Source organism: Abramis brama (genome assembly GCF_963993115.1).
Source record: "Abramis brama genome assembly, chromosome: 5".
NCBI lineage: Eukaryota > Metazoa > Chordata > Actinopteri > Cypriniformes > Leuciscidae > Abramis > Abramis brama.
In genome coordinates, this window is record NC_139967.1 from 21,617,385 (window position 1) to 21,761,563 (window position 144,179).

A 144,179-nucleotide genomic window follows, 5' to 3' on the forward strand; every position below is an offset into this window, starting at 1 on the left:
GGAGATGGTGGTTGAGTGGCGATGTCCTCAACCTCACCTACGGTGAACCTTGAGCCACTCAACCACAACACATGATCTAGATACTGGGCAAATGAGCCTGGGATTGCCTCCGCTGGAGCTTGCTGGTACAGATGGTTATCCAGTCCGCCCCAAAATACTGTTTTTAGGACATCATCTGTCCAGCTTACCCCAACAGAAAGCTCCAGAAAGCCGGCGACATATTCCTCGATTGAGCAGCCATCTTGAAAACAATGAATCAGACGATCAGCTGGGGTTAGGGTGAAGTGAGCAACTTCCATGCTTCGTGTGGTCTGGTCTTCTGTCAGGGTTTTACAGAGGATGCAGACAAGATGGTAAGGTTAATAGTTTATTTTCAGGAAGTGTGGAGATGCAGACAGATGGTGAGTAACAGAAACACAGAATAACAGTGGATGCTTAGCTGGTTGGTAATGTCCTTGTCTTTCTTTCTCTTTGCAGATGATGTCGGGCTGAAGGCAGAACAGGATGGCAGGCAGGACGGATTGGAGAGGATGAAATGACAGGTAGGAATCCAGGTAAGTGTTCGGAAGTCTGTGGGTCATGTTAAGGTGAACATCGACGAGACCAGACAAGGAGTGAAGGGAGAGTGCTGAATATAAAGGGTGGTTAATGAGGGAGTGCAGGTGATGATGATTGGTAATTGCGTGAGTGAGTGCAGGTGTGCACCATGGAGGATTCTGGGGAATGAAGTGCACACACAGATGAAGGCTGAAGAACGTGACCGTGACAGGTTAGGCCCTATGTTTAGGTTTGGCCCTATGGATCATAAAATAAACTCTCTCAACTCACTAGGTGATTTAATTTGTCTATTAACAATGTACATGCATACATTTTCTGAAAGTCAATCCCACCACAGTGTCATTTCCACAATATCTAAAATAATGGTTTAAAACTGGCAACAATACATAACTTTATAATAGATTTTCATAGTTAAAGATCGAAAGTCTAGGTCTGGGAGAAAGCCACAAATAATACAATATGCACATAAAAGACATGAAAAGTAGGGCGAAAATTATATGACCTTCATTTTAAGGAAAAGAGAAAAAGAAAACTATTGAAATATATTGTAATAAAAATCAACCCCTGGGACATAAAAGTGCATAATGTTGAAGAAATGGTTTGATTCTACCAAAAATATCCCATGATGTTTGTCATGCTTTTCCATCCGGTGACATTCAGAACAGTCTATTTGGGGAATACAATGTGTGTGCTGTGACTTGACTATCAATTGTGAAAATAGCCTAACTTCACAGACCACCGGTCACCCTCTAAAAAGCACTGAACAACTCAATGATTAGATAAGCACAGACACACACTTTACTTGGTGTTACTTCTAATATCATAAAAATAGGTATTAGTATAATACCCTATCTAAAAGCCTTTATATCACATGCCCTCTTCAACACTTTTATCGGGTTGTTAAACATGATTAGCAGTGCTACATAAAATCTGTATGCAATAGCATTAAATCCAGTCTCAGATATGGTCCTGTAGCTCTCCATTTGATTATAATAGTCCATATTTGTTCTCAATATTATTTAAGGTGCCGCATAATCACATTAGCTTGGTATTTAAAACATCAAGAAGAAGGATTTTCTGGTTGTACTTTAGTAAAATCATTTATGCTAGCCTAATGTGATTTATAAATATGGGCTATTCTCAAGGATACATATTAGTAAATGAATAATATACTTCTTATATAATCTTATACACACAAAGGTAATTAGCAAAGAACATCCATAAGCTCTGTGGAAGTGTAAGGCAGAAAGTGATTGACACAAAAAAGAAGTATTAAAACATAATTAACTCTGCTTAATGAAGACAGTGACTTACTAATACAATAAAACATGATTTCATGGAGCTTTAAATGACTATGATTTTGGAACTGAATGAATGAAATTAAAGAAACTTTAGCAGAAATACAGCAGATGATCACACACAGGCACAACCAAAACAATCAAAACTCATGTGCTTATGTGCTTCTGAATTGAATCTGAGAAGTTGTTTTGGCTGAAATTCACTCATATTCGGCTCAAGTTTATTAACCCCCCCATAAGCCCCTCTTTTTAAAATATCTTTTCTCCCTAACCCTGTTTGTCGTGCCTGCTTATTTCAAACCCAATCAGTTTGTACACACTTCAGCTGTAACGCTATTTAACCTTCTGCAAAGGTGACACTGGGTAAAAGGGTAATGCAGAAAGAACGCAAAAACTGTGTACAAGGCACATTTATGAAGAAAACGGGCAGGAAGGTGTGCTGGCTTGTGTATTTTTGTCACATACAGTATTTGCTACAAGAGAATTGGGTGAGGGTTAGGCTCTTGAAGGAAGAATCATGTGTTGATGAAATGCTTTTGTGATGCTTTTGTGTGTGAAGAGCTGTCTATTGCCAGTATTTTTTCCCTGTCAGCTCTGTAGAACCACTTGCAAAAAATAAATAAATACATAAATAAATAAGTAAAAATAAAATAATAATCTGCAACAATTTCACTGTGATACCCAAAGCCTAGTGAGTACTTTCAATTCACTGCCTAAAAGGTCAAAACAAATGAACAACTGCAAAATCTTTTGCCAGGGTTCCTCCATACCATTCGCCACATTTGCATAGGACACTTTAAATTGATCATTAGTAACAGTTATGATATTTACAATCTAAATTAAAGTTTTTTTATTGTAACAATATTTCACATTATTACAGTTTTTACTGTATTTTGATCAAATAAATGGAGCCATAGTGAGCATAGACTTTCAAACACACACACACACACACACACACACACACACACACACACACACACACACACACACACACACACACACACACACACACTCTCTCTCTCTCTCTCTCTCTCATATATATATTGCAAGGCTAAAGGTCTAAGCTATTGTTGTCTTTTCTTTTGTATCAAAGACCAGTGTGATTTGCTGGCATCAAATTGAGCTCGGTAACAACAGTCATGATTTCCTGCACTGACTGACTCAACATCAATAAAGAGCTTTATGAAAATGTGTCCATATTTCTCCCCAGGTGTCCTTCTCAGTTCATCTGTGTTTTTTTCATTTTAATTATTCCTGTAGTGTAGAAACGGCTTTATTTCCATGTAAATGTAAAAGCGCTATACATACTGTGGGGTCCAAATGTTTGAGACCACTAATGCAAATGCCTCATGTTTTGCATCTTTCTAATGTAATACATTGTTTCCTCATACACATTTTATCATCAGCATAACAATGTAATTAAAAGCACAATTATTTTTTTTTCACATGAGTTCTAGAATGTGTTATTTGGTTGTTCTTCATCTTTAATTACAGCAGCACACAAGCTGCATGCACTTTACAAATTTGTGTAAAATCTGATGATAATGTTCTCCATCATGATTTAAGAACTTTTGATTTTATTCAGATTTTGAATTCTAGAGTGATCTTACAGTTTTTTTCGATTGCTAAACGACAGTGGGCACAACTGGAGTCACATGTGCAAAACTCTAACTACAGTCTGCACAGCAGCAGTTCATGTGGACCAAACTCTAGTTCGTTTTTCATTGCTTGAACACAGTTTTCAAAACTCTACACACTTATCCCATGACTTTAACCACAACCTGCACAACACTGTGGATTTACAGCACTTTGTTCAAACGCTAACACACTGCTGTCAAAACTGTGAACCACACATTCAAAACAGAATAGATTTCAGCCTTGTGCCTGCTGATTGCAATTTCAGCTGAAAGGCTAAGCAGGTGTCTTGTTTTAGACTTGTTGGTGAACACACACACACACACACACACACACACACACACACACACACACACACACACACACACACACACACACACACACATATATATATATATATATAGGTAGAGCTCAGAAAGATTAATTTTGGAAATGGAACAAGGAAAACCTGTGGCCTGATGCTAGAGAGAGGCAGGATTAGCCCCTCAATTATTTGTTCAAATTACAGTATGTACTTTTAGTTTCTACCTTTTTTTTCTCTCATTACTGTAATTCCGTAAATTACTACAGACTATTGAAGCAAACTGCTAATTTTCATTTACCTTAAAGAATTGATATGTTCTAAAAATTTAAATAAATCATGTGAAAGAATGTCACTCTTTTCTTTGAAGAAAATATTACTTTGTATGAAGTCACTGAAATTGTTCAAACTGTAAAGGTGAAAAGTTTATATTTTCTGTATTGGTGTTTGATGCTAGTGTTTTTACTCTCAGTGTGTTCTGAGTGACAGTGTGTGTTATCTCAGTGAGGGTTGTGCATAGTGTTTGGCTGCACTGAGCCTGTTTTGAGCCATGTGTTAAGAGTTGTGTTGCTTGGAATGAGTTTTGCAGGTGATGTGAACTGTTTAGCTCAGGTGACTGTTGGTAGTGCAGACTGTAGTTAGAGTTTTGCACATGTAGCTCCAGTTGTGCTCACTGTCGTTTAGCAATCAATTTTGCAACTCAATGTATCATTTTCGAGCCAATGACAGTGTCAGACACTCTTAACTGTTTGGTTTGTCGTTCACGAACACATACAATCACAGTTTGTCTTTAGGCTCTGGTGAAGACAAGCATACATTATTGTGAGAAATATGGAAATGTGCATAGAACAGGTTGCGAACAAATACATAATGCTATGGAATAAGTGAATTTTCATGTTAATATCTGAGAGAGAGCTGTCTGCCAAAACCCCACAAGAGAACGAGAGGGGGGAGGGAGGGAGAGAATAAATAGCTAACTCTGGTTTAACAGAGGCTAAATGAAGTTACGGACATCCAACAAACTTTGCAACAAAGTTAGAATCACATAGCAGGACAGCATTCTTATCATCACATTATGCGTGTGTAGGACTGACCTTTACTATAACAGTTAGTTCTGGTCTTCTAATTTGATTGGCTGAACAGCATTCCAAGTAGCCTGGATGCCAGCCGAACTTAGCCCCGCCCACAACATTTTTAGGTCGGGAAGTTCGGTCTGGACTTGATCCGTTGTGGAGCTATTATGCCAAAGCTGTTCGGACCAATCAAATTGTCAGGGCGGGCTTTATATGATGATGGACAGATGATCAACAGTAACATAATCATCCACGTCACCAAAGAGCGCTTGGGTTCTCTTACGAGAGTACTCTTGTGTAGCTTACGCTACAGGAAAACTCCTTTTCTCGAGAATACTGAAGCCAGAAAATTATCCTTAATTTTCCAAAATGTAAAACGCATTTGCTGCAGCAGGCAGACCTAGGCGAGACAACTTGCGCGCCTATTGGCTGCTCTGCAGCAACTGCTGCAACCTATCTGCGCGTCTGGGCATGACGCCAGCGCCAATGGGAAGCTTCCCTGCGCTACGTCATGGCCCGCCAGAATGGGTGTGGCTACAAGCCTATAAATACCCACCGCTGATGTTGCATGATTTCGTCTCCTTCAGCGAGTGACTTCACATCGCTGAACCTCCGGAAAGAAGCCGCGCCGTCGAACAGCCTTCAGCGGGACGAGCTCGAGTTCGAGGACGCCGGCCGGATTGCCGCCTTCGCTCGCCGTACCTGCTGCGCTATGCGGCGCCCATATCCTTTTCCTCTGCTCCGTGTGTGTTCGCCGCTGCGACACACGTGTTTTCTAAAAGAGCTAAACGCATTTTTAAATGCCAACGATGTCCTGTGGCTCTTGCAGAGCCGTTCTCAGCGACGGGGAACGCCATTTGCTTTGCGCTTCCTGCCTGGGAAAGGACCATGCGGACCACGCGCTCGCTGATGGCGGCTGCCAGGACTGCGAGTCTCTGCCTCTCTCGACCCTGCGTGCTCGACAGGCTTTGTTCCGTGTCAAGTCCGCTTCTCCCATGCCTTCTGTTGGGCCGTGCCGTAAAAAGCGCCGCTCTCAAAGGCCACCAGAACCTTGGGTGAAGGAGAACTTGCCGGCGGCGTCCCCGCTAGCCTCCTTCTCGGAGTCCCCCGTCTCTTTCCTCGACGGCCAGCGGGATGCTATGGAGGAGGACAGCTGCTCTCTCCTGGCATCCGGGAGCGAGGAGTGGTCGGGCTCTATCCCTGACCCTACCCTGTCGACACAGGAGTCCAGCGTGAGGGCCTCGGTCGACGCTGAGCTTCTCCGCCTTCTCTCGAAGGCCGTCGAGGACCTTGGCCTTGACTGGACCAAGCCCCAGGAGCCTGCGCCCAAACAGGTTGGACGGCTGCTTTCTCTCAGGACGCCGCTCTGCACCTGTTTCTAGGCCCGCTCCCTTCCTCCCCGAGCTTCACGACGAGCTCTCCAAATCGTGGGGAGCCCCGTACTCGGCCAGGCTAAGATCCTCTGTCTCTTCCATGCTCTCTGCGGTCGACAGCGCGAAGGACAAGGGATATCTCTCTGTTCCTCCGGTTGAGGAAGCAGTGGCAGCGCACTTGTGTCCGCCCTCCGCTGGATGGCGCGCCAAGTCAACTCTGCCCACCAAAGCCTGCCGGACCACGTCTGCCTTGATCGGTCGCGCCTACGCTGCCGCCGCCGGTCAGGCTGCATCTGCACTACACGCCATGGCTGTTCTGCAGATCCACCAGGCCAACCTCCTCCGCTCTCTGGACGAGGCTGGACCAACTAAGGAGTGTGTGACGGATTTGGGGAGTGCGACGGACTTGGTACTCAGAGCTACTAAAGCCGCCGCCCAGGCCATCGGCCGCAACATGGCTTTTCTCACCGTCACGGAGCGTCACTTGTGGCTCACCCTGTCCGACATGTCAGAGTCCGACCGTGCCACCTTCCTGGACGCTCCTATCTCTCCGACTGGTCTCTTCGGTCCCTCTGTTAAAGGCTTCGCGGAGCATTATTCGGAGGTGCAGAAAACGTCTCAGGCTATAAGACATTTTCTGCCGTGGCGTTCCAGTTCTGCAGCAGGCCGTGCTAAGAAGCAGCCGCCCGCTCAAAGAACAGCCCCCCCACCGCCTCCCGCTCAGCAACAGCACCAGGCCCGGGATGCACGCCAGCGCTTGTGCTCGTCGAGCCGTTGCAGACCGCCGTCTGCCCGGGGACCCAGGCTCGCGCCCAGCTTTGAGCCTCCCAAGTCTTCCTAGCCCCCCTAGGAAAGCGCTGACGGTCAAGTCCCGCTGTGGCCGGACCACCGTCGAAATCAGCACGAACCGCTCTCGCAGTTCCCTCAGCAGAGGTGACTCGAAGAGTGTACTTGGCAGTCAACGAGCTGGTTCCAAAACTCGCTCGCCTGCACACAAACACCGTTTTTACGGCGACCCACATAAATCTCAAAAAGAGCATTATGTCTGGTCATATTCCGGCTCAGGCCGAAGGTGTTTTGAATGTAGCAAAGGTGCCCAGTGCCCACCCACATACACAAACACTACCCTCTCTGTGTGTCACACTCATCCAGGGTCGAATACAATAAAGCGAGCTCAGGCTGCTCGACCACTAAGTGTAGGAGAAGTGCCCACTGCCCAGTGTTCACCCCGACACACAAGCACTACCCATGCAGTGTCTCACACCACCACAGGGTTCATATCAGTCAAACCGGCTCACGCCGTTCATGTTTTAAGTGTAGGAAATGTGCCCGCTGTACAGCGTTCACCCCTGCCCGCGATAACGACTGTATCCGCGCTACGCACACACATACCAGCACGAGCTGGCTGTGTTTCAAGTGCAGGTCATGTGTCTGCCTTTCAGCGCACACACCTTGTGAAAAACTCTCGGTGCCTCGCGCCGCAAGCCCACATTGCTGTGTCTGTAATGCAGCATCTCCCTGTTCATACGACCGGAGTGCTAGCTACAGAGCCACCACACATAACACGGTCTGCCCCATTCCAAATGAACATGATAAACGATCCGTTTCTTCATGGTGTGGTCCCAGGGTCCTCAAACGTGAGCGACCGGAACCCAGACTTCATTCTACCTGTCAATTCACGCGAAAGCATGGGAATTGATACCGGGGGTTTCAGAATGGGTGTTAAAGACGGTAAAACAGGGCTACTCGCTGCAATTCGCTCGCAGACCACCGCGCTTCAAAGCACAGGTCGAAACGTCGGTGAATCAAGAAGTAGCACACCTACTTCGTGCCGAGATAGCGAATTTGCTGAGAAAAGGGGCAGTGGAACGTGTTCCTTTAGCCCAGAGCGAGTCAGGGTTTTACAGCCATTATTTCTTAGTACCAAAGAAAGACGGCAGACTCCGCCCTATATTAGATCTCAGACGCTTGAACAAAGCGCTGATGATACGCTCGTTCAAAATGATCACGACCAGACAAATCCTCGCTCGAATTCGACCGGGGGACTGGTTCATATCAGTGGATCTGAAAGACGCTTATTTTCAGATCCAAATAGCAGCCCATCACAGGCAATTCTTGAGATTCGCCTTCGAGGGCCAGGCTTATCAGTACACCGTCCTTCCCTTCGGCCTGTCTTTAGCACCTCGTTCATTTACAAAGTGCATGGACACGGCGCTCGCGCCCCTCAGACGACAGAGCGTGAGAGTCCTGAATTATCTGGACGACTGGCTAATATTAGCCCAGTCGAAGGAGGAACTGTTGACACACAAGACGTTACTGTTGGCCCATCTGGAACAGCTGGGCCTCAAAGTCAACTGGACCAAGAGCGTTCTATCCCCCAGTCAGGAAATATCCTTTCTGGGGATAGATTTGGACTCCAGGTCCATGATAGCGCGCCTATGAGAGAGCGTGCAGCGGCAATTCAGCGCTTTGCAGCTACATTCACCGCGGGGAAAAATCTTCCCCTCAGAATGTTTCAGAGGATGATGGGTCTCATAGCCTCAGCCTCTACAGTGCTGCGGCTGGGTCTGTTACACATGCGCCCTTTTCAGCTGTGGCTGAAATGGCGCGTACCAGCGAAAGCGTGGAAAACAGGTTTGCTTCGTCTCACGATAAATCAGACATGCGTTGCAGCTCTGAAACCGTGGATGAGAACTGGCTGGTACCAGGCCGGTGTGAACTTGGGCGCCGCCTCTCAAATCAAAGTCATCTCAACAGACGCCTCCAACACGGGTTGGGGTGCCCTGTATGAAGGGAGACCTTCCATGGGCCTGTGGTCAGATGCAGAAAAGAGATGAAAGTGGTCGAAAACGCCCTTCAGTTCTTTCTCCCTGTGGTAAAGAACCACCACGTTCTGGTCAGAACAGACAACACCTCGGTGGTGTCGTATATAAATCGCCAGGGCGGCCTCAAGTCCCGGGGCCTTCTTGCACTAGCAAGACACCTCCTCATATGGGGCCAGCACAACCTGCGCTCGCTGCGAGCAACGCATGTGCCGGGCGTCCTGAACGTGGCCCCAGATATGTTATCCAGGGCCAAGCTCTCCCCAGGAGAATGGGCTCTGCATCCCATGATGGTGCAAAATATCTGGGACATTTTCGGCAAAGCAGAGGTAGACCTGTTCGCGTCACAGACAAACGCTCACTGCCCAATGTTCTTTTCAAAAGAAAGGGACGCGCTGGCCCGAAATTGGCCCATGCACCCTCTCTATGCGTTTCCCCCGGTCGCCTTGTTACCACAGGTATCAGGGAAACCAAATGCTCGATACTCCTGATAGCCCCGCTATGGGTGAATCAAGTATGGTTCCCAGAACTGATGGAACTGGGGAACACAGCTCCATGGCCGATTCCGCTGAGGAAGGACCTGCTGTCCCAGGCCCAGGGTGCAGTTTGGCACCCGTACCCCGAGCTGTGGGCCCTACATGTGTGGGCGATCAACCATCACCATTTCACCTCCCAGAGGGAGTACTGAACACGATCACACAGGCTAGAGCTCTGTCTACTAGACGGCTCTATGCGTCTAAATGGTCAGTGTTTGCTGAATGGTGTTCAGCTCATGACTTTAACCCGCTAAGTGGTGAGGTAGCGGTGGTGCTTTCTTTCCTGCAAGAGCTGCTGGACAGCGGTAGAACCCCGTCCATGCTCAAAGTGTATGTGGCGGCTACAGCGGCTTTCGCGAAGCCCACGAACGGCCAGTCACTGGGAAAGAACGACCTCATAATCCGTTTCCTCAGGAGCGCTAGGAGGCTGAACCCTCCGCGACCGCCCTCGGTTCCAGCATGGGACCTTTCCACGGTCCTTGAGGCCATGAAAGGTAAACCATTCAAACCATTACATGCGGTGGAACTAAAGTACCTTATCTGCTGGCGCTAGCCTCAGTAAAGCGAGTGGGCGACCTGCACGCGCTCTCAGTGAGTGCTGCGTGCCTGGAATTTGGGCCTAACGACTCTAAAGTTGTCCTCAAACCAAGGCATGGTTACGTCCCGAAGGTGCTTACGACTCCGTTCAGAGCGCAAGTTATTTCCCTTTCGGCACTCCCTGCATCCGACAGTGAGGCTGGGGTTAACCTCCTTTAGACTGTTGATGTGCTGCAACGTCCTGTGGGCTTATGCAGTTATAGGTTTTGGTACTGCCATAACTGTGTATGCGTGCGCACCTATCACATCTACCGAGTCGTTCCTCCCCGCCTGTGTGTATACCACTGATATGAGCCCCGGGCACTCTGCCCTTGGGACATTAGTGTTGGAAATTTTTACATGGGGTTTACATTTTACATAGTGTTGGCGTTTTACATGGGGTTCCCGTAGCGTAAGCTAAACTTGCGCAACACGAGAGTACTCTCGTAAGAGAACGACACTCGGTTACTAACATAACCTCGGTTCTCTCTAGAGAGGGAATGAGTGTTGCGTACGCTGCCGTGCTTGTGCTGCATTATGGTTTCGCTTCACTCGACTGAAATCATCATGCAACATCAGCGGTGGGTAGCCACTTGTAGCCACACCCATTCTGGCGGGCCATGACGTAGCGTGGGGAAGCTTCCCATTGGCGCTGACGTCATGCTCAGACGCGCTGATAGGTTGCAGCAGTTGCTGCAGAGCAGCCAATAGGCGCACGAGCTGTCTCGCCTAGGTCTGCCTGCTGCAGCAAATGCGTTTTACATTTTGGAAAATGAAGGATAATTTTCTGGCTTCAGTATACTCGAGAAAAGGAGTTTTCCCGTAGCGTAAGCTAAACTTACGCAACACTCGTTCCCTCTCTAGAGAGAACCGAGGTTACGTTAGTAACCGAGTGTCGTTGAATTCGTTTACAACAATGATGACTGCCGCTGGAGAATTGATATTTCACACTTACAAATAAGTCAGATAGAATAAATGCATATTTGGCGTACTGTCCGAGGAGAGGGCTCCGGGCTCGGTATTCGGCCCCGAACCCAAAGTACTCCCCCCCCGTATTCCAGGCTGTGGAAGAACAAGCCAAGAGTGAGTGGAGGGATGCTGAAAACTGTCAAGGAATGTTAGGTGAGTTGACAGAGTGAATATATATATGCTTCCTCTCATGCTGATAGGGTAGACGGTAATTGTTTGATGACAAGTTGATTGGATTGATTATGTCAACGTGCTCCTCTCGAACTATGTTTATGAAACATCATGTAGATTCCACCATTGTGTCTGTTATAGAAGATATCGACAGCGCATTAATTTGAAAAGAGGAACAGAGAACCGCGATCAAGGCATTTGTCGATCGGAAAGATGAATGAAGAACATGCGTCACTTACTCCGTTGCTCTGATTGGTTGTAGGTCTATCCAATTGAGTGCAGAGGCATTTTCCTTCCTGGTTCGGTTGAAACACGCCCCTTAATCACAGCCAAATGGAGCAGTCTCAGACTCATATTCTGACTAGAATCTGAGTATGACGACGTCAGGCTACATTCCAAGAGGAGTGCTGGGACTTTTCACTGTTTATATCACTTGTCTTGTCTGTGTTACTGCAGGTTACAGAGTTACACCATTAGTTGGCAACGAGTGAGTTTTTATACGTGAGTCATTGAATCATTAACTACAACAAAACAGATTTATTCAGGAATGAAACACTGCTACTGTGTGTTAATTGGAGTTGCACAGCAGTAAAATTATGTTTTTAAATGGTTTGGAATATATTTCATTGATGGAGCAAAAATAGACTGAATAACTTGAGGTGCTGTGTCTAAAATGTAAGTGAATAAACATTATTTTTTGTTTATTAAACTGTGTATGCAATTACTTGAGGCTCTCTGCCTGTGACATAGTGCCTACTCAGCCGAATTGCCTTGAGATATTCTAAACAACAACAGCAGTATTGTGCATGTGCACATATATATTGCATATATATATATATATAGTGTGTAAATCATCCAGACATTGTTGTTACTGCTAATAAAAAAACACAAACAATGTTATCATTCTCGAAATTGGCTGTTGTTTTGGTCTGGTTTAAATTATTTTACAACAAAACTGTTGAAATACTTTAGCACTGAATGCATCTGGTTATAAATGAAAAAAGAAAAGAAAAAAAAAACTGTTGCTTTCATTTCTGGTAGCCTTGGACATAAATTATGCATACATGATTTGCAAATTGCTAGGTTGGGAAAGAGCGGGCTAAACTTGTGAATTTCTGCTCTGTGTTAACCATTTTAGGTGGTTTATCCATATGGAGAAGATCCATGTGAACTGTCACTCAGTCTGTTCATCTGCACAATGTGACCAGATTTTTATGCTTTATGATGTATTCAATTAACCCTAAACGTCACTGATTTAACTGTGAATCAAAAAAAGAAAAAAAAAAAGAAAATTCTCTCTAGAGTTACCTACAATTTGGAATGTGTTAAGCTCATATATTGTGTGTACACTTGTCTTGGAGTGTTTGTAGATGTTAATGAGAGTGTGGTTTTCCATGGGGGATGATTGTAAGTGTGCGTGTTAGGATGAGAAGTTTAAAGGGAGTGTGTATAAAAAATGTTTCTGTAGCATTTTATAAAACCCACACAATGTATTTCTTATGCTTAAAGCTAATTCATCATTATAGCATTAGCCCTAAATTATTAATGAATTTTGTAATGAAATGCAGTATTTATAGGCATGTTTTGGAGTGTGGATGGCATAAACATATTTGGCCAAAAAGGAATGATTTTATCATTAGCTGTGCGTAAAGTGGTGATTGCCTGTTAAATGTCTTGTATGCCAATACGACAGTGGTTTTGAACTTGAGCCGAGCAGGGAGGGAAGCCAGTGTAGGGAGTGAAGCACAGGTGCTGCCTGTTTTTAGGAAGGTTGGATATCGGCCAGTTAGCTGGTGTCCGGCTCAGCTGCAGAGGTTTGATTGCATATGCTGAGAGTCTGACCAAGAGTGAGAAACAGCAAAATCCCTTTAAAGCAAGTCAGTTCATTTGGCAGCCATCTTGTTAATACCAAAAAAGTTGCTGTCTAAGAATTTTTCTCCAAAACTATTTGGTTGTTTAAATAATATATTTCAAATCATCAAAAAAAAAATCTGCAATCTTAAAATTTGCTATGTATGTATTTTAGCTGATAAAGGGTCAATACATTTTTTATAAAAAAATAATACTTTTGTTGAGCAAGGATGCATTAAATTGATGAAAAGTGACAGTAATTTATGTTACAAAAGATTTCGATTTTTTAAATTCTGTTCTTTTGAACTTTCTATTCATCAAAGAATCCTGAATACATAAAAAATATATTAGATTTTAAATTGTAATAATATTTCACAATATTACTGTTTTTACTATATTTTCGATCGAATAACAATCTTGTTAAGCATAAGAGACTTCTTTCAAAAACATTTATATATATTTACATAATTTGATATTTTTAGGTATTTTGCTTGAAGTGAAAACCAACCTGTGCAACCTGTCTAATCTGTGTAGATTTTATAAAGTGCAACCATGTTTTTCATCTTCACTGAGTCAACATTTTGCAATTTACAAACACATAAACGCCACACATTGTCTCCATTCAAGGAATTGTGTTGATTTAACACAGCACCTCAATAAACCGAAATCCCATGTGCTTTTGAGGGCCTAAAGCTCTGCAAACACCATTAACACTAAGCAAACCTATAAGAAAAATATCATTCTCTGAAACACACACTTCAGTCAATAGCTCTGGGTCCACGGAGACAAGGAACTCATTTTGCCTCAAAGTGACTGAGTCTACATCAATAGTCATTTTCTTAATAAATAATGAAATGATTGTTGATATAGAGACTGTTTTTGAAGACCTATAATCTCAAACACCTGGACTCTTTCTCTTGGTCTTTCTGACGCACAAAAGCACCTTTGTTGATATGGTCCCTGTGGTGCTGAATTTCTTTATTAACTCCCCAACTCCCACTTCCAACTATCCTCTTACATTTTCTCTCTCTCTCTCTCTCTCTCTCTCTCTCTCTCTCTCTCTCTCTCTCTCTCACCCACTATGCACTTAAAGCTGCAGTCGGCAAGTCTGGCAGATTGGATCGACTTAGCCAAAATTTAGAATGTTTACAACTCTCATGCCCCTCCCCCACTACCAGCGAGCACCCTCCCATCGAGGTCGTGCTCGTCAGTGCATGTGCACCAGATTTTATGTGAACGCGTCCGCGCAATCACTTCAGCATCGATCAACACCATGGAGTACTCAGAGGTAGGCTGCCCTGGCTAATCTACCCATATATAACAATAACCGAGGAATTGGAAGCTTGTTAGTAGATTTTCTCTCCGCCATCACGCTTCGTACAATCCAACACACTACACACCTGCGAGCTTCAGGCGTGTGCATGTGATTGTAACGTGCGCGAGGGGGGAGTGGGATCTGTGGCGTGTGCACGACCTGTGATTGACAGTCAGATCTCACACCCCCCTGCGCTGATTGGACCCGATGATCCGGGAGCGGTGGATTTTTGCAAAACAAACAACATGCTCCAGGTGGAGTTAGAAGCTCGGGTTTTTTTCTAAAACCACTTTATTTATGTTGTTCTGTCGGATTATAGTGTCGATTTCACTGAATATGATCAAAAAAATATTGCCGATGGCAGCTTTAAGGCCGGCCATTTTAAAGGTGACATATTATGACCATTTTCACAAGATGTAATATAAATCTATGGTGTCCCCAGAATGTGTCTGTGAAATTTCAGCTCAAAATAGCACCCTGGGCCCGGTTTCCCGATAACGCTCACTTTTAGCGCGCTAAGAAAGCTCGAAAGATATATCTTACCAAAGTTGTTTATGTTCCTAAGTGTGTTCCCCGAACCATACCTTAGGAAGCTGCTTAAGATATACCTTCTTATGTGCGACGTTAGCCGGTGCTGTCCGTGGCGATGGTGCTGAATTGTTTGATATCGATGGCTCGAGAATCAATTATTCTCTCGTGCAGGGGCTGTTTATGTGAGAAAGCGGTGATCTTTATAAATGAAGCACTTCAGAAATAGTTGAAATTGCAATTTATTATGATTATTGGATATTATAAAAAATAATCCAAACTATAATAGCCTATAATAGCCTAGCCTACATATTTTAAAATTGTAACATATATTGCTGCCACAATAACCTTTTCAAAAATGTACGTGCCTTCTTCTCTTTCCCATTTTTGTTCGCTGAGGTGGAGCTGCGATGAAATATTGTTCTTGTAAATACTTTCCAGCATTTCAGTAATAAAAGTTTACATCTTGCGTACGGTGCTCGGCAGTGATCAAAAAGGATTTAAACCGTGAATTTTGAATCTCTTGTAAACTCAGAGATGTGGATTCAGATGGCAATTAAATTACCACACAACCTGTTTGTCAAAAAACAGAAGGTACTAATTTGGCCAGGGATTTTTACGCGGGTTGGGTGAGAAAAACACTGATATTATGGATTCGGACGGCACTAAAATCACCGACTTACCCCTGTAAATGTTTAAAATACCGGACGAGCCCATGAGAAACAATATTAGCGTCCGAATAGGACTTAACTGACAGTAGCCTATGCTTTCACTGGCCTTTAAAAGAGCGTTTTAATTAAATTAATAATATTGTATAATAATATAATTAAAAATCTAACAACAATCAGTGTAATGACAATTTTATTCTTTGCATGAAAACACTTGAATTAGCCTAATTTAATACTGTCTGGGTGTATTAAAACTTCAGAATTATATTCATATAGACCTGCAACAGTGATAAGGTAAAGCTAAGAGTGGTCCAGACCAACCTTACGAAAGTGTGACTTACAGAAGATATACTTAGCGAACGAACGTTTCGGGAATCGTGCCATAAGGTTAAGAGAGAGGTTAAGGAATAGGTTAAGAACTACTTAGAGATAAGAACGCTTTGGGAAACCGGGCCCAGATCATTTATTAATAGCTTGTCAAATGTGCCCCTTTTTGGGTGTGAGCAAAAATGCTCAGTTTCTGTGTGTCCCTTTGAATGCAAATGAGCTGCTGCTCCCCGCCTCCGCTCAGAAGAGAGCCGAACCTTTACACAAGCTTAGGATACTCTGGCAATAACAAAACACGCGAATAATCTCACTCAAAATCTCAGAAATAACCAGTAGTGCAGCCTTACGGAAAGACTCAGGAAGAGGTTGCAGCTTTTAGACTGCACTTGGACGTTTCTGAATGGTTAGCAGATACATATGTAGTTGTTGTGGAGTTACATTGATTCATCTCATCGACTTGTATGTACCGTCATGTTTAACTTGACAGTTCCCTGAGGTCTTTATAAGACACCTGTGTGACATTTGTTGGTCAAATAGTGTTCTGTACTCTTTGCAGCCAATGACAGAACAGTTTGCAATGCTTTGCTCAAACTTCTTTCATTGCATTAGAACTGGTTACACTGTTGTCGCTTGCGAAAACCAAATGGAGGCACCGTGGGTGGAAACGTGCAGATTAAGGGGCGGTAATATTATAATAAGATCCCCTTCCTACGTCAGAAGGGGAGCGAAATCTGATCGGCTTAATTTTTGACATGCTTGCAGAGAAAGGCTTACCAAAGCAAAGTTACTGGGTTATCACTTTTCACCTTTTTTGGGGGCTGGTAGATGCACCGGGGACCCGATTAGCAATTACACATGGAAAAAGTCAGATTTTCATGATATGTCCCCTTTAAATGAATCCTCTCCTTTCAGTTAAAAAAGGATGATGGGACACAAAAGCGGATTTTTTTTTTCAATTATTTTTGTCCGTACAATGAAAGTCAGTGGGGTCCAAAAAAACAAAAACACTGGGACATTTTTTAAAGTATCTTCTTTTGTGCCCCACAGTCATACAAACACAGGTATGATTATTTTGGGGGGGAACTATCCCTTTAACACTCCATGCAGATTTTCCACTATGTGATGCTTATTTATTGAAAGGAGAGACAAATGAATGACAGTATAATAATGATATGATAAAAACCTGACAGCAATCAATCATGCAGTCATGCACCCATGCCGGCATTACACATCACAAGTTCACGAAGATGGATGAACAGGCGCACTAACCTTTCCACTTTGTTTTCATTCACTTTCCATTTGTAGCTGCCGTCGCTGTGCTGGTCACGAGGCAGACTCGCTTCACTCTTCAGTTCTTCCTCTACCAACTGTGAAAAGCCTACAATGTTCCAGCGTTTTAGCTCACGTCCTTCAGGACCTCAGAAACTGACACACATAAATGTGTAACAGAATGAATGAGATTTAGAGCATTCAAGAGATTTGATTTGATCATTTGATGTTTAACCTCTCTCTACCCATGGTATTTTATTTAAAAATTCCTTTTCTTTCATATGAAGCACTTTACCATGTTTACATGCACAATACTGTTAATTAAAATACATTTAAATAAATAAATACAGTCAGTAACAGCCTCATATTTAAAAAGTTTACTGGCCGACATTTCCCAGTTCATCGTTTATCTGCTATTGGTAAGGACCCGAATGAGAAGAAGAAAGAAGAAACTATTGAAATGTACAGCAATAAATTACAGAAATGTTCCTTATGTTTCCTCCTTCTTATGATTATTTATATTCATATAATAATGAAGAAATTATTCTTGAGCACCAAATCAGCATATTAGAATGATTTCTGAAGGATCATGTGACACTGAAGACTGGAGTTATGATGCTGAAAATCAGCTTTGCCATCACAGAAATAAATTGCAGTTTAAAACAGTTATTTTAAATTGTAAAAATATTTCACAATATTACAGTTTTTATAGTATATGCTGTATAGCCTATAGTTTGCACATTGTTCAAATTAACTGATAACCATATGCAATACATTAACCATTGCACCATCTGCCCCAATGTAGAGATGCCATTACTTATTACATGCCATCTTTCTGAATTCGTTTTGGGTTAGGTGCCCTGTTCACGCCCCCTTGATGAACCAACAACCTTTCAATTACCACCCCAGTTCACTAGGCTACAATACAGCCCCATAATAATAATAATAGTTGTGTGAGCTATTATCAAAAATATGCTGTTCAAATGCATGTAATCCTACACTTGGTCTGTGTGTCACACATTTGCTTATTAACAGGTCTGCATATTTTCACAGTCACACAGTGAATGTTCAGCTAATGACAAGAAAAGCGCATCAGTGGGGTGATGAAAAGAAAGGAGGAGAGAGGATTGGAAAAAGTCGTGATGGACACATTCCTCTCGTTAAAGGAAAACTAAGTGAGCGCAAGCAAGAAAAAGAGATGGGATTGTGACAGGGGAGATGAAGGGGGTATGTCACCCCAGGAACATCAAACCCGGCCGTGACAGCTGGAGACGGATACTCAAATAGCAGTCGTGTCACACGCACACACACAAATGTATATACACTTCTCTTTTCCTCTAAAAAGTGCAAGGAAGGTGAAGTCTCAGACATCTTTATGTGCGCTTTTTTTCCCTCAAACTGAATTTTTTTTAGTAAATTTTACCTCAAAGTTAAATCTGCTTTCAAAATAAAGTGCAAAATTAAACTAACAACAAATATGTTAAAAAATCTGAGTATATTTAAAGGGATAGTCCACCCCAAAATGAACATTCTGTCATAATTTACTCACCCTCATGCCATTCCAAACCTGTATGTCTTTCTTTCTTCTGTTGACCATGAAAGAAGATATTTTGAAGAATGTTGGTACCCAAACACTTTCAGTGTCCATTGACTTACATTGTATGGACAAAAAACAATGGAAGTCAATAGAAACCAATACTATTACGTTGTCACTGAACAAATTATAGACTTGATTTTGGTAACAAATTAAATTTTGAGTAATTGTGTTATTGTGGTTCTTGCCTTTGTACAGTGGTTTATTACAGCAGTTATTATAAAGCAAGTCATTTAGCAATAGCATACACTTTTATCCAAAGTGACTTACAGTTCACTTATTACTGACAGTCCCACTGGAAGCAACCTGAGGTTAAGCGCCTTGCTCAAGGGCACAATGGTGATTGCTCATGGACTAGTCACTGTGGATCAAATCATCAGCCTTCTTGTTACATTCATTTAACCATTACACAACACAACACATGCATTCTGTTTTGTCATTCATAGAAACAAATATATACCATAAAAAATAACATTACTCTCTCTCTTGTTGTAATGGTTCTGGTCCGCTGAGGCATAAAAGGGTTAAAGATGGACTAGACTGCTCACTGGAGTGGTAATGACAGCTTTGGTTCTCTGCACCAGCATCAGAGCTGCCAGTGGGTGGCAACGCTCTAAATAGCATAAAACACATGCAATAACTGACACTGAGAATAAACAGTCTCAAAACTACAGCGAGCACGAATAAGTCTAAGAGTCAAAAAGTTACTGTGCTTGTCTACACAGTAGATACGCTCACACACATACACATACAGGAAATGAAAGCTTTAGCGTAAGTTCTGCCAGGAAGACTCAATTGTTGCGTCACTTATTACCTTCTCATCTATCCAATCATGTTCTAATACTAGAAGTATAAAGGACCTGTACTTACACTTGTCTGAGTTCACAGATGCTGAACGCTTTCACTCACCACCATCCACCCCACCACCACCAAGATGGTTTCTTCCCTCCACCAACAAGATGGCTTCTTCCCTCCATCTTCTCTACCACCGCAGGATGGTCCCTTCCCCTCCAACCTCCCCACCACCACCAGGACGGTCCCTTCCAATACCTCACGGGGGGTCGGCTGTGCCCCTGCCTTCATCTTCAGGCAGGAAATGCTGAATCCGTACCCTCGGATTGCGAGTTACGGACGGGGCCTACGCCAAATACTTTATCGCATATATTGCTTGCTGGGTCACTAATAAATGCATGATTGTTACAACATCTATTCTGCCGAGTCTTTCTGGTAGAACTAAGGACATTTAGTTTCTAAAACCTGCCCTAGAGCTCACTTTTTCATACCAGTTAGTTTTTTTTTGTCCTTAATGACATCATTCTCCAGGAATCGACGAACAACGGAACAAACACCTAAAACTCATTGCAAATCTGAATTCTCTGTTCATGCCCCAAGAGTCCTCCAGGAATGTTACAGCACTGAGCACTAAGATGCCAGTCTCGCATAGTCAGACATTTGTATAAACTGCAAAAGGTCTGACCACACTTCCACTTGGTCGGTTCCACTCTTACCGCCCACAATTTTTACTTTTCCAAAGGTAATAAGTACTGATTATTTAACAGACATCAGAACTCAGAACATTAAAATGACTGGGGTGGGTAAGATTTTGTTTTTGTAAGTGTCAGTGTCAGAAGTGGGTTCTTAGAAACATAACTATACATTTATAATGATAATTCCCATTGAATGAATATAACTAAAGACTAAATTAATATTAAGAATCCTTTTTGAGCTTTCTTCTGAGGGTGCTCAAGATTGTGGCAAATACATCTTAAGCTTACAAATGTGACTGTTTTAAAGGTATTTAGATTCACCAATGTCTAATTACTAATCTTTCTGTTTTCTTTTCTCTGGAAATGAGAATTTGTCAAAGTGAGAGAAAGTGAGTATGAGAGGTAGAGGGAGAGGTTAATACATAAAATGTACACTAACAAAAATCCTTTTCGAATGTGCTCACCATGATTGACTTCATTTACCTCTACCACAGAGACAGCTAGCAGGTAAATTCGAAGCCGATGAAGCCGACACTCAATCTAAAATAATAATAATAATAAATCTGTCTCTTCCTCACTCCCTCTACACGGTGGTATTGATTGTTATGCTAATGTAGGTTCCCTCATGAACATGTCTGCAAGACATAAAAGGAGCTGCCATGGCAATAAAATCGCTTTAATTTTCCTTTGACATTTCCCTTCCTCTCATCATCCCAACAGCAAAATCACAGGTTCATGTGCCAGAGCGTGGCAGCAATCAGATGGGAGCTTTCACACCCGCAACCTCCTAAACTAAAGTCAAACTACAATAAAACTGGATTCAGTGTGAACATGAAAAGGTCATGAGAGTGAAACGAGGAGACACTGGAAAATGATTTGTTGTCTTTGCTACCGTATAGCTAATTCACGTAGCTTTGATTTATAATCTTTAGTTTATATGGGGATAGAAGTGCATGAGTGTGTGTGCTCATTGCGCTATTTAAGGGAATTTCATGTTTGAATGATGCATCTGTTCCTTAATGAATGCTGGATCACAACAAATTCTGTGGTATGTCAGGGAGAAAACATGCATATCTTGCAAGAACAAAGAACTCTGTTGTCTTGTCATGTGTTTTTGACATGCGGCTCATGCAGTTAACACACCCCATCTCATCTAAATTGCTGTCATCCCACACAAATTTAACTCACTACTTTCTTAGACCCATTCTTTATTTATCTCCATGATAAAGTGTTATATGTCTACAGTGGTGTGAAAAAGTGTTTGCCCCCTTGGTAAATATGATCAAATATGGCGGTAAAAATCTTTTTTTGAATTTGTGTGGGATGACAGCAATTTAGATGAGATGGGGTGTGTTAACTGCATGAGCCGCATGTCAAAAACACATGACAAGACAACAGAGTTCTTTGTTCTTGCAAGATATATATATATATATATATATATATATATATATATATATATATATATATATATATATATACAGTACAGGTCAAAAGTTTGGAAACATTACTATTTTTAATGTTTTTGAAAGAAGTTTCTTCTGCTCATCAAGCCTGCATTTATTTGATCAAAAATACAGAAAAAAATTTAATATTGTGATATATTATTACAATTTAAAATAATTGGTTTTCAATTTATTATACTTTAAATGATCATTTATTTCTGATGCAAAGCTGAATTTTCAGGATCATTACTCCAGTCTATCACATGATCCTTTAGAAATCATTCTAATATGATGATTCATTATCAAAGTTGGAAACAGTTCTGCTGCTTAATATTTTTTCATAACCTGTGATATGAAAAATAGAACCATAGAACATTTGAAAAGTAACTGACACTACTGGAACTTCAAACGGGAAGGGTTCTATGGTCAGATGAAACAAAAACATTAGCTTTTTTGGCAACAAACACTTAAGATGGGTTTGGTTCATACAGGGATAAAAAAGAACCCCATGTGTAAAATGAAATACTCTGCTGTATCTTTAATGCTGTGGGCCTAATTTTCTGCCAGAGGTCCTGGACATCATGGCATCACGGATTCGATCTTATAACAGAGAACAGGATGGAGATATTCTGTATGGAGGAATGGTCTCTGATCTCTTGTCAGGTGTTCTCCAAACTCATCAGGCATTATAGGAGAAAACTCAGAGGAAAAAAGAGGTCGCAAAAAGTATTTAATAAAAGGGGGCAAACAATTGTTCCCAACGTGTTTTGGAGAAAAACATTTATTTCATAATGTGATTTCCCCCCCACTTTCAATTATTTTACTTCAATGAAAGGTTAGATTTTTGCACATTTTTTAAATAAAATATCAAAAGGATTAAAAATGCAGATTTATTTTTTACCGCCATATTTGATCATATTTACCAAGGGGGCAAACACTTTTTCACACCACTGTAGACATATAAACAACATTAAAAATAAGAAAAAGAGATAAAAAGGGGACTTTAACTTGTTCTTGAAGAGATAACTTAAAAGAATATCAAAGTTTATTTGATTTATGGAATAGTTCATTTATTTAAATGGAACAAATTATGGTTAACAGTGTTGATACATAAGCTCAACTTCAAGTCTTTGTAAATATCCTGAACTAAACTAATAAAAATAATATAGAGGGAAAACAAAAGCAAAATACCAGCATTTCGATATATTTTGCTTTCATCCAATTTGCTAATACAGCAATGATGGTCTAGTTCACCCTCCTTTGCGCTGTTAAGGAAAGATGGCCATTAGGTGGTTACAGTTTTATTGCTCGTCTGTGCTGGTGTCTTCCCTGGGGAGTTGCCATTATTGCGGCAAAAAAACACATTCAGCAGTGAACTCACACGCAATCCCATGTTCTGCTCTCCATCTTTCCCATTCGCACATGCCATGCAGTCATCTTTCTCCATCTCTCATTGTACAGTAGCTCACTCAAAACACAAACACACACACACACACACACACACACACACACACACACACACACACACACACACACACACACACACACACACAAACACACACACACAAACACACACACACACACACACACACACACACACACACACACACACACACACACACACACACACACACACACACACACACACACACACACACACACACACACACACAGACCCAGCAATGCACACACAGAAACACACATCACACACAGACCCAGCAATGCACACACAGAAACACACATCATTTTAAAATTGGGAAATGGGAGCAGGATGTTCTTTGGCAGTTGCCAATTGCTTTAAACCACACATAACGATTCAGCCAGACATTTTTTTAGACTTATTTATAGTGCAAAGGTTTGAGGAAATGTGTCCATAGGGAACAATCACAAACCCCGAGTCTGTGTGAAAAGTGTAATGTGTCAAGAGCAAATGCCCTGTAAGTATTAAAAACAGCTGGAGAGGACGATGGAAAGATTTCCTGCTGGAAATGAAGAAATGTACGGATGCACAGAAAAGACGCACAGGATATCTATCTTAAAATCCATGCAGTGCCATTGCAGAAATCAGCTTATTTATATGTTATTTATTGTTGTTTTTTATATGCACACAATATGAAGAGCCAATGTCATACACAGAAGTAACAATTCACTTTTCTTCTTTATAAGTATATTTTCTGTTTCATTCACACGCACACGCACACGCACACGCACACGCACACGCACACACACACACACACACACACACACTCTCATAGAGACCCTTAATTTTTCACATTTTTATCTGTCCAGTTATAATGTGCACTCTTCTTGTCCTTTGTTGACTTAGTTTCATGACATTGTTACATCATTCATCTATTTCCTTCATTCTTTTTTATCAGTCTGTTAGCTTTTGTTCAGGGGATCATTACCATGGCAACACACTGGAGAAACGTTATTGACAGCTGAACAGGCAGCATGGTTAACTTTGAAACAAATGATGACAGAAAAAAGGGGCTGATTGTAACGTAATTCCACAGAATGAGAGGTGGGGGGGAAATCAGAGTTGTGCAATTGAAAATACACAACGGAGAAACAAACCGACAGGAGTCTCAAACAAACTTCGAGGAGTCTCCAGAGATAAGGACAAGCACTCACTCATGTCCATTGAAGAGTCTTGACAACATCCTGTAATGTTGCTTTTACAGTCATCTTCCCACATATTTTCCAGAGTAATGAGCTCATTATTCGTTGGTGTATATTTAATGGATTTTATCTGCACTTTTGTCAGACCAGAATTTAAAACAAGTCCATTCAAGAGACTTCAGTCCCGCACAACAGGCCATTCAATCCTCGTCACATGACTACAGACATTATCAGGCCATTTCGAGGATCTTTTCTAATGTACATTGTTTCATTTGTGTGCTTTTGTCCTTTTCCCGTAAGAAAACATTTTACATGCGTTAAAAGTCTCTAAAACATACACATTGTACATGAAATCTACACATCTTAAAGCTCTTGGTACATTTATAAAGTAAAAATCTAAATCGCAAAATTCAAGATGAATGAATCAGTGTTCATACTTGCACAAGTTCATTCACAAATCAGCCTGAAAACTTATTTTGTCTTTATACATAAAACACAACAACAATCAAACAGTGGAGGGAACAAAAGTTTTGTTAGTGCGTTAATCATGTTAAATATGTAAATCTTTCTTTTCTGAATTCAAAATTACACAATTTAAACAAAGTACAAATAAACTGCCATTATCATGATAATGTAAAAAAAAAAACATAATTAGGTTGAGAAAGGGATGAATTGCGAAACAGAAGTGAGAGAAAATTAAAAAGTCAGAAAAGAGCAAAGAAGAGAGAACAATGAGCAGAGTAATTGTACTAAATGACATGTTGACCTTTTCCACTTCCACAGGGGACCAAAGAAAACAAATTGAAGGAGCGAGGGAAGAGCAGAGAAAGAACAATTGAGAAGAAGACCGGGAGGGAAAAAAGAAAGGGCGAGAGATGAAGGGAGGTGCTTGAGGTACACGAGGTGAAGGGAGCACAATATTCACGTTTAAGATGTCTGACCTTTGGAAAGTGAGTTGAAGAGAGAGACGGCAGTGAATGTGCTGATATACATGTTAGCGTTCACACATAAAAGATGGCAGGGTGGCTCGTTTAAATTAGCGCTTTGACATGGGTTCTGAAGGCATGCGTGAACAAATGACGTGTGTGAGTGCTAAGTAAACACACTCGACCGATCTCATCTGGCCGATAAACAGATTCCCCGAGAATGCTGAGACGGAAACGCACGCTCGGAAAGAAGACGAGACAATATCACATTTCCTCTTTATCTCATTCACACACACATAAACAGCCTCCATCTGCCTATGTGTGAGATAAAGAGCCTTGCTGATGATCACTTGGCAATGGCGATCAGACAAAGTGGCCAATATGCTCGCTAATGGCCTGTCAGACAAATGAGAGACGAACTCCCATCGAATTCTTTGCACTCCTCTCCTCCCAGACCATCTCTCTCTCATTTCCCTCCCATCTTCCACACTTTCTTCTTTTATACTAACCCCCTTCTTCAAGCATGAACACTTAGCAGAGATTTGGTCTTGCCGTGTGTTCGGAATGGAATGGAAATGGGAACCATTCCAACATTTCATTGTTGTACTTGTTATTTCTCTAACCAGTGGCAACATAATAGTACTCTTGATTCAGTGTCATTTTTATCGGAACCGAAGTATGACACTGAAGAGTAGTTGAGTCATTGCAGGAGTGAGCTGAGATCTGACAGCTGGGTTGTGAAGAAACTTCAAGGCCTGATGATGAAGAGATTGTCACATGAAGGGCAGGACTTACAGCACAGCCACACGACAGTGTGACTTTTCAGCCAAATTAATAAACAGGACAACAGAAAGCTCTCTTTCAGATCAGCAACAACAACTGTTCTTGTTGTTTTCCACATTGTACGTTCCATATTTAAGTCTTTTAAACATTTATTTAATTTTTTTTCACTTCCTCACATTTAAATATTACTTTTTGCACATTTACTTGCTCTCTCGCTCTTCGCGTGTTGGCCGAATCTTCATTTCTGTGAATTTGAGCGAGTACTGCCACCCGGTCCAGGACGACCACTCGATCCCGTCGGCGTAAGAGGTGTGCTGTCCGCGCAGATATTGGCCATTCAGGTTGGAGGTGTGACAGTTGCGGTACCACCAGGCGCCGTGGTAGAACGAAGCACAGTTGTTCTCTGAATGATCGTTGTCTCTGTCTTTCGTTGTGAACTTCATTCCGTTATGCTTTAGCAACGAATCTCCTGTATATATCGGCCCATGTAAAACAGAAGGGAAGAGAGGAGAAAGACAATTAAACTTCTATTCAATAGTTTTAACTCAGTAAGGGTGTACTCACACTAGGCGATCTGAACCGCACCCAAGGACTTTTGACCCCCAATGCCTGGTTCGTTTGACTAGTGTGATCGCTCCGTACCGTGCCTGGGTGTGGTTTGCTGAATCGTCCCTGGCCCGCTTGGAAGAGGTGGGCCAGAGCATGGTTCAGTTGGGCTTGGGCATGGTACACATTTAGTGTGATCGCTAACCGCTCCGAAGCACGGAACATCTACTACTACTACTACTGTCATCATTACGACAGGAAACACACTAACCTCCCTTCTTCAAGCATGATAACTTAGCAGAGATTTGGTCTTGGCATGTGTTCATCAAAAATCATGGATTTTTTTTAAATCATGTTTTCCACAAAAATATTAAGCAGCAGAACTGTTTTCAAGATTGATAATAATAAGAAATACTGTATATTTAAGTTGCAACAGAGCTGACTTGTGTTATTCTAGAAATAACACTGTGAAACTCATCACAGAAAGCCATTTCACACAAACGACTCCAGACACCCAGGAACGTCTCGGTTACATATGTAACCCTTGCTCCCTAAAGAGGGAACGGAGATGTTACGTCAGTGAAAGACGAATGGAAGCCTGAAATTTCTCTTAGAATCCTATCACCTTTGAGTTTTAGAAAACGAGCCAATGGCATGGAAAATGCCTTGGGTCTGCGGAATTTGCATGCCGTGATTCCGCCCCACCGCGTGGGTATGAAAGGAGGAGCAGTGGCACATAATCTCACATTATGTTTTCTCGCTGAGGAGCCGAGTCTGAACTCAGGCAATTCCAGCGGTACAGCGGTTGTGGCAGAGGGACATAACATCTCTGTTCCCTCCTCAGGGAACGAAGGTTACATACGTAACCGAGATGTTCCCTTTCGTTCAGTCACTACGAGTTACGTCAGTGAATGGCGAATGGGGGTCCCAATTCAATCATGCCACATCGACTGCCGGAGCACCAGGTCCCTGTGTTCGCAAACCTGGTCCCGAGAGTGAGCTAGGATCAGCCAGTCGTCGAGATAGTTCAGGATGCGAAACCCGTGTTGCCGGAGTGGCACAAGGGCAGCCTCGATGACTTTCGTAAAGACGCGAGGAGACAGGGCTAGCCCGAATGGGAGGACCGCGTACCGCCCCTCGAAAGCAAACCATAGAAATGGTCTGTGTCGAGGAAGAATGGAGGCATGAAAGTAGGCGTCCTTCAGGTCGATCACTGCAAACCAATCCAACTGACGAACACATTCGAAAATGCGTTTCGCTGTCAACATCCTGAATGGAAGCCTGTAAAGGGATCGGTTCAAGACATGCAGGTTCCAGGATTGGCCGTAACCCACCGGTTTTCTTGGGTACAATGAAGTAGGGGCTGTAGAAGCCAGACTTCATTTCGGCTGGAGAGACAGTCTCGATTGCACCCTTCGCCAGTAGGTTGGCGAACTCCGTACACATGACAGGGGCATTGCCACCGACCATGGTGTAGCGGACTCCCCGGAAGCGGGGAGGAGACTGTGCGAACTGAATCGCATAGCTGAGCCTGATGGTTCTCGCGACCCAGCGGGACAGGTTGGGAAGCTCTAACCAAGCTTCCCAGAACTGTACCAGTGGGGTCATGCAAACCACAGACGTAACCTCGATGGGGCAGCGAGGCGAAATGACTGGCCCGAACGTGGGAGGTGTAGTGTCCCGGTGTGGGGGCACGGTCATTTGCCGTGTCCTGACAGAGGAGGCCAGGGAAGGACCAGCGTTCCACAGGGGCCTGCTCTGCCAGGGGTCTGGCGACAGAGGGGGACGAGAGTGGCGAGGCTTGTGTGCGGTGTGCACTGTCATCCGAGACCTCTGATGGCTCAGAGATGGGTGTGTCAGTTCTTTCTTTACAAGAACAAAAGATTCTGGGAGGAGTGGCAGCCCGTCTCAGGGGCACCGCTTAGCCTGGCGTTTAGCGGCTGCGGAGCTGGAGGGGGCTGTGGCGCCTTCCTGATGCTACCTCCACGGCGTGGCCCAGATGAAGGCTGCTGCTGGGGTCAGGCTGGGCGGTGAGCAGGCTGAGGATTCTGTGCCAATGGCTGGGTAGAGGCAGCAACAGACTGTCAGGGCAGAATATGCTTTATAGCCTCAGTCTGCTTCTGGGCGGTCGAGAACTGTTGGGCGAAGTCCTCAACCGCGCCGCCGAAGAGGCCAGCCTGGGATATGGGAGAGTCGAGGGAACGGGTTCGCTCTGCGTCTCTCATATCAGCCAGATTGAGCCAAAGGTGTCTCTCTTGGACCACATTCGTGGACATCACCTGGCCCAAGGAGCGTGCGGTCACCTTCGTTGCCCGGAGAGCGAGGTCGGTGGCGGCACGCAGTTCATCAAAGAGCCCTGGGTCAGTCCTGCCCTCCTGCATGTCCCTGAGCATCCGTGCCTGGTAAACCTGCAGGATGGCCATGACATGCAAAAAGGCAGCAGCCTGCCCCGCAGCTCTACAGGATTTTGCGACGAGAGTCGGCGAAAACCTACAGGCTTTGGAGGGGTGCTTTGAGTCACCACGAGAAGAAGCACTCTGAGGACACAGCTGCATCACAACAGAGCGTTCAACCGGGGGAACCCCAGTGTACCCTTTGGCCTCGGCCCCATCAAGGGGAGGAAAGGCGGAGAAGGTCGCTGAGCGATCGCGGGAAGACAGTGGAGACTTCCAGGACCTAGTAACCTCCTCATGCACCTCCGGGAAGAAAGATATTGGGGGCGGGCGCCCAATCAACTAGCCGCGAGCGCTCAGGACAGGGTGGAGGATTCCACTCGAGCCCGATGCTCGCGGCTGCCCGGGAGAGCATAGCTGTCAACTCGGTTTGAAAGTATCGTCAGCGCTTTGTTCCACACCATCACCCTCAGGTCACCCTGTCCACCACCCAAAGTACCACCTCTCGAAGAGGGAGTAGATCGGGGTGTGGATGAGGGGACTCTCACTCTAGTGAGGTCATTGAGTCTTGACCGCAGTGTTGCGATGGTCATGTTCCCGCAATGAGAACATGATTCATCCACAAAAGCTGCCTTTGCGTGATCTAAGGCCAAACACGCAAGGCAGCGATTCTGCCCATCAAACTGAGAAATAGCCACAACCAGAAGTGCACGGGTGAGACATCTTTATAAAGACGTGCCACGCGCAAGCTCTTTTGTGAGAGGGAAAACTCTGCAGAGTGCTGAAGCGACCAGGGAGAAGCACACGACTGGCAGATCACTGCACAGATCAGCAGGCAATGTGAACTCGCTGGAATTCACCTTCACACCAACACCTGGAGAGTAGCTATTCTCGAAGAGTGAAGATCTCAGAATTGCTTGTAGGAGTGAAGATTACTCTTGGCTCCGAAGCGAAAACATAATGCAAGATTGCCACCGCTCCTCCTTTTATACCCACACGGTGGGGCGGAGTCGCGGCATGAAAATTCCGCAGACCCAAGGCATTTTCCATGCCATTGGCTCATTTTCTAAAACTCGAAGGTGATAGGCTTCTAAGCGAAACCCCCATTCATCATTCACTGACGTAACTCGTAGTGACTGAACGAAAGGGAACAAGAGACAAGTTAGCATAAAAAATGATTTTGATAATCCTCTTTCATGAACTCATGCACAAACACATGGGTACAGGTGGTACTCCATAATTAGATGTTAGGTGTAGACAAATGTGTTTTTCTAAAAGTGGTCTCAAATAGTTTAGTGGAATGAGACACACTCAAAGCTGTCTGGAACATGGAGCTGAACAACCAGTAGATTGGCTGTTGACATCAGAAGTGGAGACATAGTACATATGGACACTCACTTCCTGTAATATAAAGGCAACTTCTGTATATATTTGTAATTATACAGTAAAGACCCATTTATATCAAATAGTCAGCTTGATACGGTAAAGGAATTATTAATTATGTTTTTTAAATGCAATAATTTGCTAAGTTCATTGGCTTTTATATTGTAAGTCAATTGTATATTGTAAGTCAAACAATACTGTAATATCCACAAGTTTAGATGTTTAGTTTAGTTTAGATGCTTTTGAAAGAAGTCTCTTGTGCTCACCAAGGCTGAATTTATTTGATAAAAACAGTAAAAACAGTAATATTTTGAAATGTGTTTTATTACTGTTTAAAATAAGTGTTTTGTATTTGAATATATTTTAAAATGTAATTTATTCCTGTGATGGCAAAGCTTATTATCATTAATGTTGAAAATAGATGTGATGCTTAATGTTTTAGTGTTCAACCGTGATTTTCTTTTTCAGTATTCTTTGATGAATCGCACATTCAAAAGAATAGAGTTTATTTGAAATATAAATCTTTTGTAACATTATAAATATCTTTACTATCCCTTTTGATCAACTGAATTTGTCCTTGCTGAACAAAAGTATTAATTTCTTTAAAAATGAAAAAATGAAAAATCTTGAAACTTGATTAACCTAATATATATATATATATATATATATATATATATATATATATATATATATATATATATATATATATATATATTAGTTTATTACAAGTATAGTGTTTTTCACAAGTTCCAGAGAAAAGCTGAAATCAACAATGGTAAGGATAATATCCCTACAGAGATACAACATAAATAACAATGCAATTAGGTAAGTTGCAAGGATAGATGGATAAGAACTAAAACATTTTTTCCACAAAACAGTGTGAACATTTTATATCTATCTTTTATTTCACTGATCCCTCCTGTACTCATATTTTATTTTTTGACATTGTTATACTATACAGAAAATGGCCCCACAACCCAGTTTTAAAACCCTTAGTGTAAAACACACTGGCATAAAGCACACAGTGGCATTATGTATAATTGTCTTTTCAAACCATTTCCAAAATATTCCACTGATATTCACTGCCTATTCTGTATACAGAGATTGGAAGCATGCAATTAAAGGATTGAACCCTCACCCATAATTTCTATTTTAGTAAATGGAACTGAATGACCTGCAGTGGTGCAGTACATACAGCAGTTAAGCATGCATATCTCTGAATGAGAATGGTGTGAATGTGCTGCATATTTATGTTATTTTAAGAAGTATCGAATATTTGTATCTTGTAGCTTCTCTTTGTTTCTGCTACTCTGCCAGGCAAGTATCTCGAGATCCAAAATACTTTTAGACCTTAATCTAAAGAATCAGCGAGTCAGCGCGGCAAGAGCATTTAAAAGGGTCAACTTGTGGGTCAATGACAAGTCATCTTCTCTCAAGAAGTGTCTTGTAGTGTCAGTCTTATCTGATGGCAAAAGGCATTTGGTGTTGATGGCCAACAGAAACAAACCTTCCCTATTTCCACTGAAAAGGAAATTTGGAAAGCCACCCTGCCTGCTGTCCACTTCACTGGATTTCTTTGGCAGAAGGGCAGGGTGGTGATGTGTCTGTTGCCCTATAAACTGTTTCTGTCAGCTCAACACGAACAAAGAACACATTCCAAACAAAAGCTAGAACACAGTATTCCATGGAGATAGGAGACAGGAAGAAAAGGAAAGTGTACCAGGATGAGTACAATAGAGGTAAATGTCAGGTGGTATTTCTAAACCTCTCTGGGATTCATTCAGAACCATTTTATGTTTAACCTTTCATCCAGCCTAAAAAACACTGTGGATGATCCACAGAAGAGGAAAATGCTTCCAGAATTAAAGCGCTAAACCTTCATTCCTCTTCTCTAAGAGTATATGACCTTGAAGATCTTCAATCTTCTGTTCCACAATCAGTTTTACTCAATAACGTCAAAGACAATACATCGAGAAACTGATCCCAGACCGGGGCTCAATTTCCCCATGGAAACGCACGTCATTCAAGCTTGACAGATTTTGTCTGCAGCAATGGGAATAAACCATTAGTCACACTAGGGTCGCACGAGCCCACAGAAAATGCTTGTATTGCTGCCGATGACATTTCTGCATTAAGAGTGTTATACCCAGACATGTCCTTGCAAACTCTCCGATTCAGTCACCTGCTCTTGGGAATCACTTTTGATTTGTCAAGGGGATATTATCATCTCAAAAAGCCTTCAGGTGATGTGGTAATACCATGCTAGACTCTCTAAAAAGGCTCTGTATAAATGTGCAACCTGCATAAAACATACTGTAGGTGTGCAAACTTAAACTTGGTGCTCACATGCCGGGGTGAATAAGGAGTCACCTTGACAGGGTCTGTATTTTGAGACGTATTAGGCCCCACCAGGCCGGTCCAGAGCACAACGGCCTGTCAAAATTTAATGCAAATGATCACAATAATACTCTCAACACTGTGATTAGGGAGACCTGTCAGGCAGCAAACAGGAAACCCAGCAGCTCAAGGGCATGAAGACTCTGCCCAGCAGAGACCACCTGCTCACTTGACACCAGCACTACAGACACGATCCAATTCGAGCCCGGATATATACATGCTGTCCAGACAGGAGATATCTCACCTCTCTCTTTTACGCTCTCTCTTAGGTGTATTTTCTCCAGCTTCTGCCCTTGAGTTCAAACTCAGAATGCTCTTTCTATTTCTGTTTATCCTGCTGCTCACTTGTTTCTTACCAGACTCTGAGGAGTTTTCCAGTTCAGTTTGTGTGTAAGTTCTTGACATTTGACTAAGTCAATGATAGTAATCGACTGGAAGGTATTTCGTTTTCTGGATGTGTGTGTGATTGTGAGGACTGGGTAATACAGTAATAACAATTTTTCTGATTAATAATGATAATGATTGTTAAAATCATTTTTACTCAAACACTGCATAAAAAATGACTTGAGATGTGAATGAGTTTGCCATCTGTTTTGAATGTGATGGAATAAAAAGACTGCATCACAAAATAATGACAAGAAACATCTTTCTATTGAGTGTTCTAGCAGACTGCATGCAAAAACAACATTCAATGTGACCAGTGTAGTCCGATTCACAAACAAATTATACTTATAGGTGGGTTCTTCTCAGTGAATGAACAACATAGTGTGTGACCAGTATAGTCTAGATCAAAAACATATGAGTTTTATGAGCAGTTCGTTTAGTGAAATCAAAAAGACACATTGTGACAAGTATAATCTGATTCATGAAATCACTCAAATGAGTTGGTTCAAATCGATGAGTTTTTCAAATGTAATCAATTCTGAATCAAATCAAAAGCTTGTAAATCAGAATCAAATTGTATTAACAAATCCGTATTGATACCCAGTCTTAATGGTTGTTTATGTGGCGATTTGCAGAGGAAGAGAGATATATGCTGTGCATGCAGCTGATAAGTGACTAAAGAGTGTATTAAGTGCCATGATTATTCTGTCTATGCCATCAAGCACTGAAATGGACCAATTATCTGAATGAATAAGCAATTATTACTGTTGACAGAGATTTAATCTTGCTAACTGATTTGCATACAGGGTCCAGTATAGTTGAATATTAAGCATGTGATTTAAACAAGGCTAATTGCACAGTATTGAAGATACTGACTCAGGGTCTGTAGCTTTATGTATTTAATGTGTAAATATGTATGTGTACCTGCAGTGCCGGTGTAATCAGCAATGGTGAGGGCGTAACCATCATCCTCAGGATCAACAGAAAATAGCCCGACTCCAAAAACACCATACTGAGCAAAAGCTGTGCTGTTCTCAAAGTCTTCAAGATCTATGCGCAATTCGTAGTTTCCTTGGCTAGAGAGAGCATGGATCTGTTTCAAACCTGAAGAAAGAGAGAAAGACCAATTAATGTTATGATTATTTTTACTCATAGAAAGTGTCATTGGATTATGAAGGTAACACGAATTAGGGCAGTGAATCAAGTAAAATGAATTAATTGCACAGATTTCTGTAATTATATAAAATATATTTATACATCAAATCCCCAAATAAATGTAGAATAAGTAGTATATTTTAGTAGTAATAATTGTACATAATTGTATATTTTGTAGTAGCCTATATTCAAAATAATATTTGTCAAGTATCATTATTATCAAGGACTGACAGGGATATATTGCCAATACCAGTACCATTCTTAAATTGATTCATTTTCTTTACGTTTTTGAAGATAAAATTACACAATGATGTAATAATATATTTTAATACTTTTTACATTTAGTAGCAAACTGCAAATTATCCGACTACTGTTTTGTTTATCCTTTACAACAATTAAAGAATCAATCTGATAATTTGAATAAACTTACAAGAATTATTGCATACACCCATTATAATAAAATTCTCAATTAGCTTTGCTAATTGATGTTTGTGTCTGTCATTGATGTTTCTGTCTGTCATTACTCTATCTGCTCTACTTTTTAAATTAGGGATATCAGTTAATTTTGTTTCACTTCAAATCTTTTCTAACTATTTAATTGTTAAATGGGCCATGTCATAAAATTACTAGTGAAAACATTATGGGCCATATTTACTAAACAGGGCAAATTAGCATGAGAGCACAATTTAAAAAAAAAAACAAAACAAAACAAAAAACACCTAAGGAACTGGAAAGTTTTGAGCGTGATCTACTGACAATGCACAAATTAAAGAACACAGCAATCAAGAGCAGCACAAATGAGCGTCTGGTTTAAGACATGCTTTTTTTGGCCGGTAAATAATGGCGCAAATACCAGAAAATTGGCTAGCGTAAACCTTAATATGATTAATTTAAATACTCTCTCCCATAACTTTTGCTTCTGTAAGGAAAACTCCTTAAAATGCATACAATAAGGTCAGCCACAAAAATAACTGTCCATGCCTTTTCAATGCTATTTTTTTTTTTTTACTGCATATCTTTAGTATATCCTGACAGTATTTTTTTTTTTACTCAAAAACATGGTTTGCGCTGGCACAAACTGTTAGTAAATCTGGCCCTTAGTATTTTATGGATTTTCAATCCCCTCTATTAGTAGGATATCACAGGTATTGATACATCTATCATCACTTTGATCAATCAAGTACAACCAAATACAGACTGCAATACTCAAACAGCATGGGCATATAACAGCACAAAATATTATTATAGTCTCAGACAGCGGGAAAACAAAGGCTGCATAAATTATGTTAATTATATTTAACGTTACACAGCCGAAAATGAACATTTCTTTCCCCATCCCTATAAATGTAGTTCATTCTCACTCTCTGTGGCTTGCATATAAAACAATGTAATAAAACACTGAAATGCTCAAACATCTATTATTATGCAGAGCAAATGCATACTTTAAACATTTTAAAATTCATACATGACTACTATGCATTAAAGCTGCATGTAAAACAACCGGGTCTTAGGGGAGATTCACTCTTTTTATATTTTGTTGTTTTTGCATCACATTTCCACCACTAGACCCACAAGCACCTGATAGAAAAAGTCTTGCAGAACCGTCCTCGTCACGTATAAACACTGAGCTGAATTATCAAAATTAATTTGACATGTATGGCACAGTGTGACTACAAATATATGAGTATACACAAGGAAAGGGACAAAATTGATAAGAAAAGCAGAATGAAGGAAAAATGAAGGAAACAGCAGCTTCGAGGCTGGCTTCTATGAGTGCATACAGAACCTTTTTTGCCTTTTGCAAAATAAATAAATAAAATGATTTATTTTTAAAAAGAGGAAAAGAAACCTGCTACTTTCACATGCAATTTACATCGATTTAATTCAGGCTTAATTAAAACCCTTGAGATTCTCCCTCGTTTGGAATAATTAAACATTGGGAGAATTTTATGTCCCCCTTGCTTTTCTACCAAAAATGGGGCCAACAGGCGAGTCTGTGCGCATACAACTCAGGTGTGCTTGAACTTTCAAAGACATTTCAAACGTAAGAACTAAGCTGCATTTTGTTTTGAATTATCATACTGATTGCTCAATTTACTAGCGAGAGTGAATGTGAGTCAGAGTGTGCTGTTGGATGGCTTTATCGGGTAAATGTTTCTTCTTACGAACTAAAGCATATGAACTAAAGCAGAAATTTTTATATTTTCATATTTTGAATAGGGCTGGAACGACGCATCGATGTAATCAATTACGCTGATTGTGTAAATTAGTCGTTTTGCGTGGAATGCATTGATTCATTATGCTGTTTATGGTCATCCCCTATGCTGGTCGGCTCCGACTCTCTGGTATGCTGGAAATCAGCCGATATTACAAAAACATTGAGCCCGGTCTAAAGTGGGGGAATTTTTTAAAAAGAGACAAAATAAAATGGTGCTCTGCACGCTCTGTAAAACTGAGATGGCCTACCATACCACAGCAGCACAACTGAAAAGAAAGAAAACATCCTGGGGCTCTCCAACCTCAAAACGATAATATTCGATTAATTGATTGATTAAACTGTTGAAAAACATAATTGGTAGTTCCAGCATGATGTCCTTTATGCATTTTTACCATACAAAATCATTAGACACTGTCAAAAAAAATATATGATCAAACAAATTCATCAAAATAAGTTTAAAACTTTTCCACTTTTGTAATAAGTTATTCAAGATTCAACTCATTTTTTAAAGTCAGTTTAATGTAATTTAAATGACTTAAACATCCAAGTTGATTGTACTTAAAAATTTAAGGCAGCAACTTTTTTGTTTTTGTTTTTTACAGTGGATGAAAAGCATAATAGTGGTCATTACAATCTCTAAGAAAGCATATTTTCCTGCATGAATACTTCACAATAGCAGACTAAAGACATAATGTGTTAGACTTTTCAGAAATACAGTAAATTTAAATGTATGCTGTAATGGCGTGGTTCAAATCAAATGAAGCAGAATGTCAAATTCCAAGAATTAGTCTTTTAATAGTAAACCAAAAAACTTATGAGATCATACAAACAGGTAGAAGTACTGAAAACCACATGGAAGCTGTGTCCCAATTCAGGGGCTGCATCCTCGAAAGGCCGTATTTGAAGTAGAGCTTAGATTCACTGCCCAAGCCCGAAATTGACACCAACCCGCGGGCCGGTTCGGGACGATATTTCCCACCACTATCCTCGGGCCGGGCCCTTGATCAAGCATTTGTGTTTTTAAATCATTACTTTATTAGCCTAATTGGGTGGACAATGCAACGCGTCACGTGTCATGCACAGCGTCTCCTCCACTCGCACGCATCACACCGGGCCTGCTGTGCTGTATTGTGTAGCTCAAGTGCAACATGGAGCTTAAAGATGTAGAGAAAAAAATAAAAAGAGAATAGACGGAGATAGAAGGAGAATTAACTTTGAGCAAGTTTGGAGGAAAGTTGGAGGTATGGAACCATTTTAAACAAGTCGTGGGCAGTGACAACATATGTGTTGGCTTTGTCGAGTGTTCACGTTTTTTTTTAACGTTTCTTCATTCGGATCCATTTGCGATCCATTCCATTCTGAATAAACAAACAACGCAGTTTACATGCTTCGTCCTTGTTGCATTATTCATTAAGATAATTGTAAACAGATTTCTGTAGTTCAAACAACTCGGAATTGTAGTTGAGAACATCAGTTATAACGGCCCATGTATTAAAAAATGTTTAAATCGGGCTCATAATTACAGTTAATGTGTCGGGACGGGACGGGCTCGGACACAACGTGCACAGGCTCGGGTAGGCTCGGGCTTGATTTTTTGGGCCCAATCTAAGCTCTAATTTGAAAGCCGATTGCGTCACACCGGCGCGATGAAGGCTGTCCCAATTCAAATTATCCTTCTAATGCGGCCTACATTCAGTGTTGCCAAGTTCGAGGTTTTCCCGTGGAAATGGGATACTCTTAAGTTGTTGGAAAAATGTTTACCCACGGGTTGATTTCCACCCCCGTAAGTACGATTTCGACGCTCCAAAACCCCCAAAACATCCCTCAGATGCACAAATCTGAATTTGGCTGCCTGATGGTGAAGAGCCGATGGGCTTTTTGGGCTACTTTTGTTGCACAGACCTGACAACCCTGCCTACCGTCCTTCTTTCCCCCGGGCGCGAAGGATAGAATGAGGAACTTCTCGGTTATGTATGTAACCCTCGTTCCCTGAAGGAGGGAACGGAGACGTAGTCGATGTGTCCACTGATTGGGATCACGCTTAGGGAGCCTGTCATCTTCGAGTATTGTTAAAATTAGCCAATGCACAATGCAATGCGTGTGTGAATTGCATCACACGCTCCGCCACGCAGCGCAGGTATAAATATGGAAGTGGATGCACGCACCAGTTTTTTTTCGCTGAGGAGCCGAGTGGAGCCCGGAGTCAGCGGTGGTCCAGCAATAGTGGCAACAAGACTAAGGCTGAATCCCAATTCTCTGTCTTACCCCTTCCCCTACCCCTACCCCTTCGTCTTACCCCTAGCCCTTGTCCCTCGAAACCGAGTGGTAAGCGCTAGGGTTGAAAACATACCCCTATGAAATGAGACGCCACTTGGTTACGTCATCATACATCATATTCCGGCGTCCCTGTGTGATACAGGACAGTATATTGTAACGAGTGGAAATAAGTATGGCCCCTTTAAGAGCTGCGCGCTCTGCTCTCTGTTGAACGGGCTGTAATGGTATTGTGCCGTACGACTCGAACAACCCCATGTATGTGGGTCATTTCTGTGTTGATGCTCATTATTCTTGCTTTGTTTTATTGAGTGACGCTGTGGAAGGCAAGGTGGAGCGTGTGGCAGACAGTTGCAGGAGTTTGATTTGTCAATAAATTGCGAGTGAATCGCCTCCGTGAGTCTGTCTGGCCTAATACTTCAGCTGCGAGCTATCCTTATTTTGTTTCCCTCCTAACACAACGCGTTACAATATGTAAAGCACGTATCTTTTTCCTGGACATGTCGCCTGGATTTCGGGATCACCCAAAATGTCCGGGATTCGGCTTTTGCTTTCTGCCGTCGCTATTCATTATGCAATAGTGTTGTTTCAATCGGACTGAATTCATTCAAATCGGCGAATCTGAATGTAGTGTTTAACGTACATGAACGCTAAACAAGTGAAACAAGTGATCGGTTTATGTGCGTTTTAGCATTGCTTAAATTCCTGTGTTTTCGTATCAGTCGGGATCCGTTTGAAGCTGAATACATGACCTGCAAAGCTGGCACATACGTGTCAGTGTCAAATAATGAAACGTTACACATAATGAATGGCGACTGTAGAAAACAAAAGCTGAATCCCGGACATTAGTCAGAGAAATGCGGGACTGATTGTGCAAACCAGCAATGTATCGTTAGCATAGCCTAGCGTAGCAGACCAGCGATTTTTAAAAACGTTTAAAAACGTTTCAGTTAACAACATGGTTGCAAATATATATGTGCATGACTGTGTAGAGCACAAAACACGACTGTCATAATTTTTCAATCAATCATTTAAGCCGAAAATGAGACTTTCTTGATGGTATGCCCGCCTTTGTTGCCGGTTGCGCAGTGCATTCTGGGTACCCCTTGGTTTCAAGTAAGCTTGCAAAAATTCTTGGTTTTAAGGGGTATCTACCCCTTCCCCTTAGCCCTACCCCTTGATCAAAATGAGAATTGGGATAGCCCTTACTCTCACGTGAACGTGCAAAACTAAGGGGAAGGGGTAAGGGGAAGGGGTAAGGGGAAGGGGTAAGACAGAGAATTGGGATTCAGCCTAAGTCTTCGGGGTCCTTCCTGACTTAGCACAGTGTTGTGCCAGAAGGCTCACTGGGGAAACGCATCTTTGCATAGGCCCCGGGGCCAGCTGTGTGCCAGTGTCTCCGTGCCAAGGGTTTTCCGCTCGGTCGGGGAGTAAACAACTGGCAATTGGGCGAGTTCGGAGAGGCAAACAGATGTAACTGTGCGGCCACGAAGTGATCCCAGAACAGCTGGACCACCTGGGGATGAAGTCTCCACTCTCCATAGGCCACAGGCTGTTGTGAGGCCTCGTCGACGGCACGATTGAGCAGACCGGAATTTTAAGTAGATGAAGCGACCTCAGAAGCTTCTGACTCCATAGGAGGAGGTGGTGGGCAAGTTGCGACATGCAAGGGCAGCGTAATGCAACAGTCGCTGTACTGACCAGTACAGGCTTGCTGAGCAGTGGCATCAAGCAATGCGTACTGCTAGCAACTCGAGGCAATTGATGCCAGTGCAGTTGGAGGCCCGCCCAGACCCCCGCTACTGCATTGTACGTTGTACGTGGCCCCTCAGCCGGTGTTGGTGAACACTTGTTCTGGGGTGGGTGGCCCGGAGGAATAAAAGGTCTGATCATTGGCTGAGGGTTTGGCAGGCCAGGGTGATTGTCACACGGAGCGTGCCGCTCAGCCATGGCCACCTCGGGACTCGGCCATGAAGCCAGTGCTGAAGCGGTTTTCATATGGAGGAAGCCGTTCTATTGCGGCTGTGTCTGCCATATGCCCCAGGAGCCTCTGAAAAGTTTAGAGTGGGACCCTTTCTCACTTCTTAACAGCACCGACCAAACACGCTCTTCTCAGGAGACGTGTTGGACCGAATCCATCTCCATACCGGAAAAAGAGATCCTCAGTCTGTAGATAAGTTTACTCTTTTCCCAGTTGACCTGAAGACCTAACTGGCTATGTAGCACTCGAAGGGTGGGACATTGTACTGAGACTTCAACCCCTCTTTTTTTTGAACGCAAGAACACAGGCATGGCCTGCATTGTGGAAGTGTAGAGATCTGTAGTACGCATCCTTCAGGTCGAATGCTGCAGACCAGTCTCGGGGACGGAGCATTTGAAAATGCGTTTCTGCGTTTGCAACTTGAACGGAAGCTTGTAAAAGGCCCGACTCAAGAGATGCAGGTCCAAGATTGGCCGTAACTCATCACCTTTCTTGGGTACAATGAAGTATGGGCTGTAGAAGCTGGTCTTCATATCGGCTGGAGGGACCGGCTCAATTGCATCCTTCGTCAGTAGGACTGCAATGACCGCGCACATGACAGATGCACATTCGCTGAGCACCGAAGTGTAACGAAGAGCGCTGAACATGGGCGGACGCCGGCCGAACGCTGGTACGGAGGAGCCAGCTGGATTGGTTGGGAGCTCTTTCTAGGCTTCTACGAACTGGCCCAGGGGGACCATAGACGTACCCTGTCTGGGCTACCCTCATGCATGTTCATGAGTGCCTGGGCCTGGTGGACCTGAACGTTAACTTACAGGCCTTAGAGGGGAGACGAGGATCCCCCTTCCATGAGGTAGCAGTTGCCGGACACAGTTGCATCGCGACAGACCGCTCCACTGGAGGGATAGCCTCATATCCCTTCACCGCTCCTCCGTCAAGGGTAGTATGGGGGGAAGAAATACTTAGGCGGTTTCTGGCAGAGAAACCCAACTCACGCAGCACTCCAGCCTTCTTCTGGGGAGTTGGCCCAGAAGAAACACTAGAGCGGGGCATGGGAATGGGGACTCCACCTTCGCGGACGAAGGCGAGTCTTGATCTCAGCACCGCAATGGTCATGCTCCCGCAGTGAGAACATGACTCATCCACAAAAGCTGCTTCAGCGTGCTTTAAGTCCAAACACGTGATACAGCTATTGTGACCGTCAGAGGGGGGCAGAGCCCTACCGCACCCAGAAACGCACAGATGGAATGGCATCTTGAAAAAGACGCAAACACACTCATGTTGCTCTTTCAGGAAATGGGACCTATCACCAGTGCCAGAGCACACAGGGGAATGACCGCAGCAACACTGTACAGACACAGTGAAGCACTCACTACTTCCGCCCTCAACCGGCCGTCAACAAACACTTTTAGAAATAAAATGCTGTTAAAACAGCAGTTGCGAGCTTCAGTAGCTTGTGATCACCGCTGCAACTCATGCTTAGGGAGCCTGAGAACTTTGATCACAGCGCCACCTAGTGTTCCAGAGGTATAAGGTCTTTTGCAAATACGCTTATAACTTTTGAAAACATTGGTCAAAATTTGATTTCTTTATTTCATTATGTTCCTTGGATTATGCCGATTCCGACGATATCTCATTTGTCATTTTCCAAGAATGTGACTGTCTGCCATATTGAAGCAAATCGTAAACAGTTTTTTCACTACTCCTCCTTCAAATTTGGCTCAATTTTGCCCAAAATTTGATCAGATGTACTTTGGACCGAGCCACACAGAAATGACTGAACAGATTTTTGATATTTTAAAACAGCAGTTGCGAGCTTCAGTAGCTTGCGATCACCGCTGCAACTCGCTGTAGAAACACCATCACTGGGAGAGTCTTCCAGAAGAACACTGACACACTCGCTCATTGTAACACAACAACACTATTCAGAGACATCAACACCGATTGGCTCCGAAGCGAAAGACAACTGGTGCGTGCATCCACTTCCGTATTTATACACGCGTAGGGGGGCGGAGCGTGTGATGGCTCGTTTTAACAATACTCAAAGATGACAGGCTCCCTAAGCATGATCCCAATCAGTCGACACGTCGACTACATCGAACGTGAGCGACTGAAAGGGAACCAGCACCAGCCATATTTAGGGAGGACATGAAGTTTCAGAGAGACAGAGTAGGGAGAGAATGGACAGAGTGTTTTCTCTTCTTGACAGATTGGTAGAGAAATAAACTTGTGGTTATGTGAATTAAAATTTGTAAATTAAACAATCATATAGGCTACATTATTTTTATGTAAGTTATAATTTGTAAATGAAAAAAATAATAATTTCTGTGCACTGTTTAAGTTACTGTATAACTTGTAAATGTAATAAATGAATTATTCTGTACATTTATTTTTGTCATGTCAATTAATTTGTACATTTGATACAAAATAAATTGTTCAATACATTTTTACCATAATAGCCTACTTTTGACAAATATTTACAAGATAAGTTACATTTAAGATAAGAAAAACAAAATAAAAGTTTAAATTAAAAGTACAGCCTACATAAAACAAATTGGAGGAAAATATTTTTCGGTAGACTTTTATTGAGCTGAGCAGGAGATGGGTTGCACAATAGACATCATCTGGGATCAGTGCATATTTCCACTGTCTACCAACAGGTTTGCAGGGCTGACTCAAGTGTGGGCTGCCAGTCACTGAGATGTTTTCAGAAAGAGGGAAGAATAAAATAAATTAACTCACATACTCAAAAATCAAACCATAAAATATTTTAACATGCAAAACTGTCCTATGAGCTAAACTCTGCAGGACAGCGGCCCTCCAGGACAGACGTTGCCTTTCCCTGAACTAGAAGACATATTTTTAGTGTTTCTATTATATACTGTTTATATATTTTTTAAACAATATCTAATATCATAATCTAATATCCATGTGTAAAAAGTCAGTTTTTCATGAAAAGTACAATATTTGCCTCTGGGATGAAGTGGAGTTGAAAAACAAAAAAATTATACTTTAATCCAGAGTAAATGTATGTTGTTACATTCCACTGGTTATTTGGAAAATGAAACTAACAAAATGTATTGTCACATTAACAAATTGTTGCTAGCTGTGTCCTTGGGAGTTGTTCAATATATATATATATATAGTTATAACTGCCTAAAAACAAAACAGGGTTGATGTACATAATAAAGTCTAAAGAGTATAAACTAGCCTATGTAAAATCACATAACGTTACTGGTAACATATAAGTCAACATTTGAACCTTTATTGTATTATTATTAGGGGCCAAGCCCCGAAGGGGATAGCCCCTATTGTATCTGTTAGTTTTCTTATTATTATTATTCCTCCCATGGAAGTCTATGGCAGCCCTATGAACCGTACATAGGAAAATGATGAAATTTCGTACACTTCTAGTGATGCTAATGAATAGTAATTGGACCAATTTTTGAGTCTCTAGGACCAACTCTATAACTCTATAGTTCAAAAATTCAACATTAAAATGGTTATAACTTTTGAACCCTTTGATCTAGAGACATGAAACTTAGTACACCTGATTCCTCTCATCATGCTGATCACAAGCAATGCCTTACATTAAGACTCCGCCAATTACAGTAGTAGCCATTTTGAAAAGTACAGTATTCAGTTTTTTCGCTACTCCTCCTTCAAAATTTGCCATGCCAAAGTTGGGAACAGCGCCACCTACGGGTCATGAGATATGAAAAATGGCTATTTTGGCCAATAACTTTTGAACAGTTTGTCAGAAAATCATAAATGTGGTATCTATGGATTTCTTGCGTCATGCCGAATCCGTGGATACCGATTTTGCCAGGATGGGATGTACCACGTGTCCGCCATTTTGAATTTTGTCATAATTTGCAATAACTTTTCAAATATTTGACATATCGGCACAAAAATTGGTAAGGATCATCATTAGCATGGCCTGAAGGTACCTGAGAACTTTGATCACAGCGCCACCTAGTGTTCCAGAGGTATAAGGTCTTTTGCAAATACGCTTATAACTTTTGAAAACATTGGTCAAAATTTGATTTCTTTATGTCATTATGTTCCTTGGATTATGCCGATTCCGACGATATCTCATTTGTCATTTTCCAAGAATGTGACTGTCCGCCATATTGAAGCAAATCGTAAACAGTTTTTTCACTACTCCTCCTTCAAATTTGGCTCAATTTTGCCCAAAATTTGATCAGATGTTCTTTGGACCGAGCCACACAGAAATGACTGAACAGATTTTTGATATTCGCTACCGTTCCCGAGATATTCATCTCTGAATTTGACCTAGCCTGTGTTTGTTGCCTTATGCTAGTTAGCTTAGCATAATAATTGGTTAGCATGCAAACCAGATGCCATTCTTTCTAATGTGGCTCTTCAGCTATCAGGATAACCATAAGCTACATTAGCATTAAGCTAGCTTAGCATGCTAATCTCGTTAACATGATTTTGTGTGCTTATTCTTACACTGAAGCCTCTCCTCTGTAGCTTTGAAATTTACGTCCTCTGAGTGGTGCAATTTGCTAAACCATGTGTCTTGAATCCTAAACCATTCCGGTCGTGGGTTTGAATCCTGTGTGACACATGCCCAGACCACAAGAGGTACTGTGGCCTTCAGTGTTGGAAAAGTTGTTTCAGTTCCGCACATGATGTGTATCTGAGAAAGGATCTCCATAAATATAACATTCAGCAAATTTATTTAAAAAATCTTCATTTTGAGTTCATTTTCACTTGTACTACTGAAACAGCTTTTTTTTCAAATTTTCAAATTTGGCACACTTGTAATGGTTGTAATGAATAGCAGAGAGGGCAGAGGAGGGCAGGGGAGGGCCAGGTAGAGTTGCTGCTGCTTCAGGGCTTGGCCCCTGTATCGCTGCTTGCAGCTATATTTATTATTATTATTTTATTTATTATTATTATTTTTTATCATTAGATACATTAGATTACTCAATTCAATTGAAACCCAATACTTACATTTAAAAGTCTAATCTGGCAATTTCGTCTCCGGCGCGCAATGAATTCTGGGGTAGGCAAGGCTGCGAAGGATCCTTCTGATGTATCCTGCATTCAGGGGAAAAGAAGGACGCATTTGCAGGCCGCATTTTGAAGGAGCCTTCGTAGGACCTTCGAATTGGGACAGCCTTCGTCGCACCACGATGACGCAGTCGGCTATACTTTCACCTTTAAACGAGTCTTGGTGCATCCTTCGAAGGCTGCGTCGGCCGCGCACTTCAAAGGATGCAGCCCCTGAATTGGGACACAGCTATAGTCTCAACAAGAACAGACAAGAGACTGAACTAAACAGGAGGGATAAAACAGGACTAAACGAGTAAGTTAACAATAGGCAGGTGGACACAATATGTTACTATAGTAACAGATAGGCACACACTAGGAAACTAGGTCAACTAAGGAAGACAGAAAATGAACTCAAGAGCACAAAACTAAGCCAAAACAGAACATAGCCATAACAAATCTTGTATAAAAGCATTATTAGTAAATGCTTTTATACAAGATTATACAACTTACATGGCAATTGAAGCATATCTTTTTATAATATATAATGTATATTAAAATATAATATATCATAATAAATTAGACTAACCCTAACCAAACTCTAACCTTAAAATACATGTTTGTGCCTTTTTAGAAGTGAAAAAAAAAAAAAAAAAAATCCAACTGATGGTACCCCGAAATGTCCCAAAAAAGAGATTTCTTCATATTTATCTGACCTCTGGGGACACATTAGTCTTCAAGCTACAGCTAAGCATACACACACACACACACACACACACACACACACACACACACACACACACACACACACACACACACACACACACACACACACACACACACACACACACACACAAAGAGAGAGAAAGTAGATAGATCATATACAAGCTCTCTCTTCTACAGCACACCTCCTGTCCCTTCTGCCAGATGCCCTGCTATTGTGATATGGGCAGTCAACACCAGTGAATCCTGGGCACTTCCTATCTGCCAGTAAACATGCTGTAAATAGACACTGATATATTGAGGCAGAAAGCGGATTGTATGTTAAGCACAAATTTAAGAGAGCAGCATAGTAAAAAGCCTACGGGCACCGGCACTCACACAGCACACCTGTGATAAATACCACTCTCAAAATGACATATTCCAGCAATTATGCTGGAAAAAATTGGGTCAGAGCAATCCATAACGTTTCAAAGCTCCTCTGGGTTACTTTACACACAAACACACTCTCAACAAATACAGATATCATACTAAAACAGAAATACAAAACATCTCTTCTAGATGTTCATAATAAACATGTTAAATTGTTCATTTGTTCAATTGTTCACAACATTCCATCTTCTGCCAGCTAAACAGACAAAGACATGTCTTCATTTTGATTAATGTGTTAATGTCTTCAATTTGCACCTAATTTGAGTGGTACAATTGTCTGACTCATTAACAATTCATACACAGACAGTGCACAGCCGTATTTCTCTTTTTGCCATGGTAAAAGGTTCAAATATTAATGATTTATTTGCTTAGATTTGAAAAGTATGTTGCGAGAGAAATGTTTCGAGCGGTTATAAATATCCCCCAAGCCATTTTTCCACATTCACATGGTTTTACTCCAGGAAACAGAAACAGCACTTGAATCATTACACTTTAACTTTTTCTCTTTCTGTCCTCTTTCAGTGACATTTCTGCGAGTTAAAATATTCATAATGCTTTTTCTCTCCATGTGACTCAGTGCAAAAGAAAAGGAAAGAAAGAAGAGGGGAAGGGAAAAAGAGAACTCACAGGAAGAAACGTGAAGTGTGTGTTTGGTGGAGAAGAATGAACAGGAGGCATGGATAGTGTGATGGAGAGATGGAGGGCAGCGGAGAGGGCAGAAAGTGGAGGGGTGTCTTTGAACACCTGTCTATTCTCTCTCTCCCATTAAGACAAGAGAAGAACGGAAAGGATCTCTCACTGACTTCAAAGGGAGAAGCTCAGGGGGGATGGAGGGTAAACACATTTGTGTGAGCTTACACACATATACACACTATACACACACTGAAGGTACACAAGTCGGGCTAATAAGATTCAAAAGTCTATAGTTAAGAATCCACTTGCACACTCACAAACCGCCCTGGTGACCACTAAGAACTTTGAAAGTGCAGGATAAATGTTTTTTTGGGACTCTTCTGCTCTTAACCTGATTTCCATAATTAATGCAATGTTCTAAAACATATAATAAAGCGGCTTGCAAATGCCTGTATTTATTTTGTCTAATGTAAAAAAAAAAAATAATAAAAAAAAATATTAAAAATATTCACCATTCACTGAAAATGTATTTGGTGCAAGAAGACTCTTTTTTTTTTCTTTTTTACTAACATCGTTACAAACATAGCAAAATAAAAAACATCATGGTCTTCGTTTGTATGAGTCTCATGAACTACATTGTGCAATTCATAATGCTGTTGTGTGTTATTGTGATGAACATGATTGAGAATTAATGAGTTGATTAAATTACTGTCAAAATGTACTCGAATTCAGCATAACAAATGAAAAGATCTACAGTACTTCCAGAAGAGAGTAACAGGGCAAAAATCAGCATGTTTTTGGATAAATCAGAACATGCTGATTATATTACATGATACATGATGTTTTAATATGTAAGACGATTAATAATTAATCATTCTTGAGTTGTTTTGTTGTTGCAATAAGTAATTTTGGTGCTTGCTAAAAAGACAATCTGAATGAATGAATGAATAAATGAATGAATGAATGAATGAATGACTGAATGAATGACTATACAATACCATTGCAATGTGGAGCATGTAAACTTTTTCAGATAGATAGAATTGGAAAATAAATTATGCAAGTAAAGATGGCCATTGAAAGTTAATGATTTGGTATTGTTAACAATGAAACCTAAACATATGTTGTTTTACTTCTGTAATTTAGTTATGTTGTTGTTAGCCTCAATCAATAGTGTAGCTTTTACTGTATCCTTAGGAGCAAAACTAGGCGAAGACATTGAAATGGATGCCCTGAGGTACATGAGTGAGCTCTGGATCAGTGTGAATGAGGTTTCATCACCTATTTTCACTGTGTTCTAGAATCCAGTTACAGAAGGAAAACCTAAGTTTGAAGAGCAGCTCAGAGAAAGTGACACCTGAGGGGGAAAAGCAGCTATATAGTCTCTAACTCACTGCCTGACACATAGTATGTGTCAAACGTGTGTAGATGTTCAAAAGCAGTGAGCAGAGCCAGAGAAACGACTCACCAGCAAAACTAAGTGTATCTAGGCAGAGTCAGAGACAGCAAGTCTGATTTGAGACGTAATCTGTCTTTCCGAACATTCCCCATGTAACTGTAGTAGTCATTATATAAAACAACCGTGGAAATAGTTTTTTTTTTTCTGACTAGAAATGAAAATCCCCTCAACCAAATAAGAAGTACTCTTACATGACATGTTTCTTTTTCTTAAAAACATGGTTTCAAAGCCTTAAAGGGATAGTTCATCACCAAATAACAATGATGACATAATTTACTCACTCTTATATCATTTCAAACCTGTTTGACTTTCTTTATTCTTTGGACGTTCCTCAAAATATATTCTTTTGTGTTCCACAGATAATATAAAGCCTTAAAGATTTGGAACAACATGAGTTGAGGTTGAGTAAATGAAGCTGGTTTAAGATAGTCCCCTGGTGTGGTAAAGCTGGCCTTTAGTTAGTCTGAGAAGTTCCCAAAACAGCTCTAAAACCAGCCAAAAGAACAAGGCCAGCAAACCAGCTTAGGCTGGTTTCAGATGCTTTTTTTATTTATTTTTTTATTATTTTTTTTTTAGCATTGCTGTTGTTTAAATAAAATTCAGACTAATTTAATAACGCATTCAGCTACAGATCGATTGTTGCACTCTAAGCTCCACTTAACATATTTTAACATATTTAAATATTTTCTGCAGATTTTCTCCCACAAAAAATGCTGAAAACATTACAAAAATGTGCAGATTTCCACGAGAGTGATCGAAGAGCAAAACAAGATAATTAACAGAGATGATTATTACACTAATGGAGGCTATTAAGGAGAGAGAGAGAGAGTGGCACAATGCGAAGGGGTTGGGGATTTGAGGGGAAAAAAGCATTTCAAATGGACAGAAATGACATGCAAGTAAATACAAATGCAATGTCATCTGTTCATAGAGCTTAGGTCGACTGAATTATGATGAATATTTTCAGAACTCTATGGTCTCAACGAGGTACTTACAAACACACACTTACACAACACACCTATGTTTGAGATCACTTTCCCCTCTATGACACTGGACTGATATTAATGCACTCACTCAATTAAGACTCAACATCCTCCCTTCGTTCTCCACTTACTTTTTATGCGTATCATATTTCATAGCAATATTAAACTCAAATGAAACCCATAGTCAGCCTGAGTTAGTGCATTATGGGAAGTGCACAGGTTGTCCTGCTCGAGATTGTGTGTGTCTGTGTGAGAAAGAATTATAGAGGGGCACTCATGACTCGCACAGAAAATGGATGCTCTTTGTTAGGGAGTCATAATTCATAGTGCTATAATTGATCAGGGAGTGTGAGGATTTACAACCAGAAGGAAAGAAATAAAAGAGAGAATGCTGATAGTGACAGAAAGAGAACAGCGTGAAATAGAAAAAAAGAAAGTGAATGTGTCTAAATAGCACATGATAATGATCTCTCATCTCCTCTGTCATATCTTCTTTGTGAAGTGTGAATGAGCTCTCCAGTGACGATAGAGTCAGTTTAACTCTGTTTTTTTCTCTGATTAAATCCAATTTGGAGTGAATAAAACAATGTCCCTGGATAATGTTATCAATGACATTGCTCACCTTAAATGTGCTCTGTTCCTCACTACTGTTAAAAAATTTGGGGTCAATATGTTTTTTATTAAATAAATGAATATTTTTATTCAGCAAGAACACATTAAATTGATCAAAAAATTAATGAAGACATTTACTGAATGAATGAAAACATTTTATTCATCAAATAATCCTAAACAATAGATCACGGTTTCCACAAAAATATTAAGCTGCAAAACCAGTGCAATTGAGGTACTGCAAAGCAATAAGCCGCAATACATATTTAACTCCAATCCTAAAAGAATGCATGCTGCTGCAGCAAAAAAAAAAGAAAAGAAAAAAAGTCAGCTTCTAAAAAATTGGTAGACCTGTACTTTTGAGCATACAACCAGTTTTCTATGGAAGCTTGTTTCCGCCAGAGAATAAAACATAAAAAAGGCAATTGCGACTTTTTATTGCATAATATTAATCCGCAATTGCAAGTTATAAAGTCAGAATTGATTGATATAAAGTCGCAATTGCGTGTTATAAAGTCAGAATTGCAAGAGAAAAAGTCAGAATTGCGTGATATTAAATCACAATTGCACATCAGTCTTTTTTTCCTGAAAATTGGACTTTATAACTCGCAATTGCGAGTTTATATCTCACAATTCTGTGAAAAGAAGTCAGAATTGCGAGATGTAAACTCACAATTGTGTTATTAAAAAGTATTATCTTTTAAAATGTGTTTTATTCTGTGGCTGAAACAAGCTTCCATAGTTTTCTTTGGCAAAAATTGCAGCCCCAGACTGCAATGGGAAGGGAAGCTGTATTTTTTCAAAACTTAACCACTGTATATCATAAAACTAGCCCTGTTTCACCCAACAAGAGCAGCCTCTACCATCACCATTACTCCCATGAGCCTTCAGTGGAAGTGTTTGATGACACAGAGGGTCAAAGGTAAGGAAGAAAAATTGAGTCATGAGGGAATTTGACTGGTTAAAAGGAACATGATGTAAGCTTTATCTAAATATCAAGGGTAAACAATGTCCATGTGTGTGAGAAACAGACAGTGAAGCTATACGTGGACACTATAGACACTATAATATGACCTGCTTCTTTTGTCCCTCTCTCAGCTTGTGGGAAATAAGCAGAACAGGACACTATAGAAAGTGCAATGACTGCCATTCTGCAACGCAGCATACAAACAGTGTGTGCGGAGAACCAGAGTCTGTAAGTTCACACTTGACTAAACCAAACTGTACATCTCTTTGATGTTAATCTACTTAACAAGGGAAAGACAATGAGAATCTATTTCCATGTAAAAGTATGCCCTGGAGTGCAAGTGCCTCACTTGGCCACACCAGTAGAGGAGGGGTGGCGTTGGCAACATTAGAAACAACTGTATCTTCATCCATGTTCCTGACTGATGCCACATGTATCTGTCATCCTGCATCCGTTGCACCAATTTATGACCTATGAGTGTGTGTGTGTTTGAGTTTGTATGTCCTTTAAATTCCCTGTACCTCTCTCTCTCTCTCTCTCTCTCTCTCTCTCTCTCTCTCTGCACCTTAGTGGAGAACAACAAGCTAGTCCCAACTGCTCATCCCATTACGTGAACAGAGGAACAAAAACACTCACGCAGACCAACACACACAATCATGATTCTAGTTTAAACCTCTCTGCAGGTTAAGAGCTTGATTATAGAGCTTTGGCTGTCAAAAGCCATTTTGGCTTGCAAAAATGGTAAACATGGCAATTTAGGCTTTCTTGTTGATTTGATTCCTACTTGCTACATGGAGTGGAAGAAAAGCAGTAGGAAATAGTTGCTGCTGTTCATCCTGTGATCATGTGGAGATAGATGTTTAGCACTCTAATTCAGTGCTTTTCAGTTTCTAGGTTGGACCAACAAATAAATGTGTGTAAGGGACAATGCAGATAGACAGACAGCCAGATATATATATATATATAGTGTAGTGTATCCAGGGGTGTGAAAACACCTAAGTGTGTAATCGCCTGTGTTTCTGTGCTTGAGAGGGCGTACAGGTGTTGGCAGCTTTTTACACTAATCACACTATTACACTAAGTTATGCTCACAGGCTTTCTCTCTTTCACATACACAAACACACAACTTACCAAGCCAGTACTCTCCAGTGATTTTGCCAAATCCTTCTCTGTAGGAGTCCCACTCTCTGAAGAAGTTCACAGACCCATCCTCCCTGCGCTGGATCACCTGACACACACACAAAGCATAACAGAATGATGCATAACCAATTAAAATAGAACATGTGTGGTCAAAAGCTTTTAAGTGGGTTGCAGGGTAGATAATTATTAAGGTTTCTTTTTTTCTTCTTTTTTTTTTAAGAATGACTTAAATGACTGATCTTAATGTGGCTTCACAGTAAGCCTACTGTATGAATGAATTAAGTAAAACTACTGTATGAATGCGATGCTCTTCCTCAGAGTAAATCCGTGATAATTGTGGATGATTAAATCAAACTCTCTCAGTAGAGACTGATATGACACCTGAACAAACATGATGATGGAACAGCTCAGGCATCTGATCTTATAAGGATAATATTATTTAATGAGGTATGATATCTTGATCTAGTCAAAAGTGACTCAAAAGAGTAGGACTTAATGAGCTTGTTATTAATTTGCGTATAGACACATCCACAACACATACTGTATAGTGCCAAAAGTTTGAGTATCTGTAATCCCATTAGGTAAGTGGCATGTTTTCAAAACTAATAATTACTTTCATTTGATTGATGCACTATTTTAACCCTTTGACTGTCACCCCCCTTTTTTTCGCATAGACAAAAAAATCACTATACAAACTTAAATGGTTGTAATTCAAGAATGCTTTGGAATATAGAATGATGGTTGGTCTTGTTTTAAAGAAGACATTTGCCAGATTATTGTAGTGAAATAAATAATGACAGTGAAACAGAAAAAAAGTTATATAAGTTTGAGTTTATGAAAATGTACAATGTAAAAATATAATTATTTATATTTTATATACAATATATATATTACAAAATATATTTTACTCTAAAACTGCTAGAAAATTAAAGACAAAAATCTAAACAAGTTGTATTCCAAATTTTAGGCTGATATCTCAAAAAATGAGCTTTCAGTAAGATTGTATTTGGGCGCAGTACCAAACTTTTTCACTAGATGGACAGCCAGCTTCCTTACTGACCATATAAGGGCGCCTCCATTTTCATATATGTTTTGAGTAATCTGAACCATGTATTTCCATAATTTCATACAATTTATGAAGTATACTTCCTATTCAGAAATAGTATGGGTGTTTTGGCAATATTTGATTTGATTTCAACCTCTAATAAACATAAAAAGAGCACATATGTGTGTTATAGCTCGCTACCGCTGCATGCCGCATCACAAATCGATAATCCATAATATTTTTCTTTATATTCAAAACATTGTCAGACCTTTTTTTCTCATAAAATTTAATTGGTGTTATCTTTTGAACTCTTGGCATGAAAACAAACTGAGGTTTCTACCAATCTTTCATGATTTTTCATGTTTATTTCCATTTCAAAATAAAGGCCTAAAAACGCCTAATGAATATGAAATATTCTTATTGCAAATTGATAAATTACTGCTCCTCTGTAATTTATTTTAAAAAACAGCCACCAAATATGAAAACTAAAGATTGTAAGCTTTCAAATGATATATAGTTAATATTACTTTAGGTTTTTACTAAGATATTATTGTTCTACATATATATGGGCAAGGGGTTAAACCTGTTACCAACTGTCACGGATGGCTCAAAGAGGAAGACGAAGATTAATGAAAAGTAAGGCTTATTTAGATAACTCAACGTTAGTCCAAAATGCATAACAGGGTGTAAAACACAAGCAACACAAGGCAACTGAGGAGTGCACTGAACGAAACTAAATACAAAGGTAAATGAGGGACAAAATGATAAACACCTGTGCTGATTAAATGAATTACCATGACAACTGATAAGTGGCGGGAAAACTGAACAAAGGAACACAAGTGACTGAAAATGACTAAACTAAAGTCCATGAAAATGAAACTAAGATTGAGTGTCTGTGAAACCAACCAATTTGCAGCATACTCGGCATTAATTACTGTAATTGTTAATTAATAACTGTATAACTGTAAAACTCTAGAATATACATTCTAGCTGTACATGGTAACCATTCACTGAAGATACAGAAAAATACTGTGTATGACGCATTGTATTCATAGTACAACATCTGGTCAGGTGAATATGTAAGGTAGGACCTTGGTGGACCTTGTTTTTTTTATTTATTGAGTAAAGAAGTGAGACGGAGGGAACAGGGTTGATGTCAGGGTTGACTGACAGCTGTCAGTCATCTTAAAGGTTTCGCTCTCTCCCACATCACTCCCGCCCTATAGCTGCCCTGGAGGCTCCTGGGAGATCAACCCTGCCTGCACTGAACTGAGGCAGACATTGCTGTCAAGGTTGAAATTACACATGCATCCACACACACATACAATCATGCTTTTTTCCTACAGATTTAAGGCAGGCGAGTACTGAAGGTCAAAGAGGCATTGACCATCACTGTCTAACAATAGTGGCAACGAAGGCAGAGAAAGCGAGAGAGAGTGAGACAGGGAGTACTAAAGGTGAAATCAGAATTGGAAGACCCCAATCTCGCTGTCCCTGTCACCTATCAGCTTACAGGAATGAAGCAATCTCTCTCCAACACGTATAGCCTACATAAAAGAACAGCGGCTTTAATATGTAATGTAGAGGTTTTCCCCCAAAATGTTTATGGTTAGTTTGTACTTGTCCCCAATGAGAACTGATCACATATTATTAGGGATAGTTCATCCAAAAATTAAAATTCTGTCATATTTTACTCACCCTTATGGCACTGAAAATGTTAAATGTGGAACTCAAAAAAATAATAATAAATGTTTCAGCTGTTTTTGTCCATACGATGAAAGTCACTAGAAATCTAAACTTTCCAGTTCCTAAAAGGACAGTTAAAATTAATTCCTTACGGCCTGACTGGTATATAAAAATTTTCAAAAGTGACACAATCATTTTAAATATGAACAGAACAAAAAGCCTATATTTACTCTCAATCCAAATATTATCTTTTTTTTTTTTTTTTTTGATGAATGCACAAATATATAGACTATGTCATATATAGCTACATAAACCTTGAATGTCACTATTGATCATGTGACATGAGAAAACAAATTAGGTTTGACGTTAGTTAGATGTTTATGTTGCCATATTTTATGTAGTTTGTGTAAATGTATGTAGGCCTACATTTAAATCTGTTCATCATGCAAAGGTATTGTATTGCCTCAGAAGACATATAATATATCAGTTGGATCATATTAATTGCTTTCTATCTTTGTTACACCTTAAAAGCTTTGGGTTAATAAAATGGAAAATAAATTTCTTTGAAACATTAGAGATCCTATAGGACCATAAACATTAATGTAATTTCACACAAGGCTATTAATATAAAAAAAAAAAAAAATTCACACATGAGGAACATGTTTGTGGTTAATGTGTAGTCTCTATCTATTCTTGCAGGTGGAAAAAAGAATAACCAAAATGTTCAATGAGGGGTTTCATGTTATTCACACAATCAGCAGACTTGATGTCACCGCATATAATATTAGCCTCTCCACACCCTGGTGTTTACAGTAATTGATCCAAAACCCTTACAGTGCAGTGATCTGTGAATCTCGCCCTGTGGTCTTTGTGTCATGACTGTGCCATTTCACCGCAAATGACAAACTGCATCCAAAATGTCAGTTGCTGCAGACTCGACTAATTAAAGATTCTCTTTTAATTAAAGTCACCACCAGAGGATTAGGGCAGCTGAGGGCATCGTTGTGGTTCTTCAGTACAGAACCTTTGTGAAATTGATACCCTTTTCCATCATATGATAAAAAAGTGAAAATGATTTGTCCTCGCTCGAGAAGGGGTCTGTTGTGTTTGCTAATTGCAGGTTAATTCTTAAGTGCTATTTGACGTGTCACTTGGGTTATGCCTTTTACATTCCTCAGGGAATAAGATGAAGTATTAAGCCTGCATTATTAAAAGTTTGAAGTTTATTCCATTCATTAAATATTTAGAAGACCCAAGTCGTGACTTCATGGTTAAAAATCTTCATTTGTGAAAGGAGAGTTATTATTAAGTTTTAATTAATAGCTGTGTCCAATGGAACTGAACTTTTGAGAATTTTCTTGGCCTTACATTTAGCCTAGGGATTCACTTGTCTTTAATAAAAATAACTGAAATATGGGCTCTATTCGTATTGGGCTGTCTGTATGAGAGAGGGAAATTAAATCATTCATCAGTTTGAACCATTTGTCTTTATACCTCCATTTGTCTATGCTTCTCATCTCAGCTCTATAGTTATTATTAATCAGTCTCATATGAATTGCAAGATTTCAACAGGTTTTAGCAGTAGATTTGAAAATGCAGCTTACATACTGCATTGTACATGGGGATACTTTTATATGCAGTATTTATTTTCCATTAGCCAATTCTTTATATTCCTAATACAAGGCAACATCATTTCAACACAAAATCAATAAACATATATTCTTTATTGGTAAGACTTGGGTTCTGACTCAAATTATTCTGTTGATTTAAATAATTGTTTTTTCCACCAACAATTTCACAAAGGTACAAAGAGAAGAATTTTCATTAGTCATTGTAGAAGGTTTGTGTAGCACAATTTAATATGCACAAATTCCTCTTGTGTATTTTTTTTATGTATTATTAATTAAGAGCAATACAATTTTAAAGCCAGCTCAACATTTAAATTTGATCAATATGATTCATATTTTAATTTTTAAACACTTTATGGCATAGCTACCATAAATATAACCTGAAGTTGTTATTTAGTAGATTTCACTATGACTGATTTCTCACCTTTTTTATGTACAGTGACAGATGGTGGCATGTCAATAAGGTGTTTGATCCACATTACCTACAGTATATGATCCAGGGGGGATGTGAATGTTTTTTTCCTTAGGCCACTCACATATCGCTGAAAAGACAGCAGTTTCTCCCTGAGTCCGGAGGGCAAACGCTAATCCATTAGCGGCCAAAGCGGCCGCTTCGAGGATATTGACAGGCAAGTGCGTCAGTATGTAGCCGAAATAAGAAATTATGAGCCTCACTGGTGGGTAAGTTTAGCTCTTTGGCGATATCCAGTGCCTTCAGCTGGATGACGGCTCTGGTTATGGGCAGCCCCTCATTTCTTTTTCAGCAACGTACTGACACACTTCCCTGTCAGTTTCTTGGAAGTGGTGGCTTTTAAGACTGCGGTAAGCATTTATTTGACTATTAGCATTTTTAAGACTGTCTTTTTGGGCTCGCCATCTTCTAACATTACACTCTGACACACCGTATTTGGCTGCTTAATGAGATTTGTTTGATGACTCCCCTGCATTTATCAGTCCTGGGGGAAACACTCGTTGGCACGTATTTGAGGTGTATTACTGACACAAAGTTTAGACCCAGAATATAAGACAACCCCATTTTTTCAGATGTATTTCCAAGAAAAAAACATTGTCTTATATTCGGAACAATACAGTTGTTTTTCAAAAGAACTATAGCACAAGTACAGTTATCAAACAAAAGATTTCACAAAAGAAAGTTTAGTTAAATTAACAAATAATTAAGCTAGATATACAGTGCAATGCATAAGTGAATACACCCATGCTAAAGTTGACTAAAAAGAGGAATAAAAAATCATATTTTGGAAATTGAACTTAATGCCTTAATTTAAAAAAATTAGGAAAAATCCAACCTTTAAGGACACCAATTTTCTTTGTGAATGAATAATGTATCGTAAATAAATAAATGTTCTTCCTTAAAATACATGGTGCATAAGTGAGTACACCCCTATGTTAAATTCCCATAGAGGCAGGCAGATTTTTATTTTTAAGTATTTTTTTAAAAAAAATTTTAGGATACTATGCATCCTGATAAAGTTCCCTTGGCCTTTGGAATTAAAATAGCCCCACATCATCACATAGCCTTCACCATACCTAGAGATTGGCATGGGGTACTTTCCATAAGATCATCTCTCAATGCAAATCAAACTAGCTTTTAGGCTAACTGAAATAAAATCATGCCAATCTCTAGGTATGGTGAAGGCTATGTGATGATGTGGGGCTATTTTAATTCCAAAGGCCAAGGGAACTTTATCAGGATGCATAGTATCCTAAAAATAAAATAAAAAAAATACTTAAAAATAAAAATCTGCCTGCCTCTATGGGAATTTAACATAGGGGTGTACTCACTTATGCACCATGTATTTTAAGGAAGAACATTTATTTATTTACGATACATTATTCATTCACAAAGAAAATTGGTGTCCTTAAAGGTTGGATTTTTCCTAATTTTTTAAAATTAGGCATTAAGTTCAATTTCCAAAATATGATTTTTTATTCCTCTTTTTAGTCAACTTTAGCATGGGTGTATTCACTTATGCATTGCACTGTACATTATTCATTATTTCTGACTATCATATACATACATTAGTAGATGATGAACTATACAATGTGATGAACTATACCTATGGTTACTTTGCTAAGGCACCTGTGTGATATTAAGGGAAACTGACTTCAGACATGCACTAAAATTCACCTTAAGATTAGTTGGTTAAAAGTAATTGAACAATTGTCTCAGAAAAGTTATTCATGAAAAGCATTATTCTAGCATAATTAAAAGTTATTATAATAACCTTTTGAAAAAGGAAAAATCAAATGGCTAATCAAAAACTGAACAAGACATTCTGATTTATTGATGTCTCTAAAATTGGATTACCAACTGATTTCTACAGACTTTGGCTTTTATCAGTCAACTACCAGCAATATTTCAGTTAAAAGATATTCAGCACTGCTGCTTCTCTCTCTAGGAGCTGAAGTCTTACAAAGCTTCACTGCAGAGTACTTAAACAAGTGACAAAGAACCCTTGGTAGACAGCGAAGGAACACAAGGCATCTCTACTGTCATTCATAGGACAAAGCACAATGAACATGAGGAGTGTCATGTTCTGCTAGCAGTCATTAAGAGATCAATGTGTCTGTCAATCTGTCAGTGAGAAAGTCAATGCAACTGTCTCAAAGCAGATGTGTGCATTGCCAGGAACGTGTTATCTGAAGGAAGTCAACTGGCAGCTGCTTAAACCCTGTGCATTTTATTGGTTTAACCCTTCTCTGACTACAACAGAAGCAGCCATGGACATGATCTACATTGGCCCCAAAAAGTGTTTGGACACTTAAGTTAAAGGTAGGGTAGGCAATTTGTTTTATAAACACTGTTTGAAACTCTATAGCAATCAATAATAGAAGTGGTCTAAGTATTAGAAGTGGTCTAAATATTTAAAAATGTACATTTGTCTTCTGTGGAAGCTAAAAAATGTTTGTCCAATCATTGCATTCAGCCGAATGCAATGATACGATGTCCTACCTGCTTGTCAACATGTATTTCCATACCTCCGCGCATCCTGCTCACGCAGACATCACACATCATCAGCGCGTTCCTTAAGGCTATGCAGAGTTGTAGACAGACAGTCACCGAGTGCTGCAAACAAACATCAGCCACCTTTACAGTTCCTCCTGAGCCAAAATAAACAAGCTTATGCTGCGTTCACGCCATGTCGTAACCCTAATTATGAGATTATGATAATTATGCCGAAATGAATCTGCAGCAGTCAGGTGATACAAGTAATAGTTCTCTAAGTTGTTTACGTTCATTATTATTGTAATGTTATCTGGTTTGCGACATGAGTCACCAAACAGCTTTCTGTACATCTTGGCCCTTTAGCCACTAATGTCAGTACTCAAGTGAGGAACCTTGGAGTAATTTTAAATTTTGACAATCAAGTCAACGCCGTGGTTAAAAGTAGCTTCTTTCAATTTTGGAGCATCGCTAGATTGAAGATAATTCTGTCTTTTAAGGACATGGAATCAGTCATTCATGCGTTTATTTAATCCAGATTGGATTATTGCAACTCATTATATTTGGGGTTGTCTAGAAACTTGCTCTCAAGGTTGCAGCTAGTGCAAAATGCAGCAGCCAGACTGTTGACAGGCACAAGGAAATGGTCTAGCATTTCTCCGGTGCTGGCCTCTTTATACTGGCTTCCTGTTGATTTTGGAGTCCAATATAAAGTTTTAATTATGGTTTTTTAAAGGTTTTTAAAAGGTTTGCACAGTCTTGCTTTGTGGTACATGTCATGTCTGTTACAGCATCATCGTTCGGCTAGACCTCTAAGATCTTTCCAAATCACGGTTGAAAACCAAAGGAGATCGTGCCTTCTCTGTGGCAGCCGCACATCTTTGGAATAGTCTTCCTCTGCATATCAGATTCTGTGACTCGTTAGAATGTTTTAAATCTATGCTGAAAACACACCTCTACGCTGTGGCATACAATTGCCCCTAGGTTTTGAGACACTGATCAGTGTTATTGAGTTGTTGTTGTGTGTTTATTGAGTCATTTTTAGACATGTAAAGCACTTTGGTCAACTTGTGTTGTTTTTAAATGTGCTCAACAAATAAATGTTGACTGATGTTGATTGATGAGGTAATTTAACGCAGTCTCTCGTGATGCTTTACATAATCTGCTATGTGCGTTCATGGAGGAAGCGTGGCTTTGGAGACACTCTGAAGGGAGGGTGGGGGCTTATGCTTTCAAAGCTAACTTGCTAATGCTAGCCTCTCCGCAATTGCCTACCCTACCTTTAAGCCTCATATTAATAACTTTAGACATGTTCCATTAACTTCAAAATGTACAAATACTTTCGTGAAATTTTTTGGTCCAAAAGTGTCATGCCCAAAACATAAAATGCATGGTGATCGGTCACGTACAGAGAGCCGCACATGACATACGGATGAATATATAAATGTAATGAATTATTATTATTATTATTATTAAAAAAAAACAGATATTGTGGCCACAATATTGCTTTGTTGTGCTAATTTGTGGTGATGTACCTAAATTAATAAACACATTTTGGGAAATCATTTTTAAATTGTGGCCACATTATCTATTATCCTCCACATGGCATGTACAGGGCTCTACAGTCAAACAATAAATAAACAAATGAATAAAAAAGAGATGTGTGTGGCTAACAGGGTTCTGATACAGTTCCCGAATTTGAATTACATTTGAACTGAGGAGGCAAACATCATGCAGAATTGGAAATTGACTTTGAATGTGAGAAAGTAGAATTAAAATGAATTGAAATTTCAAATAACTTAATTTTCAACTATAAAGCAAAGTATGTCAAGATATGAATGAATGAATGAATGTTGTCTTGACATTGCCATGCTTCAAAACTTAGCAAAAATGTAAAAAGCATTGTAGACAGATAGACAGAGATAGACAGATGCCACCAAATGAGCCAGGACTATAAACAAAAATGAATGTTACCCCTGGCTTGTAATTAGATGATGACACCTGACTGTACATTTTCTCTGTAACTGTGTGGAGACCTCTACACACAAAAACATATGTGACCTTCTTGCGATCTAAGCGATAAGCTAGCTTAAACCAGCTTTCCGGTTTTCCACACCATGTCACGATCAGACGATGAGTGCTTAGTCTGATGGCTGGCAGTGAGGCTGATTGCATCATGAGGGCAGGATCCCTTGTCTACAAGACACTCAAAACAGATGTCTGCTTTTAATCAGGATGACGATAGTCATCACACTAACGACTCGTGCAATGAAGGCGAGAGAGAGAGAGAGAGAGAGAGAGAGAGAGAGAGAGAGAGAGAGAGAGAGAGAGAGAGAGAGAAGTAGAGATCTAGACGGATACAAACGGAGAAAAAATGAATGCAGAAAGGAAATGATAGCTGTAGAGATGCAGCTTAATGTTTCTCTGACAGCATCACATTCTCAGGGAAGTGTGAGAACGCAGCCGGCAGGGATGGGAACATATGCTCTTTCTTTCAGAACGCTTATGAAGATGGGCTTTTGTTCTTGGCCCGCACACCCTTCTTTCCTTGTTCCTATTCTCTTCCTTTCTTTGAGTGTTCCCCGTTTTCACTAATGTTCTCTGCCATTGATTCTTACCATTTATCTCTCTCCCATTGTTCTCCTCCACCATCCTTCTTTTCCTGCTCTGAACAGGGGAATTACTGGATTAGTATATGGAGTGATCAATTGGGAGAGACAGAATCATGTTTGATGTTTAATCTGAAGATTTAGAGACTGTCATTGGCCGTCATTACTGCACATATCTCACAGCAAGATAGAGCACGTGTGTGTGTGTGTGTGTCTGTGTGTGTGTGTGTGTGTGTGTGTGTGTAAGGTAGTGTACTGGTGTAACTTGATTCAGTAACACTCTACCATAAGGTAGTATGTAAACATTAATTAATGTAATAATTTTAATAATATGATCTTAGTTCTTCTTAGTTAACTTCTTTAAATACAAACAAATACATTTTAACAGTGAATATGTTACCCTTAACTGACTGAAGGTTATATTTATAAATTATAATTAATAAAAAAAAAAATAATAATAATAATAATTATTATTATATTAGAATTATTATAACATTTCCCTCCTGCTATGATTTATTTTCCATGTCTATATTGTTTCAATTTCTACATGTGTAGAACTCTAACCCTAATCTCTAATAATTTCTAATCATTTCATCTCAAAACCTAATCGCATGACATAATATGTGTTATGAAAATAGAGGCTTACTCGATCCAATCACAGCTACAACCCTGTGGAACTGCCTTCTCCCTGTGCAATTGTTTAAAAACACGCATTTGGAAATATACAACCGGGCTATGAAATATGAATGAGTAATAAGAAACAGCCAGACATTGAAAACCATTTTTCCAGAAAGGGAAGAAAAACAAGTTGCATTCCAAGTGCTGCCCCCTCCCCCCAATAGTTTCAATCTAAAACTTTTACATTTCAGGTCTTACTGCTTTTTTAATATTTCAGAGAGGAGTTGTGGGTACTTTTGATAAAAGCACCATTTGATAATGCCGGATCACGTAGCACTCTAATAGATCTGCTCCCATAAATGATTTATATAGTGCTCATTTTTAGTCCTCTCCTTTTAGCAGATAAAAAAATAATAGTGGAATACATTATCTCAGGGCAAAGCACGGGTTACAAACGGAATACAGAATATCGCCACCACAGGTGATAATGCACGTGAGCATACATAGATGTGTGCTTACATGTGTGTGCGAGAGAAAAAGTAACAGAGGGTGAAAGAAAGAGACATAAAGAATGAGCCTGTAATGCATGACCAAGTCAAAAGAGAAGATGTGAAACCTCTTTCTTGACTGACACCTAAATACTTTCATCTGTCAAAGCCTTAGGCGTGTGTATGCCTGTAATGCTATGCTTGGTTTTACCTGAAGAAATATCAGTGTAGGAGAAAATGATATATTTTTTTTTACACCTGTGTGCCTCCCTACATCACCTCTCTGTTTCTCTCTCCCTATTTAGCATTAATGCTGAGGGGTGGGGGGGCGGGGGGTGTCATTCCTATTTATAGGAGCTCCTGGTGTCTGGCAGAAAGAAGTGTTCTCTCTTTCCTCTGTCATGCTCCCTGCCGAAATGAAAACAAGAAGCAACAAAAGGACAAGGGCAGGAAATACGTAGTAAAGAACGAGAGAATTGAAAGGTCTCATTTTGATATTAAAGCAAAGCTGTAGGTCACAGCACAGGCTCAAAGTAGCTCAGTCTACAGCACCATTTCCATTTGTTGTAGCAGTGGCACACTTTACTGTAAGCTTACGTCATCGGGACAGTTCATGACTTTGTGAACACATGCGATCAATTATTAGATGTCAAAATAAAATGGATTTGAGTGGGTGGAATTAATCCTAAACTGTGTAGTGACTGTGGACATGCAGTCTGTAATGGGAAGGTGGTGTGTGTTTTGGAGGGCTGTTTAAGCTCAAAGCGGTAATAAATTATGATCCATTTTTGTACTGAAAATCACAAATAATAGTGCTGGAACAAGAGCGGCAAATCAAGCCAGCAGTTATGGCTTATATCTGCATACACGCGGTTATCTAGACCAAAAGTTGTATTCAGAGTTACCGTAAACGAATGCCGGGAACTAAAATAAATAAAGGTCAGTATGAGTTGATAGAACAAAATAGCCAGTTTCACATATAGCAGATCATAGATAAATTGATTTATTTTCAATTTCTAAAGGTTTCTAATAAGAGTGCATTAAGAGAACATATCAATTGTCACAATATTGCATAGGCATCTATGTTGTTGACAGTTTGAAGAATTTAATGTCATTTGTGCTGACTTCACCACTATTTTGAAGACATCTTCCATAAACCAAATGCTTTGTCTTCTCTTGAGCATTTTATTTAATGAATTGACTTTATAAATTCAACCAAATGTTGACATATATATGTTGACATATACACGTCCAAAAGTCTGATACCATAAGTGAAAATACTGTTATTCCGCATCAACTACATACACTACTACCATTAAAAAGTTTGGGGTCAGTAAGATTTTTTAATGATTTTGAAATAAGTATTTAATGCTCACCAAGGCTGCATTTATTTAAAAAAAAAAAATAATAATTATATGATGGCAAAGCTGAATTTTGAATAATTTATAGCTCAAGAAACATTTCTTATTATTATAAATGTTGAAAACAGTTTTGTTGCTAATATTTTTTGTGTTTTTTTAATAAAAGTTCAAAAGGACAGAATTTGTAACATAACAAATTTAATGTGTACTTGCTGAATGTACAATTTAATGTGTACTTGCTAAATAAAAAATAAAAAAAACCTTTCTGAAATCTTACTGAACACAAATTTTGAACGGTATAATATCTAAGTCTCTCCGTTCTCTCTCGTTGTTCTTCGCCTCTTTGGCTCATTTCATTTTTACATTTCATTAGTCTCCCTTCAATATACCCCCCCCCCCCACCCCCCCGACCCCACCCCACCCCACCACTACCAGCAGCAGCCCACACACACACACACATATACTATGACTGTGGGTGTCTTCTTTCCCAGTTGAAACAGTCTCTTGAGCAGCAAAAATTGTGACAGTTATGAAGAACTAATAGCCTGACAGACTGCACACACCATATCTCACCTAAAGCCATTTCCTCTCAACATCATTATCTTTCTATCTCTCTCTTCTATCAACAGCCTCTATGATGTGACTGATTTTACTCTTTTCCATATACAGTACACTCATATATGCACATGCATATGTAATCTACGTATCTAGGCACATGTGACTATGTGATTAGAACCATGTTTTGTACATTATTAACATTTATGCACTGATCCATCAGTGATGTGGCAAGGAAAAACCATCTGTGCTACTGAAGATCTGAAGAAACTTTCTTTCCCTCAAATTTTCAAGAAACATGTATAGTAATGTGATAGATTTTGCAGTTCAGTGAGCCATGCATATTTACATATAGACAGATGACTTTGAATGTGCTACTGTATACAGATATATAGATGTGCATGGAGATGTTATTGATCCCTGAGGGAAAGTTCAGGAAGAACAGCCTCCGTTGTGAGCAGGATTCAATCCTACGCAGGGAGACCCAGCGGATACACAATCTCAAAACCCAGAGTAATCAGAATAACTGGCCACCATCATCATCACAATCATATTGTCATCATCATATCAATCTCACTAAGTGCTTTCACAATACGTTTCATGTTTTTAAGCGGTCAAATATGACAGTGACTTTGAGCGTCATTCTGTTAAGAGCCTCAATAAAGTTAGCAGTATATCTACTACATGCTATTAATGAACCAGACGGAGGATTAATGCCCCAGTACATGGTTGTTTAGAGAGATTAGATGCATAAGATATCAAAAGTATTTGACTTTTCTTTCTTTGCTTTTAGCCTACTTCAATCTGGGTTTTACAATTTGATTTAAAATTGAGAGAAAAGAACAGCAGGCAGCTTGAAATGTGATGGGTTAAATAATGATCTTCTTTTTTTTTTTTTTTGGGTTTCTGAAATCTGCATCTACAGCTAAAAAATAAAATCTTGTCATTGTTTACTCACCGTCATGTCATTTCAAACCTGGAAGACTTTCTTTCTTTTGCAGTCCTTTAAATTGAAAGTTCAATCAAATATAAAAAATAATTTAAATACCTTGAAGATATTTACAAAAACACTGGGGTCCAAAAAGACTCCATTGAAAGTCATACAGGTTTGCAAATACTTGAAGGTGAGTAAATGATGACATAATTTTCGTTTTTGGGCGAACTATCTCTTTAAGTTTGTGTTGGAATAAGAGTGCAATTATATATAATAGGGGTGTAACTGTACATGTATTCGTCCCGAACCGTCACGGTTCAGTCCATACAGTCAGACGACAAATACAGTCAGTCACAGGTGATTACTCCAATCCAGAAGGGGGCGTGCGTGGTAATGCAATGCTGGTAACAGCCACAAAAGGAAAAAGCAGAAGAGGAAGAAGAGACGATCTATGTACCAAGTGTTCACGCAAGATCTTGCTTGTAGCCTGTAACCGCTGAGTTTCGATTAATATTTGTGATGTGCTCCACTTCTTCTTCAAAAGAAAACCGGGATGGCAGAAAGCAGCATCCTGTTTGTTTTCTTTACTTTACAAAAGTACAAAGTTTTGTTTATATTGTGAGAGCACACAAATAAAAATGTACCCTTTACAGTTGTGAATGTAATGTCAAAATTATGTCAAAATGCCTGCCTTGGCGAGAGAAGGAAATGAATAGTGGAATAAAGTCGTTATTTTTTTTATTTTTTTTGCGCACAAAAGTATTCTCGTCGCTTGATAAACTTAAGATTGAGCCACTGTAGTCACTTGGACTATATTAACGATCTCTTTAATAACTTTTCTGGGCCAGCAAGCTTCAATCACTTAGAAGCCTATGGAGGAGTGATCAGCTCTCAGATTTAATCAAAAATATCTTAATTTGTGTTCCGAAGATGAACAAAGGTGTTACGGGGTTGGAACAACATGAGGGTGAGTAATTACTGACAGAATTTTCATTTTTGGGTGAACTAACCCTTTAACCACAGTCAGTTTTGGATCGTAAATAGTTGAGAAAGATAACGTTGTGTAACAGTATATTGGATCCATGCATAAACTCTTAAAGTGACAGCAGTCTTATATTCCTGCTGCTGTCTGTCATGTTAATCAGGGAACAAAAGACAAAGAAAATCACTCTCTGCTCTTGACTGAATACATTTTGTAACTTTAATTGTAAGCATTAATCTGTATTTAATTTTTACACTGAAAACTATCCAGTGTTATTTTACAATTGATTTCTATAGTATTTCTTACCTGAATACTAGCCTACTGTTAGACCCACCTGAAAAACGTAAAGCCGTGTTTATTCAATTTTGCAATTTGTTGTTTGCAATTTGTGTATTTGGTCTTATTTTGATTACTAATATTTTGAAGAAAAGTAGATTTTTGTTTGCTGTCAATTATAGTTCTTAGAAAGAAAATCGGAATCAGCAAAAACTGGTATTGGCAGATCACACTTACAAAAAAATCGGAAATCCGAATTGGCCAAGAAAATTGCAATCAGTGCATCTCCACAAACAAAATTCAAATCAGTTGTCAGTCCACATGACATTCCACACATCTCTCTTTTGTGGTGGCTGTTGTTCCCCATGTGTGTAAATCCACATATAAAGTGAATAATAAGTTGTTTCCAGAACCACACCTCTATTTTTTCCCCATTTCATTCACATTAAGATTTCAATAAAAGCCTCACTTTGGTGTGATACCACCAATAATACAATTTAATTACTCTTCAGGCGGTGCATATTAAAACAAACTCAAAAGAACAAATATGCAAATGTCTTAATGTGACTCACCGTCCATCCACCTCCATCCGTGCTCATATCACAGTAGACCTGAAAGCCGGCAGGGTAATGAGTGGGAAAAACAGAGTAGATGCCATCTTCCCTCTGACCGCTAGCATATATATCACTACAGTCCCGTGGACGAGAGCCTTGAAAAAGACAGAGAGAGAGAGAGAGAGAGAGAGAGAGAGAGAGAGAGAGAGAGAGCATCAAACACAAAAACCACAAAGACTAGATCCCTGGATGGTTACAGGATAGCAAATAGCTGAAATAGGCCAAGACTAATTTAATGACCAAAGGAATATTACTATAGGTTAGCCAACATGATTTTGTGCCCATCTTTCCAAGGCAGCTGGTGCTTCTCAATTTACTGGTCTCTGTTCCCAAAAGAGCGATCCTTTTCCCTGATTATAGAAAACACACTCCCCTTCACTGGCACACACTTGCATTCAAGTGTCTGCTCCATACCAGGTTCATTACAAGCCACACCTGTGGCTCCAGCAGACACATCAGGACCTTAAAAGTAAAGTGGTAAAATGCTTTTAGACACATTAGGCCTCCCGAGAGCACAATTTAAGCACAGCCACTTTTCTTTCAGCTTCCAGAAACTCGTCTAATGAGAATTCAGATCAACGGGGCACAAAAAGAAGACAATAGTTATGTGCGCTTTTTAAACACAGTTTTCCGTGAAATTGTCTGATGTTCTTTGGATTGAGAATCAATGAGTCAACAGTGGGAGGAGGCGCTCTGTTCGGGGACCAAAGTGCTTGTGATTCTGAGCTGGTGTAGTCAGAGTACATGATTTGAATCTAAATATTTGTTCATGGGACCACATAACTTTTAAAATCAATCACCTGAGCAAAAATGCCATGTGACAAATCACTTTGGAGCCAAAGGAAATAGTAAGAGCAGAATGATACTATGCTATTCTGGACTCTACTAATTCCCTTCACTAATGACATACTAAACTCTAAAAAGTCAATTTCATGCTTTTAAGGGCCTCCAGAAAAGAATCTGTCATTATATAATGAGGTATTAGCAATACATATGTAGCAATCAAACAAAATTATTTTTAATGGTTTTCAAAAGAGAATGATATCAACCAGCCAAATCTCGACTCCCTGCAGGGTGAATAGAGGGATGGATGGACTCTTGGATACATGTGAATGAACAATGAAACATTCACTACTGTTCAAAAGTTTGGGGTCATCACATTTTTATCAAAAGTGACAGTAAAGCTAGAAATGTTTTCTTCAAATAAATGCTGTTCTTTGAACTTTCTGTTTATCAAATAACTTTGAACAAAATGTATAACGGTTTCCACCAAAATGTTAAGCAGCACAACCGTTTTCAACATTAATAATAATAATTATAAGGAATGTTTCTTGAGCAGCAAACGTAGGTGCAACGTTACTTATAGTCAACAGAATGTGTTAAAGGGTCCTCCAAAATAAAGTGAAACCGTATTAACCGTTTTAACTGTATTTTTGATCAAATAAATTTGGTGTTTGGTAGTGTAAAGTGGAGCAAATAGACAATGGACACTTAGGTAAAACCCCAAATGTTGAACAAATGTTAAACAAAGAAGATGGGCAGGCAAACTAGATCCCCTACCATTAGCACAGCCTTTAAGGCGAACTCCTCTGACTGGTGCCCTCTGCAGGTCAGCCTTCACCCTGGCCTTCAGACCTCCTGTTTCCTTCTGCATGGCATTCAGAGCATCGCTCACAGAGTTGACAACCTTCACCATGTTAATCTGGCTCTCGGACAGCAGCTGCAACACAAACAAAAACTATTACACAGAAAGCATGAACTGGCAAGGAAACTGTCCAGAATAAACTGCAAGGAACAGACGCGAGCAGAGAATCAGATCGATACGGTTGATCAGCAGCTTACTATTATATACTTGAATATTTAAAAGGAAATAAAAATCTGTCATAATTTACTCTCCCTCATGATTCAAACCTTTATGATTTTTCCTTCTACCAAACGCAAAAGAAGACATTATGGACAAATACTTTTCACTGGACCCTACTTTTCTTTTTGTGATCCACGGAAGAAAGAAAGTCACACAGCTCTGTAATGACAGTGCTCACATCACAGCACAATTCGGACCCCATGATATTTCGAGTTTAGTATCTCAAAATAAGTTGATGTAAGATTCCATTTCCCAAAAATATATCAGCCATTGTGGATAACATGCAGTCTCTTGATATTCATTTTGGTGCCTTGGACAGCAAAATGTTCAATTATAGCTCTGCAGCACAACAGAAAACAATTCTTGTGCCAAGTCTAGATCTGTTTGATGGCTTTAACTTATAAGAGAACACTATAGGTTTATTTTCTGGACATACAGAAAGCTTTGAACCATTGAAGCGAACAGCTTATTGTCCAGTGAAATTGAAAATCCCTTGTAGGCCGCATGAGAAGGCAAAATCTGTCTGGGAGACAGGTTCCATAAGGCCAACTGTCATTTTAGCTCAAATACTTGACATGCAATAGAGCTGTAAAGGTCTTTGTGCCAGATTTACAGTGTGATTTTCTGCTTGAGGCAGTAAGTTGAACCTGCTATATCTTGTCTACCTATAAATAAGACCATTGTGTGCCTTTTCCCCATAAACTTATGAGATCTGACCCATTTTAGATGGAAAACCCTGTGTTCCTGTGAGCATGAGTGTGTGGTTGTGTCATTGTTTGTGAGGCACATTCAACATAATAAATGAGTGTCCTGTACTTGTCTGCAGCTCAACAATGTGTCCTATACAGTGTTCTTTAAAGGACACCTACACATTGAGCAGGACGGACACGGTCTATACCTGCTATAACTGATGAGCTATGAATATAAATTAGGACTTTACTAATCTCACAAGTTTTATCCTCTCTGTACATGGATTTTAGGCAAAGTTTTGAAAGAATGAGAACAGTATAGTCAAAAGTATGGACTCAACATGGTCTTTGAATCATCAGACACATCCTATAAGGTATGTTTAAATTATTGCAAATATATGAGAGACTTATGTGGATTAAAAAAAAAGAAAAAATCCTGTAGTTAAAACATATATATATATTTTTTTCAAAACAAAATATAAAATTCACAGTCACAAACCTAAATTTTGAGTAAACCATGGAGCATCAATAAATTCAATTGTATTATAAAAAATAAAAAAAATAAAAAATACCATGGTGATTAAAAAATATGTGGAAACTATTACCAACCAATACGCTAGTATGCAACATTTTGGTTAAGATTTTTTAATGTTTATGAAATAAGTCTCACCAAGATAATAAATAATAAACAATGCTCACCATGCTGCATTTATTTGATCAAAGTATTTTCAGTATTTTAATATATTTTAAAATGTAATTTATACCTGTGATGACAACTGAATTTTCAACATCATTACTCCAGTCTTCAGTGTCACATGATTCTTCAGAAATCATTGCAATATGATTATTTACTGCTCAAGAAACATGTTTATTATTATCAATTATGACAACAGTTGTGCTGCTTATAGTGCTGCTTATATTTTTGTCAGGAATAAGATAAAAAGAACAGCATTTATTTGAAATACTAATCTCTTGTAACATTATAAATGTCTTTGATGCCACTTTCGACCAATTTAATGCTTCCCTTCTAAACAGTAGTCATTTCTTTAAAAAAAGCACTGATGACAAACTTTTGAATTGTAATGTATGTAAATAACAATGCTGATGCTCACATGTAAGAGTTACGAGGAAAACATGGAATATCAAATACTTATTTTGAATAATGATTTTACTGAAAAAAGAAATTCCAAAAAGCACACTCTATTAGGGTGATTTACCCCCCTTAATGAATTCAAAAGATAACCAAACACATGCTTCTGTCTTTGTGCCTTTTGAATTCAGTGAGTCCAATTCCTCTTATGGGAGAGGGAAACAGACAGGAACATTACTAATGCACTGTACCAAACCGAATGATGTTCTCTGGGACCCTTGACTATTAGCACACTGAACCCTACAGATCATGGTTGGTTTGACACCTAAAACACTTACACGTGACGCAAACACACACATGCTAGCACACTGACAGTGTAATGCCCATAGGAAGTAACCTTTAGCTTCAGGGCTCTTCCGTGGTTATATCAGCAAATTGTAATACTGAGATGATTGACAGTGCAGAATTACTTCCTTTAATTTCAGGGTGTAAACGCAATAGTCGCTGAAGCTAAAATGCCACTAGAGCTGAAACAACTTCACACAGAGCTCAACGCTTTCATTCCTCACCAGTACTTTTATAGGTGATGCTATTTACTCCCGGAGGTTTGAGGGGGGAGGGGGAGGCCTATACTGTTCGTGTGCGTATATCCTGCTGCTTTATGGAGCATAAGTGCTAAAATGCTATCATGTGTAACCTAAAATCCTACCTCAGTGCACTATCAGAGCTGGTTTTTCCACAAATTAACAATTAAACTGGCATTACAATTTAATACAGAACTGGGTCTAATCTGTGACAAGGGAACTGTCTGTGCTTCACTTTTCATGTGAAGGGAGATAATTACAGGTATAAGTGCCCTTAATTAATAAGGTTTGATAATTTGGAGATGACACATTTTTACACTGTTTCTAAGGTAACCGCAAACCCACCCCTGCCTCTTTTTCATCACTCTTCAGTTGCACTCAGTCTGTGCTGAGTGTAGCTTTCTGTGCTCCTTTCCAGATTCCACAAATCCAACTATTCATTCAAACTGTATCAAAGCTCAACCAAAAAAGTATGAGTATAAAAACAGAAAGACCCCTCACATTCACAAACACACACACACACTCATACACACACAAACACAGGTCACCATTGCTGTCTAAAAGTCATCAGAAAACGGAGGATTATTTTCTATTCAGGGGGGATTTTGCTAACGCTTTTCTCTGTCGTACAGGTGTTTGGTAGTGATAAACAACTCTCTTTCACTCCTGCCCGCTGTGTTTGAGTGTGTGTGTGTGTGTGTGTGTGACAGATTTGGTGTGTAGGAGCTTGTCAGTAACTCGTGGTTAGAGAGAGATGGTGTTAATCCTAAACCTTAAGTCTTCGTAATTCAGATAAAAGTCAGGCTTTAACTCTGTGGTAATTCACTTAACACAGGAAAACATGCAGCATCTGCTGTTCCTCAGCCCTGAAACTGAAGTCTATAGAATTCAGCAATTGCCATCTAGTATCAATGTCCTCATATCAGCTTTCTCTGTCCTCAGCTGGCAATAACACAATGTATGTGACTATAACACTAGCATAATGCATTCAGAGTACAATATCTTACAGGATGCCATAGTGAAAGTCAACACACTTATAAAATGCCCTGGTGCAGCAAAAAATCTTAACCTGCAGGACAAGGAAATTACAATATATTGAAAATAAACAATCAGTGGCATTCTGACATGGTGGACCTTGAAACCATATAAAGGTGTCTTACACAGCCGAGTAAATACTGCTCAAAATTCTGTTTGAAGACACAATGCCGCATAAAAGCCTAAAATACAATATGTGACTATTAAATGTTGCTTTGCCTCTGTGTAAATGAAATGCAGCATTAGAGCAGCCTTAAACTTTGCACTGTCATAATGGAGTATATATTTAATCATTTCATATTTTTATGTAAATAATTATATAGCATTAGACTGCTAATATAAATTAAATATTCATCATAAATCCTGTATGTGAGACTTAGCAATTCAAAAGTTTAGGGTCAGCAAGATTTTTTTTAATGAAATGAATATGCCGTTATTTTAATGCTAAGGGCCCTATTATACACCCGGCACAATGCAGTGCCAGGCGCGACGCACGTGTTTTTTGCTAGTTTCAGCCCGACGCAGTTATCTTTTTTACGTCCTGTGCCACGTTGTTTAAATAGCAAATGTATTTGCGCCTATTTGTGCGCCCATGGTCTGAAAACGATTTGCAACTGTAATTGCAGTTTTTTTTATTTTTATTTAAAGGGCGCATTAGTAATGTGTGTCAATAGGTGGGTCCACAACACGCTTACACTCTGCTTATTACAGTGACGCGCAGCAGCACACAAACAATATATTAAAAATATTAAAAAAGGATTACAATGTAAAAGATTCATATTGTGTACGTAAAGATATGGTGGAATCCGGCTTGTCCCGTAGATGGTCTGCTTGCGCACTTTAACATTTTCCTCTCTGGAGAAGCGTTCAGTCTTTCGGCTTGCAAATTCTGCCATGTTTATTTATTTATTTATTTATTTATTTTTTGATAGGGACAAAGCATGTTAATGAACATTTGTACAAAATACACAATGTAAACAAGCCGGATTATAGCAACATTGGTAATTTACGTCCACAGTCCCTAGACAGGTACACACAAGAACAAATACTCAGCTATACACACAAAACAACACTAAAAAAAAAACACATTTAAATTACTAAGAAAAATGTTTACACACCTGATTCGTCATAAGCCACTTCTTTAGATGATCTTTAAAAGTGTGATAAGTAGAACATTGTCTTATTGACTGTGGTAAACTATTCCAATATTTGCTCCCTATTACAGATAATACTTTCTGACCAAAAGATGTTCGCCTATATGGCACTTCACAATCCCCTCTAATGACAGACCTGATACCAATACCACAATCTGTCCTCTGTTTTATAAACTAATTTACTGGAGGTGGTCCATGCCAGACCTTATAAATAAAACAGGCATAATTGAAATTTTTTAACTTTTCAAAACTCAATAAATTGTGTGTCTTTTAGAATTTTACAGTAATGAAATAAGAGGTTTTTTTTTTTTAATCAAATACTTTTATTGCCTTCTTATACAGTGTTCCTATTAACTTTAGAATTGTGTCACCTGTGAATGAACAACTATTGAAACAATACCGGATATGTGAAAAAAAAATCACTGAATGTAAATACAACCTTGCAGCACCGACTGTCAAGAATGGCCTAATGTATTTAAAATTAAAGTATTTAAAGTAATAATGTATGATTTGCAAAAATGAAAACTGCTGCTTCTGTGTAGATGAGAGAATCAAAGTGTATGCGCGTTGTGCACACGCTACATTGGTTATGGCCAAGCATGCGCCCTTAAAATAGCATATGAATAACATGCGCAACTCGTCACTGACTTTAAACTAGATTTTTTCGGTCAATGGCGGAATTGTTTTCTAAATCTGCAAAATAGCATGAGGGAACGTTTGCGCCGGAACACGCCTCCTCTTTGCGCTGAACCGCCCCCGGGAGTGCAAGTGTATTTCTTAGTTAACCGACGTGCGTCTCTGGAGGGAAAAGTCCGCTTTGAGTGGGTGCAAAATAGGAATGATACATGCGTCGGTGCACAAAGTCAATTGCGCTGGGTGCAAGATAGGGCCCACTGTGTCATGAAATGTAGTTTTAAGAGTTTTTCAGGCGAGAACGTAGTTGTTTAAAGCTCAAATCTGTGGTTTATTTATAAAGATTTATGAAAATTTGATACAGGCGATCACCTCGGCGCTCATGTACCCCCCCTGGAGCAGCCTTTCCTCGGCTAGTCGTTCTGACATTTGCCGCCGACTCTGACGTCTCTGTAGTGGTTAAACACGAGATATAATTCGTCTTGTGTATATCTAACGGTCGATATTTGGTCTCGTGAATCTATAATTTGTTCCCTTGCCAATCGTTTTGGCTGAAAAATCGTGGGAAACAATGCTTTGAACATTACTATTTTAAAACTACAGTTTTAACAAAGTGTATAAAATTAAATATTAAACAATGAAATAAAACTCAAGATAAATAAAAATATGGAATTTTAAAATAGTTTCCTCTGCGTGGTATATCTCACACTTTGATGTTTGTCAGAATTCTGTGGTACTGATAGTTATTTTCTATTTCTTAATAAAACTGTTCCAAATAGAACAAATGCTACAAAGAAATTATGAATTATTACACCGGGTAACTTAGATCACAGCAGGATTAAAAGAGGTCAAAAGGTTTTTTTTCAAAGAGCCAGAAAGCATGAACAATTATGCTAGCGTTAGCATTTCAGGCAGGACAGCAGATGTCACTGTTGTGTGTGGGTGAAATATCGTCCTCAAGGAGATGATTTTTGAAATATAATATATCAATGCACAAATCACAGTGACGCCAAATAAGCATTTACCGTATCTGAGAGAAATGTAGCAGCGCATTGATCTGCCAGTCTCTTCAAAGGAAGATTACAAACGGCGAAAGCCATTGATCACACACGTCAACGACTCTGTTATTTTGATGGTTTGCTTCACGATGTGAGTACAGAACTCTTTTACTTCATTGTCCCTTGTAGGCAGAATTTTTTTTTTTTTATTTGGCTAAAACAATATTATTTTTTTATTATTATTTTTATTTGCTTTGTTGAAAAGCGGGGTGGTTACATATAAAAAACTGGGTTATCCATCACCACAGATCGTCTGAAAACACGAAAACACGAAATTTCCCCTCGGCCCACCGTATATATTGAGCTAGGCCTATATGTTTCGTCTCCCGCTTCTTGATTCTCGCACCGTTTGAGCGGACAGGCATGCTTTAGGTTGTCATGACAATGACAGTTTAGGGCGGCACAAGATCGCGTTCATTTACACTGAACCGAAACAGTATAAGAGTTGCCTTTGATACTAGGGGCTGAGGAGGGTCAGACCCAGCATATTTTAAGTCTGCTTTTATGCGCCATTGTGTGTTTACACAGAATTTTGAGCAGACACGGAGTCGCTTTAGATCAGCCTTAACTCGGCTGTGTAAAGATGCCTTAGATTAAAGTAAATTAAAGCCATTAAAGTATTTTTTTTTTCTGAAAAATGTAATATTTTTTATGCAAGCTAATTGCAAATATGTACACAAAGTACCACATATCCCCCAAAACACACCATAAATGTATATTTGATAAGTTAAAAATATATATTTGAAGAGTTCAGATGCAAAAGCCTCTTAAGTGCCATCTGAAATTTTCCTCTAGAATGATCATTTTTATCAAGCTTGTATATTTAAGTTCAGTAATTTCACTTAAATGACAATTCACACGTAATTTTCATTGCCATTTACGTGAAATTACTGAACTTAAATATACGAGCTTGATAAAAATGATCATTATAGAAGAAAATTTCAAAATTTCATCTGAACTCTTCATTTATACAATTGCTCTTTAAATGTTTGGGGTCCGAACTTTCACCAAAGACCATGTCGGTAAAAAGGGGAAATGAGGAGAACATGAGGGTTAAAACAATCTTACAGACCCCATCAATTTGAACTGTAGTGTACATATAAAAAAAACATAGGCTACATAAATTAAAATCAATAATGATAAACAAACCAACCAAACAAATAATCTTCATACAGAGAATTTCAAATGTCTCTCTGATGGCTCAATATTCATAATTTCATATTTGAAATACTAATGTCAAAACATTATTTCTGTTGTACATGTCACTGCTGTACAGCATTAAATGTAAATGCACTGTTCAATCATACATTACTCTTCATATGCAGCTTATGTACTGTAAAGATGACATACGAGATAAACTGATGGATGGGTAGACTTAATGTTCAGTTTCTGATACTCAAGGACAATTCCAGTGAACATTTATCTCCATTACTAACTTTCAGAGTTCAAACTGGCTGGTGATGGTGATAAACAGCTTCCAATGGGTCTCACATTGATGAGAAAAGCATTTTGCAAATGAGCCACGGTTTGAAACAGCATAAAGTGTGAGAACAAACCAGCGGGGTGGCAATTGAACGGAGGCTTAGACTCCGGGAAACATACCAAGTGTTAACGCAGCATTATTCTCCCTGAAATGTCATTTATTATGGATCCCCAGAAGTTCAATGGTTTGACAAAATCTACTGCTGAGCTGAAGGCACACCTGCTTCTCAGTCCAGTTCTGCTCATGTGGAGACTGTATTGTAACCGTGATTTCAGTCATTTCATAATTTCAATGGGTAAATGGGTAGTCACATTTGTAAAGAGCTATGCTATATCTAAAACTACTTTTCACATATTTATTGATTTGTTGACCTAATTACATTTTCACACTGAAGGAACATTTTAAATAAACCAGTGAAGACACAAAAGTGATTAAAATGGTGAAAACAAAGATATACAATCATGACGTGCCCCATGGACACACTGGGCCCTATCATACACCCGGTGCAATGCAGCGCCAGGCACGCGCTGTTTTTTTAGTTTTTTTTTGCACAAAACTGTTTTTTGCTAGTTTCAGCCCGATGTTTTAGTTATCATTTTCACGTCCTGCGCCACGTTGTTTATTAAATAGCAAATTCATTTGCGCCCATTTGTGCGGCCATGGGTGTGCTGGTCTGAAAACGAGGTGTGATCAGGCGCATTGTTGACGCGTTGCTATTTCGAGGCAACTGAAATAGACTGCGCCAATATAGTATATTCAATGGCTCAATATTATTAATTTTTTTTTTAAAGGACGCATTAGTAATATGCGCCTATAGGCGGGTCCACAACGCGCATACACTTTGTCCCGTAGATGGTCTGCTTGCAGGCTTTAACCTTGCGCACGAGCAGATCCGTTTCCTCGCTAGAGAAGCGTTCAGTTTATCTGCTTGCAAATTCCGCCATGTAAATAGCAAATCTGCCACTGCGCAAGCGCAAATAGAGCTTGAGTGATCGAATGGAATTCAAGCGTATAGAAACTATATGTACGTAATCATTGTATGTCCTTCTGTAAACATATGCTAAGTAACATTTGGTTTTTAAAAGGCTTGGGGGGGGGATTTGTGTCTCAAGGATGTATCTCAAGCTGTCTAGTATGGCAGCTCGAGCACCTTAGAGCCTAAGCCTCTCGCCACATCCAAAGATTGTCAATAAATTTAATTCTCAAAGTGGTCCTGGTGCCAACCATTTTTTCCGTCGTTAAACTAGCAAAAGTGGATTCGGATACGACCTAAGTGCACTTGCATCGTGTGCTTTAGACCATGCGCTTAGATCGTTAAAATAGGGCCCACTATGTCAACTACCCACATGCGTGTAACTTTCTGTTATATTTGCATATGTGTGTATCAGCACGCCAGTACCTGTATAAGTCTGCTCTGTTCAGTTTGCAGTGTGTTCAGGTCCTGTCCCAGGTTGCCTTGTCCTCGTCTAAGAGACTCATAGTCCATCTTCAGCTGGCCCGCATGGGCTGACAGCTTAGCAACTTCCTCTGCCAAGTTGACCAATAGCGCTCGATCCTGACCTTTGACGGACTTAAGATCCGTATCATGGTCGGTGAGCGAGTGCAACAAAGATGTCTGCACGCCTTCCAGCCGCAAGAAGTTACTGTTATAATCAGGGCAGTTGGGGTCGATGAAGATATTAATGCGTGATCCATCACCTCTCTCGACTGTCACCAACGCATTGGCTTCGTCCTGATTGGTGCTAATATGGGGCGGACCATCCGACATGGGGGGAGCCTGGTAGTGGTTCATAAGAAGAATGGTTCCAGTCACTGTAACTGCGAGCAGAACGGCCACGAAGAGCAGGATGGTGCATAGCAGATAGCTACAACTCATCCTCTGCAGACAGACAAAGACAGAAAAAAAGACAGAGAAACAAAGAGTTAAAGCGTAATAACATTATAATCATCATTATCATTTTGGCAGAACAGAAAGTGCTTTTTAAAGCCTGTAGGGGATAATACTGCAGTCTGACACAACTGCAGGAAAGACAAAGAAGGAGAGATGAAGGTGTTCCTCTCCCTCCCCACCCTGAGAATCATCTGTTTGCTCTAATAATACTTGTTTCTTAGTGATATAGTTCCTCTTTTCTTGCAAACACACAAACAAACCTCTCTTCCCTTTTCAACTATTCATAGGAATCATATTATAGTGAACAATTTTTGTAAAGTGCTGAGAAAAGGGCTTGTAGTATACATGTAAGGATGTATTATTATTTGAATGAATACCAATCGGTAATCATGTGTTCTTCATCTGAGACATGCATTTTACAAATCAGAATCTTAAAACCACAAAGACGTAGACACAATGTAATAGGAAAAAATTAAACCACTTTGATTTTACCATCCAAACAAATGTATGTGTAGTCTGGACATGTGTGTGCAATGATGCACTGGCAGTGTTGGTGTGTTCTCTGTGTAAAATATGTTATTCCCTGAAAAAGATGCATACACATATGTTCTGATAAAATATGCAAAACAGCCATGTTGGCATTGGCCCATGCTGATGGGTGGTTAATGGCTTGCTTTACGAGTTGGCTTTTACGATCAACTCTGGGAATATAAAAAAGATTTCGGGGAAGCACTTCAGTGAACAGTTTACTCAGAGACCAGAGATCCTCTCTCCTCCATCTCTGAAGGCTAGTGGAACATGTTGAGGCACTAGATGTGATAAGCTCCTGGTATGAATTAAATAGGATCAAACCACACTGTACTTGTTGAATACATTTTGTTATACCATGGCTTATCCTTCAAAGAATTACTATTGAGTCTGGTTTATGGTTTTGGTATTCTGTCACACACACAGAGACACACGCACACGCACACACACACACACACGTTTGCTTCACTATATGAGTGAGGAGATAGCATAATATTTCAGGTTAATTATTTCTATCAGGTTAGATATTTTATATGGCCATGGCCTTACCCTACCCCTACCCCTAAACCCACCCATCACAGAAACATGCACAAAACAGTAAACTTAAATAAAAACATGTTTTGGCTGATTTACACGCCTTTTTAACTAGTGAGGTAAAGTAAAATGACTTAACTAGTCAGTTGTCCTAATATTTCACTATACAAGTGAGGACATTTAGCCCACACAAGTATAGCCAAACCTGCACACACACATACACATTTAAATTATGATTTAAACATATTTAAATTTACTTCCCAGCTAATTAAAATATCAGCATGAATGACAAGACAACATAACACATTGGGCATTATTTAATGTAGTTTTCCAGGTCCAGCATAATTCATTGATGTCTAATGTTTCATATTTATTCAAGCCAACTGTTCATACTAAAGGACAAACGTTATTTTATTTAACAGGTATGACTGATGCGCTTAAATTCTACATGTAATCCAATTGAACTCAATCCAGTGTCCCCTGGACACTTTCCTTTTGAACAGCTGTTTCATCTAGATGAAAAACTGCTAAAAACAGATTTATACGGCAAACTCTCACAAGATTGAAAGCAGTATTGATGGTTGGACTATACAGTATGAGCCATTTTCCCTGCAGATCAACCATCATTGTGACTGTTTTCTTTTCCATGTTCTATTCCTGATTCTTTCCAGCTGAGCCTCAGTAGATTGATAGCTATTTTTGTGTGTAGTATTTTATTGAGTGAAAATTGCAAAAACTATCTCTCGGAGTCTCTCTCTCTCTTTGTCCCTTTTCCAAAACTCTCTCACACATAGACACATACACGTGTTATTCTAAACACAAACACCAACAACACTGTCTGTTTTGTCCCACACATTGGTGCATTCACTTAAATTTTAATTTTAACGCCCAGACAGATGAAGGGTGTTTCTGCAAAAAAAAAAAAAGTGTTTTGCATAAAATATTCAGAATGCAACGACACTTCAGTAGATATGAGATCATAAATGAATCCATATAAGAGGGCTGACACACAGGGAAGAATAATGAAATGCAGAGTATAAGCCAAATGTGTGTGTGCGAGTCTTATATTGACTGACTGCTTATCAGTACAATCACAAATATGCAATTTTAAAAGACAGACATGAAAGGTTTACATATGAAACGCTAGGTGTAATATAGTAAAATCCTTTCCTTAAGCCCATCAATTTTCCGAAGGCAAGATTCAATCCTCCATTTTATATTCATTGCTGTAAGCGCATGGCGAAGAGGGATTACTAACTGAACAGAACCAAAGCATACACCTGACAATTACAATTTCCCTTTAATAATAATAATAATAATAATAATAATAATAATAATAATATAATAATATATTTTATATAGCAGCTATCTACAAACTCAAGTTCGCTTTACAATATGATACAAATAATCATGGCAGTAGACAATACAGTCAACAACAGTAAACAATACAGATAAACTGAATAGGTAACATAATTCAACTGAAAAGATAATAAAGTCCTCAAAAAATCAGGGATCAGAGACACAAGAAGCAAAAAGATATGTTTTAAGGTGGGTTTTGAAATCATGTAATGATTGAAGGTCGCGAATGTGTTGGGGAATAGAATTCCAGAGAGTGGAAATTCCTTTGAGGAGAAAGAGATGCTGAATTGTGAAGAACAAGCCTATGCATCACTTTAATGATGTATACAAGATACAGTGGGGTCAAAAAGTCAAAAACCATTGTTTTAGTTTGCATTGCAAACTATATTATTAGTTATTAGTGTCATAATGTTTCTTTGTCTAAAAAGATTTTTTTATGTCCAACTAATTTTTAAATTCAGATTTGCAATGTAGACTCGTTTAGACCCCACTTTATATGCTCTAGTAGTTCCAGGAACTAATAATCTATAATGGTGTGAGAGATTGAAGCCCTTACCTTGGGCGGTGTTTGTCTGACTGTGTTTGAGTCTGACCAGCGATGTTTGAGCTGAGAGGAGTTGGGCACACACTCACAGAATGTCTGCATCAAACAAACAAACATAAAACTAAATAAAGTGATGTTTTTCTTTGGCATTTGGTATGTGTGTGTACTGGTTTGGCTAAACTTGTGAAGGCCAGATGTATCACTAATATAGTGAAATATCATGATAACCGAAGTCAAATCAAGGTTGTATTTTTAATCTAATGTTGTGCACAGGATTCTGTGAGGGTTAGGTTCATGAGATGGAAATCTATGAGATGTTCTCCCTATACTCAAACAAACCTGTGTGTGTGTGTGTGTGTGTGTGTGTGTGTGTGTGTGTGTGTGTGTGTGTGTGTGTGTGTGTGTGTGTGTGCGCGCATGTGCGTGTGCGTGGCATGAGAATCATCCATTTGCTCTAATAATGCCCTTTTAGTAATATAGCTCCTCTTATCTTGCCAACACATAAGGTCACATATACACTTTCATAACCATCTCATCAGATTTCCTTTTTTATGTCCCAGGCAATAACAATATTACATTAGCTTTTCACTATATGGTAACAAAATCAGATCACTGAGATATTAGGAAGGCCTGTCAGTGCTCTCTGTAATGCCGCTTTCAGAAGCTCCACAGATTTTCCAATTACTCTTACAGATTCAGTGTGTTGAACCAAACAACTCAATGGTGTATGTTATTCCAAAGTGATTTTTTTTTTAAACTTATTTTTAGACTTTCTTATTTTCCAATCCCTCCTATCCAGCCACCTATAGAGAAACATGCTATGATTAAAGCAATTCACAATGGATAAAATCTCAAATAAAATCTCAAATAATTCATTTTTACCTCATTGAATATCTGTATTTTTCTCACTGAAATACATCACAATTTGGATGTAAAATGGGTTGTGACTTTATACTCAACAAAATTACCCCAAAAATGTCAACCTTGTGAAAACAAAACACTAAATATTGTTTACTGCAAGGCACTGAAACAGAATAAATGTCAAAATACACAATTTCAAAAGTGTAGCCACATGACATTATAACTGTTAACATGAGACTATTGTCATAAAATCACTTACTAACCTTGTCTGTGCAGTTATCCAATTTTTCTGCTCCTATCATAACCATGTACAGTAAACACCCAGTAACTTTCACATGATACATGCATGGATACTGCCATTTATGAAGAGAGAGACAGAGAGCAAGAGTGTTCCAAGTCTGCATAAGCTGACTACTTGTTAAGCTAATTTAGACGTAGAAGCTTTACACACTTTCTTTCCCTGGTTTAAGACACATCATAAGCCTTGAATTACGCCGGTCACCTGGGTGAGGAAGAAAAAAAACAGACAGAGGAAGCGTTGAAACAAAGCAAGCAGGTGAAGAGCCTGAAGAGATCAGACCACCCATACTGACTACAGAGCATTCTGACAGCCAAAACTTAGTTTCAGTAGATACGAACAGTAAGAGAGGAAAAGAAATAGAGAGAGAGAAAACAAATTGTGAAACAGAAAGGAACAACAAGACTTTATGAGTTTGTGGTGCTCATATTTTTGCTGTTTTCACCCAGTGGTAAAAATCACTATCCATAATCAGGCATTTTTTCAGTGGCAGGTTCTTTTTTTTTTTAAACAGGACGAGATTGAAGGGATTCATTTTGTAAGAACTGTCTAGGAACAATATCATCTATTGACCAAACATGCAAGTTTATCTGGCAGGAACAGGTGGCCAAATCGTTGGTTTTTGTTTACGAACACTAAATTAAGTACACATTGTAAAAGTATTACAGCTTTAAAAGTAAATGATTACACAGCAACAACTGAACTGCAGAAATTAGATCTGTGCTTTGTCACTGTATCACCAAAAACAGCCTCATGATTGGCTTTTCAGAGGTTTCCTATATTTCATTTTCATACAGGCTCACATTAAATTCCACTTGAAAAAACAAATCTATCTGATTTGACCATAGTGATATAATTAGATCTACTATTCAGCAAGGTTACATAAATTGATCAAAAAGATTTCTATTTCAAATAAATTATATTCATTAGAACTTTCTATTCATCAAAGTATGCTAAAAAAAAAAATGTTTACACAAAAAAATATTAAGCAGATTGATAATAAAAAGAAATGTTTCTTAAGAACCGAATCTGAATATTAAAATGATTTCTGAAGGTCATATGACACACAAGACAAATACATGGAGCCTTGGTGAACATAAGAACTTCTTTTAAAAACATAAAATACTGATCTAATACTGAATAACAAAAGCACAAAAGAAAAACACTTTTTTTTTAAGATGGAAAAGCCTAATGAATTATTTGTAATATGTTTGTTGCAAAATAAAATGTAATTTACTATTAACTCTTAATTAATTACTCTTTATTAATTATTTCCTGCCATTCCAATCCAATTCAAATGCACAATCATGAACTGAAAGGAAGAATTTTAAATGCCCAGTATACACAATCGTATAAAATGTAACACTTCATGTATTAAAACGCATTTTGGTCTTTCAAATAAAACTGCCAACATTCCTTCTCCTTTCTAAACTGCCTGTCAAATCTCCAGACAACAAAACACATCTCCCTATTTTTCCAATATCCATCTTTTGCATATGTGGCACACACATAAAAAACTCAAAAACTCAATACTACTGTACAGTAACCCATCTCACTACTTTAGTATCATTGTTGTTTTATAGTCATAGACACACCTTGAGGTTTTCAACAATCTCAACTAAGGCCATGACAAAGAGACAAAATTCCACATTTCACAGATATCCCACAGTGAGGAAGACGAATGGATTTTTCAACCAATGCTCCTCGAGTATCTCCACTCATACATGGGAGAGTTTCCTGTGAATAATGCATGTATAACCTAAGAATCAATACCATCTGACCACAAAGATGAACTCTCTATCACTCGCTTTCTCTTTCTATCTCTTTTCTCAATTTCATTTGCTTCGGCTTACCCTTCCTTCCTCCATTCTCTCTCTCTGTGCACTCACCTGTATAGTGCAACTTGAAAACTGGAAAGGTTTTGCTTACATGGACCCCAGCAGAATAGTAAAACCTGAAATCACCTACATCGTACAGTCCACATGAGGAAAACAGCTTATTAAACATACTAAATAATATTTTAATTAAACTCTAAACATGCACATACATTTGTGTGAGGGTTATTTTTTAAGGTTAAGGGGATACAAATATAATTAGCTTAGTATGAAAACAACAGAAGTCAATGGAAAGTCTCCATCATGATAGACAAACAAATGTGTGTACAGCGGTTGGGTGCTCCTTCAACTCTAATCCACCCCAAATGCTATCGGGTGTGAAGTGATGACCATACAAATATGAGATAGAAGGGCGAGCCAAGGACAGCATACTCAAACACACACAAAAAGATCCACCACTGAGACACTGGGGGCAACCGAGGCCACAGGCATGTGTGAACTGAATCTGATGCTATCTGAGGCGAAGAATTAGGGGCATCTTGAAGCATAAATGGGTAAACTGGATTGTCCTGGTTTTCTCTTGCACTCCAGATTTATTTACTTTGGAAGAAAAAGAGAAGCTTCATTCCATTATAGGGACTAGGGAACTATAGGGAACTACTATATATACTCAATGGACCTCTATTCAAAAGCCTGTGTATTTTGGAACAATGCAGGGCACTGTTCTACCCATACAATACACTGTTATTGGAAATGTGTAAGAAACTATTGACAAACTGTGAACACCATGAACACAGTGGGAGAAAAAGGTGATGTGCATTTTCTGTCAAAAATAATTGTTCAAATTATGATCGCTTGATGTGGTTTCAAAATTGTGGTTAGCTGTGTTATCTTTAATCCACTGTGGGCTGACTTGTGTGGCAATCACTGAATGACAGGTGGTCTCGAGCTGAACTGAGAGACAAAGACACCTGCATTCCGGCCCAGTGTGTTCATGCTAATCATATAATCATGTCTAGTTAACGGTTATAAAGAAGACAGTTAACACTAATGATAGTTTCACAAGTTCAGACATTATCCTTGAGATTGATAAACTGATTTGGATTGCAGCCACAACTGAATATTGACTTGAGATTTCCCCTGCTAGACATAAACTAACAGATAGTTAAATACTATGTAGAAATTGCAGAAACAACTAGGACACCGTTTTCAATGAGCTTGAAGCAATCCTTTCATATTATTAACAATAATATCACATAATATAGAAATTTTGTAGCCTATATTTTGTTGACTTCTGCACTTGCATTAATGACGTCATATCCACCTTACACTCGATTTCCGGTTTTACATCAGTAGAAACCACTAAAGACGCTTTAATATATTATATCCCGGTTTCACAAACAGGGCTTAAGATAGTCCCAGGCTAAAATGCTTGTTTGAACTGTCTTAACTGAAAGCAACTTGCACTGACACATCTTAAAATATGTTAGTGCCATTGTTTTGTCTCAAGCACATCAGTAATGTTTTTTTTTTCTAAGGCATATTTATAAAATCTACTCAAATGCACTAATAGAAATAAGGCCTGGCTTAATCTAAAGAGCTATATTTGTAATCAACAGATTGTAAAACATTTTCTCCACCACAATATATTTTAAAATTAACTGCATGCCATTTAGCAACATAAGTCATGAAGCTTTTATTAATATGATATTCTAATATCGATTTAGCATATTGCAATGTGCAACAAGTGTCTCATACCAGCCACCGAGCGAACTCACAGAGTAATGTTATAACTTAACTTTCAACACACTCAAATGTAGTTTTACTCAAAAGTAAAACAGCGCTGCGTAACCCCACAATTTTAATGTCAAATAAAGCGACCTGTATGTAACTCTAACAATGTTCAGGGAAGAAGGAGGCAGACGTTAACTTTAATTGTAAAATAAACATACACAACAAAATGAAAGGAGTGGCAGCGGCCAACTGCGGCATATAAACATAATAAAAATAGCAACGTAAAATGTCCCAGGACTGATCTCTCGCCCTTCACTGTCATAATTCCTTTTTAAATTCTTCTGGATCTCCTCCATGGGACTTGAGACCGGTGTGTCGCGCAGGTGTCTCTCATTAACATTCGCTCCACCAGCCTTGTTCCGCTCCCACGGCTCTCGGCCCCACCCTGCTATATACCACAGTAACGTTAATAAAACTTTAATACATTAGCTCATCTATGAACATGATTTCTGCTTGAGTCCTGTCGGATTGCTCTCTATCGGTTGTGGAGGTGAAGATGACAACTCCCATGATTCCATGCTCTTTCACTGCGTTATCAAGCTATGCCTTTGTTATTGTTTCAAATAAGTGACCTCTAGCAGCAAAACTTACATACTGTGCCTTTAAAGGGAAACTCTTGCCATATTGCAACCTAGGCTATTTTTGTTAATCTACCCGAGTCAAACATTTGTGTAAAAGCATAATTAGAATGGAAACGCCACTTTTAAGATTGACTATATTTTCTTTTTCGGTCAAAATGCCTTTTGAATGGGAGTGCTAGGGGCACTACAATGATAGCATCAAAATCGCTATTTTTAGAACATTTTTCACCGATGTCTAGGGGCTGTTTACACCAGGCCACTTCATGCGTTTTCTCAAATCGGATTGCAATCTGATTTATCAAAACGATTCCATTTACACCTGGTTACATAGGCTAAATGTGTGTTTGTTTTTTTTTGCTATAAATCCGATCTTCAATTCCCGCTATATGCAGATTTAATGGAGTGCACGTCACCGAAAGCAAGTTATGAGATACATTATTTTATTGATCATCAGCTAAAATTACTGAATCAAAGCCCGCAATAAGAGAAAGCGGAAACAGCCCTGGTAAGATCATTTCGTTTCTTTACATTTAATGAAGATGATTGTGTGTTAAGCATCAGCGACTTACTTTCACTTTGATTTGCGATAGCACGTTGATGCTCAGCTTCTCATCTGCGGCGATGCGTGTTGCAGTAGTCGTCGTATCTGACTAAAACATGACATATAGCCTATAACACGCTCTCACATGTTTATTTTTTAATAAACCATATTCAACAACATATAAAAATGAAATAATCTTTAGAGTAAAGCCGCAGCCATCATTACCAAGCGCGAACCATTGACAGTGAATGAAACGAAGCGAACTACAGGCCGTAGTGTGACATGCGTAAACGGTGTAAACCAGTGGTGTAGTCTACGTGATACGCAGGTATACGCCGTAAACCACTAGAAAAGGCCAAGGATTTCAGTATACCCACTTAAAAAATCGTGAGGATGCGTAACAACTTCGTTTTGTGTCAGAACTTTCACTTTCATTCATAAATTCACCCCGTCTGTGTTTGCGAAGCGACACCGAATCGCGGAATCCAGTCACAAATGGAGCTTGCTAAGCAGAACGTCACCGAATTTGGCTATTTTTTAATGAATAAATCAAAAGTAGGGCTGTACAATGAATCAAATCTCGACATGGACTAGTGTCTGTGAATATTAAAGTTAAAAGAGACTGCAATTGTTCTACGCGTCTCTGGGAATGAATGAGCGCTCAATGTGTGCTCCACACACACACACACACACACACACTGAAGCACGCGTGATCACGCTCGTGGTGTTTTCAGCGTTTCACTGTATTGAGACATGAGCTACTACATGTGCACTTAATCGCAGAGCTGCTATGAGAGTCACTTCACGAGAATTTCACCATTTAATTTGATAAAAGTCATTAATTCGTTTCATATACAAACACATAGAAACTGTAATGTCTTTACGACAACCTGTCAAAATAAAAGTTCGGTATAACTTGAAGAAATTATAACAGAAATATATTACTATTGCACAGTAGAGTATACTTAAAGTAGGCCTAATAATAATAATAATAGTTTATTAAAACACACAGAAACTCAAATGTCTACAATCCACCAAAATAAAAGTTTGGTCTAACTCAAAGAAATTAAAAAGAAGTAAAAATGAATTTTAAAATAATAATAATAATAATAATAATAATAATAATAATAATAATAAAATCTATTAAAACGTTATTTTAAGGGAATATCACACACGTTTTCATACATGTTTTAATTTAAAGTGTAGCCTAAACTTGCCAAAACAATAACACCATTTTTTTTTTTCAAAAACACCATTTCTAAAAGTAAATTTGTATTTGTGCCTATAATGTTTCATTTTTTTATTATTTTATTGTCAACTGATAAAACCTGTGCTTCAGGGACCATACTCATATAACATCTAAGGCTAAAAGCCTGCATCGAACCGCACTATGTTTTGAGGGTTGATTTTAAGGGGAGAATAGCACTCCCCCTTGCTCTTTAGAGTATTGGGACACCCTACCCCTACACGAGAACGCGCAAAAACAAGGGTTAGGGCAGAAATCTAGGGTAAGGGGAGGTATTGGGACAGGGCCTATATGTAGCTCTTAACTGGCTGAGTTAGGGGGGGGGGGGGGGGGGGGGGGGGGGGTATATTACAGTATACTCACTACAAAAAACTAGACTACACCACTGGTGTAAACATAATCATAGATGACGCGCCACGGGTTTTTATTTAAAAGAAAGAACGTAGCTAATGTTTGTATGTAGGTCTAGGCAATTTATATTCACAATACTTAATAACTAATATTATTTTATTGCATTTGTATTAGTTGTTTGAAGAGTTAAAAAAAAATCGGTCGGTCTTAACGCAAGTTTACAACCGGCAAGTCGGTCGGACTAAAAGGGAAGTCGGTCGGGTTACGGCAAACAAGAATATTTTTAAGGATGCCTTTTGACTGACAAAATTCCAAATTTTGTGAGCTCATCTAAAGTGAGGACTATTTATGCTTTTAAAGCATTTATAAAGGAGATTTAAAGGCTCATTGATCTTCTAAACAGAAAAAGGAAACAAACACAACACAGTGATACAGAACATAAAAATATTCAACAGCCTTTAAATCTCCTTTGTAAATGCTTTACAAGTCATAACTAGTCCTCACTTTAGATGAGCTCACAAAAGTAGTTAACTGACCACTACTAAATGCTTTAGAACTACCTGAATTAACCATGAATTGCAGTAGAAATACATGTTAATAAAGCATTTATTAATACTCTAAGTAACTATTACTATATGTCTGAATAATAATATGTATTTAAACAGTTTATTAATCATTTACTTACACTTTCAAAGTGATCTTATGAACCACTGACAACTCCTAAATAACTGGTTTGTAAATAATGGAATACTTCATTTAGAAATGATAAATTGATCATTAATAAAGTATGAAAACACAATTATTAAACACATTATAGATATGCTTTAAAATCAAGAACAAAGCATTTTAACTATATTTAGAAACTGCTTATTAATGTCTATTAATGCTCTATAAATGACAAATTAACTGTTTACTAATGCTTAATGCTTAAATATGATCATATAACACCGATATTGCTACTGACTTATAAAGCCCTAAACGGCTTAGCTCCAGTCTATTTAACGGATCTTCTATCGCCCTATAATCCATCGCGCTCTTTAAGATCAATAAATTCGAGGCTTTTGGTCATACCTAGGATATCCAGATCAACCAAAGGAGGGAGAGCATTTTCACATTTGGCCTCCGAAACTCTGGAATAGTCTTCCTAATACTGTTCGTTGCTCGGACTCGCTCTCCCAGTTTAAAACTAGATTAAAGACGCATCTTTTCGGCCAGGCATTCATATAATATTGTTAATCTTACAGTTCAAACTACAATCCGGCCTCTAGTTCATAAATGCCAGAGGAGAACTGGCCCCCGACTGAGCCTGGGTTCTCCCAAGGTTTTTTTTTTTCTCCATTAGGTCACCTGATGGAGTTTTAGGACACCATTAGGTCACTTGATGGAGTTTTTTCGGTTCCTTGCCACTGTTGCCTTTGGCTTGCTCAGTTGGGGATATTTTGGGGATATTTAATTTTATTCTATCAATCAATAAATTCCACTAGAAACAAACCTTGTTGTATTATTTTATTTTAATTTAATACTATGAAGCTGCTTTGATACAATCTGTATTGTGAAAAGCGCTATACAAATATACTTGATTTGATTTGATTTGATTTAACTAATTATTAATAGCGTGCAGTTATTATAAAGTGTTACCCCCCTGGTGATACTTCAAGCACAGTTTCATGTTGTGTCGAGCCTTCTTAGTGTTTTAAAAATAGCGATTTTGATGCTATCACTGTAGTGCCCCTAAAAGGCATTTTGACCGAAAACGAAAATATGGTCAATCTTAAAAGTGGCGTTTCCATTTTAATTATGCTTTTACACGAATGTTTGACTCAGGTAGATTAACAAAAATAGCCTAGGTTGCAATTTGGCGAAAGTTACCCTTTAAGTGATGACAACTTCCATTTTTGGGTGAACTAACCCCTAAATTCTGAGATGGGCAGAAATTACACATTTACATAAACAGTTGCTTAGAACAATTTTTTGCCAAAAATATCCAAAGCAAATGTTTGGACAAACAATGTCTTTCAATGTCTGGACAAAGATTTGTTTTGAGGTTCAAACAGGGTTTAATTTGTTGTAAACATGTCCTGGTGACCCGTTTGAGCCTGTGCATGTGACCCGTGTTCAAGTATAACTCGGGTCATTTTCCTATGTCGCCTCTATATTCTCCTCACACTTACTGTGGCTTCAAAACTGCTGTATCAAATAAAACACAGAAAAGCCCTAAAATACTAAAATACCCTAAAATACTTTCAATTAGTTTTCAGGTTTCAGATTAAATAGGTTTAAGGTTTAAGATAAAGTTTATTAAAAAAAAAAAAAAAAATCACACAAAAAGGTTTCAAAGCATCTATGGAATCTTTGGTGTCATAATGTTTAATTCAAAAATGTAAATGCCTACAGAGTTCAAGAGTATTTTTGTAAACCACACATAACACTTAGCATGAAATTACTCCAATAATACGCCCAGGAAGACCTAAAATGCTTCCAAGGAGACAATTACACGACTAAACTCAAAACACTTGACACCAAATATATAATCCCCAACTTCCAGCACAAAAGCATAACGCACAAAGTGCTTTTGGTATAGAAAACACAGTCAAGGGAAAACACACAAAGCCTTGCTCTCTGAATACAAGATGAGTGAGAAAAGAGGCTTTCACACTTTCATATGAACAACAAAGCTTAATTGTCACTTTATATTTCAATATTGTACCTTTCATGTATGTTCTTTTCTCACCCATCTGTCATACTTGTCTGTCTCTTTCACTCACCAATCCATCCCAGCTTACTTTCTCTCTCCAGTAGTGAGCATTAGAGAGGACGCCTACCTAACAGTGGGTGGATTAGAGAACTCTCAGAGCCGTGTGTGTGTGTGTGTGTGTGTGTTTGAGTAGCTACTAACCTCCAAAGCTGTGCGTTGATTCACATGTCATCAGAAACTCTTGGCTACGCCTCTCCAGAGCCAATTGGAAGGCAGAGATTTTGGAGTATATTATGGTTTCATATCACTAAAAATAAAATAACCTCATTGCATCATACATTAAATGTAGGTCTTTTGAAGAAAAATAGCTAGACCAAGACAACAGACCTTAATGATCTCAATTATTATTATTTTTTTAGCAGCTACAAGGTAGTGATTACGGAGATTGTAATGAAAGCTTCTAAATGATCTAAATATCCTCTCTCTCTCAATTTAATTCAATTCAAAATGTGCTTTATTGGCATGACAACTGTTTCAATATATTGCCAAAATATTTCTAATTTTTACAGTGAATCATCATACGTGTACATAGTGTGAGTCTGTGCGTGAAGCTGCGTGTGTGTGTGTGTGTTTGTGGGAGTGTGTGTGTGTGTGTGAGTGCATCTCTCTCTCTCTCTCTCTCTCCCTCTCTCAAGAGGGTGTCATGTTTGGGCAACGGTGAGTAATTCAGCCTCTCAGTTGTTCAACAACGCAACTGACAATTTGTGGCATAACAAAATCTGTAACTGAATGCATGCTCACAGACTTTGTTTTCAACAGACTCTTATCCCTATGACACACATCAGTCTTTTTTTTTTACCAATTCAATATACCACATACTGAAACGGGGGTAAAAATGGTATTTCCTGTTTGAAAAAAGCAAAACATTTCTCAAAGTTGAATTGTTCAGTAACTACAATTCCAGTGAAAGCGAGATTATTTTTGCTGAAAATGAACAGTTAAATGTAAAAATGTGATTATTTAAAGCTACACTGTGTAGGATTTACTCCCATCTAGCGGTGAAATTGTATATGATTACCAACTGAATATTACTTTCTAGCCCCTCCCATTCCGAGGGCGTTTTAACTCCTACAGTGGCCGTATTATTTCAAATCTGCCGGCAGTCGCGAGTACGGTAATCTCACGGTGAGTGTAAAAACGCAAAAAGGCGAAGCTTGAATTTCCAGGTAGCCTATGTCCCTCTTTGTCTAATGTATTTTCAAGATGGATGCACAACATGGCTTCCTCCATTTGAGCGACTTGCTCGTATGTATTCTAAATGGCAGATTATACACTTATATTATATTACAGAGAATACTTAATTAGTTGGTTGAAGTGATTACACATTAATGAGAACGTATAATTTTGAAAGAACAGTGTTTTTTACTAAAAATCAACTTAAAATATTATACAGTGTAGCTTTAACAAGAACACCTGTTGCTTTCAAGTGTCATTGCTGTTGTGACAGGTGACACTCTGTTGCACAATGCTATAATGAGATGTGTTTTAATAGGTTTAGAAAAAACAAGTAATAAATGCAGCACACAACACAAATAACAGCCTATGAGGTTTGAGCTACATTTGAGCTTAATTGGGATCTTTGCTGTAATTTCTGCCTCTATCACCATTTCACAGCAAAACATGTGGTTAACAACATGTTCACACCTGTGAAAAGGAAACACTCAGGTTTTGCAAATCTCATTTGTTATCTCTCTTAGTGAATACAGACAAGTTTCATCATTTAAAGGCTCTTGTGTTTGCCCTCATTCAATAAGTGGTTTGCTGCACAACCATATCATTTGATGACAAATAACTAGTAAATTTGCAAAACCCGAATTCATCAACCAGCTTGTGTTCTGGAAATCTATGTCTTCCATAGAACAGGGTTGTGCATAATTCAGAATTGAATTTTCTTTTAAATTCCTGAATTTGAACTGAAGTTCATTTGAGGTAGCAAAGAAGCAAAATATGAGGAAGCATGACTAAAATGAACTGAACAGAATGAAAGTAATTAATATTAAACAGGGAAAGCAAAGTATGTGAAGATAAACACTGAATGCTGGCATGGCAAAGCCAATATTTTTCATGTTTAAAATAGCATGAGACATGGTCTAAAATTTGGAATATTATCTTTAGTTTAAACTATTGCAAACTGATTTTCTTTTTTTAATGTTTTGAGATAAACCAGGGGTGCCCAATCCTGCTCCTACCGATCGACTGTCCTGCACAGTTCATCTCCAACCCTAATCAATCACACCTGAAGCAACCAATTAAGGTATTTAGGATCACTTGAAAAGTAAAGGCAGGTATGTTTGATTAGGGTTGGAGATGAACTGTGCAGGACAGTCGATCGGCAGGAGCAGGATTGGGCACCCCGTGCTAAACTAACTTCTAAGTATACTTCACCTAGTTGTCTTTATGTCTATGACTCAAACCTTTTTGCACCTTCAATTCACAGTTATCCATAGGTACAGTGTGAACAAAACATGCAGGGAAAAGGACATCTCCCACTTAGTGAGTCAAGTGAAAAGATATAAAAAAAAACCAAAAAAAACTCTACACTGTGCTAAGGGACTATTAAAAAAAAATACAAATTTGCTCAAAAGATTATTTGCATCTAGTTAACCCTTGTGTGGTGTTCATATTTTTGTTATTCAGCCAGTGTTCGTGGGTCTGGTGGACCCGCTGCATTTTTGGGTTTTTAATTCAACATAATCAAACAATTTGTGTTAAAATACTCAACAGATGTTTACTTCATCCCAATTACAAGCAATATAAACAGCATATATGGTTAATATTTTCCCTTTACCTTTGTTAGATCACATTTAAGAATTGCAACTTTGTGCGGGAACGGCAGGGGTAGAAACAAAACTCACTTTTGCACTCACACTCTCTCACACTTACACACAATCTCTCTCACACATGCACGCACACACTCACACGCACACACACTCACTCACTTGGATATGTGGTTTACAGGGACTCTCCATAGGCGTAATGGTTTTTCTAATGTACAAACTGTATAATCTATCCCCCTACACTAAACCTACCCTTACACCTACCAATCACAGAAAACGTTTGGCCTTTTTTGAATTTCAAAAAACACCATTTAGTATGTTTTTTTAAGCCGTTTGGTTTATGAGGACACAGATGTCTTCATAAACCATGTTTACATTGTAATACCCATGTCATTATACACATTTGTGTCCTCAGAAACCATATACAAGAACACACACACACACACACACACAATAACAGCAAGCCCTGACAGGAGGAGGACAGAGTAAAGGTACACAGGACCTAAAATTTCCACACTTTTATTAGCCCCGGGTCCAGTGGACCCGAACATCCTTTGTGTAATATAAATGTGTAGGGGGGGGGGGGTGTACAGTGTGTGGTCATTGAAAATGTGTTCTGATATATGTTCTTCACAGAAAAGGAGAAAAGGCCAATGAGTCTGAGGTTGAAAAAAATAATTAATCGTATCATTTTTCTTTTGATAAAAAATGAAAACGGGAACAACATACAAGGGTTAAACAAATAATAAAAATTTTAAACAAAACGATTGATCTAAATGTTTCTCTCAAACAGTGTTTCAACTGCGGAAAGATATCAATAAAACAGCTTGAGCAATCATTCTAAAAGCTTTTACTATGATTTACTAATTTTTTTGGTGAAACATTTTTACACTTAAAAATATTGATTAAATTTGAACGCAATGAAATCAATAACAAATACCATATGAACTGAGTAAATGTAAGTTAAAAAAAAAATAAGTATCTGAGTAACTGCATTTGGTACATAAACAAATAAAATTGAGTAGAAATAATTGAGGAAAACATTTTAAAAAACAATATTTATGAGTAATATTAACTTTTTTATTTATGAGTAACATTAACTTTTATAGTACGAGTAATATTAACTTTTAATTTCCTCTAAGCCTTTGTAAAATACTCCACACAAACACAGGTACGTTATAGGCTACATGACATTGCCTTTATTGTCGATGTGTGCAGCAATATAGCATATTTTATACTGTTATAACATGTATAATACAACATTGCCTACATTTAAACTCATATAACAAACATAGAAGTAAAAACTAAAAATGTAAAAAGTAATTCAAGTGTAATCAACCGGTCTGTTATCCAATTTCCACCGTATCAACACTGGTTCTCGTGCCTGAGATGGACTCGTGGTCTGTTGTGAGGAGTTTGCTCAAACTATGGCAGCGATACAGCGAATAGTTGTTGTAAAAGATGGCACCGTCTGCGGAGCGCTTTTAAAGGCATACTGTCAGTTAAGTCCTATTCAGACGCTAATTGTTTCTCATGGGCTCGTACGGTATTTTAAACATTTACAGGGGTAAGTCAGTGATTTTATTGCCGTCCGAATCCATAATGTCAGTGTTTTTTCTTACTCAACCCGTTTAAAAATCCCTGGCCAAATTAGCCTATCTAATGTTTTTTGACAAACAGGTCGTGTGGTAATTTAATTGCCGTCTGAATCCACATCTCTGAGTTTAGAGAAGATATTCAAAATAGTTTAAATCTGTTTAAATCCTTTTTGATCACTGCCGAGCACCGTACGTAAGATGTACACTTTTATTACTGAAATGCTGGAAAGTATTTACAAGAACAATATTTCATCGCAGCTCCACCTCAGCGGACAAAAAAGGGAAAGAGAAGAAAGCACGTAAAAATTGATACAATTTTACAATATGTAGGCTATGCTATTATAGTTTGGATTATTTTTTATAATATCCCATGAGTCCTAATAAATGCAATTTCAACTATTTCTGAAGTGCTTCTTTTATAAAGAACACCGCTTTCTCACATAATGCAGTGAAGCAGCCCCTGCACGAGAGAATAATTGATTCTCGAGCCATCGATATCAACCAATTCAGCACCATCGCCACGGACAGCACCCGGTAACGTCGCACGTAAGAAGGTATATCTTAAGCACCTTCCTAAGGTATGGTTTGGGGAACACGCCTAGAAATGGTATACCTTTAGTTAAGTTATACCTTAAGAGTCTTCGTAACGCGCTAAGAGACAACGTTATCGGGAAACGCAGCCTTAAACTAACACGAGGGTTAGTAAATAATGACTTTGTTTTGGATGAACTAATTGAACTCTACACTCTTGGCCTTAGAATACATTGGTTCATAATGCAACGATAACGATGAGCTATGAATCTTATAAAAATGCAACAGCATTTTCAGCTGCCTTTATTGCATATTTTGTTTCACTAATGAACTTAAACTTTCTCCTTTGCAAAATCAAACCAATGCTAAAATGTCTTACAAATCTAACAATGATCATCTACAATTTATGCAAACCTAATTTTGAGCCTGTTTAAAGTGAGTTAGCCTAAAACTCATGATTACCTTGTAGAAATTATCACCATCTATTCAGAATGTTTCAAAATTAAACTTTAACAAGAGCTGTGCTAATTTAGTGAATTACTCAGAAGAGCTAATGATAAAATTGCCATTCGGCTTCCCTTGCCTTTAATTGGGCTCATTTAAAAGCATGACAGTATCTCCACAATGGCTTTAATGTGGAGCACCTTTAAAGCACACTTCATTTGTTGCTATTGCTGAGCCCTTATGCATTTGAATGTGCCTTACACATCCATTGTTGCAGCACCTGTTTTAAACCATCTTTAAAACACAAAACCTCATTATGTAATACTAATGCAGTAAGTATTTAAAATCATTGGTAGTATTTGACAGGTAGGCCACAATCCAAATTAGCTTCTTATTTTCTCTCTAAGTGTTTTCATCATCTGTTTGTGTATGTGTCTATATATTTTAGCTGAAATTTTGAGTGACATATCTCCAAACCTATCAATCACAGTAGCAGTCAGCCATATCTGAGACACACACGTAGACTCATTATAAAGTACACCTGTGGCCCTAAGTCACTCAGTTGGAGAAAGTCATTATGTTCCTCAAATACTGCTTCGGGTCTGCACCAAACTTTTGCTCAGTCAGCGCAAGAATATTGCAGACGAATGGATTTGTGCTCACTGTTTAAAATATGATTCCCATTGAATTATGTGACATTGGTTTTATAATGCATAGTGAAAGCATGAAGAGGAACAGTGATTTTACCTGAACATACTGAAAAGTTTTCTTGTGCTATAAGAAATAGCCTATCTCTCATAGAAGCCATTAGATTTGGTTCTCTATCTTTCTGTTTTCAAAGAACTGAGTTGCTCAGCTAACTAACTGCAATGGTGTATTTTTAGGGATGCATCAATAAACATAGATCAATAAACATAATAATTATCATGTTATGGTCGATAGCCAATAAACATTAAAATTCCATATAAAACTATCTGCAAAAAAAACATAAATATATAATTATAATAAATTATAATCATTTTAAATGATAAAAGTGAATTTAGGCATCACAACATTATAACGTGAAGTATGAAAAATTAATTTGAGATTTGCTGAAGATTACATTTAACAGTGCTATTAAGTTATTGGTGTTATGAAAAATTAGCTTTAATACAGTTTTAATTGACGGCAAAGGTAATCAAAATGTAAAAATAGAGGGAATGAGCATGCACAATTAAATATCTAATATAAATCAATACTGATAAATTAAAAAGCTCTGATATCATTTGATAACCGATATGGTAGTGATATGTCTGCTAATAAAAAATTGTAATGTTATATGGCCTTTTGAAAATAGATTGCAAGAGTAAATTAATTTACAGTACTTAATCAGAGAATCCAATCACGATTGTGGGTGTGGTTTCTAAAAAAGTATCTTTCGAGCCTGCTAAGATTTTAGAGCACTAATAAAATAACTAAAAACTAAAAACATGATCAAACTGTCACAAAGAAAGCAAAGAAGAGTACAGGTTGTCTGACAGATAATGCCCATACACAAATGAGAATGACTTTAGAGTGTAAATAGACCTGCATCTCAACAGCACACTTACTGTATAACAGCTACACTAAAACTGATCCCACTTGCCCTCAGTAGTTTCAACACCACTAATGTTGTTCCCGCTTTCATTGATTTATACATGCTGGAGAACAAGAGGGAGTATATGAAGAGTTCAGATGCAAAAGCCTCTAAGTGCCTTCTGAAATTTTCTTCTAGAATGATCATTTTTATCAAGCTCATATATTTAAGTTCAGTAATTTCACTTAAATGACAATTAATAGGTAATTTTCATTGCCATTTAAGTGAAATTACTGGACTTAAATATACGAGCTTGATAAAAATGATCATTCTAGAAGAAAATTTCAGATGGCACTTAGAGGCTTTTGCATCTGAACTCATTATATATAAATGTGCTTTTAAACAGTAGATTGTTTTTCAGGGATTTGTTCGTTTTACATGGCAAAACCACATTCTGTACTTTGTTTCTGTACATGGTTTCTGCTGGAGTCATCTTCCTTAATACTGGATTTTTAGAAAATAAGCAGTTACTGGTCATAAATTCACGTTTTATTTATCTAATCCTCTGGCCTCCTTCCCAACACCTCTTATCCGGATCTCTCACCTCACTTCATCCCCTCTGCACTGCCTTAAAATGAGGCAATCTTGCAGCTATCCATTCTCAGCTCTTCAAATTGATTTCACATGTAAATAATTTAGCATTTGAATAACTTCTTAAATTCATTTATTAATCTGCCCCCTCTCTCCTTCCTCCTTGCATCCATCCCTTCTTTTTCCTCCCCCGTATGTTGTGCAGCGGAATTGATCTGTGTTCGCCAGATTGAGTTTAGATGCAGTGTAAATAATTCATGTGCTGGATTACTGTTACCGTGGGCCTGGATCTTTAGTGTGGAACCTGCAATGTGCGTCTTTCTCCCTCCTTTATTTTTCAAATATTTCACTCAATCTGTCAGTTTATTGGTCTGAAAAACGCTGTGTGACACTATCGCCATTAGCAACCTTAGCTGCCGCCCTCATACAGTCATCATCTGAGAGACTGTTTGTGTGTGTCTTTGTGCTGAAGTCCTAAAGATATGAGATGTAGTTACAGACTGGTAAATCTTGAAAAGGTGAACTGTCTTTTGCTCTCTCTCTCTCTCTCTCGCACTCTTTTTACCCTCCTTTAATCTCTATCTCTAGGCTGTAATTAGTTCAGTGATTAACCTTGACATTCCTGATCACATCATTCCGCCTTAATGATGCTATTATCACTCTGTGTTAAATCAACTCACACATCCACATCCACATTTACTGCACACATAAGCATAAACATATACAAACACAGATCAGAGGAGCGAAATAATTCTAAATAATATAATTTATCAAAAATCTAATGCATGTGGACAAAAGCCAATTTAGTCTATGACTTCAGAAATCTACCAAAGCCTAGAGAAATGTCACACATCTGACTTTACTTCTCTTATTTCAGGAAAATAAAACATTTATAAGCAGGACTAATTAAGTGATTTTCTCAAGTTATCTGCTCTTTTGAACATTCACTTGATTCCATTGACCTCAAAACATAGGTCCAAAACACAACTGACAGGTCCAGGTTCACTAGCAAATCAGGCTTAAGTGCAGGAGGCCAAAAGTATCACTATACACACTATTTACAATGGAACAATACTGAATCCTTGAGTTGGCAGCCAACAACTGCTATATTCATATGAAACAGCTTTAATAAAATATTTTGATTTATTAAATTTTAAACTTTAATATCAAAATGACAACTGAGTTTTCTGCAACAACCACACAGTTAATGTTTTTACAAGATTTCACACGTTTCACCTTTCTAGCAAGGCTGCAATTTTCTACAGTTACTATGCATTTCATAAGACTGCACTTCTCCAAATTAAAACAAAACAAAAACATGATATGGTAACATGATGAAATGAGATGCTTGAGTTCTCTTAACAATCTAAAAGTCTTACTGATTCTCAGTAACTGTTTTTTTTAGCCAATTTCATTTTGTTCATTCATTAAATGCAAAATGTCTCATTCAGCCAAGAAATTCTTGTCAAGTAAACAATTAAAAATTTGTTTTTTTTAAATGAAGTTAACTGCAAACAGCAATGAAGTTACATGAAGTTATCTTGCAGAGAACGATACATCATGTTCAATAGTTTTCAAAGATGTACATAGACATCAAAACACACAAATCTCAATAATGGTGCCAATCTACATCAATAAGTAATAATATTAACTCTTAACATTGGCAAACAACAAAAAATAACAGTGATGACAAATAACAACAATAACCGCAAAAGTCAACAAACAGAAAAACAATAATAGTGCTACAATATTGCATAATTTATTCATGGTACACAATTGATTGTCCAGTCTTTGTTTGGATAGCAAGGACAACATTTGAGGGAATACTGTTGGTCTAACGTGTGTTTTTATACTTACATTATTTATTTCATTTTTCTTACCATGTGTGACTCAAAAAGTCCTATAAACTATAACAAAGAAATCATTTGCTTTAGTGAACCCTGAAATCTGTTTTTGTCTTAATGAATTTTAAAATTCATAATAATGCAGATATTCCAATGTAAAAAGATTCCTGAACTAAAAACAGCCTAAAATTAGAACTGAAAAGTAATTTTCACACTGCACTAGGTAACTCTGGATAAAGCACAAGGCTTCACATCTGTAATTTTAAAAGAATGATGGCTTCTTTTAACTCTGGATTATGAAACAGTGCTCCAGAGCAGAAAACACTGAATTGTGAAGGTAAAATGTGATAGCAAGCTGTTTAGCAACAATCAACCAGTCATTAAATATTCATGCATTGTGGACAGTCAGAGAAACTGTCATGTGGCGTCACTGTGTTTAGTTTCAGCATCTACCAGAAAAATTCAAATGTCAAATGGTGTCAGAGACCAAGTTAACCAGATACTGTATTGTTTGTTTTTACATTTCAGGTGGCTTAAAACAGGAAGAGTAGTCGTCTGTGGCAACAAATTCTCAAGCAAATAGACAAAGTTATTAAAACTGGATTATTAAACTCATAAATATGCAGATAAAACATTAACATTAAGGTTTGCAAATGTACCGTTTGACTACCAAGGATTCAAAAACAGAGTAAACAAGTTAACATTGTTTAATCAATATTTAGAATGGCTTTGGGTTAACAATCTTCAAGAAAGCCCTGAAAGATTCTATTTTGGTAGTATTTTAGTCACTTACGTAAGTATATACGTATTTAAGTATTTACACTTACGTAAGTAAATGTTATAGATCAGAGATGCAAAAGTGACTCGCAGTACAATTATTACAAGGACAGACCACCTGAAGCAACCTTTTAAAGAGGCTAAATGTCTTGCATAGTATTGATTGCTCATGGCTCAGGTGACCAGCCCTGAACTTTAACCACTATACCACACCAGCACAGAGTGGCTGTATATACCCCACCCCCAGTCCTTTCTATCTCTTCCTCTTGCTCTTTCTAGGCAGATTAACACTTTTGTTGTTCATTAATGATTCAGTAACTTTGCTGTATTAATTAGCTTTCTATCATTACTGTTCAGGAGAACCTCTTAGCCACCAATCAAACTCTGACTGTATCTGTGTTTTTGTGTTCATCGGCAGCGGGTATGTCGACAAATTACCATCAGTGGATCATTGCCGAGGATTCTCCCTGCAAGGACAGCCCTCTTTGATGGAAACATAGAAGCATATGTATCAAAGTATGTATTAAAGTTACTTGATGCCCAGCAATATTAATTTTCTCTTCTTTTTTTTTACATAATAAAAATAAAGGCAGTCAGACATGCCACTTCGCTGCTGTGATGCCTTATTATTGGATTCAATTTGGCCCATGTTTCTTTTTTTAATAATATTGAGGCAGCACACCTTTATCTGCCTAATTAGAGTTAAATTTAGCTCACAACTGTACTATCAGAACACAATTTAGAGATGTTAACTATAGCAATAACTATAGCAGTGTTCCAATTACCTAGACTGTGACCCACCATAGTCTAATCTGTGCCGCCACAATTTCATAATGAACAGAAAATATTTCAAAACTTCTCATAATAATATAATAGGTCTCTAACGTAGTTTTGCGCTATTGTTTTGGCAAAGTATCAGTCAAACGAACTAAATTAGAAAGCACAATATGGCTTTGTGAAGTGAGGTGCGCACTTTGCTCACGCAGTCACATCGTGATCCATTGTTTTCCACGTCTCAGAACGGCTCAATTCACAGTGAATGAATACAGTGAACTCCATCTCTGCATGTGCTGTGAGTTTAGCATTCATTATTGGGAAAGTGGCGGGCACCAGTTATGCATTATTTTCATATTTGCATAACTTCCAACATTTTGTGAGAAGATAATCACAGCATTTCACTCATTTTTTAATGAGACGTGTTTGAAACGTGTTTTCACAGAAACAGTAATTTTCCACCAAAATAAAAACTTTAATGTAGACCGAGACCTATATCACAATAAAAAGAGGTTTGAGTTCCCTTTAAAGTTCAGGGGCCTGTACCATGAAGGTAGCTTAACAAACTCGGGGTTACAGGATTAGTTTTGAGTTGACAAAACCAAACCGATGCAATCAGGCTTTATTGGTACCATGATGCAGCTCATCAACTTTCTCTGTCAACTCAGGCTTTGATCCTTAAGCTATGATTACTCCACGCGCGCGTGCACATAAAAGAGTGACGTCGACACTGAACAACCAATCGCGGGTAAAGCTAGAGCAATATATTTTTCCGCGGAGGAGCAAGAGATAATCATTCATAATTACGATTAATTTAAATATGTATTTCAAGCTCGAAACAATACGGTCTCTGCTGCCAAAGCAAGAGAAGACTGTTGGAGAAAGATTGCTGATTGTTAATGTGTAAGTTAAACAAATACATTCTATATTTATGTAAAATGATGTATGTATATATGTATGTGTAGCCTATATGTGTAATATAGCCAATAGCCTATTTTTGTAATATATAAAAAATGTGCATGTATGTAGGCTACTAAGAAAGATTAACATTCATTGATTTTTAGATGCAACCCCAACTCCAAATGTTCTTGGCAGCAGATAACGACAAAATATAAAAATATAATTCAAAGTGGTTATTTCAAGGAGTTAATTCAAAGAGTATTTACCACAACCTTTTATTACTTTTGTGAACATTTTATCACACTTGTTTGCAGCAAACAGAAATAAAGAATTAAATTCAGAAAACCAGAATACACTGGCGGAGGAGTTGGCTCTGAGTAGGCAATAAGGGACGGCCGATTATGGATGGGATTACAGGTGCTGTACAGTCTGACCCTGGTGCTGGCTCCTCTAAGCAAGTAACACTGGGTACGTGTGCAATACATTACTACTTTTTTTTTAAGTTTTAAATATGGCTGACTGTATGTTCTGCAGGGAAATACAGTGTCCCTGTTGAAGCTAGCACACATTCACACACACAGACACAGACACACAGACACAGTCTCCCACACAGAGGTCAGTATGCAGCAGACAGAACACCAAACATAACCTGCTTTACAACAGTTATGCTTTACAGTGGCCTACTTTTATTTATTAGGGTGAAGCAAATGATGAAGACACTCTGTCTGTGTGTTCTCAGACAGTTGCTGATGTGAATGCACTGGGCTTTTTATTATGGCAAACATTTGAATGTGTGGCATAAAAAAGGGACTGGCCCTTACACATCTCTTTTGTAGGATTTTTCACAACCTGACCCAGAAACTGAGGCCTCTACCTCAATGGGCTTCAGAAGAAATGTGTAAGGATTTAAAACCCTTGACATAAATTACAGTCAGTCCTGTGTTTGTAGGAAGTCAAGGAACTTTTTGTGATTTTGATGAGCCTCCAGAAAACTTGTAATGATCATGTTTGTGGTGGAATTATGTTTCAGGTGGAAACAGACTCAGTCAGGGCCCTGTACAAAAGGAGTCTCGAACTAGACTGCACACTAAAAGAGTCTCAAGCTAGACTGCACACTAAAGGAGACTTGAACTAGACTGCACACTAAAGGAGCTGACTGTGAGCTGAGGAGGCTCCAAACAAAATCAAACAGCTGGATAAAACTGATATATATATATATATATATATATATATATATATATATATATATATATATATATATATATATATATATATATATATATATAAACTTATTTAACCAAGTAACACTTTAGTATGAATATTTATTAATGCAACTTTCTCTTGCTCTCTTTCTCTCTCCCATCCCACAAAACCAATAAAACAGTTTGAGACATATCTGCAGTTTCAATGTGCTTTTATTAAGTGTAATATTGTATGGTGATTGCATCTACATCTGCACCAGCTGGGTGGTCAAGTGTGAAGGGGTCAGTTTCATCGGGGAGAAGCTGGTTTTGTGTTGTTTCTCGCTCTTTCTACTGGTGGCTATATTGTGCAGAATGGCACATACAGCCACTATCTGTGATGCCCGCTCTGGTGACTCTGAAGCGCCGAACACAGTTGAAATGTGCCTTTAGGATGCCAAAGGTCATCGCTATCTTCACTCTGGTTTTACTGAGGGCCACACTGAAGCGGTGCTGTGGCCCTATCTGAGGGTCATGATGGAGCACTGGAGCCAGGCCATTTGGCATCCAAACTTGATCATATGTTCATGACCACAAGTCATCTGCAGATGAAATGTTTAGTAGATCATTGTTATATCTGTTAAAGTTACTATTAATTTAAAGATTCATCTCACAGAAAATAATCATCTCACATATTCACATCATCTCTACCTGAACATTAAGGCTGTGATAGGACTTCCTATTAACATAATCTGCCTCATGTTCCCCTAGAGCAGTGGAGATTGGAGCAATAGACTGCATATATGTTGCAATGACTTGGGAATCCTATCATAAGATTATCAGAAGAATAATAAAAAAGATTCAAAATAATTCTTAACATGTATTATATTGTATAGTACATTTGTGAAATTTGCTTTTTGAGAAAAAAAAAAAGTGTTCATGTGATGTCACCCTATCAATATATCTTACCGGCAATTTTATAAAAGCCCTCTTTTATGGACATGGTCGATAAATGTCCGGGGAACACTATTAATGAAGCTTTTCATGTACTCCTGCAGAGCGAGGACCATCTTGCGAATGGTTCGACAAACATATGTTTTCCCCTAGCTTCTGTGCGTCACCCGCCGTGCAAGAATGTACCACAAAAAAACGCAACGCAATACAATTTGCGGTACAGTAAGTGCATGAATTCGACGTGTTAAATTCTTTATGTGAGGCTCAAGAAGTTCGCAAAGATAAGACATTCCTTCCGCGGAAAATCTGTATCTTTCATACAAGTAACTATCAGTTAAGGCAAGGGGATTTTGTCTGGCTAAAAACTATTTCTCTACGAAGTGCTCGTCAAACAATTTGCGCTGAGATGTCCACCGGATTTGGAAGAAAAGGTGAAGTCATTGCAACAGACACTTGGAATAAGTTACGTCACCTATAATGTTTCTTTGCTCTCAGCTGATTGGTCAAACTTCGGTCTGAGATCTTGAATCCAGAACATAACCTGCCCCGGAGCAGGTTAGCCGTGCAGCGTAAGATACCATGGCAACGAACACCGATTAAAGCCGAGCTACTTTCATAGTACCTAAAACCCAGGGTTGGCGGAAACTAAGCTGAAACATAGCTGGCTAGCCACCTAATCCGGCTTCATGGTACAGGCCCCTGGTGCAAGTCAGTGACTTTTTATTGTTGTTGTTGTTGTTGTTGTTGTTGTTCAATTTACACACTGAACATGGGTTGGAGCTCTTAATTTTAAACTCTCAAAGTGTACCAGATTGTGCATTGATTGTGTTGTACCTTGTCAGTGCAAATGATGAAGAATTTATGGAGATATTGTCGAAAACTCAACTTGAGACATTTCCAAACTTTGGAAGTACTGTACATGGTGAGGTAAAAAGTAAGTAGATACAAATATTTTGAACATGATTTACAATAGAAAAGGTAATCCTGAATGCAATGATGCATTTTGAAGTCCATCTAACAATGAGTGTAATAACAGCAAAATACATGTTACTTACATAATTTCTCATCTGCGCAATAAGTGCACTTCAAAAGCATAACCCCACGATTTATGACTCAGCCTAAATTTATGAAAATTTCACCACAAATGTTTTATGATTACTATAAGTACAGCGTAAAGTTCCATTTCATAAATTTTTCAGCAATGGCTAATGACTTGAGGCTACTGTCACATGTGGTGCTGAATGCATAACACGAAATGGATACGATAGTAGAATACAGGTACTAACACAGCACTCACTCTGTTTGATAAAGCTGCAGGGAATGTGTTCCATCAGCATGTGAGCATACAATACTCTGCACAACATGGCCAAGACAAATCTCGATTCTTCATTGTAGTGGTCTTGAGTGATGATGTGTGCAAGTGTTTGCGTGTATAGCTCATGCTCCCGTTAGTGTGCAAATACAGTATGTCAGAGAATGCAATAACATGGGGAGGGATGGATGAGGAAGTCAGAGGAGGTTCAAGGGAAAGGCAGAACAGGAAAAAGAAAAAAAAAGAAAACGATTATGTCCCCCTAGGCCTCTATTGACGAAACGGTCAGTGTTTGACCTGATGGAGGGAAAAGAAGTAAAAGGTTGACTGACAGTGTGAGGCAAGGTAAGATACATATGGTGAGAGAGAGGGATAAAGAGAGCAGATGAGAAATACAAGAGGAGAATTAGAAAATGACAAAGGCATGGCGAGAAAAACAAACTAAGAAATTCACAAGGACACATACGGAGAAAGTACTCTGCCACACACATAGACAGTTAAAGGATGTTAGGCAAATTCAAGAGATGTTAGCATTTCAATTCATGCATAAACAGAGCACTTGTTTCGACAGGAAATCATCCTGTAGAATGCTAATTTAATGTAATTAAACATGTATGTATGTGTTTGCCTTGCAGCGTAAAGCTAACAGGAATCCCCAGAACTCCCTTCTAGTCCAACCTGACATCCCTCACAACTTATATCTTCATGTCTCTGTCTCCACCCTTTTTTCCGTAGAGGGAGAAAGCATTAGTCATTCATAGCTCAATCTGTGAATGGGTGGTGTGATTTGTCACTGCACTTCATTTTTCAGCTGTATATTTAGTTTACCATTGCAAACTGCCCTCTACATTACAGCTGTACAGTAGGTCCTATAATGTTTGTAAATCTGCACATGCTGTTTATGGCCACTGTATTATTCATATGAGGTTTATTACTGGTCTGTCTAGTCTGCATGGTGCAGTTGTGCAGTATTGCACATTTGCTGATCATTATTTTTCAGGAGTTTTTCAAACCTTTTCTGAAGCCTCCCCAGCACTGAACATTTTAAATAAGAGAGACATCCCAAATCCCTTCATTCCAATATGGTTTTTTTTTTGGTTTTTTTGTGAGACCTTATGGTATTTTAGGACATTAATGATAGAGACCAAGCAATCTTACTGTCTAACAATAAGGATTATCCTGACATGAACTGTGGCCAATTGAACATTTCAATTCACGCTTTAAAGGGGGTGTCACGGGGGTTGTAGTCACCCTACAATATATATAAGCCTATGAGTCCAAAGTCTAACTGCATACATCTTTGTTTCCATTAGAAGTAGTTTTCTTGTGGTTATATTGGTTGTAAACACATAGTTCAAGAAGTTAGTACTCCACAGGTTCTGCCCATGGTTCTGGATGTGACACATAACATGCAGTTGTTGCTGTCCATGCTCCTGATTATTTTTTTAACAGACAGGCATTTAGATACAGTAGGTGTATGTTTGAGTAGACTGTTTGAGATTTCACTTAATTTTATACACTGAAAGAAATACCAATTTACCAATTTTCTTTACCAATTTAGGACAGCATGAATGTGCAATGGAAACATTTGGGACATTAATCATAAAATATTCTCTGTAACCTTATTCTCATTACTAACCTCCTCAGCTAAAACAAACACAAAATACCGACCAATATCCAAAGGAACAGTCACTTACAGTCAATAATTTAAAATGCATGTATGGAGCCCAGTGTGGACTGTTGTCAGCAAAAATGATCTCAATCAATTCCAGTCCACCACTGCAGTGTGTGTGTGTGTGTGTGTGTGTGTGTGTGTGTGTGTGTGTGTGCGTGTGTGTGTGTGTGTGTGTGTGCGTGTGTGTGTGTGTGTGTGTGTGTGCGCTGAGAAAATCCTGGGAACTTCTTTATTGATTAAAAACTGTCTTGCAAATCACATATCAAAAGCCTAAAAATAGATCCCAATTTTGTTCTCGCTTGAAGTTCATAGAAATTCTAGATGTATTCTGTTACTTCTGCACAACATCTAAGCCTAACTACCCTACAGGATAAAAAGACAATTGGCAACCAAAATGACATGAACTAACCTAAACCCCTTTATCGGCTGTTAATGCAGGCACCTTTACATAGAAATACACTAAAAATTGTGTGATGCTAATTTCACAAGTATACATACAAGATCATATCAGATCCCTTCAGCCACTGTAGAAGAACAACACTCTTATTCTACTAATACAAATACAGAGAAACACAGAACAGACTATGGTACAGTAGATTACAATTATTGGTTTAACCTTTAAAATAACATTTGCAGTATGAATAAACATGGAGATGAATGGAGACTGAGATGAGGGGGGAAAACAGGTTGAATACTAACTGCACTGGTTACTCTCCATCTACAGTCTGTGTAGTTGATTGTGTAATGGTGTGGGTGTGTACTCAACCCTTGAGTATTTATTGAGATATGTGTTGCTTTTGATAGCTATGTGTTTTGTTTTTCATTATGTTTGAATGTGTGTGTACCCTTCAGTGGTTCTCTTTCCAGATTTTTCTCTTGTTCCAGTAATGCCACTGGTAAATAGCCTACATAGACTTAGTCAAAACTGAAACTAGATTATAAATCACTACTGTCCATTAAAGTCCATTAATCACTACGAATCCACAGAGCAGCTGCATTTCGCATGACTGGCGGAAAGGTTCTTCAGCTACCCGCATAAACGGGAAACAAAATAGCCACTTTCTGCCGCACGCATGATCTACGGGCGCGCTTATGCGGGGTGACAGGAACAAACCGCACTCAACTCATTGTGCTACTCACTGTTCTCTCTGTACCCACACGCACACACAGATGAGTAGCTATTTTGTCTCATTCTAAAACTACATTCAGTATATTATGCGAAGTGTAAGCGAGCAGGGGACACACCTGATTTTTGCCCCGCTGTCCGTCTTCGAGTTCCGGTGAGCTGTTCATGATTCCCCATCGATCATTGAGCATTCTCCGGAGAAGAGCCAACACTAAACCGCCTGTCAGTTACAGGCGGTGGAAAAAACAAGACACCTTGTCGTTCAGTCGTTTTCCTGTTCAGTTATTCCATGGATATAGACAAAAACCTTTGCAGGAAAGAGGAAAAGGATAGTGAGGAGAGTGCGCGAGATCGAGAAGACACTGATCTAGCCTCTACTCTGGGACCACACTGACTAATTCTGGTGTAAAAGGGGCGGCGAAGACTCTCGCACCACACATCGCAATATCATATGTAGCCTACTTTATAAGAAAATAATAATAAATTCACAAATAAACAAATAAATAAATAAACTCCTTAAATTTCCACAAAGTTGTTTTTCTTTCCTCCAGAAGCGTTAAATTAAGTCCTCAGATATTCCACACGAAGTAGCAAAAGAGAATGACGCCAGTGCCACTCAAAAGGCGAAAAACTCCAGATGTTTCTGTCAGAAAACGTGTTCAGTTGATTAGTGATACAACTTTGTATTCCTGAGCCGACAGCGGAATGAACGTGGCGGTAAAGATTCTTCAAGCACAGCGCGCGCGGTTCGTTTCCCAGGCTGTCCTAGTGTACCGGACAGAGGGGAGGGGTGTCTCGTTTTCACAAGACTAGCGCAGATTAACGGGGTTCCTGCTCGTGAGTTAAACTCCTCGCTCACCTCGAGCGTCAGAGGCTGTCCGTTAAGCGCGCTCCCGCTGCGCGCTCATTTTATTTCTCTTTTTTTTCGCTCATTCACCGTCGGCACTGAAACTACTAAATGAGAACTACTTAATTCGAAATGAGCAGCTCAACGTGCAATAAAAGGAGACTGGGTGAGCGTCTGAAGTAAAAAATAAAATAATTGCAGCTGCACGCAATACAATAGGCTAACTAAAGTTGTTTTTAAATGCGTGTAGATTAACTGTAACCCTCTCCGCAGTGATACAATATTTTAAGACAATTATACCAATTATATAATTGTTCCAATTATATCTGATAGCACAGAGATTAATCAATAATCTCAGTGTCAGTCAGTTTAGCAACAATTACATTTTCCCCATAATTAGTGAACACGCACAGGTGCAATCCACGTGATAACGGGTCAGTTCATTCTGCTGGCCAAATGGGTGCCCCAAGTTGTGCCCCATCCCAATAAAATTTTAAGGTGACAAATGAGAACAATTTTTATTATTACAATAACATGTTTAAAATTATTCACAACCTTATTGAAGGTTAATTGACAAAACACTACCAATCAACCAAATATAACAAAAACTGATAATGAGCTCTGCACCTGTATTTACTGGTTGGTCTTGGCTGGAAAAAATTAAACATTAAAGGTCCCATGACATGAAATTTCCACTTTCTGAGGTTTTTTAACATTAATATGAGTTCCCCTAGCCTGTATATGGTCCCCAAGTTTCTAGAAATTTTAATCGGTGTAAATCGAGCTTTTGCTATCTTTCTCTGCCTTCGAGAAAATGGAAGCTCAACGGGGCCGATCTTGAATCTCCTCCTTATGACCTTATAAGGAGAAATGTTACATCCCCTTTCTCTGCTTTGACCGCCCAGAGAATATTTTCTCGCCCATGAGAAAATGAGCTAAGTAGAACACGCGCGCGATTTTAGTTTGTCCACGAGAGATATCATGGCTTTTGAGCGAGCGAAGCATAATTGCTCAATAATTGGATGTACAAATGAACACCGAATGGTCAATACAGAGCTGGGCTTGCTGAACGTCGGACAAGTAAGTCAACAAATGATATATAAGTGTGTTGCTTTACTGTTTATGGTTACCTAGCTTGTTACACATAGAATGTGGCTGTAACATTAGCTATGCAGCTATGCAGTTACTTGCGCTAATGTAAAGGTAGACAGCATCAAGTTACACACACTGTAACGCAAGTGTTGTACATTTCTTTGTTATTTGGATAACCGTTTTCCTTTTGGTTATATGGTGCGCGCGATATCCGCATTTCAAGATCGCAGAGTTTGATGTAATTGTAATAAGATAAATTACAGACGTTACAGATCTCTCATGAAAAGGCAACATTAGGTTCGCGTTATGATAATAACTGTAAACCATCTGAATAAAGTACCGTATCCAGACATAATATTTTAAACTAACCATTCGGAAACGTCCTGCTGGAGCCGCTGTGTTGCAACTTCTTCATCCGTTGCTCAAACTGAAATGCTTGAACGACTGCGTGTCTTTTTGCCATTGCAATATATCCAACATAAACAAACATGCATGGTACCATTGCGCAAGATGGTCAAGGCCACACCCACCCTCCACCTTGCGCCGCCTTTCTCCTCCTCATTAACATTTAAAGCTACAGACACCGAAACGGCCCGTCTGAAGGAAGCTCATTCTGGGACTGGCTTGTAGTGGCTATAATTCTGCACTGAGGCTGAATTTTTGGAAAGAGATTTCAGATACAGTACTAAGGACTATATTAAAGCCTACAAAAAGTAGCATGTCATGGGACCTTTAAAATTAAACATTATGGAAATAAATTTACAATGAAGTTACTCAAAATCCACAGACTGAAACTTTCATTGCAAACAAAGGCACATGTATTATGTATCCTTAAAATCTATATTGGAGAGTTTTCAAGACAATTTCAATTTTACTCTCATCTCATAAGAAGGCACACAGCTAGTTACATATCAGCATGGGCGTCGGAACCATTGTATATGGGTGGGACAAGACCCACCCACTTTTTAAGACCAATGATATTGGACCCACTTACTTTTACCGTCTCTGATTCAGCGCATTTGTCTTTTCATAGCGCTGTCAGTCAAATCCAATTATTAGGGAATTCCCTAATAAATTAAACTCCGCTGAATCGCTACATTATATTTCTCAACGAGCCGCAACTGACGAAAGTAACCGCCCGTTGTACCTTTCCAGTCAAATATTGCGTTGCAAACATCAATAACAGCTTTAAATTGTCATTGCTGGCAGATGACCATGGTATTAGCGGGATAATCTGTGCATTTAATGCACGACTTGGAGGCAAAGAACCGCCCGCCCGAGTGTAGTTTACTTGTTTTAATTAAAAGGCACCAGAATAGCCTACATGAAATGGTATTTACTCCAGTAACATTTTTCTGGGGGAGGACCCACCCACTTTTTTTTTCTTCCGACGCCCATGCATATCAGTATGGACAAGAGTGTGCAAACTTTGATGTAACAGTTACAGGATTGAAGATGAATCTAAACCCTCTACAAGGCCTCAGGAAACAACCGCCCAATGCTGAGACTAGTGGACAGAACGTTTGGGTGTGTGTGTGTGTGTGTGTGTGTGTGTGCGTGTGTGTGTGTGTGTGTGTTAGGTGGAGCATCCAGTAAGACCTGCATCTCAGCCAGAAGCCTTAGGCAAGGGACTTTTGGAAAGACTTGAACAGTTTATCCTGGCTCTATATGTTTACAGTTGTCCTGGCTCTATATGTTCTTTTTTAAAGGAGTCATTACCTGTAATTTTCACTTTTCCACGAGAATCAATGTATGTTATGATTGCCTAACGATTATACACTGGCCGGGAAGCCGATATTTAAAAGTGAAGCGTTTGTTTACCCCTGGGTTCGTAAACCAGCCCACGTGCACGCGCACTCAAATACGAGATTTTAGGCTTGTTCGACTTCATGCAGCTCTGCGCAGACCGATCGGCGGCTGACTTGAAGCAGTGCATGGCGGTTAGAAATTTTGTCCGACTTGATACAGCGCCGACGCCACGTGACTGTGACGTATGCCATCAAAGTACCGCGAGAGCGATTTGAGAGTAGCCGGAGAACTCAGCCAGCGCAGCTTCTCAAGAACGGCTGCACTGGGCTGCACGTGGGCTGATGACGACACAGCTGTTCCACGATTGGCCGGATTCACCGCATGACAACGATCACGTGTGTTTCGTGTTTATTCGAACACCTTTGTTCCTCGTCTAAAGCTCTCAGATCAGTTTATTATAACAGTAAACACTCTTTTCATGTCGTTGTCATGTTATATTGTGTCATGTTTATCAAATTAAAACTGATTAAAAAACGTAGACTCCACTTCATTGATAGTAGCTTATGTTGAACTTTATTCTTGTTCAAACAGACGCTGTATGAAGCAGTACATAAAGTATTGAATGAAAATGTCTCTGAAACATCTGCGTATTATTTGGCAAATATTGCATTTGTTTCACTTCAGCTGTGGTAAAGTATGCAAACACTACGTGAGCAGTCACTACGGGAACCAGAAAGTGTCCGACTTCACGTCTCCGTTTGCAGCTCCTCCCCGCCTGCACGCGGCTACTCTCGCCGATCGGTTGCATCCAGCCGCAGCCGATGTCGAACACACCTTTTAATTTCTGCCCCGACTTGACGTCAAGACGGGGCAGGATATACCATATATGGACACCGCAGACCTATGCTGCAGGAAGCCCGCCCTGCCCCTCTCCCCCTCATATTCAGTCGCGAAAGATGCAGAAACGTAGTGCACACGTGAGTTGCTCTGTTGTTGACTGCCAGAATCAACATGCAAATGTGTTTTCTCTCCCAAGAACGGACCAAGCTGTCAGGGACCAGTGGATTAAATTCATTTTTAATGACGCGGTTCCTACAACCCTTCCCACTGGCTTAACGTTAGGTGTCTGTGCTAATCATTTTACGCCGGAATCGTTCATATATTATACATGTATATTATATAACTATGACAACATATAATTGTATTGATTTTTTTATAGAATAGATAAGGATAGATAAATAAAACAAACAGTCAAGTAATAATAAACATAAAGAAAAAGATCACGTTACATGTCTGTAGAAGAAAAATATTGAATGTCTAAAAAACACAACGTGAAACAAGGCAAAAACACCACATGATAGCAAACGTTGATCTCAATAACCACTGTAAGCTGATAAAAAAGTAGACTACATCTCCGTTAATGTAATCTACATTAAATAAAAGGTATAATGTCTCAGTCAAAATGATTGTCTTTACCATTCAGAGACATCTTGATGTAGACGTCCTTCCATCGACTCTACATCTTCCCTTTCCAGCTCAGGTTCAGAGTCTGGCTCATACATATACGGTTGAATTCCGTAGGTCGCGGCCAGGTCGGGTTCATTCACAACTTGCGCCATGATGTCATTTTGGAATGATATGCTGAAGTTACCTGCGGTGTCAACCCCCCTCCTTCCTGCCACCAATCAACGCGCCCCTCATTTGCATTATTAAAATGACCGTCCACGACAGCCAAAATATCGCATCAGATCTCGCGAGACAATAATGCCTTCAGAAATAAGGGTCAGAGGAGCTCTGTGTTTTTTTTTTTTTCACTTTTCTTTTTTAGAAGGGCCTGAAAGACTATAATAGAGTGTGGGTATCCAAGGTAATACTAGGTTATGACTCCTTTAACATAAAACATGTTGCTCTATCTATGTGTATGTGCTTGCAGAAGTGTGTGTTTTCACAGACAGTGGAGCACGAGAACAAAAGCAGAGATCTGTGAAGAGGCAGTGGCCTGCATGTTCTTCTTCAAATGCCAGAGTCAAAGTTTGTAAAACATTTTAGGGGTGAGGGAGAAGGAGAGGGACAGCTGTTTTGAAAGAATAAAAAGGTCTAATACTCAATAAGATCTTTTTTTTTTTAATCTTTTTTTTAAAAATCTAGTTTAAAACACGTTCTTAGAAATGTTGGTTTCGGTTCTGAAACATTCATACCATTTTCAAGAAAAGTTTAAAATTAATATTTCTGAAAAAAAGTTGTGTAACCAAGTAAATTATTACTTGATGTTTTTAAATATTTACAATATTTATTTACTTTTAATTTTTACAAAACAAAACTTTTTTAAACAAATATCATTCTAAATATCAAATATCATACATAAATATAATTCATAAATAGTATTCGACCTGTTTAACATACTAAAGGTTTCAGTGAATCACACCACATGATATTTTATAAATTGAATTACCCATGCTTTGTCTTTGCACCACATAACTGTGATTTGGCAGACGTTTTAAGCAGTTTTGTTTAAATTATTAAGCAAAATAGTCTACTCTTTTTTTTTCAAAGAGGCAATAAAAGGCTTACCAAAATACCTAAATTGATCCAAATTAAAACCATGCCATCACAGAAGAGGTGTAAAGAATCTCATTGACCTGTTATTTAAACAAATGTCTTAAACTGAGGAGTAAATGAAGTCAAGAACTGTTTTGCTGTGGTAATAAAAAAATAAAAATAAATCCCTAGAGTGTTTTTAAAAACCAGTAGGAGTTTAACCCCAGCATCTTGAACAAATTTTTCCATCAGCTACTATCAATCATGGCCATAGGCCATGTATATTTAGTCATTTTCTCCATGTACAGTGACTGGCAACCCCTATCTGATGTGATAGGCGTTCTGATGCACTATAGATGCCGACGTATCATCCTGGTAGATGATACAATGATGGTAGAGGAAAATCTCCCACTCTCTCTTTGTAAAATGTGAGAAAAGAAACAATTATTCTCCTCACACAACTCAGAAAGAGACAGTTAACCAAAGCTTAGACATGGAATAAGTCATCCACACACACACACAGACATAAATGTAAAGAAACTGAAAATGTAATTAAACCAGACTGTGCCACACTCGCTCAAACAGTGTGGTCCAAAAATCAATAAAAGGTCCAGGTGGACAAAGAAAGCAGTCCCAGAAAGGGAGGGAGGGAGGGAGGGAGGGGGAGGGGGGGGGGGGGGGGGGGATGAGCGTTGTATATTGTAAATCTTGATGACCACAAGATATTGTGGAATTGAAGAGGATGGAGCAGAGAAAGACGAGCAGTGATTTCCCCCCACTCCTTCCCAGGATTGGTTGGGAATGAAGCTATATCTGCAGCAGTAAAGAGAGAATGAGCAAAGTGGAGAGAGAAGGAAATAATCCTTTTATTGATTCGCTCTCACATCACATGCTCTCCCCTTCTCTGCAATTCAGCATCTCTATCTCTCTCGTCACATGCACACACACACACAGGCAGGAGCGCCTGGCACATAAAAGGTGGCATTCACTGATGGAGTAATTAGTTGCTAGCGAATCACATGAGGTCAGTGACGTTGATGATGTAGTGATGATGATGTACATGCTAATGATGATGTGAAAATAGTTGAAACTTTATTAATCCCTCTGATTTTTCTGACAAATAACTGAATGGAGCAGTTGGTCTGCTGAACATCAAATAGAAGGCTAAGGTTTTGCTTTTAAAAGTCATACATGTATGCCTCTCATAGAAAACAAGTGATGGATAACAGTGGATATTTGGGTAGTTGTTGTCAGAATCAATAAGTAAAGTTACATTCACTCAAAACATTGGGGTAAGTACTTTTTTGTTTAAAATAAAATATTTTTATTAGGCAATGATGCATTTAACTGATCACAAGTTACAGTAACGACATTTATAATGTTATAAAAAATATTTTTAAAATAAATGCTGTGTTTGTTAATTTTCTATTCATTAAATAATACAGAGTAGCATGCAACATTGATAATAATAAGACTGTAATGGCTGCTGAAAATTCAGCTTTGTAATCAAATCATAAATTACATTTTAATATATTAAAAAAGAAAAGTTATTTAAAATTGTGGTAATAATTGTATCACAATATTATGTTCGTACAGTATTTTTGATCAAATGAATTCAGCCTTTGTGAGCATAAGATAAGAGACTTTTGACCCCAGACTTTTGAACGATAGTGGACATTTACTGATCTTCATGTATACAAAAAAGAAGATGTTTTAAGTTAGTGGGGTCCAAATAACATTAACATTAATGGATGTGTTGGGTTCTGACGTCAACCCGACTTTCATTTTCAACCAAAATCCAACGTCTGTCCGACGTCAGATGTTGATGTCTGACGTTGGGTTCTGACGTCAACCCAACTTTCGCCACTGACACCTAGAGTGATGATGCACACCTTATATAATTTTGATATTTATGACAATAAACTGTTAAATCAAATATAAATATTGCTATGATCATACATACATATTGTGTATGATCCCATACAGTAGTGAAAAAAAGCAATATTTACAAATAGTCATATTACATATTGAGTCTTTGAGCTATTATTGTAGCATTGAGACAAAAATATGTAATTACATAAGTTGTTCTTTGAGTAAAGATATGAGTTTGACCTGAAATAACCTAATTTTCTGTCTAAAGTTGCTCTGTTAGAAATGAAAAACAGGGCCCGTATTCATAAAGAATCTTAATGCAAAGAGTAGCTCCTAGTGACAAAATTCTAAGAAAATTCTTAGAAATGTGGGCGTTTACTCTTAAAATTAAAGAAAAAATCCTAGTAAAGAAAAAAGTAATTCAGGAAGCATCTTAACCCTTAAAAGAGGTTTTAAGGTTAAAATTGTTAGGAGCACGGACGAGGACTTTTAAGAGGCTTAAGAGTTTCTTTAGCAGAGGAGAAAATGGCAGAAAGACGAAGAGGGAGAAGAAATGTGTTGCAGACAATGGATGACAGCGAGTTAATAAGACGCTATAGATTCGTGCAGGGATCATGTTTGTGACAGATCTTTTTAGAGACACGCTAATATCTCCAGCACAGCGCAGAAATGCCATAGCGCCAGAAATGAAAGTAATCACTACATTACGATATTTGGCAACTGGGAAAATTCCATGTTTGATACATTAAAACCAACATTCAAACCACCACTTAAATAGACATGCCAACAATCAGTGTAATTGGAAAGAGTGGAACAATTTTTTATCATTCTAAGCAATCAAATACCTTATAGGAAATTAACAGCATGGAAAATAAAAAAAGGATTTATATACACATATAGGCCTATAATGTGTGTGTGTGACTCTGAGAGAACGGTCAAATAGGAAAAATTACGCATGTAATTTCAAAGTGAAGGCTTAGAATAGACCCTATACTTAAAATCACTTTTTTTTTTCCTTCTTGGACAACCAACCAATCACAGTCTTCAAAAGATTGTGTCATACATAGCAACGGGGTCAACCCCCCCTCCTCACTAAGATAAAAGTTTTTGTCTTTTCCTTACTCAGAGTTGCTCTCAGATCGGTCCCGAATCGCTTTTAAGCTAAGACTCCTACGTAAAAGTTTTTAAGCTAAATTAAGAGTTTTCTGAGAGGATTCTTAGAATCTTTATGAATACGGGCCCAGGTCTTTAAAAATTAAATGTGATCAGCAGGGAAGGTTGATCTGATTGAAATAAGTTAATGTCAGAACGATTCAAATCTACATCATTCCAACTATTCACAATTCTCCCAGCTCGATGGTTTCTGTCTCTTTGATTCTGCCATTCTTGTATTTCTGTCAGTGCAGGACATCGGTGAGAGGTTTGTAATTATCTGCGACGCTCCCTTGAGCTCTGCTCTGGAACTTCCTGGTGTTCCGGTTCTGTTCTCCATGTCTGGCATTCACAAAAGGCCAGAGGGAACAGGGGAATAGAACCACACTGGAAGCCGCCACTGTAAATAACAGACATCCGTTGTCCCCAAAGGCTAAATCAGGATATGTTACCCAGCTTCAAACCATAAGGGAGCGAGAATGACCTTCTAGTATCTAAAGTGGCTTTGTCTGTTTTCACACTTGTATCTTTACTGTTATGTCTGCCATTAATCTTCATTCTACTCTTTTTCCTCAGTTTTTCTTCTTATGAATTTAGCTTACTCACTTAGTGCCTCATAGCTGCACAAGGATGTACTGTACAGTTCAAACAAGAAATCATCAGTTTGGAGGGACACGTTTGGCCATAATGAATCGTAACATTTGAATTATCATGGCAGCCTTTCACCCTTTCAGCCCACTTTTCATCATTCAACTCAGTCGTCTCTGGTCGTAACTCAAACGTATAACAAGCTGACCTTTTGAAAGCATAACAACTATATTTTAAATTGGCATTCCTCACATTCTACAACCCACTTTGAAAGCTGTAAAGGAACAGGTTTTTTTTCATTGCTGCAGGGAAAAATGATTGAGGATGAAACAACAGGAGATTCATACACACAAAGTTATTTTGATTCATTTATTCATTTTTATTCCATTAATCCCACCCCCAACTTCTGCTGAAAAAATCTGCACAGGCTAATTCACTTTGCTCAGTTTCTTTCAGTCAACTTATATTTGACAGTAGACCTCGTTCTCTTCAGATCATCACAGGAGCAGAACTGACCACTGTTCTCAAAAACCATCTTGTTTAAATGGCACATACTGGGAAACAGCAGTAGTATGTTGAAAAGCACTATTTGATATTAAAGAGCAGAAGCAGTCTGGACAAGTTCAGATCATCACTTCCACTTCAGCAGAAATGAAGACAACTGAATCTGAAAGCAGGATAATGATATAGGATTTGATTAATTGCTTCCTTGGCCTCAATTGGCTGGAAGGTCATGTGGCCTGAAACACAAAGCTAAAAGATATTTTCCTTACTGACTCTCAAAAGAACAAGCTATTATTCATACTGAGACTTTAATCGCAAAATATCTCAATGGTTCTTCCACTAGTTCAGTTTTGATCTTAAAAAGAAAAGTGTGGGAAAGAGGTAATTCTGATCCCAGATCTTGAGTTGGAACTTCTTCAAGATTCAAGATTCTTGTCTTATTCTAGTCCACTTCAATGTTCTTTATACCACTTTCAATTTTATTTTGGGCTGCAGAAGTTCTCGGGCAGGCTACATCTAAACCAAACAGTTGCTGTTGGTCAACACAGTGAATTTGCATGACCAACTGAACCTGATGCAAAAACCGGCATCTGGAAAATCTTGTGGATTCCTATTAAAATGACTAGATTTCACCTGCATAAAGTCTGCATAAAATCGTCAAACAATGGTAAACGTGCAAAAAAAAAAAAAAAAAAAAGACTCCCACGCCGTCAGACCAAAAGATACAAAAGAGTACAAAATTCTAGTAAACGTATTATTAAGATAAGGAAAATAAACATAATAAGATTGAATATTGTCAGAGTAACAGAAACCAGTAGGTGTATAAACTTCAGGAAGACCCAAGGCCCAAAATTACAAACAAAACGAATAATAAACAAAATATCAAACTAACTTCCCTCAAAGTATCCAAATCAAAATCCAACAAATTACCCTCAATACTCTAACAAAACAGAACGAACGTGATTTCAAAAGAAAAGGACAGGTCAACCCTACAAAACACCACTGAAAATAAAACAAACATAACACAATACAATAATGGTCTGACGGCTGGAGAGGAGACAGGAGAAGTGCGACCGGCCCGGAATCGCAACAGCTCACTTCAAGAAGCGGAAGCTGTAGTTTTAAACCCACACCAATTAGGGGTGGAGCCATCCCGCAGTTGATCGGAGGATCCTGCTGAGAACAAAGAGCAATAACAAATTAAAAAAAAACCCACAAAAATAACAATAATGAAGAATACAAACAATATACAAAATCAAAACATGTTATACGAAATTACACATAATTCCGTAACACCATACCTTAAGTTATAATTTATAAACTGCTAAATATTTAGTTGATGGACCATTACACTTATATGAAACCATTAAAATAGTTTAAAAATATATAGTCTCATTTCAAAGTAATGGAATACTATGGGACCTGGAATAATGTTTGAAATAAATCACCTCAGTGAGCTCATGTTTTACCAGACAGGCTTCAATCCTTTTTAGACATATGATGACATTGACATTTGCACTTTTTAGATTTTTAGCGAACATTGTTAAATCAATAAAGATAAACATTATATTTTGTGACTGCACATTATTTTATGAGGAGCTTTATGGCATGTCTTGCCTCAGTCCTTTCCAGTACAATAAAAACAAGATAAGGCACTTTTAAATGATTTCAACAAAAAGTAAATACCAGCTGACATCATATTCATCTCTCTCTGTTTGGAGACGGTGTACGTGTACTGATGTTCTCCACCTATTCCAACCTTTCTCCTGTAATATGAAATGACTTCAGAAGCCTGGCTGTCTGTAAACCTACAGATTATGAATATATTTCTTTATGAACAGAACCTAAAGCTTGTTGCATTGCTGATCTCATTGGAATACTACCTTTGTGTTGTTTTATACTTTAATAAGTAACCCACTTATTTGCAAGCTATCTTCCTCATCATCTTCCTTTTCATCTCAATCCGTGACACATATACAAGTTAAATTTATTATCAACTTTTTTTCACAACAGTGTTCATAACAGTTTAAAGGGATACTCCACTTTAAAATGAAAATTCTGTCATCATATACTCACCCTCATGTTGTTTCAAACCTGTATGAATTTCTTTCTTCTGCTGAACAGAAAGGAAGAAATTTAGAAGAATGTCAGTAACCAGACAGTTTCTGGTCTCATTGACTTCCATAGTAGGAAAAAATATATACTATGGAAGTCAATGGTACGAGAAACTGTCTAGTTACTGACATTCTTCTAAATATCTTCCTTTCTGTTCAGCAGAATAAAGAAATTCATACAGGTTTGAAACAACATGAGGGCGAGTATATGATGACAGAATTTTCATTTTAAAGTGGAGTATCCCTTTAACATTTTAGTGCAATGTACCAAACCATTTTGTAAAATCACCAAATCAATTACTGCAATAACAAGCTATGGTTTGAGATTCATCACCACTTGCTCATATGACAAAAAATACAAGTAGGCTATCATTAATATAATGCTTTTTGAATTTGACAAAAGCTTCTCTTAAGCTTAAGCGATTGTTTTCACTACTGTTTTCCCATTTCGTTCTGATTTGATGATGCATGGCACTTTACCATCAAATTAAATGTAGCAGAAAAAACAAGTTACTGTTTGAAAGAGCTTTGTTTGAAAACAATTTGTTGCTAAGAAACAGTCATCTGAGCAGTTCTGTCTTTCTCTCTTTGGATGAATAAAAGTGCTTTTGTGGAAGGGACTGACCAAAGAGCGTTTGGAATCTTTACTAAACTTTAGGGGAAAATTGAAATATGGCTCATGTCAAAGCTAATATTTTTTTCTTTATACCTTCTATATGTAGAATACCATGGGAAAGATTGTCCTATCTGAATGGGCTATAGCTCTATTTATGGATGTATTCTATTTATAGTTATATCTATGTATGTATTGATGCTCAATATTTCTTAATCAATAAGTTTCTGCTGCACTGCCAAGAGAATCTTGCTCCACTGAAACTATTCTGAAGGTAAACTGAGAAACATTTTCATTTTCAGAATCTCCAGAGGGGTTTCTATGCAATGTATTCCTCAACATGAAAAAAAAAAGGAATTCAGTGATATCGCAGGAGGGTGAAGAACCCAAATGAAGGTGTGTGTATGTGCATGCGAGTCCGTTCCATTGAATTATTATACAACTCTTTCATTTCAAGCTATTCTAACAAATTTAAAAAGGAGAAAATCTGCAGAAATGGAGGTGAATAATGGTTAATCGAGGGGAGGAGGTGAGCAGAAACAAAATATGCATGGGGGGGGGGGGGGGGGGGTGCAAAAGAGAACAGAAAGAAAAATAACAAAGACAAAAAAAGGAGATGGCAGGCTTTGAAAAGTGTTGAGGGGGTATGATTTTGTCTACTGATTTTTAAAACTTTTGTTTTCTGTTCATTTGCCTTCTGTCAGTGTTTTCTCAAAGGGTGGGACATGAAAAATTAAAGGCATTATTTTTTAAAGACATTCAAATGTCACTGTGTAGGATGAATGTGTTTTACATACTTTGAAAAGGAGGAAAACTTTTCTCAAACAATACTATTTTAAAAATAATAATTATAAAGGTAGCAGGTTGTCAACACATTAGCCAAACAAAGAAAAAACATGAAACAACCAATAACTACACTGAATCTGGTTCTAAAATGCAAACAAGAACTTGAAGAGATAGGCCTAGTTCAGCCAAACATTTGTTAAAGATACAATATCTAGGTTTTTGCAGCACATTTTCAAAACAATAACAAAGGCGAAGCTTGATGACGCTATGAAGGAGAGTGGAACGATAGGAGATGTCGTTTTTACCATCGAGAGATGTATAGAATTCTCGAATCATGTTCATGGATGAGGTAATTAATTAGATTTTTTATTACCTGTACGTTTGATCACATTATGTCATCATAATGAATTAGCTGCAAGGAACGTGAAATGCTGTATTAGCCTGTTACTGATATGTGACTATTTGTCAAATGATTTGGTGGGTTAATGCTGCACAGTTTAAAACAATCATACTAAAAGTACATTTGAACGAACCCACAGTATTTGCAAGTAATGGCTAAATATTTGTATGCAACACATAGGCTAATGTATTTAATTTCACTGCCATAGACTTGGCCACCTGTTAAAAAGCATTACTAAAGATAAATCAGTGCAATATAACTGTATGTGTACAATAAATAATATATATTTGCTTACCTTTCTATTAAAACACATGTGAGAGCGGTGTCTCTGTCAAGTCCAAGTTTGTCGCGAAGCTCTCCTTCTTGAAAACGCCACGCTGATATTGATCCTTGTTTTATTTCTCTGTTTTTTTTTTTCTTTTTTTCTCCAAAGTTTGTTTGCCTCAGTTGATCTATGCTTACAGGGTTTTAATGGGAATTTCTGTACTCGCTAATCAATAATTGCACGAGATACTGTATCATAGATATATATACATAGATCTTCCTTGGTGGCGTATAGCGGCCCATTGAAACGTTCGCTAATGAGGTATCTATATATATCTATGGTTTCTACAAGCGGAAACTGAGCAGATAAACACGGATATTACGTCATTGATACGCGACAATGACAAGGGACGAGCTATTATTTAAAACTGTAATTTCTCTGGATTTACAAATCCTTGGGAACTTTTGGGATAATGTAAGTACACAACTGCATTAAATATATCACACTGTGCAAGTGGTTTTTTAATATTTTATTACAAAAATCTTACAGATTGTATCTTTAATGAAGCCTTAAACCATTTCTGCTTCATTACCTGCTGAGAATTTGGATGTGCAGACACATTCAATCCTTCTAATTTGAAAGCCTCTGTTGAAAAGATCATTGGTCTTTATTAGAGAAAGGCACAATACTGTGTTGTTCTTTATTGCTTGCTTGACTAGTGAGTTTCTTTCTTTCTGAATGTATGAATTACTGAATAAACGTGTTTTCCTTCTGTCCACCTAACAAGCACCAAGATGATCTCTCCTTCCAGATTGGAGCCATAAAACAGGCCCCTGGTGTTGAAACACTGCAACAAGTGTGTGTCAATGAGTGATGGATGTTCCCTTGCTCCCTTTCTTTGCAGCTCCAGCGTTTTGAACTCTTTAAATCACAACTGACATTGTTTGTAGAGATTAATAGTTAAAAGTCAAAATCTGTATGAGTGATTGCTGTTGAAAAACCGAGCAGCTAACGCTCCAAACCAGTAGAGAATTACTGTCACAATTTGATGTGTGTCATCTATACAAATATACAATGAAAGCCCATAAATTACATTCTAGCGTTATGGGAATAGATTAAGTCTGGCATTGTTTGTGGTTTTACATTTTAAACCTTTATTTAAATAGAAGGAGAAGAAGAAGAAGAAGAAGAAGAAGAAGATGGTGGTGGTGGTGTGATTTGAAAGGGTTTTCAGGTAGCTGTCCAATGTGTTAAGGTCCTTGACAGCATTTTGTAAACAGAAAATGAAGGTTTCTTGATTATAACCAGATAAATATATCTAAGATCTGTCTAAATCCATGTATAGTTGTCCTTTCTATGCTCTGAAGAAAACACTCTACAGAAAACAGAAAATCCTCTTTTTAGGAAGCCTGTTTATCATATGAGGGGATGAAAAAAACAGATTTGAGGATTTCACTTTAGAAAGTTGCTTACACATGAATATCTCTTTGAGCTTGTCTAGGGTTGTGTGGATAAATGTATGTTGGTGCTGTATTTGAGAAACCCTGGTTTCCTGAAGAGGGAACGAGACACTGCGTTGAGACGCTGTGGGAATGCCCCTGCGTGATTGCGTCATGAAGCACGTGTAGAATCAGTCCAATGGTGTGACGAGATGTCATAGGCGGTTGACGTCACACAGACCAGGAAACTATAAAGCATACCCAGAAACAGACAGTGCTAGCTTCTGATAGGCTGAAGCAAGTCATTCACAAGCATGCAGGAAGTATGGCAGGGTGACGCAGCGTCTTGTTCCCTCTTAAGGGAACCAGGGTTACATACGTAACCTGAGACGTTCCCTATCCAGGGAACTCGAGCTGCGTCGAAACGCTATGGGAACACTATACCCAGGGTTCGAATTACAAAGTGGCTTTCGGGGGAGCCCTATTTTCCGATCCTCCCTGACTGACTTTAACGCTTTTGGTGCATGTTCGGGCATTTAAAACAATAGGTTTACAGTAAACCTATTGTTTACTTAGTAAACCGTTTACTTCAAAACGCAAGCGTCAGTCAGTGTTGTCAGTGTTAGGGCAAACAGCTCTGTCCACGGTTCTGAATCAACCGCGCTTAGGCCTACATCATGCAAATCATGATAAAAACAGAATAACTCGCATAACAATCATAAAAAAATACATCAATATTAAATAGGATTAGGGCCAATCCTCACAAACGCACAGATCAAGTAAGTAATTCCATGATTCTTACCTTAAATCAGAAGTGACCACAGAGGCCTGGGGTCTTCTGTCTTTGCTTTCCGTCCTGTAACCCAGGATGTTGAGGGTCGGTGACCGCCTTTAATCCAAGATGACACAAAAGGCAGAGGGTCAAATTGCTCCAAAGGGGGTCCATTCAGATCCACGAAGAGAAGCGAGGAGAGGCTTTGTTCACGCAACTTGTTGCGATACTTGCTGTCAGTAGAATTCACGGCAGAAAATCCCCTCTCACACTCAGCTGAGGACGGCAAGTAGGTCAGACTTGCTGTTTGAAGTTTGACAAGCGTTTTCCCTGGTGCTCTGTTTTGCAATTTAAAGTCCCGGAACTCCTCGACAGCCTCTCGGGCCGGTTCTCCCAGTGTTTTTGCCAATGCTCGAACTTCAGTTTCCCCATATAGGATACGGGCGCTATGTTGCTGTAGCCAAAAGCGTTTATCCAGCGGTTTCAGCATCTGGACAAGGTCCGGTTCGGGCAGTCTCTTCTTTAGGCTGTTGATAATAGACTGATTGAACTGAAGACGGTTTATCTTCGGCCTGCTCTCTGAAAGCTCAACATCTTTGAACAGGCCAGTCGATATGCGTTGTTCAGCTTTTTGTGTGGGTTTTCCTCCACTTGCTTTCATGGCTGTCAAGACGTCAATGGTCTGCTGAATGTGGCAACTTGCATCAACTAAAGATGTTTGTTTGCGTTGCAGTTTTAGCAACAGATTTTGTAGTTCTCGCAGGACATCCTTCATACATGCCAAATCAGCCAAAAAACCTGTGCTTGTAAGGAGTTTGTGCAGGCCCCTGAATTTCTGCCTCTCTGTGTCGCAGCGAGATGTGTCTTCCATGGCTGTTCTAAATTGGTGCGCCAGTGCAGGATAATCGTTCCATACTGCCTTCACAGTGCGAAAACTACTAGCCACCCAACGAATTGTAAAGATTTGACCTATTTTTAGGATTTGCATGTTCAAACCTGTAGCTGCCTCCTAGAGCAAACGGGCGTTTTTTGATGACTGGTTATAGAGGGCGTAAAGTTTTGAGATAAAAAACTCAAATTGGTTACATCCAGCTACTTCCTTAAGTGAGTCTTTGACAGCTAACTCAAGTCGGTGAGCTAGACAGTGTATTGACTGAACTTTGGGGAAATCTTGTTTGAGTTTAGTAACGAGTCCGCCGACTCTGCCCGTCAGTACCGCTGCTCCATCCGTTGCAATGCAGATGAGATTTTTTCCCAGAAACTCATCATCCAGTCCCGCTTGTCTCAAGCTTTTCCTCAAACTTTTGTATATCGATTCGGCATCCATGCCTTCTGAAAGCTCAACGATATCTAAAAAAACATTATCCACTTCCCCCGTTCCTGTCATGTCACACTGCACATAAATGATCATATAAGCCAGGCCATGAACTGTGCTCTCATCTATCGTGATACTGATTCGTGATCCCAGTTCTTTTACTTTTGAAACAAATTTAGCTCTCATTTCACTGGCGATATGTCCGATTATTTCAGCACAAGCATGGTCTGATTTGTGCACATTTCCCAAGTTTGCACCATTAAGTTTTTGAAGGGACATTACAGCAGGGAGCTTTCTGTAGGCCATTTTTTCCTTGGCCACCATATAAGCAGATCTGAAAGACGTAGCTGTTTCTTGCATTAAATTAGCATTTACTTCAAGCACCTTGTTTGGGAGCACATCCTTTTCCTTCATCTCCGAAATCTCAACCGCTCTTTTGTGTGCCAAACTGTCCCGATGCTTGTAAATCTTTTTCCGCAGGTTATTCTGTGACTCGCTGCTGACCTCTCCATTCATCCATTCCTCTTACAGATGTACTCCCGTTGCTCTTTCGGCGAGCAACAGGCTTTTTGCCTCCATGCATACTGTACATCCTAACTTCTGATTTTTGGAGTAGAGCCATGTATTCCTGATTCTCCACTCACTCCATTGCTTTGTTGTCCAGTTGAAAGGTGTTGCATGATCGCCTGGTCCGCTGCAGGTCGCAGCGGTGGTTTCTGGCGCCCAAGTCTCGCTATCCTCGGTGCTGGTGCTGTCACTAGCAGCAACTTTTAGCGGCGGCGGCGGTAACACCGGCAAGCAAGATGTAGCTGGTGCGCTGTCATCACTCCTCTTCGTTTGTTTTGTAAATCCAAATTGACTGAGGTTTGGCTGCTTTCTTTTTGACATTCTTATTAGTATCCACAGAGTGTTCCAAAAAACGAATAAAGTATGTTTTGAACTTGAGGTTAAGCTAACATTCAAATACCAACTCAGTGAGAAGTTCAAGTGGTGACGTAAACATAGTAATTTCAGTGCAGCGCCGCCACGCATGGATGGTCACAGCAGGAGACACAGCATTGCATTTATTAGTGGAGACAGATGTTTGGAAATAGAAAAAAACAAAACAAAACAGATGTTCGGAAATAGTAATGTAATGAGCGAATAAACACACAACATTGACACATTTTTAATATCATCATTTATTTCAGGAACCTTAATGTACAGAAAATCAAAATCTATATGCAACACAAAAAATGGACAGTGTTTTAGAGCTCCCCCTAAATGTCTCAAAGTAGGCTTTCAGGGGAGCCCAGGTCCTTTTCAGGGGAGCCGAGCTCCCCTTAGCTCCCCCGTAATTTGAACCCTGACTATACCCACGACACCATAATATCCAATGCCTGTCTGTGTGAAGTCATTGCGCACACTAATAAACAAGCACTCTAGACCCTGGAGTGGAGCCAAGATCCAAGTTATAAAATCTCACAAATGTGTGCAGTGAGGACCAGCCTGCCGCATCACAAATGCCATGAAGGGAGACACCCGACAATAAAGCCTTTGAGGCAGCCATACTCCTGGTAGAATGAGCCCGGACAGCCATAGGTGAAGGCTGACCCGCCGCTTCATTAGTAAGTGAGATAGCCTCAACCACCCACTTGCTCATTCTCTGCTTAGATGCAGGGTACCCTTTCCTAGGTGACCCGAAACAGACAAATAATTGATCCGACTTGAGCTCTCTGGACATAGTCATCTAAAGCCCAAACAGGGCATAGCAGACTAAGTTTTTTGTGATCTGATGATAAGAATGGTGGAGGGCAGAAGGCCTGCAGCATAATGGGGCCTGCAACATTAGTAGGTACCTTATGAACATAACCCGGCCTAGGGTGAAATGAGGCTTTCACCACACCAGGCACAAATTCCAGACACAAAGGAGCAACCGACAAGGCTTGCAAGTCTCCAATTCTCTTGATAGAAGAAATAGCAAGGAGAAATAAAGTTTTTAGTGTGACGAACCTTTCTGAAACCTCCTCAATAGGCTCGAAGGGAGCCAGAGTCAGGCCTTCAAGTACAATAGCCAGATCCCAAGCCGGTGCTCTAGTGCGCAGTGCAGGCCTTTCTATAGGCCTTTCGAAAGGAACCTTTTCTATAGCCTCCATTCGTAGAAGAGTCTGAACTTCTTGCTCCATAACCAGAGCCTGCTCTGGGTCCACCACCATAGTGAGGACCCCCAGAAATCTGGGCGGACGAGAACTGAACTGAGTTCTGTAACCCTTTTCTATAGTGAGCAGGACCCAACAAGATATGTTTGGCAGTAGCTTCCACGCTGCCAGAAAATCTACTAAGGGGACCAGTCTCTCGAGTATCGGCCTCTGGTATTGGTCGAACAGCCACTTCGGTGCCCTGTAACGGCGAACCGGCAGGGAACAACCAAACTGACTGTTATACGACCCTCCTCAGAGGATCGTTGGGAAATGCAGGCACCTTGGCGCCCTGAAGCGGCGAACCGGCAGGGAAAAGCCGAATTGACTGCTTTATGGCCCTCCTTGGAGGATTGTTGGGGAACGCTGACACCTCGGTGTCCTGAAGCGGCGAACCGGCAGGGAACAACCGAACTGGCAGCACTGCAACCCTCCTCAGAGAGTCGCCCCCCAGAGGGTGCCGAGGAGAAACGGGCACCGTGTTTTGATGAGGTGGAAACTGTTTTGACTACTGAGGGGACTGCCCTCAGAAGTCTGACAGCCTCGGCGTCAGGACTTCTTCTTAGTCGAAGCCTTCTTGGAGATAATGGCAGTCCTCAGATCTTGTCTGTCTTTATGGCTTCGACTGCGACCGCCACCCAGACCCCCCTGAATGTGGAGGAGCCTGAGTGGCGACGCTTTATTTTTGTTGCACTCAGTGCAGTGAGGAACTCGTAGACAGCCGAGACTGCTCCCGCCCAGCAGTCTCGGGGACATTAGATCGGCGAGGAAGAAACATCTGGAACGCCGCTGATTGTTTCTTCGCCTCCTGAAACCTCTCAACGACCGTGTTAACTGAGTCGCCGAAGAGGCCAGAAGGCAAGAGAGGAGCGTCCAAAAGAACAGATATATCCCTATCTTTCATATCGGACAGACTTAACCAAAGATGTCTCTCCGTGGCCACCAGGGCTGCCATAGACCAGCCTACTGACTTGGCCATCTCCTTGGTGGCCTGAAGAGACAAATCTGTTCAAATTCTCGAATTGCGTCAGCGCTGACTTCCTCACTCTCATCCGTGTCCCTTAGCAGGTCAGCCTTAGCAGAGCGCGAACCGAACCGTCCTCCTCAAAGAACGCGCGGCAGGAGCGGAGTGTCTTCACAGACTGCTTATCGCAATGCTCACATTCAGCCCCCTTGAGAACTGACTGGGCATGCTCCACTCCCAAACAAGCAACACACAAAGATCGCATGTGTCCCCACCCGTAAGGAAACGAGGGCAGGGAACAGCATTTATATATATATATATATATATATATATATATATATATATATATATATATATATATATATATACTGTATATATATATATGTATATATATATATACTGTATATATATATATATGTATATGTATATGTGATATGCAATGACAAAACAACACCAAATAGACAGAGACAGTATCACAGAGAGCGCTTGCTAAAGATGCAATCACGCAGCGTTCCCACAGCGTCTCGACGCAGCTCGAGTTCCCTTGAAAGGGAATCTGATTCCTGATACACAATCCTTTCTTTATCTTCTTGTCGTGTTTTCCTGTTGTTCCTGTGAGTGTTCATGGACAATACAGTGAATTTTTTACTTATGTAATGTAATATTCGCCATGATAAGTTAGACCTTAGACAATATTACTATGATGAAGGTGTGACTTATTAATATTAATTGCGTGCCTGATACTCCAAGAAGATTATGAAGCAATGTCAGCATGACCTATTAAATTCTATTTAAATTTTAATGAGCTAAACTTTTACCATCGTAAGACTGTTCATTTCGCCACCTTCAAACGGAGTTAGTAGGATACTACTGTAGAACATCTGGTATTGTTACATTATTTCACTTTTGATATCGAGCTGGTACCAAAGTTCCTGTACTTTTAAAATCCCTAGTCCTCACTCACTGTTAGTTGTGCAGAAAAAGGAAATGAAGGATAGTGAATGTCATTATGCTACAGAAAATTGCTTGCACATCTCAAATTCACTGATGATTGATGTTACACTTCCATATACTGCAGTTGGCCAACTGAACCATGCTTTCCAGCTGCACAACATTAAATACAAGGACACACATGGTTAGAGGATATACTTGGATGCCACGTGTTTCCAACAATTAGTGCTCTAACTTCTCCAAACTGAAGCTGTTCCACCTTACTTCTCTTCCACCAAATATTTTACTCTTTTCCCTCCACTGACTGAATTTCCATAATTTATGAGACAATGCTTCCCCGCCACTGACAGAATTTTCCGGCTTTCCGTGTTTTCATTGTTATGTGGGCACTATTACACATCTTCTGAAAGAGTACAGAACCTCCGGATCGAAACACAGGCAAAAAAAGAACAGAAACAAGCGATAAAAGCATTGCTCATGCACGTCTGCATGACTACAGTCTGAAAAAAAAAAAACAACACCATGATTTTCTCAGCTTTTTGTTCAAACTGTTTTGTTTTTTTAAATGAAACTCACATTCAAGTGTTGATAAAGACTATGACGCTATGCATGAAACAAAAATAAAACTGGGTTTTATTTTAGTTGTTTAAAAGCAGAAACTCTGTTCTTTCTTTTGATATATTGCATAATCAGATATTCATACAACATGTACAGATATAACATTCATATACAACAATATTATGTTGGCCATGAAAGTTTTGTGAAAATTATCAAAAATGCTTGAGGTGACTGGTAACTTTAAAAAAAAAAAAAACGCTGGCAGGGAGTTAAGAGTTCAGAAGTTTCCAGCTTAGGCTAAGCCTAATTATCGTAAGTCTCACAGAACTACTTACCTTGCAGTAAGTTATCTTTAAAAACCTTAATAAAATGTCAATCTGTCAGCATCTAAAAGGCATATTTAAGCCTAGTGAAAACTCCACAGAATCATCAACCAATCTGTCCCACTGTCCCAAGCATCCTATCCAAAGTAGCCCATATTCAGAAATTTCCTGTGATGTGAATCTGCAAATCCTCCTGTAAAAATGTGCTCCTTAATACTCAGTCATTGTTAAACAAGTCCCTTTTGCATGGCTTGGTATTGTGATAGCGATTACTCTATTCTTAACAGAACAGCTCCTCCAGGACATCAGCACTTTGAAAAGATGCCCTGCTAAAGTATAGCCTGCTGCAATTATACTGTATGGTATTTTTCAGGGACACTGTCAATTTTATTTTTGGGGGGTCCCATCTTAAAATGAGGGGGCAACTCATTATTTATATATATACAATATATATATATATATATATATATATTATAGCTTAACACAAATAAAACAGCTTAACACCTGTACACATTTAAAACAGCATATTTACTTCACCGTTTCAGCAGAACAGACATAACAGCCCACAACATAGCTTGGTGATTATTACCTTTTACATGAGTCTATGAGGGCGATTATTAAAAGTGTCAATGATGTCATCATACTCAGTCCAGAAAATCCACCAATTTACGTTCGAAAAACAGCAGGGAAAGATTTTTGATTTAGAAGCAAATATATACAGCATAAAATCACGGCATTTTTACTGTTTCAGCAGCATAACAGCATACAACATAGCTCAGCGGCTATAATTCAAACCATGGGATTACCTTTTACATGACAAGGCAGAGTCTACGGGGCCGATTATTAAAAATGTCAATGATGTCATCATACTCAGTCCAGAAAATCCACCAATTTACATTCGAAAAACAGCAGGGAAAGATTTTTGATTTAGAAGCAAATATATACAGCATAAAATCACAGCATTTTTACTGTTTCAGCAGCATAACAGCATACAACATAGCTCAGCGGCTATAATTCAAACCATGGGATTACCTTTTACATGACAAGGCGGAGTCTACGGGGCCGATTATTAAAAATGTCAATGATGTCATCATAGTCCAAAGAATCCACCAGTTCCCGTTCAAAAGACAGCAGGGAAAGATTATTTAAACGCGAAGTTGTCATGTGTGATCTCAAAGATGATTTGACTCTTCCAACTGTTGAGAAAAGTCTTTCGACACTACAAGAAGTCATTGGCAGTGTGACCATTATCTTTAAGAGTCTATTTATGTTTGGGAAGACATCAGAGGGGCAGGTGTCCAAAACTTCCATGAGGGAAGAGCAAGAGTGGCCATCGTCTATTTTCTTGCACATAAGTTGAAAGAAAATGCTTAGTTCGGCTTCTTCAAATGAAACGCCATAGTGTTCACAGGGCATCCTCAGTAGCTCGCCTTTTGAAAAAAAATCAGAGCCGGGCAAACACGCAGCAGCTGCACGCATTAATCCGCATTGATCCTCTTGAAAGCGGCTGTTCAGTTCAGTGATTTGTCGGTCTAAAATATCAATCCATAGTTTGTTGAGATCAGCATTGTCCTTTATGGCTGTGGATTTGCCTAAACTACATGAAACCAGAGACTCTTTCAGTCGGGCCGGTAGCTTTCTTACTCTGGTGCTGGTGACATCCCAGTTGGAAATGGAATTCTTTTCCATCAGTTCATCAGTCAACTTTAAAACTTTGTCGAAATCATTTTGCACATTTTCTCGGAAATGTACATACATATCCCTTAGATTTTTTATCAGCGATAGGCAGTCGGTGACTGCTTTGTGCTGCTCTGTAAACCCTTTGGTAGCAACACTGGTCTCAAATAATTTCCCAAATGTCACCAACAGAAATACAATTTTTTTGTCTGAATTTGATGCATGAGTGAATCAGCTTCTAGTTTCGTTTGGCCACTTGTTTCGGAGAACTCCGCCAGCGTTTCTAAAATTACATCAAATAACGTCAGTACTTTGCCGATGGAGCCAGATTTCGAGCTCCACCTTGTATCTGTAGATCGTTCAAGTTCAAGACACCTTCTGTGAGGATAAAGCTCCTTCTGGATCTCTAAAAAACGGGCATGCCTGTGCGCATCAGTCATGAAAGTGTGCAAAGAGTTCACAGTATCAAAAAAAGTATTGACATGGCCAGATACCTTCGTTGCGGTGCAGAGAACTAAATTCAGCCTGTGCGAGTTGCAATGCACGTACAAGGCATTTGGAAAAGTACACTTTAGAATCAAGTGCACCCCACCCTTGTTACCTGACATAACAGAAGCCCCATCAAAGCCAAAGCCAACGCAAAGAGATGGATCCAACTGTAATGGCTCAATGACTTGCAAAATCTTAGCAGAAATCCCATTAGCACTCATATCTCCCGTTTCAACGAATCCAACCGCTCTCTCTTTAACTTTGCCTGCATGAACGTATCTTACACACACAGCCACCAGCTCGCGTTTTGAAATGTCCTTGCATTCATCCGCCATAATTGCGTAGTAGGTGTATGGTGTTTCATGCAACTCAGACTTGATCTTTCGTAGAAGTAGCGAGGCTGCACATTCAAGTAACTCGTTCTGAATTTCTGCACTCATTAATCTGGCGTTTTTTGGTATCTCCTGGAGACGATTTTGCACGTTAGGGTCATGCTTGGCAATTAAGCTAAACAGTTCAAAAAAATTGCCCTTATTTAAGGCCTCTTCATTTTCCCTGTGGCCACATAAAGCAATGCCTTGTTTTGCACAGAAAAACGTGTTTTGCACGTGTTCGCGTTTTTTCTCCACAAACGTGCGGTCATCCCGAAAGAGCTGGCTTAAAACTGTACCATTGGTTTTACGGGTTGCTTTATATGCCTCATATTTACAAATGGAAAGGGAATGAGATTTGTTGGCTTGGTGTCTGATGCATGACCTGCGGAGGTGTTTCCAGTCTGTGAATCCATCGCAGATGAATGCTTTTTCTGCGCATGGATTGGGAAAATGCCGACATGCTTTGCAAAACACAGCATTATTTGTTGAACTATATTCAAGCCATGTGAACTCATTGTACCATTTCGGGGAAAAGCAACGATTATTTCCGACAAACTCAGTGTAAGGAAATGTGGTCATCACTGGTTGTGAAGGCGGTTCATCAATTGCAGACAAATCATTGGGCATTATGCCGATCTGTGTCGTGGAAGTCTCACCGCTAACGTTACACTCCTGTGATGAAATAGGCGTTTCTGTGTCCTGAGAAGCCTCAGGTGCCACTTCACTCGCTGTCGCAGACTCAGATGATGTAGATGGCACATTTTCTCCTCCTCGCTCTTTCCGTGCTTTTTTGAAAAAGCTTAATATTGTAGTTTGCGCGGCAGCTGCCATTGTCACCGAATATTAATGAACGCTCAAGTGAAGATGACTGCGTAAGTTACGCACAACACGTGACATAGGCTAATCAAATCAAGTTTGAAAACAGCCACATTTTACCGCGCAGCATTTTGATGGGTCAATCTATCAATCAGACTAACAAATTAACATTTTCTTATTTTATTTTAAGCAATTGGAAATCTGAGGGGGCCTTGTGGCTACGCCACTGCTGTCAATCCATGTCTGTTTCTTATTCCTCCTACCTTGTTATGCCTTGCCCTGAAACTACACTGGCCCCATCTTCTGCTTATCTACTGACCACAAAAATCAAGCACTGGATTTTGGATCAAGCACTGGATCAGATCTTTTAGCTTAACTTATTTCCAGCACTAAGCATGACGACTCTGACTATCCTAAATTCTCTGTTTAAAAACTAATAATTATAAATGCACTGATATTAAAATTCTGCATGCAAAATTTAATATCCAGTAATCAACATGTATTGGAAAAAAATATTAAATGAAAAACCTTGTGGCAGTGAAGAAAAATCTGTGCCACCACAACATTGTTTGTTTTACTTTCATTTTCTCTTTGCGTGACTGGGTGGAGTGTTTCAATTAACGACGGAAGGAAGTTAGATATATGGAAGTGTGTTGTACTTCGAAAAGACGCATCATCCGTTTGTTTGCATGCAAGATTTGCCAGTAGTGAGAGTGATTGATTGACATGGAAAGACTTCCTGAGTTTGATGTCTGGTGCGTGCCGAGTTCGACTGAAGCGTTGCACTTCCAGACCGACTTGAAGATAAGTCAAGCTGCTTATCCGCCTATCTTGGTGTCTGACGACCCGCGATCCTCTAAATGCCTTCATACCTGCAAACTTGGTCAGTAGCCTACTTCTATGGGCTGAAATATGTGCCACCAGAAACTGAATTTGAATCAATTTTGAATTTGAATTGCTAAACTTGAATAATTTTGGCTACCTACAAAATAAATAAATCATTTGACAAATGATTGATTTAAAAAGGAGTTTATTGATTTAAAAACGATTGTATTGCTTCCGCTAAAGAAAATAGTCCGTTCCGCGTCCATAGCAACGCTCTGTTTTTCATGGCAACGGTGTGATATACTTCGCAGCGTCTGTTATCAAGAAATAACGGCCGCATTCTACATTGGAATTCAACCAAGCCATGTAATAAGTATATCACACCGTTGCCATGAAAAACATAGCGTTGCTATGGACGCGGAACGGACTATTTTCTTCAGCAAAAGAAAACTCAACTATTTCCTCCAGCAGCGTTTTGTCGGTTTTGGCTCCCAGGAAGCGGGCAGTAGGCTAAGTCTCCAGATCCTGCAGCCGCAGACGAACTCTGCTGCCCGCTGTAGTTTCTCTCCGTCCGCCGGCAAAGGTAGTGGAACTTCCCGCCGAAATATACGTACTCCCGATCACCACTATGTCTTTGGCCAGTCCCATCTGGATCAGCGGGGACCAGTGCAGCAGCGAGGTGAAGCTGTGTTCGCTGCCGCGGGCCACGGAGAGAGAGAAGCCACCGGTTTCATTCTCACCTGTGAAATGTTATCCCTTGCTTTTATTTTATTATTATTTTTTTTATTTTATTTTTTTTTCATTTCTTTCGTTCTAACATCCATAAGCAGCGTAACAGTCTGGCATATTTAGTGCTGAGTGATGATCCTGCGACACTGAACTCTATCTATCGATATCGATCTGCGCTCGATTGCTCTTCCTTCATCCTCCAACTACCCGGATGTCTGTCACAGTAACTTGAAATTGAATTTGGTGATCTGAATCTGAATTGTGAGAACTGAATGTGAGTATATATAGAGAGTTGAATTTTCAGTGAGGATCAAATTGTATTGGACTTCAGTTCCAAACAAATAAATTCAATTTCAAATTATACAATTCAGATTCAGTTTTTCAATGCAATTATTCAAATTAAACAATACAATTTCAAATATAAATGATTCAAATTCAGTTTCTGGTGGCACATATTTCAGCCCATATACTTCTGCGCCGCCATTACACACACGACTACACACGCACCCACTCGCATACTTTCACATTCGCACATTCTGTGTACTTAGTGTTTTTTCGTAATTGTTGCTGCACGTTAAAATTATTGTTTGATGTTGTTGATTTACAACGAAATTAATGAAATGTTTATCAAATGTTTACTTTTTCTGCACGGATATCAAAGACCGAGTTGATTGATGTTGATGATGTTTTTTTCTGGGATTATTACTTTGATTTGTTGTGTAACAGGTGGTTATTACTTTTTGCTATCCTGGGTTAATTTAAATTTTGACAGGTTTAATCCTGTCTGACGGCCGAAGTTTTCTTTAAAATAATGTAGGCCTATTTATGTTAGGCCGCAGGCACGGATTAACGCATGGGCCTACTGGGCAAATTTATATTCTTTTCAAATAATTATTTATTTTTTCAGTAAAATTGTGTTGAATATTGTGGAATAATGTGATTGCAGTCGCAAAGTATTAACTGGTAAATAAATCAAATAAATAATTTAACGTATTGCTGCACTGTTGAGAGGGCAAATCATTGCATAATATAGGCTAAGTCACGCGTAGAAGACGGTTAGCCTACTCGAAAAACAAAACAAAAATAAGTTTATAAACCACAACCGAGTGGATCAATGAAAAGAAAGCAAAAAAGGGACAAAGAAGAGAAGCTCAATTGCTACAAAAGCTACCAACAATCTCCAGCTTTTTTAAATGTCGCGAGTTGCGACAATAACGATAATTCACGCTTCAGCAGTTAACGTCATACAGTGCGAGATAAGATATGTAGTCTGTCTACACATCAGTTTATCCACCTGAGACATATTCTAAATCTTAATAATAGCCAATTCTTACTGCTAACCTGATATTATAATCTTTGAATGTCAGAAAAAAAGCAGTTTCAATTAATTTTATGAACTCTTTTATCCAGCCCTTGGAAACAGGCTACTCCACATCAAACCCATGCATAATGCAGATACCCTGAAATCAACCCACTGTAAATACTTTTCTGTTCTGGCCAGCAGCTGAAGCAAAAGGCCAGAATTTCATGATCAGTTATTCTCCCGAATTATTTCAGCACAATCCAGTTCATTAAAAACACTAGCGATAACAATGCAGGTGTGTAGCCTACACATTTTCCATTCAAAATTACTTTTCCAGACTCAAATTTCCAAACCACTCTGATATTTCCGACCATGTTTTGCATGTTTTGTAGTTGTAGAGAATAGCCACACATGTGTATCAGTAAATTTGAAATCACAGAGTGAAATGTTTTAAGAGTTGCAAACTTGTAGACTTTTTATTTTTATTTTTGCTACAGTTGCTGCAGTGAATAATATGGTGCAAAACACATTTACACACCTGCATCAAAAAATGTGAAGTCACAGAGAAGTTTTGCTCATCTGCAAATCAGTATGTGAATTCATCCAATGAGAGTTGCACACTTGTAGAATATTTTCTCACAAATGTCTTGTATATTTTTCTAGCACAAACACAAGTATATAACTACAATCTGCTGCGACGAGTCTCAAATATGAACTGTGATCATGCACAACGAAAAAACATGCAAGAATTAAATCCCCCTCCCAGTACCATGGATAGTGCCACTCGGCTAGACGTGTCAAAACACTTATTTATAAATGGCACATTACAGCGCTTTACTTAGTTTAATAGGCTAGGCTACTTCTATAGGCTATATATATCAGCCTCTGCTGAACTCACAATACTGATTTGCGGATGAGCAAAACTTCTCTGTGACTTCACGTTTTTTGATGCAGGTGTGTAAATGCGTTTTGCACCATATTCACTGCAGCAACTGTAACAAAAATGTGAGCATACGAGTTTCTTAATTTGTGATTTGTAGAATAGGATTTGTCCACCTGCAATGAAGAATGAGAAGGTGTAACTGTTGTGTTTTGTTTGTGGAAGAGAAAAAAAAAGTCTACAAGTTTGCAACTCTTAAAACATTTCTCTCTGTGACTTCAAATTTACTGATACACATGTGTGGCTATTCTCTACAACTACAAATTTCACTGTCACAGGCGTTCAGTTGATTTGCACCAAAAATACCTTCATAGAATTTAGTCCCGCCCACAACATTTGAGGTCGGGAGGTTCGGTCTGGACTTGATCCGTTGTGGACCCAGATAGCAAACAGTCATTGAAACTGTTAAATCAACATTCCTTTTTCAACAATAAGTCATTGAATCAACTCTGAAAACTCTACATCAGATTCTACATCATTTTGCACCCTGTTTTAATATTGAAACAACGTTGAAATCCTGTCCATAGATCAACGGAATTTCAATGGTATTTCAGTTATCAGGAATATTGAAACAATGTTGAAATTTCAACTGAACTAAGGATCAACGTGATTTCAATGGAATTTCAATCGTTTTTAAATGTTAATTTTAAATGTAATGCCATAATTTAAATAGCCTGCTTTATCTACAGCCAGGATGTTAAAAAGTAATGGAACATTTGAAATCTCGTATAAAACACTGAACACACCACACTAAAACAAATTCATTTTTATTAGTCTTTTTATTTAATTATTTGTACTCTTTATTTACACTTCAATGTCCTCTGATGCCGAATATTTTGTCGTCCAGTCCCTCCTGCCCGGTCTGGCGCATAGCGCAGCCACTTTTGCACAGCCTGTGAATTGGGTGACGGCGGCTGTCCCCATCTGCTGAGTAGAGCATCTAAAACAGAAAATAAAATCACAATGCAAAAAATTTGCATTTAAGTTAAACAGAACACATATTTGAACACTTGGAACAAATTCAAATTCAATATAGGCTAAATAACTGGATACTTATAACTGCTCGAGGATTATTAATATTTTGTATTTGTATTACGACGAGATGGTCTAATCGGCATTTTGTGGCGGTGCTGTGTTAATAGATTTCACGACACTAGCAATGGGTACAGACATGTATTTTGAGCTATCACAAAAATAGACTGGACTCGGAGGTTTTGCTAACTTTATAACCTAGAAGAGAACCACAAAGTACGTTTGGCAGATTTTGACGCATGGTAAAACAAAAATCTATTTCAGTGACCAGAACTGCGTCGGTTACTACACTAACCATCATGTTAACGATCATCAGCCTAACAGTATTTGATTAGGTACAATTCATTCATATCGAACATTAAGCAAGCTTACCTGTACGCTTGTGCCAAGGGTCCAGAAATGAGCTGTGTCCGGTGCAGTACGTTGGTGTTGATCTCTCGGTCAACCAAAAATCGATAGATTTTCAATCACATTTCCCGGTCAACTATATGTCGATGACTTTTCAACAATGCGTCGTTTCCCGGTCAACTATAAATCAATGACTTTTCAACACATTCAGCGATCGCCCGGTAAACCAAATATCAATGCTTAATCAATCATAAAGATAACTATAGATCAATGTTGTTCCAATATTGTTGCCATCAACATTAATAACATCAGGTTTTCATCGATACGGTAATGGTGATTCAACATTTATTATACATTGAAATTTCAATATCAACCATAATGATGATTCAGATGGAAAAACAATGTTTATTCAATTGCTGTCTGGGGAGCAACTTTGCTCGCTCGAACAAGAGCTGTTTGGACCAATCAAAATGTCAGGGCGGGGTTTATACGATGGTGGACAGATGATCAACAGTAACGTAATCATCCACGTCACCAAAGAGCGCTTGGGTTGAATTCGTTTACAACAAAGATGACTGCCGCTGGAGAATTGAGATGTGCAGATTCCGCCATCGCATCTGTTATTATAGAACCACGATCAAGGCATTTGTCGATCAGAAAGATGAATGAAGAACGTCACTTACTCCGTTGCTTTCATTGGTTGTTGGTCTATCCAATTGTGCAGAGGCATTTTCTTTCCTGGTTCAGTTGAAATACGCCCCTTAATCACAGCCCAGTGGAGCAGTATCAGAGTCATATTCTGACTAGAATCTGAGTATGACGACGTCAGGTATATAGTAGTCATCTGTAAATATTTCATTTTCTCTGTTTGTTTGTTTTTTCACTGGTTTTCTCTAAGTGATAACTTGCGCTCACATGACAAGAAACCTAAAGCGTTTCATAACCTGCATTCACCTCGGACACATCAGTTTGATACTGTAATCGTGGTTTAATGTTGCACGATCATCAAACAGCAAAGTACAGTTTACACGCGGTCCACAGCTATGCTTGGAGGGATGACTAAAAGTTCCTTCGAAATCTTAAAAACAAATATTTATCAAGAACAAGAGGAAAGTTCAAATCACCCCAGTCCTGACAAATTTACATTGGCTACTATTCAAAATAAGTGCTATAAAGTCCTGCTGATCTAAATCCATATCTGGGACTGTTTACCTGATGGAGCCTAGGGAGGGCTAATTTATTGTATACATATCGCATATTGCAAAATAAATATAGGAAAATGTATATACCACTTACTGTACA

General features: G+C 38.9%; 1 protein-coding gene across 5 annotated transcripts; it reads right to left on the reverse strand.

Annotated features, from left to right (window-relative positions):
* Nucleotides 1–24,526: 24,526 nt before the first annotated feature.
* Nucleotides 24,527–112,145, reverse strand: fibcd1b (fibrinogen C domain containing 1b). 5 transcript variants are annotated; one of them, XM_084114006.1, is made up of 8 exons: nt 84,149–84,294; nt 83,037–83,120; nt 79,568–80,047; nt 70,139–70,298; nt 68,537–68,673; nt 52,809–52,905; nt 34,152–34,331; nt 24,527–26,593 (listed from the first exon to the last, which is right to left on the reverse strand). In XM_084114006.1, the coding sequence occupies exons 1-8, from the start codon at nt 84,287–84,289 to the stop codon at nt 26,325–26,327; spliced, it is 1,548 nt and encodes a 515-aa protein (XP_083970132.1). In that variant the 5' UTR covers nt 84,290–84,294; the 3' UTR covers nt 24,527–26,324. The 5 variants fall into 5 exon arrangements, with proteins under 5 accessions (XP_083970132.1, XP_083970134.1, XP_083970135.1 ...); XM_084114008.1 differs by lacking the exons at nt 83,037–83,120; nt 84,149–84,294 and adding an exon at nt 111,445–112,145; XM_084114009.1 differs by lacking the exons at nt 83,037–83,120; nt 84,149–84,294 and adding an exon at nt 93,239–93,395 and having other exon boundaries at nt 26,194–26,593.
* Nucleotides 112,146–144,179: the final 32,034 nt, after the last annotated feature.

What these genes read in the sequence shown, in the direction of transcription:
- fibcd1b (XM_084114006.1), bottom strand. Translation starts at nt 84,289, where the DNA reads ATGCAGACTTGGAACACTCTTGCTCTCTGTCTCTCTCTTCATAAATGG. An exon ending in CGGATGGAGGTGGATGGACG is followed by an intron (nt 52,906 to 68,536) that starts GTGAGTCACATT and finishes TGTGTGTGTCAG; the next exon opens with GTGATCCAGCGCAGGGAGGA. An exon ending in TGATTACACCGGCACTGCAG is followed by an intron (nt 26,594 to 34,151) that starts GTACACATACAT and finishes CGATATATACAG; the next exon opens with GAGATTCGTTGCTAAAGCAT.